The sequence below is a fragment of the Mytilus trossulus genome, chromosome 5, assembly GCF_036588685.1.
Source record: "Mytilus trossulus isolate FHL-02 chromosome 5, PNRI_Mtr1.1.1.hap1, whole genome shotgun sequence".
NCBI lineage: Eukaryota > Metazoa > Mollusca > Bivalvia > Mytilida > Mytilidae > Mytilus > Mytilus trossulus.
The window spans coordinates 66,535,161-66,679,339 of record NC_086377.1 but is presented as its reverse complement, the minus strand read 5'-3'; the positions used below and the strand labels follow the sequence as shown (position 1 = coordinate 66,679,339).

General features: G+C 33.1%; 4 protein-coding genes across 6 annotated transcripts; 2 read left to right on the top strand and 2 right to left on the bottom strand.

Annotated features, from left to right (window-relative positions):
* Nucleotides 1–55,308: 55,308 nt before the first annotated feature.
* LOC134719097 (zinc finger protein 239-like) lies at nucleotides 55,309–59,878 on the bottom strand. The gene is made up of 2 exons (XM_063582041.1): nucleotides 59,782–59,878; nucleotides 55,309–57,107 (listed from the first exon to the last, which is right to left on the bottom strand). The coding sequence occupies exon 2, from the start codon at nucleotides 56,583–56,585 to the stop codon at nucleotides 55,494–55,496; it is 1,092 nt and encodes a 363-aa protein (XP_063438111.1). The 5' UTR covers nucleotides 56,586–57,107; nucleotides 59,782–59,878; the 3' UTR covers nucleotides 55,309–55,493.
* On the top strand, nucleotides 59,649–77,270 carry LOC134719098 (zinc finger protein 239-like). 3 transcript variants are annotated; one of them, XM_063582043.1, is made up of 2 exons: nucleotides 59,649–59,801; nucleotides 73,879–77,270. In XM_063582043.1, exon 2 carries the CDS (start codon nucleotides 74,537–74,539, stop codon nucleotides 75,527–75,529), a length of 993 nt encoding a protein of 330 aa, XP_063438113.1. In that variant the 5' UTR covers nucleotides 59,649–59,801; nucleotides 73,879–74,536; the 3' UTR covers nucleotides 75,530–77,270. The 3 variants fall into 3 exon arrangements, with proteins under 3 accessions (XP_063438113.1, XP_063438114.1, XP_063438112.1); XM_063582044.1 differs by lacking the exon at nucleotides 59,649–59,801 and adding an exon at nucleotides 66,803–66,872; XM_063582042.1 differs by lacking the exon at nucleotides 59,649–59,801 and adding an exon at nucleotides 67,267–67,338.
* On the top strand, nucleotides 73,916–74,443 carry LOC134718226 (zinc finger protein 235-like). The gene has a single exon (XM_063580719.1). The coding sequence runs from the start codon at nucleotides 73,916–73,918 to the stop codon at nucleotides 74,441–74,443; it is 528 nt and encodes a 175-aa protein (XP_063436789.1).
* Nucleotides 77,271–98,920: 21,650 nt separating the features above from the next.
* On the bottom strand, nucleotides 98,921–139,796 carry LOC134718224 (aminopeptidase N-like). The gene is made up of 8 exons (XM_063580718.1): nucleotides 139,758–139,796; nucleotides 138,764–138,911; nucleotides 137,457–137,533; nucleotides 135,885–135,998; nucleotides 133,230–133,397; nucleotides 128,865–129,002; nucleotides 123,442–123,511; nucleotides 98,921–99,061 (listed from the first exon to the last, which is right to left on the bottom strand). The coding sequence occupies exons 2-8, from the start codon at nucleotides 138,797–138,799 to the stop codon at nucleotides 98,921–98,923; spliced, it is 744 nt and encodes a 247-aa protein (XP_063436788.1). The 5' UTR covers nucleotides 138,800–138,911; nucleotides 139,758–139,796.
* Between the last annotated feature and the right edge of the window lie 4,383 nt (nucleotides 139,797–144,179).

Here is a 144,179-nt window from a genome sequence, read left to right as displayed (position 1 = left end):
TAACGTCACAATTGAAAAACGCCATGTTACATCGTCGCCGTCACATACGTAGGCGAAACCAATAGATTTAAACACAATTCCAGATGAATGTTTTCCCTTAACAATTTGCGGATTGTGAAAGATGTTACATATTTTCCGGAAGAGGAACAAAATGTTATGTAACGGCCTAAGCCCGGAATGAAAAGGAATTACAGTAAATATTTGCGGGTCAACGTGTGGAAAAGAGTTTCAAGTTAAAGATCAAATAACTGGATACTAATTTGTTTTAAATCGTCTCCTAATAAAAAAGATGTATTAATGATAAAAATTCAAACTTATCGGTTATATTTATCATTTTTGTTTTATAAAAAAGAAAAATATTATTATATTTGTTATGGGTCTTACTAGTTGGTTTAATGATTTGCTTAAACAGATTAGAAAAACGTTATTTTTACGCAGCACATTATTTCAATCTTGATGTCTGTATATGTGTATGATTTCCTCATTTACGATTTATTTTTATTGCCATCGCTATTTGATTGACCAGTATTGAATGTTTATTTCACAAATGTTTATAGAGTACATGTCCACTTGTCTAAGACAAGTCTTTGGTCGTTTATGGACTGCCTTGTTTTTCATGTGCACATCATTTACCATAGATTTAAAAAAAAAACATCCCCATAGAGGAAAATATAAAACTTGCCATAGATTAGGATTGTTAAACAATCTGCCAAATATTTGAGATGGCATGAAGTCATACATGCCATTTTTTTCATGAATAAAATCCTAAAATTTAAAATATTTGAAAGGGAATGTATATCAATTGATTCATAAAAGTGAAATTTTCATTTTAGAAATTAGCATTTTTGAGTTCTCTTTTGACATATTGACGACAGGCAGACGCACATAAGGAGGACCAGGTAACGTTATACCATACCACATTCGATAAAATCTTTAAAAAATTTACAAACGATAATTGGTCGATTAAGAATATAAAAAAAAGTGCATTCGTAGTCCCAAAAACTTCAATTTTAAAAAAGGTACTTCTTGTTAAAATTTTATCAACAATTCAGGATATCCATGTTCATCATATTTATAATAAAATACTCTCAACTGGAAACTATCCTCAGATATGGGCTATTTAAAAGTGGTTCAACGGATGATCCATTAAATTATCAAAGACTAACTGTGACTAGTTGTCTCAGTAAAGTATTCACATACAATCTTACTAAAAGATTGGATACATTTTGTATTAAAAGAAATATCACTAGTTCTGAGCAAATTGGTTTCCGCAAAGGCAAGCGTACTTCAGATCATATGTTTGTCATGAAATGTCTTATTTATAAATATACTCAAACAGGCTTAAAACATGTTTATACCTACTTTATTGATTTCAAAAAAGCCTTTGATAAAGTTTGGCATGAAGCTTATTTTATAAATCAAGAAAACTTGGTGTTAGTGATCTGTTTTATAATGTTGTTGAAGATATGTATAGTAAAACTTTATTGTCAGTGAAAATTGACCCTAAACATGTAACTGACACTTTTTCGTCTTTTATAGGAGTGAGACAGGGAGTTACTTTAAGTCCCATCTAATACAACATTTTTGTTAATGATATTCCAGATACATTTGATGAGGATTGCTTTCCAGTCAAACTAAATAATACAAAACTTAATTGTCTGATGTATGCAGATGATCAAATTTTGCTTTCTGAAACTCCTAGGGGTCTACAAGAAAATACAGATCTATTGCAATAATTGGGGACTGGAAGTTAATATTACTGAATCCAAAGTCATGATTTTTAGCAATTCTGGTAGACTCCTTTCTACTCAATTTCATTTGAATAATACCCCCCTAACGAACACAAAAAATATACCTACTTCCTTTTCAAATTAAGTATTAATGGCAAATTTGCAGATGCCCAACATGCAATGTATAATAAAGGGCTAAAGGCCTTCTTTAAAATAAAAAAAAATGTTTCTACTTCATGTTTTTGGCCAAACAATTAAATCAGTCTTAATGTATGGCAGTGAAATATGGAGCGACATTAACTTTCAAAAACTAAACACTCATGGGGGTAACTAATTAAAAAAAATATGTGGAGACCTGGCAGTAGAGAATGCTCATTTAAGCTTTTGTAAATCTATACTTGGAGTAAGTAAAAAAGCAACAAATATTGCAGTTATGGGTTAAATGGGCAGATATCCTCTATGTTTGGTGGTTGTATTAACTAAGTTGAAATACTTTATACGTTTAAAAAAATCTGATGCTTTATTATTAAAAGGGGCTTTCTTAATTTAAAGACGAAGTTAAAAACTATTTATGCAAAAAGATGCAATCAAAATATGATTTAATATGGCAAACTGAGCTTAATAATGATTTCAGAGGCAATAAACTATATGGTAACAAGCTTAGAACTTATAGACCTTTTTTAAAGCAGATTTTGCTTGAAAAATTACTTTTTGCAAGAAAATTTTAGAAATAGACATTACTTAACGAAATTCCGTATCAGTGCTCACGATTCAGAGATTGAGATGGGAAGGTGCAAAAATCTGACAGTGTCAGAACGTAACTGTAAATTGGGTGGTACTGAGGTTGAGGATGAAAGTCCTTTTCTTCTCCAGTGCCACAAACTTTCAAATACTCGTTTCAACTTTTAAATGAAATGAAACAACGGTTTAAAAATTTTAGTGGTTTAGATATTAAATCAGCATTTATTTGGCTAATGTCCTCTGAAGATATTTCATACTCCAGAAACTCGGAGAATTTTTGGAAAATTTATCCTCATATAGGAAAGTTTCCTTAATTAATATATAGATAAAGTAATGCCCAGTGACCCCCACCCCCTTTTTTTAACCTAGTTATATTATCAAACACTGTGCTTGTTGTATTCTTCTACCTGTCTTAATAAATATATATACTTTTTTTTCTAACATGGTGTCTTAATCATATTGAATCACTTATAATCAGTTGTATTTAATTAATGTTGATTGTTCTGCTGCTTGTGGGCGCTTTGATTAGCAATAAAATATATATGCATTTGAATTTGAATGTATTTATATTTCAAAACTATATCATGTAAATTGCATATTTAAGACAGGTTACTAACAAAGCTTTCACTTATTTTTTCCTAATTTTTTGGATCATTTTGACTTTTATGAATAAGTCGAATTTGGTGATTTGGTGAATTTATTTTTTTTTAAATTTCAGTAAATAGAAACAAGTCACCAAAATGTCATAAAACTTTTTGGAATTATTGACCGAAAATCAGGACATCACCATTTATACAGATTTATTCTCAAATACATGTACTTCAAAACTTGAAATCAGATAATTTTTAATAATTAAATATTTATATATATATAATGTTAGTAATAGTATATCATTTTATATTAGTTTTTATATTGATAAATCACCGATTTCTTATGAAATTGATAATTCAAAAAAAAGTACACTGAATGGAGTTTCAACTTATTGTTTAACCTAAATGCCCTGATAAAAGCTATATAAATTAACGTAATCTCGTTCAAAATTTTACCAGTAGACTTATAACTAGTATGAGCTTACACAAATAGACACACATGGTTGTTTACTTAATGATTATGTTATATGATAGGTTAGAATATGGAACGTATGCTATTGTAGATTTGTCGTACTTTCCGTCCGTGCATTTCTGGTAATAAATAAATCATTATGAAATTTACACACGATCACTGATTCAATTAAGAATATATCATACTGTACATTTGATAATAAAATTTCTCGCTCTTTTGTTACGAACATTGATTGTAAAGAAAGTAATGATTTTACCTAAAAGATATCAAATTTCAATATTGTATTTGAAGTTTTGTGGACGTCTGTCGATAGTTTCACTTTCGCAAATTTAGTTTACCTGGCAACACAAAGCGGACACAGGTTAACATATGTCTACAACAGTAAGACTACCAAGGGACGTCTACTAAGCTTCAAAGACAATACAGTTATGTCTTTCATAATACAAAATAAACACATTGTTCAATGAAGTTGTTGTGTGAGTGCCAATGAGACAACTCTCTATCCAAGTAACAATTTAAATAGTAAACCATTATAGGTTAAAGTACGGCCTTCAACACGGAGCCTTGGCTCACACCGAACAACAAGCTATAAAGGGTCCCAAAATTACTAGTGTAAAACCATTCAAACGGGAAAAACAACGGTCTAATCTATATAAACAAAACGAGAAACACGTATATATTACATAAACAAACGACAACTACTGTACATCAGATTCCTGCCAGATTGAAGTCTGTATTCAGGCATATGAATTTATCGTTTATGATTTTTTTTTGGTTGACCATTATGGAATGTATATTTCACAAAAGTTTATAGACATGCTTCCGTTGTCGTATTTTCCCACTTGCTTTAGACCAGTCATTGGTCGAAAATGTACTTCATTGATTTCCATTTGCATAAAACTTGCCATAGATTTGGGATGTCAAGACGTCACATTTACCATAGATAAGGAATCTGCCATACATTTGGAACCCACCATAGATTTGAGTCCTACATATATATTAGCACTTCAACGTAAAAGCTAGATGCAAAATAAATGTTTGTTTACGCCGTATTTTTTTTCTCAAGAAACCCTTTTTTTCATCTTTCTCAAGTAAAACCAAACTTTGAGTTTTCTATCCTGAATAACAAAATCTTGGAAAAGTTTGGTAAAGAACTAATTACAATTTGTGTTGCACTCTAATGCAATAATAAATCATTACGCATTTGCTCTCGTTGTTTTCTACTGTATTGAAGATGATTTTAATAAAACGGAAACTTAAGTGAGTATGGTCTAATAATGATCAAGATAATTGCAGTTCTTTTATAATAGACCAAGAATATCTTTTAAGTTTTGAGTTCTAGTTCTGTTAATATTCTGTAAGAGTTGTTTGCCGATTACCGCCGTGCCCTTTCCTTTGAGGAAAGAAACCGCCATTTCCAGACGGCCAGTATGACGTCGTTAAACACCGTGAAATTACGGGAAACAATAGACAACGGTTACGTTTGTTAATACCTCCCCTTAAACTGTTGGATATGCCCTTGATACAACTTTTTAATATTTTACATAGGACAGGCAACCCTTTTTAATCAAAAGGCAAACATTGAAGCACACCCAATGACAAAATATGAAACATCCAATTTAGTTCGAATAATAAAATACAATCTCTGAAAGTTAAAATTATATTCGCATTACGAACAAGGAAGAATTTATAGTAAAACTTTAGGAGCCTTTTTACATGTGCACTCGTTCTTTTGATAAGTAAATTTTAAGCTTTTCAAGAAGTTTCAACATTAATATTAAAGAAAACAGGATTAGTATCAGTATCGCAAAAATGAAAATCGCACTGATGTCTATAAAGAGAATATCATTATATTTAATTCACGCAATAATTTCTGAATTTACAGTAGTTTAATGTTGTAAATATTATGTGAACAATTATTGTACAAGGTGAACATTGCTTCAATAAACAAACTACATTCATTATCGATAGTATAAAGTAGATTATCACTAAACAAGTATTAAGCATTATCAGTCAGTCCATGCATGCGCAAAAGAAAGATTCACAAATAGCTGTCATATTTGGGAGCGAGTTGTTGTAATGAAACTAGGTTGTTTTATGAACGATATAGGTTAAATCATTCGTGAAGTATTTGAATTTGATTTAAAGATGAACAGATCTACTAAAAATACAGTGGTGTCAATGGAGAAAGTATATGTGATTCGAAACTTATGAAGAATGTAAGTACAATACAAATGAATAAAATACAGGGAGGATATTGATGATGTAGAAAATTTGTCATCGATAAAAAGGAACAGACTAAAAAAGAAACACGGAAAAAACATACTGATTTGTATAAAAAAAAAGAGCAAGAAGAATATAAAACATAAACATAAACATAAAAAAGTCATATGAAGAAAGTTGAAACATGACTCAAATCCTAAACAATGTATCATAAGACGTTCGAGAATAAGCAACCATCAACTTCATATACATACATGATTTTTGGATAAAAAGGATGCATGTTTTTTTTATTGTCTGAAAATGAAGGTAGCGATAATACGTGATCACTTCTTTTATTATAGTATATACTCTTCTATTATATTACATTTAATATGTACTCCACGAATAATGCACTAACCAAATATGAACTATGACTGAATAAAATATAGTCAAACAAAAATAAAGTAGAATAAGTAATTTTGATGTCTAACTATTTTATACTTCATTTCATATTTTTACTTTTCTTTCAGATCTATTGACATAAAATATCACATGATTTACAAATAGCCATGTCATTTTTGCGAAACATTTGGCAATATTTAAAGAATTGGTGGTACGAAAAAGAAGCAAGAGGTAAGGTATTCTGATATATAAAACCTTATTCTAGATAATGGAAACACAGTTGTTTTTGTTGAGTTATTAACACGCTGAAGCTCTTTTACATTGATACGATACTGCAAAAGTCGGATAACCTCAGATGATAACTCGTCCTTTTGTATGACATGACGATGAATGCGATTAAACAAAAGATAGCCCCTAACAACCGAACTAAGACAAATTTAGATACAGATCGACCCTAATTTAAAAGATGTTGGTTTTACTGAATCTTCAATGGTCATCGGCTGTGGTTTCAGTAATTTTGTTTTTTTCAGTTGGTTAATTTTCTTCCAAAATAAAATTCTTTCTGATTCCATTTGTATGTCGACTGATTTTGATAAATTAATAGCGTTTAGCATTTCGCATTAATTGAAATACAATTATATAATTATGCAATATACTAGTAGTATAATCATATTTTAATGACCATTTACATTTAAGGTGACGTTAGCATTGACCAAAACACCCCAAAAAAGATTTCCATTGCTATTGGAGGAAGTACAAAACTATCGGCACATGTTACGACGTCGTCGCCGATTGAATCCTTCGTAAAATGGCACAAACTTGAAGATGGCAATTCAATAAACATTCAAACAGACTCTATAAAATATTCCGGAAGTTCATGTTTACTTCCAACACCTGCACTTGTTATAAATGATCTTAAGATAATGGATTCTGGCGTTTACCAGTTATCAGTTACTTCATTTAATGGGATTGTTAATGGTCCTAACATTCTACTGGAAGTTTATGGTAAGATATTTGCATATTACATGAATACAGGATGATTAAATGCATAACATAACTGCTTGTTCAGTTTGTTTGTTTCATATTTTTCCTTATTATAAAAATCTGTTGGGGTAGGAAATTCAATAAAAAAAGGGTTTCAACTCCTTCAAGGGAATAACTTTAAATTTAATAATTTGAGCCTCGTTTGGGACTATAATACAGTATGCACAGAATCACATGATTGATAGTTCTTAGATATCAATGCTTGCAATTGAAAATTAATTTCAAATGTGTAGAGCAATGAATAAGTCATGCATAGCAGACAATTGATATGCATATTTCCATATGAATTTGACATCTTTCACATCACAAACATAACACTATTTGTCTGTTTGAATTTTTGTTTTGTTATAAATTTTGATAAACGCATATTATTACCAATTCGGTCGGTATTGCAATGCATAAAACAACAACAAATCATTTCAGATCCAGATGATTCACTAACGAGAGAGGAAAGCAACTTCCTTCGATTTCAACTCCTTTGCCAAACAATAGCTACTGAGTCAGTTCGTCTGTATTTCACCAGAAAAGTTCCAGAACTGACACTTGCTTCACATTTAAATAGTAATAAGAAGGATCTACAATATAAATGGAAATGTACAAAAGATCAATTTGCTGTCCTGTTTCCAGGTAAATGTCACTATAATATGCAAGTGTAAATAAAGTTATCGCATTTGAATGTAATGACCTAATTGAAGCAAATTAATGACCGTTAAAATCCCTGTTTGCATAGAAAGATAATTGTGTAATGGTTAGTTACTTTATTGATAAAATAACTGCTTTAAACAACATTACTAGACATTAAAAATGACATGACTGTCATTACATTCATGAAGCTTGGACCTTTCGTGGTGTGTCAGTCAATTTGTGATGTCTGCGTATATCAAAGTGTATTTGTACATATATGTACATTACATGTATTTGTTTACTGATTAGATTGAGATTTTAAATGTAGTTGTGAATTTTATTCCGATATTACGTAAATATACAAATGTAAGCATTTGCTATGCAAATATACCTGTACATATATTATTTTAAGAAGATTTAGATTGATATATACGCCCTTTTTTGATAAACATGATAAATATACACATGGAAAAAAGTATTCCACACCAAATTGAAATTCAAATTTAAAAACAATATTTATTTTTGTTGAGGTATAATTTGTTGAAATAGAACTAGTTATACATTAAGTTCGTATCTGTACATGCAGCTACTGAACTCGTAAACAATAAAACACATGTTTTAATCCTCATTGTTTTCAATACTTCAAATAACATAGTTTATAAAGTTATGTGATTGACACCTTGTAATTGGTAATTTACAACTCATAACTGCGGCAAAATGGCAGATAACCAGCATGAGAGAAGCAGGTACTATGTCGCTGTGACAATTGCACGTATCGATGGTCATCACCATTCCAGTATAAGTCGTTTTGAGAATAATAATCAGGCAACAAACGATGTTTAAGACCTTTCGAGATCAAGAAGACCCCCTATAACATCTGCTAGAGAAAATCAAGCATAATGAAGGTTGGTCAGAAGGAAACACATTGCAAATAATAACAATCCAAAAAAAGAGTGATGACCATACATGAGCCTTTAAACAAGAACTGTTCGAGATCGGCTCTTCGCTACTGGTTATATATCGTGCGATACGTTTATTTCGGGAATCTTTGCCTACGATCGGACACACAGCTGCCCGCATCCAATATAGTGCAGAGCTCGCCAAAGTTAAAAATTATCATCATAGAGGAAGATCCATTGTTCGAATTGAATCCTGTTTATCTTCCTTGGCACGATCGTAGCCTGAATTTGAACCATATCGAGCAAACATTATTGGGCGTAAAGTGCACGAAAGGACACCCCAGTTCAAACACGACATGAAATAAACCCTTCGTCAGGAATGGTCGCTACTACCTTTGAAAGAAATAAGTGGTCTTATGGCAGGAATCAGAAGACGTTAAGATGCGGTTATCCGTTTGAATGGAGGCTGCGCAAAAAGTACTTATTTCTTGGCATGTAACGATCAACCATGATGTGAACAATTTTCTAAAGATTGATTTTGAAATGTCTGACATTGTAAAGTTTGACTTAAGTCAAAGTTGTAAAATGCGTTTTTTGTACAAAAACAACACTTCATTTTGTTATAAAATTTTTGGTTACATAGAACACTTTTTTTCCTATTTTTTTGTTAGTTTAAATGCCAATGTTATCATTAACTATGTTTTAATTATATTTTACAAATATTTTATCCTATTCCATCCGAAATAAGAGGCTGATTTTTCTACTTTTAAAAAATCAAGGTGTTGCAATTCTTTTTTCAATGTGTATATTTCTTGCAAGTGTATTATTTAATTAATGTGCAGAAATTCTGATTAAAAATCATGTTGAATCGTTAAAAAGAATTTGCCTGATTATATTTATATATTTTACAAGAGTTGTAACAATTTCAGCAATACCACACAATGTCAAAGCAAGCCAGTTCGATTTTACTTTGCTGTACACACTTATCAGGAACACCATAACTCCTATATTACCACCAACACATGGCTGGGGTCCAGAACCATTACGTACGGATATTACTGAAGAAGACGACATAGAGCGAATTCGTCATCACAGAAACGAATTGGCTCACCGTACAGAATTAAAGTTAAATGATTTGAACTTCAATTATATGTGGAATGATTTGTCAAAGGTAATAACATACGAAATATGTTGATAGGAAAAAAACAATAAAAGAAAATAATATATACAGAAATTACACGGAAAAACATCAGATTTATATGATGTGATGAAAAGATTGACAATAATTTTTCGAGGGGTAAAAATCCACACTATCATGCTCTCATATTTGTATACTACTGATACTAGAATGGCTGCTTATTAACTTTTTTTTTCTTTCTCAATATTGACACAGATGGACGACTTTACACTTAAATATATGACAAACGGAACAATTTCAACCTCCCTATTATCAATTTCCCATTTTCCTGCAAATTTTATCATCACCATTACGAAAAGGTTGATCCATACGATGTATCTCTGTCTAAACTAACTAAGGAAATTTTTACCACGTCATATATTAATATTGCTGTTTGTCATTTACATCGTCTTTTAACGTAACCTTTTCCCTAATTTGACTGTTTTGATGAGTGTGAGTGTGATTTCGCATTACTATAGACGGGTTAGGGTACTTTGCTATCCAACATTGTTGGATTTGTAATTCTGATCGGATATTGTTAAATGTGTTGTCATTTGTAGTAGCATTTCTATTCTTATAATATTCTATTCGTATGAAAAAGAAGAGAAAATTAATCACCCAGTTCATTTATAAGATTTTAGTTTGGGGCAAATTAAGAAATACCGACATCGCTAGATAATATAATTAACTATCTAAAAACAAGCACAATTCTATTTTAATAAAATTGTAATTGTTATATTATACATCAACTACCATAATTACAAACTGATTCTGAACATTATCAAAAACGTTGAATGTAACTGTGGCGTCACTTTTGTAGCGGTTATCATCGATCGTGTGACAATGCAGGTTTTTTTTGGCTGTTTTATGTGCTGTCCTATGGTTGTTGTACGTGTCTATCGGCGGTGACATGGACATCAATTAAGTAGTCATTTTTACAAATTATATATTTGCAAGGGTACAAATTATTCTAAATACTGCTGATTTCTGGACCCAGATATAGATAAAACTAGCAGTGTGTGGCACAACTTTTTTGAATTTTGAGTCATCGGTTCTCTCCAACTTGGTACTTTTTTTTACTTTCTTAACTATTTTGATCTGGGTGTCGCTAGCGTATGGTGTATTACATTGTAGCCCTGGAACCTTTGATAACAACTACACAGGAAAAATCGAAAAATATGATTTCATATGTTTCAAAACATTTGAAAAACATATGAAAATCATATGTTTTTCAAATGTTTAGGACGAACATATGATAAACATATGTTTACAATCATTTGTTATGTATGATATGTTTGCAATCATATGTTTACATATATTTTGAAACATATGTAAGCAATCATATGAAAACATATGTAGGCAAACATATGAAAACCTATGTAAGCAAACATAGGCAAACATATGAAAACCTATGCAAGCAAACATATGTTTTCATATGTTTAATGACATATTTTTTCATATGTTTAATGACATATGTTTTCATATGTTTAATGACATATGTAAAAATATGTTTAATGACATATGTAAAAATATGTTTAATGACATATGTAAAAATATATTTAATGACATATGTAAACATATGAAAAACAGTTGATATAATTTTCATATGTTTTCATATGTTTCAAAAGACATTAAAATAATGTTTGTGGAAAATGTCAAAATGAGTATTAAAGCGTGTCACCAGCTTTTTTTATATTTTGAATTTATCAGAATGCAAAATAAGTGAATAAGTTATGATTAATGAATAATAATATGAATTAAGAGATAACTGTATTGTATTTGAAGCTTTAAGGACGTCCATCGGTAGTTTTACTGTCGCAAACTTAGTTTACCTGGCGACGCGGAGCGGAGACAGATGAACGGGTATTTGCGACAGTAAAACTACCGATGGACGTCCGCAAAAGCTTCAAATACAATACAGTTATCTCTATTCTAATGCAAAACAAGTTCATTATTAGATTGTAATCATTATTTCAGTGTAAAATCTTCATTTAAGAAAATTCCGCGAAAAGGTGTTATCTTTTTTGGTCCCTACACTAGGTGACGTCATAGGTATGCCTCCGGCGTCAAACATAAACACCGGGCGTTTTCTGGCTTCTGTTCCGCTTCAGAATGTTATAAGGTTTGTTAAAAAGAAGATTTGTAGGCGCAACATGCGAATTTTTTTGCTTATTATTGTAGAAATTACTTGTCAATACATTTTTCAATTCAAAATGTCGGCTTCCTTGATTACAGACAAGGAGATAGAGAATTTTACGAATATAGACAATAGAAATGATATATGCCAAAGAGACATATGAAAATAGAATATAGACAATAGAATTGATACATGTCAAAGAGACATATGAAAATAGAATATAGACAATAGAATTGATACATGTCAAAGAGACATATGAAAATAGAATATAGACAATAGAATTGATACATGTCAAAGAGACATATGAAAATAGAATATAGACAATAGAAATGATATATGCCAAAGAGACATATGAAAATAGAATATAGACAATAGAATTGATACATGTCAAAGAGACATATGAAAATAGAATATAGACAATAGAATTGATACATGTCAAAGAGACATATGAAAATAGAATATAGACAATAGAAGTGATATATGTCAAAGAGACATATGAAAATAGAATATAGACAATAGAATTGATATATGTCAAAGAGACATATGAAAATAGAATATAGACAATAGAAGTGATACATGTCAAAGAGACATATGAAAATAGAATATAGACAATAGAAGTGATACATGTCAAAGAGACATATGAAAATAGAATAAAGACAATAGAAGTGATACATGTCAAAGAGACATATGAAAATAGAATATAGACAATAGAAGTGATACATGTCAAAGAGACATATGAAAATAGAATATAGACAATAGAAGTGATATATGTCAAAGAGACATATGAAAATAGAATATAGACAATAGAAGTGATACATGTCAAAGAGACATATGAAAATAGAATATAGACAATAGAAATGGGATATGTCAAAGTGACATATGAAAATAGAATATAGACAATAGAAAGGGGATATGTCAAAGACACATATGAAAATAGAATATAGACAATAGAATTGATATATGTCAAAGAGACATATGAAAATAGAATATAGACAATAGAATTGATATATGTCAAAGACACATATGAAAATAGAATAAAGACAATAGAAAGGGGATATGTCAAAGTGACATATGAAAATAGAATATAGACAATAGAAAGGGGATATGTCAAAGACACATATGAAAATAGAATATAGACAATAGAATTGATATATGTCAAAGAGACATATGAAAATAGAATATAGACAATAGAATTGATATATGTCAAAGACACATATGAAAATAGAATAAAGACAATAGAAAGGGGATATGTCAAAGACACATATGAAAATAGAATATAGACAATAGAAAGGGGATATGTCAAAGACACATATGAAAATAGAATATAGACAATAGAATTGATACATGTCAAAGAGACATATGAAAATAGAATATAGACAATAGAATTGATATATGTCAAAGAGACATATGAAAATAGAATATAGACAATAGAATTGATATATGTCAAAGACACATATGAAAATAGAATAAAGACAATAGAAAGGGGATATGTCAAAGACACATATGAAAATAGAATAAAGACAATAGAAAGGGGATATGTCAAAGTGACATATGAAAATAGAATATAGACAATAGAAAGGGGATATGTCAAAGACACATATGAAAATAGAATATAGACAATAGAATTGATACATGTCAAAGAGACATATGAAAATAGAATATAGACAATAGAAATGGTGTGTGTCAAAGACACATATGAAAATAGAATATAGACAATAGAAGTGATATATGTCAAAGAGACATATGAAAATAGAATAAAGACAATAGAAGTGATACATGTCAAAGAGACATATGAAAATAGAATAAAGACAATAGAAAGGGGATATGTCAAAGTGACATATGAAAATAGAATATAGACAATAGAAAGGGGATATGTCAAAGACACATATGAAAATAGAATATAGACAATAGAATTGATACATGTCAAAGAGACATATGAAAATAGAATATAGACAATAGAAATGGTGTGTGTCAAAGACACATATGAAAATAGAATATAGACAATAGAAGTGATATATGTCAAAGAGACATATGAAAATAGAATAAAGACAATAGAAGTGATACATGTCAAAGACACATATGAAAATAGAATAAAGACAATAGAAAGGGGATATGTCAAAGTGACATATGAAAATAGAATATAGACAATAGAAAGGGGATATGTCAAAGACACATATGAAAATAGAATATAGACAATAGAATTGATACATGTCAAAGAGACATATGAAAATAGAATATAGACAATAGAAATGGTGTGTGTCAAAGACACATATGAAAATAGAATATAGACAATAGAAGTGATATATGTCAAAGAGACATATGAAAATAGAATATAGACAATAGAAATGATACATGTCAAAGAGACATATGAAAATAGAATATAGACAATAGAAGTGATATATGTCAAAGAGACATATGAAAATAGAATATAGACAATAGAAGTGATACATGTCAAAGAGACATATGAAAATAGAATATAGACAATAGAAGTGATATATGTCAAAGACACATATGAAAATAGAATATAGACAATAGAAGTGATACATGTCAAAGAGACATATGAAAATAGAATATAGACAATAGAAGTGATATATGTCAAAGACACATATGAAAATAGAATATAGACAATAGAAGTGATACATGTCAAAGAGACATATGAAAATAGAATATAGACAATAGAAATGATATATGTCAAAGAGACATATGAAAATAGAATATAGACAATAGAAATGGTGTGTGTCAAAGACACATATGAAAATAGAATATAGACAATAGAAGTGATACATGTCAAAGAGACATATGAAAATAGAATATAGACAATAGAATTGATATATGTCAAAGAGACATATGAAAATAGAATAAAGACAATAGAATTGATACATGTCAAAGAGACATATGAAAATAGAATATAGACAATAGAATTGATACATGTCAAAGAGACATATGAAAATAGAATATAGACAATAGAAAGGGGATATGTCAAAGTGACATATGAAAATAGAATATAGACAATAGAATTGGTGTGTGTCAAAGAGACATATGAAAATAGAATATAGACAATAGAATTGGTGTGTGTCAAAGAGACATATGAAAATAGAATATAGACAATAGAAATGGTGTGTGTCAAAGAGACATATGAAAATAGAATATAGACAATAGAATTGATACATGTCAAAGAGACATATGAAAATAGAATATAGACAATAGAAATGGTGTGTGTCAAAGAGACATATGAAAATAGAATATAGACAATAGAAATGGTGTGTGTCAAAGAGACATATGAAAATAGAATATAGACAATAGAAATGGTGTGTGTCAAAGAGACATATGAAAATAGAATATAGACAATAGAAGTGATATATGTCAAAGAGACATATGAAAATAGAATATAGACAATAGAAGTGATATATGTCAAAGAGACATATGAAAATAGAATAAAGACAATAGAAATGATATATGTCAAAGAGACATATGAAAATAGAATATAGACAATAGAAGTGATATATGTCAAAGAGACATATGAAAATAGAATATAGACAATAGAAGTGATACATGTCAAAGAGACATATGAAAATAGAATATAGACAATAGAAATGGTGTGTGTCAAAGAGACATATGAAAATAGAATATAGACAATAGAAATGGTGTGTGTCAAAGAGACATATGAAAATAGAATATAGACAATAGAAGTGATATATGTCAAAGAGACATATGAAAATAGAATATAGACAATAGAAGTGATATATGTCAAAGAGACATATGAAAATAGAATAAAGACAATAGAAATGATATATGTCAAAGAGACATATGAAAATAGAATATAGACAATAGAAGTGATATATGTCAAAGAGACATATGAAAATAGAATATAGACAATAGAAGTGATACATGTCAAAGAGACATATGAAAATAGAATATAGACAATAGAAGTGATACATGTCAAAGAGACATATGAAAATAGAATATAGACAATAGAAGTGATACATGTCAAAGAGACATATGAAAATAGAATAAAGACAATAGAAGTGATACATGTCAAAGAGACATATGAAAATAGAATATAGACAATAGAAGTGATACATGTCAAAGAGACATATGAAAATAGAATATAGACAATAGAAGTGATATATGTCAAAGAGACATATGAAAATAGAATATAGACAATAGAAGTGATACATGTCAAAGAGACATATGAAAATAGAATATAGACAATAGAAATGGGATATGTCAAAGTGACATATGAAAATAGAATATAGACAATAGAAAGGGGATATGTCAAAGACACATATGAAAATAGAATATAGACAATAGAATTGATATATGTCAAAGAGACATATGAAAATAGAATATAGACAATAGAATTGATATATGTCAAAGACACATATGAAAATAGAATAAAGACAATAGAAAGGGGATATGTCAAAGTGACATATGAAAATAGAATATAGACAATAGAAAGGGGATATGTCAAAGACACATATGAAAATAGAATATAGACAATAGAATTGATATATGTCAAAGAGACATATGAAAATAGAATATAGACAATAGAATTGATATATGTCAAAGACACATATGAAAATAGAATAAAGACAATAGAAAGGGGATATGTCAAAGACACATATGAAAATAGAATAAAGACAATAGAAAGGGGATATGTCAAAGTGACATATGAAAATAGAATATAGACAATAGAAAGGGGATATGTCAAAGACACATATGAAAATAGAATATAGACAATAGAATTGATACATGTCAAAGAGACATATGAAAATAGAATATAGACAATAGAAATGGTGTGTGTCAAAGACACATATGAAAATAGAATATAGACAATAGAAGTGATATATGCCAAAGAGACATATGAAAATAGAATAAAGACAATAGAAGTGATACATGTCAAAGAGACATATGAAAATAGAATAAAGACAATAGAAAGGGGATATGTCAAAGTGACATATGAAAATAGAATATAGACAATAGAAAGGGGATATGTCAAAGACACATATGAAAATAGAATATAGACAATAGAATTGATACATGTCAAAGAGACATATGAAAATAGAATATAGACAATAGAAATGGTGTGTGTCAAAGACACATATGAAAATAGAATATAGACAATAGAAGTGATATATGTCAAAGAGACATATGAAAATAGAATAAAGACAATAGAAGTGATACATGTCAAAGACACATATGAAAATAGAATAAAGACAATAGAAAGGGGATATGTCAAAGTGACATATGAAAATAGAATATAGACAATAGAAAGGGGATATGTCAAAGACACATATGAAAATAGAATATAGACAATAGAATTGATACATGTCAAAGAGACATATGAAAATAGAATATAGACAATAGAATTGATATATGTCAAAGACACATATGAAAATAGAATAAAGACAATAGAAAGGGGATATGTCAAAGACACATATGAAAATAGAATATAGACAATAGAAAGGGGATATGTCAAAGACACATATGAAAATAGAATATAGACAATAGAATTGATACATGTCAAAGAGACATATGAAAATAGAATATAGACAATAGAATTGATATATGTCAAAGAGACATATGAAAATAGAATATAGACAATAGAATTGATATATGTCAAAGAGACATATGAAAATAGAATATAGACAATAGAAATGGTGTGTGTCAAAGAGACATATGAAAATAGAATATAGACAATAGAAGTGATATATGTCAAAGACACATATGAAAATAGAATAAAGACAATAGAAAGGGGATATGTCAAAGACACATATGAAAATAGAATAAAGACAATAGAAAGGGGATATGTCAAAGTGACATATGAAAATAGAATATAGACAATAGAAAGGGGATATGTCAAAGACACATATGAAAATAGAATATAGACAATAGAATTGATACATGTCAAAGAGACATATGAAAATAGAATATAGACAATAGAAATGGTGTGTGTCAAAGACACATATGAAAATAGAATATAGACAATAGAATTGATACATGTCAAAGACACATATGAAAATAGAATAAAGACAATAGAAAGGGGATATGTCAAAGACACATATGAAAATAGAATAAAGACAATAGAAAGGGGATATGTCAAAGTGACATATGAAAATAGAATATAGACAATAGAAAGGGGATATGTCAAAGACACATATGAAAATAGAATATAGACAATAGAATTGATACATGTCAAAGAGACATATGAAAATAGAATATAGACAATAGAAATGGTGTGTGTCAAAGACACATATGAAAATAGAATATAGACAATAGAAGTGATATATGTCAAAGAGACATATGAAAATAGAATAAAGACAATAGAAGTGATACATGTCAAAGAGACATATGAAAATAGAATAAAGACAATAGAAAGGGGATATGTCAAAGTGACATATGAAAATAGAATATAGACAATAGAAAGGGGATATGTCAAAGACACATATGAAAATAGAATATAGACAATAGAATTGATACATGTCAAAGAGACATATGAAAATAGAATATAGACAATAGAAATGGTGTGTGTCAAAGACACATATGAAAATAGAATATAGACAATAGAAGTGATATATGTCAAAGAGACATATGAAAATAGAATAAAGACAATAGAAGTGATACATGTCAAAGACACATATGAAAATAGAATAAAGACAATAGAAAGGGGATATGTCAAAGTGACATATGAAAATAGAATATAGACAATAGAAAGGGGATATGTCAAAGACACATATGAAAATAGAATATAGACAATAGAATTGATACATGTCAAAGAGACATATGAAAATAGAATATAGACAATAGAAATGGTGTGTGTCAAAGACACATATGAAAATAGAATATAGACAATAGAAGTGATATATGTCAAAGAGACATATGAAAATAGAATATAGACAATAGAAAGGGGATATGTCAAAGACACATATGAAAATAGAATATAGACAATAGAATTGATACATGTCAAAGAGACATATGAAAATAGAATATAGACAATAGAAATGGTGTGTGTCAAAGACACATATGAAAATAGAATATAGACAATAGAAGTGATATATGTCAAAGAGACATATGAAAATAGAATATAGACAATAGAAGTGATATATGTCAAAGAGACATATGAAAATAGAATAAAGACAATAGAAATGATATATGTCAAAGAGACATATGAAAATAGAATATAGACAATAGAAGTGATATATGTCAAAGAGACATATGAAAATAGAATATAGACAATAGAAGTGATATATGTCAAAGAGACATATGAAAATAGAATATAGACAATAGAAGTGATATATGTCAAAGAGACATATGAAAATAGAATAAAGACAATAGAAATGATATATGTCAAAGAGACATATGAAAATAGAATATAGACAATAGAAATGGTGTGTGTCAAAGACACATATGAAAATAGAATATAGACAATAGAAGTGATACATGTCAAAGAGACATATGAAAATAGAATATAGACAATAGAATTGATATATGTCAAAGAGACATATGAAAATAGAATATAGACAATAGAAATGGTGTGTGTCAAAGAGACATATGAAAATAGAATATAGACAATAGAAATGATATATGTCAAAGAGACATATGAAAATAGAATATAGACAATAGAATTGATATATGTCAAAGAGACATATGAAAATAGAATATAGACAATAGAAATGGTGTGTGTCAAAGAGACATATGAAAATAGAATATAGACAATAGAAATGATATATGTCAAAGAGACATATGAAAATAGAATATAGACAATAGAAATGGTGTGTGTCAAAGAGACATATGAAAATAGAATATAGACAATAGAATTGATATATGTCAAAGAGACATATGAAAATAGAATATAGACAATAGAAATGGTGTGTGTCAAAGAGACATATGAAAATAGAATATAGACAATAGAAATGATATATGTCAAAGAGACATATGAAAATAGAATATAGACAATAGAAATGGTGTGTGTCAAAGACACATATGAAAATAGAATATAGACAATAGAAGTGATACATGTCAAAGAGACATATGAAAATAGAATATAGACAATAGAATTGATATATGTCAAAGAGACATATGAAAATAGAATAAAGACAATAGAATTGATACATGTCAAAGAGACATATGAAAATAGAATATAGACAATAGAATTGATACATGTCAAAGAGACATATGAAAATAGAATATAGACAATAGAAAGGGGATATGTCAAAGTGACATATGAAAATAGAATATAGACAATAGAATTGGTGTGTGTCAAAGAGACATATGAAAATAGAATATAGACAATAGAATTGGTGTGTGTCAAAGAGACATATGAAAATAGAATATAGACAATAGAAATGGTGTGTGTCAAAGAGACATATGAAAATAGAATATAGACAATAGAATTGATACATGTCAAAGAGACATATGAAAATAGAATATAGACAATAGAAATGGTGTGTGTCAAAGAGACATATGAAAATAGAATATAGACAATAGAAATGGTGTGTGTCAAAGAGACATATGAAAATAGAATATAGACAATAGAAATGGTGTGTGTCAAAGAGACATATGAAAATAGAATATAGACAATAGAAGTGATATATGTCAAAGAGACATATGAAAATAGAATATAGACAATAGAAGTGATATATGTCAAAGAGACATATGAAAATAGAATAAAGACAATAGAAATGATATATGTCAAAGAGACATATGAAAATAGAATATAGACAATAGAAGTGATATATGTCAAAGAGACATATGAAAATAGAATATAGACAATAGAAGTGATACATGTCAAAGAGACATATGAAAATAGAATATAGACAATAGAAATGGTGTGTGTCAAAGAGACATATGAAAATAGAATATAGACAATAGAAATGGTGTGTGTCAAAGAGACATATGAAAATAGAATATAGACAATAGAAATGATATATGTCAAAGAGACATATGAAAATAGAATATAGACAATAGAATTGATACATGTCAAAGAGACATATGAAAATAGAATATAGACAATAGAAAGGGGATATGTCAAAGTGACATATGAAAATAGAATATAGACAATAGAATTGGTGTGTGTCAAAGAGACATATGAAAATAGAATATAGACAATAGAATTGGTGTGTGTCAAAGAGACATATGAAAATAGAATATAGACAATAGAAATGGTGTGTGTCAAAGAGACATATGAAAATAGAATATAGACAATAGAAGTGATATATGTCAAAGAGACATATGAAAATAGAATATAGACAATAGAAGTGATATATGTCAAAGACACATATGAAAATAGAATATAGACAATAGAATTGATACATGTCAAAGAGACATATGAAAATAGAATATAGACAATAGAAATGGTGTGTGTCAAAGAGACATATGAAAATAGAATATAGACAATAGAAATGGTGTGTGTCAAAGAGACATATGAAAATAGAATATAGACAATAGAAATGATATATGTCAAAGAGACATATGAAAATAGAATATAGACAATAGAAGTGATATATGTCAAAGAGACATATGAAAATAGAATATAGACAATAGAAGTGATATATGTCAAAGAGACATATGAAAATAGAATAAAGACAATAGAAGTGATACATGTCAAAGAGACATATGAAAATAGAATATAGACAATAGAAGTGATATATGTCAAAGAGACATATGAAAATAGAATATAGACAATAGAAGTGATACATGTCAAAGAGACATATGAAAATAGAATAAAGACAATAGAAGTGATACATGTCAAAGAGACATATGAAAATAGAATATAGACAATAGAAGTGATATATGTCAAAGACACATATGAAAATAGAATATAGACAATAGAAGTGATACATGTCAAAGAGACATATGAAAATAGAATATAGACAATAGAAGTGATATATGTCAAAGAGACAAAATAAATGGAAATAGATGATACAACATCTTAATTAAAAAAAAAACAGTTCTACTTGATATATAGATTATGGAGCATTGCCTGTGATTATTATTTTTCTGCATAAAGAATGCTAATGTATTTAGTTGTTTTTATTTGTTTGAACTTTTGATTTGCCATGTTTTTCATATGTTAACATGTATGGAAAACATATTTTTTTCATATGATTTTAAAAACATGTTTTTCATATGTTCGAAAACATTTGTCTTCATGTCGGACCAAAACATATGTTTACCTATGTTTTCAAACATATGAAAAACCTATGTTAGTCACATGAAAACATATGTTGCAATTTTTTCTATGTAGCATGTCATAATGTGCTATTGTAATGTTTGTGTGTGTTTTTCACTGTCCGTAATGTTCTTGCATGTATTTGTATTTGTAGTCCTGTTATGTAATGTTATCATTTTAGTGTTATATTTTACAATGTCATAAAAGCAAGAGGTATGGCTAGCCGTTTGAATAGGTTCTAATATGTGTTCATTTGGAATTTAAAAACAAAGATGAAGAAAGGGATCTACCATCCTTAAATAAGATACCCTTTTTAATTAAATGTCCTGTACCAAGCCAGGACAATGGCATTTGTTATCTTTTACTTTGTTTATGTGTGTGTTCCATTGTCGTTTTTGTTTTATGTTGCACTTCAGTGTTTCTGTTGTTTTGCTGTTATCATCTTATAGCTGATGTGTTTACCTCGGTTTAAGTTGGGAACCCCGATTTGTTTTCTCTCAATCGATTTATGACTTTTGAACAGCGGTATACTACTGTTGTCTGTATTTCGTATATAGCTAATCAAAACATGATATTTAAGCATGAAGTGTATCAAATAAACATGATTTCTATGTGATGTGAATTTATGATTGAATAAGTTACTAGTAATGTTTTTACAAATTCATTGAATGGCATATCGTTTTTCTCAGAACAAAAAACAAAAAAGAATCAACATCGATATACAAAAAAATGTACTGTCGAAAAGGAAAGCACTCAAGTTATTCATTGTTATACAAAATATATATCAACATATGAAATTTAGATACTTTTCCGATACTGTCTTTGTTTGAGGAAAATATGCGGTTTTATTGACTTTTGAAAAATAATTATAGTCAATGAGACCGACGGCCAATGTGACTTTCGTTTTTTCAAAAGGATTTTCAACCAAAACTTACTGAAACAAAACACAGTGAATGTTTTATACAACATTGAGAGAAAAAATATATGTATTTGATGACAAATAATTACCAAAATGAATTGATCATCAATTATTTCATCAAAATAGACATATTAAGATATGGTATGAGTGCCAATAAGAAACCTCTTTATAATTTGTTATTGTAAACTATTATCTTCAATTACGGCCTTCAATACGGAGCATTGGTTCATACAAATTAGCAAGCTATAAAAGGCCAAAACAATTGCTAATGTTAAAGAATTCAAACAGGAAAACCAACGTGATATATAACTTTTCTCCCGGTGAATATGCTTTTATTTAATCAAAATCTATTTCATATAGAGTAACCTACTAAAGTAATGGCAATATAGAATAACAAGTTTGATGAAAACACGAGTCATCATTTATATAATATAGAAATATTGAGTTAAGTTTGTTAAATTTGAAGGTATATTTAGAAAATCATACTATTTTCGGGGAAAAAATCACACAAAAAACGCAAGTACTGTAAAAATTACAACAATAAAAATTGAGAATGATAACGGGGAATGTGTCAAAAAGATAACAACTCGACCATAGAGCAGACAACAACCGAAACCCACCAATTGTTTTTCAATGTATCGAGAAACTCAGCTGACCCCTAAACAATATATATACTAGTTCAGAGATAATGGGCGTCATACCGAATTAAACACCAGAAACTAAAATTAAAAATCATACAAGACTAACAAAGGCCAGAGGTTCCTAACTTGTTACAGGCTCAAAATTGCGGCGGGGTTAAACATGTTTTTTTTAAATCTCAACCGTCCTCTATACCTCTTGCCAAAAATACCTCTAGTACTATACCTCTGTAGAAAAAAAAACGCGAAGAGAATTCCGACTCCGATGTCAGAATATGAAACAAAATGACAATAATACATAAATAACAACTGACTACTAGCAGTTAATGACATGTCAGCTCCAGACCCCAACTAAACTGATTGAAATATTATGTCTTCATCATTTGAATATCAGGCACAATCCCTCCTGTTAATAATACATAGTGTTTAGTCTTTATAAGGATGATTAATGAATAATGAGTCAAGATAATAGAATGATAAAAACTGTAATATTTGTCATTGCATATACCTTTGCTGATGATCAATAAACTTCTTTTCAGACGATTCAACGTTTAAGCTACAGGTCACTGTCAAAAGACGTTTCGAACCTTTTAAAATGTTATCTGGATCATCGACAGAGCAGGAAATGTTTGCAGATTGATCTTGCAGGGATGAAGCATGAAATGAACATATTACATCAAGAAATGAAAGATAACAAAATCGCAATTGTTCAAAACCAAGAAAGTGTCAAGAAGATGGAAGATCTTCATATCCCCGCTAATGTCAGACGTAAGTCTAGTATTTTGTCAGAGAGAGAGAGAGAGAGAGAGAGAGAGAGAGAGAGAGAGAGAGAGAGAGAGAGAGAGAGAGAGAAGTATATATTCTTTTTCTTAGGGAGGGATCAATCCCTCTTTGTAAAGAATCACCATACTAAAAATAATAATTCTCTGAAACTGACATTATATGACAACCTATTAGGTACGTTTCGTTCGCCATTGCTATGGGAACTTCTTGTTGTTCCCCTCATCTTGCCAACTAGTTCCTTCTTCATTATGAGACTGACTACATGCTAGATCTTCTTAGGAAGAAATATAAGAAGTTGGCAATGCCCTTTAACTTTTCTTTCCTGCTATATAGATGAAGTTCTATCGCTAAATAATTCAAAATTTGGTGACTATGTTGAACGCATTTATCCTATCGAACTAGAGATAAAGGATACAACAGATACAGTTAAGTCTGCCTCGTAACTTGACTGTAATCTAGAAATTGATAATGAGGGTCGGTTGAAAACAAAACTTTACGACAAAAGAAGTGATGTAAGCTTTCCAATTGTGAGTTCCCCATTTCTATGTACATGCAGCGCCTACATACGGGTTTGTATTTCCCAATTGATTTGATATTCCCGGGGTTGTGTTTCTCATGATTGTTTATGATAGAGACTTGCTGTTGACAAGGAAGCTATTACACCAATAGTTCAAACTAGTAAAGTTGAAATAATCCTTTCGTAAATTTAAGGACGCAATCACGAGTTGATTGACCGTTATAAAATAAACGTTTCACAGATAATTTCGGATATGTTCCTTATGTCGTGGCTACAACCCCTTTCCATTTTCACGAATGTGATCTACTAAAAAAGACTATATACCGAGTTTGTAATAATAAGAGCGACACGACGAGTGACAAATGTTGAGCAGGATCATCGGTGGGGTTCGTGTTGCTGAGTCTTTAGTTTTCTATGTTGTGTCTAATGTACTATTATTTATCTGTTTTACTTTTCATTTTATGAGTTTGACTTTCCCTTTGGTACATGTAGCTTTTGCCTTTTTTCCTTATAGATATTCATAAAAAAAAGTACAATACAAAAAATAAGACAGGACATTGTTAATGATGTAACATATCGTATTTCATATGTATCCATGTCAGGAGTCCGTAGATAAGTGATATCATATATCGTTTTGGATAAAAAAAAAAGAATATGTGGTATGATTGTTTATGAAACAACAATGTCTGTTTTTCGTGACTATTAACTTCATTCAGACATAGTATACATATCATTATAAAACTACACACGTTAATTTTAAAACAAATAGTGTGTAACATCGTCGTGTGACAACCATGATTAATTGTGTGTATGTCTTTACGATATTATTTTATACGTTTCGTGTCTACCTCGCGTCGGATCAAATACACAAAGCTTAAGAATAGTAAATATGTTCATGCATTATAATCATAATTGTTTACCTGACGGGAAATGGTTATTTGTATCTTTTGCTTTCTTGTGAAGCTATAATTACTAATGATATAGTTGTGCTTTTCAACGTGCTTGTCTAGAGTCTTTTCAGATCTTAACATAACTGTTCACATACAATATTTTTATCATAAGATTATATGAACATTCAATATGCAAGCAGATTCGTTTTCCCTGCACATAAATGTATAAGGCTTAAATTTAAGGAGGCAACACAATTTAGTAGATTTTGCTCGTGTGTTCGAAATGTTTTGCTTTCAGTGTTAAAAGGGGCATCGTGGCCGAATTATCTAAGTGATTCATCTATCACAAAAATTGTTAACACCCGGGTTGTAATCTGGCTCATGGAAATGCAGTCGAGTCCAAATTTATTAGAATTAAGAACAAATTCAGGACAAACGTTGATTATACTGTTCGAGTCTCGTTACTTGAAAATAATATAGCCACAATAGCAACAATAACCGTTAAAACCAGCAAATTGTTAATAAGTCAATCTTTAATTTTTAAAACCGCTTTACACTTTTGGCTTCATATAGTGGGTCTGATTGATTTTTTTGAACATTGACAGTGCAGGATACTTTTATGAAGTTATGTGTTACGTTTCCGATTTCTTTTGTTCACAGAATGTAATGAATAAAGTCCTAATTAGTATACCGATGTTTAACGTGATTTACTAAATATGAGTCGTTAACTTTTAAATGGGTTCTATCAATTTTTTTCTATTTCAGAAATCCAATTAAGTCAACTTCAAACTTGGACAGAAGAAGACGAAATATACTATCATGAAACAAAGAGCTATCAAGCTACAGAAAACATGGTAAAATTTTGCTCAGTTATTTGTCTTGTTGGTACCAAGGGATGTGGTAAAACAGCAACGGCAAGACATTTAGCTCTAGAATATGAAAAGGAAGAAGGATGGGAAATTGTACCATTGTGTAAAATTGACGACATTGTACAGTATGGAAATACAAAACTTAAACAAATATTTGTAATAGATGATATATTAGGCGTGTTTTCTGTAGACATGTCTAAATATAACAATTTGAATATCCACAAAGAATGTATAATGCACGTCTTAGGTAGCAAATCTAAACTGGTATGCACTTGTCGAACGTCTGTCTACAAAGAAGCAACGACTCTACAATCGTTTGTTTTAGATAATATTGTAGATCTAGAAAGTACGGAAAACATATTAGAGGAAGACGATAAAGAACGCATCTTTGCTAATCATTGTAAGTTTAGAAGGGTGCCAGAAAACATTTATAATAATGTATCATTTACGTCATCATTTATTATGTTCCCATTGCTTTGTAAAATATTCTCAACACATCCTGAACACCATGCATCTGTGGAAAAGTTTTTTGCAAATCCCTCTTCTTGTCTCTTTCATGAGTTAGATATTTTAAAAAAAGTGAACCCCCATCAATATGCAGCTCTTGTATTGTGCTTACTTAGCAATAATGCGCTGTCAATGGAAACTATACCTGTGAAACAAATGAAAGTGGATGCATATGAAACGTGTGGATTGAACAAAGGAACATCATATTTTCTAATCGAAGACTCATTGTCTATTTTAGAAGGAACATACCTTACAAAAAATGTAAATGATTTCACCTTCATACATGATGCAATATATGAGATAATTGCATTTCACTACGGAAAAATCAATCCACTAATGATACTTAAATATATGAATAGCAATTTCATAGCTACAAAAGTAACAGTTAATAGGGACCAGAGTACTGATTTCAGTTCTAACTTATCAATAGTAATAGAAGAAAAACATCATGAGCAACTGGCTAAACGCATTTATACAGATTTACAATCTCTTAAACTGTTTGATGTTTTTATGAACAAATCATTACGGTATCTTCCTTTTCTTAAGGTCTTCATAAATATATTCCGGAAGCAGCCTTATAAGGAGCTGAAAGCCTTGTTTTGTCACGAACTATATTATATGTCTGAAATAAGACATATTAGTTCTCATAATGATCGACAGAATGACGAAAAGGTGGACCGATACATAGAAAAAATGAGACAAAGATTACTAAAAAATGAGTATACACATGCAAAAAAACAAAATAATCCAAGAATCATTAGTTGGATAATTTATTACGGCCATACAAATCTATTGACCACTGTTGTCAATCTTGTTAAAGAAAACAATGATTCTACTGACGTTGTGTTCGGGGCAGATTTAACAGAACAGACACGATTACTTACATTAGGATGTTACAGTGGTGTAGATGGTATGGTGAACCTAATTCTTAAAAATGTCAAGATTGGCTGCATAAACGTAACATCGTTAGATAAAACTTTAAATGTTTTTGGTGTCGATAATACAAATGTGTTTATCCATCATAATATGTATAGAACATACACACCGCTAACATCGGCTTGCTTTTCGGGTAATTTATCTATCATACGTATCCTTCTAAGCCACAATGCAAATACGGACCAATATGATGATTCAGATCGTTTTCCACTTCTATGTGCATCAGAGCAAGGACATTTCGACGTTGTCGAACACCTGTTACAGAAAAGTAGCAACGTTAATCAATGTAATAAATACAAAGAGACTTCATTACATAGAGCGTCATACAATGGCCATTATACTGTTGTAAAATATTTAGAGCAGAAGGGAGCCAATGTTAACCAGTGTAATGACGATAACAAGTCTCCATTACATAAAGCGTGTAAAGGAGGACAAACAGCCATTGTAGAATTTCTGGTATATAAAGGAGCAGATGTTAACCAATGTAGTAAAGCTAGCAAGTCTCCATTATATAACGCATGCAAAGGAGGACATACAGTCATTGTAGAATTTCTGGTAGATAAAGGAGCAGATGTTAAACAATGTAGTAAAGCTAACAAGTCTCCATTATATAACGCATGCAAAGGAGGACATACAGCCATTGTAGAATTTCTGGTTGATAAAGGAGCAGATGTTAACCAATGTAGTAAAGCTAACAAGTCTCCATTATATAACGCATGCAAAGGAGGACATACAGCCATTGTAGAATTTCTGGTATATAAAGGAGCAGATGTTAACCAATGTAGTAAAGCTAACAAGTCTCCATTATATAACGCATGCAAAGGAGGACATACAGCCATTGTAGAATTTCTGGTAGATAAAGGAGCAGATGTTAACCAATGTAGTAAAGCTAACAAGTCTCCATTATATAACGCATGCAAAGGAGGACATACAGCCATTGTAGAATTTCTGGTATATAAAGGAGCAGATGTTAACCAATGTAGTAAAGCTAACAAGTCTCCATTATATAAAGCATGCAAAGGAGGACATACAGCGGTTGTAGAATTTCTTATAGAGAAGGAAGCCGATATTAACCAGTGTGATACAGATAACATGTCTCCATTATATACAGCGTGTAAAGGAGGACATATAGCTGTTGTAGAATTTCTGGTAGATAAAGGAGCAGATGTTAACCAATGTAGTATAAATAATATGTATCCATTATATAACGCATGCATAGGAGGACATACAGCCATTGTAAAATTTCTGGTAGATAAAGGAGCAGATGTTAACCAATGTAGTAATAAAAATTGCTGGAACAAGTCTCCATTATATAACGCATGCGAAGGAGGACATACATCCATTGTAGAATTTCTGATAGATAAAGGAGCAGATGTAAACCGATGTACTACATATAACTTGTCTCCATTACATAAAGCATGCAATGAAGGACATACAGCCATTGTAAAATTTCTGGTAGATAAAGGAGCAGATGTTAACATATGTGTTAAAAGTAGCTGGTCTCCATTATATAGAGCGTGTTCAGAAGGAAATATAGCCATTGTAGAATATCTGGTAGAGAAAGGAGCAGATGTTAACCATTGTTATAAAGATACTGATTCCCCATTGTATGCAGCAACTCAAGGCTATAAACGTCCAGACGACAGAAGACATGACGACATGTTAGATATAGTTCAATATCTGATACAAAAAGGAGCCGATGTTAACCAGTGTACTAAAAGTAACGAATCGCTGTTATTTGGGGCATCTGGTCGCGGACATTTTGATGTTGTAAAATTGCTGGTACGAAAAGGTAACAATGTTAACCAGTGTAATACAAATGCTGAGTCATCATTACATAAAGCGTCAGAAGGAGGATATTTTAACGTTGTAGAATATTTGGTGCAGCAAGGTGCAAATGTTAATCAGCAAAATGGGGAGGGAAAGACTCCATTTTATAAAGCAATAACAAACGGACATTTAAATGTTGCAGATTATTTGGTAAAGAACGGAGCAGATTTTAACCAGTGTAATAAATACAACGAGTCTCCTCTATGGTCAGCTGCACGAACATCACAATTAAAAGTTGTACAATATCTTGTAAATAAAGGTGCCAATGTTAACCAAGGTGATAACATTAACATGTCGCCACTAAATGATGCATCTTTCCGAGGAAATATCAATGTTGTGGAATTGTTGCTACAAAATGGAGCCGAGGTTAACAAGTGTAGTACCCGTAATGATTCTCCGTTATATTATGCGTCAGAAAACGGATATTTTAACGTTGTAGAATTTCTGGTAAATAACGGAGCCAATGTTAACCACTGTAATATTGTTAACGAGTCTCCATTATTAAGAGCGTCTAAACAAGGACATAACGCCATTGTAGAATTTCTGGTAGAAAAGGGGGCCGATGTTAACCAGTGTGATACAGATAACCAGTCTCCATTACATAAAGCATGTGGTGGAGGACATAAAGCCGTTGTAGAATTTCTGGTAGAGAATGGAGCAGATATTAACCATTGTGATAAAGATAACAAGTCCCCATTGTATGAAGCGACTCAATTCTATAAACGTCCAAACGACAGAAGACATGACGACATGTTAGATATAGTTCAATATCTAATACAAAAAGGAGCCAATGTTAACCAGTGTACTAAAAGTAACGAATCGCTGTTATTTTGTGCATCTAGTAGAGGACATTTTGAGGTTGTAAAATTGCTCGTACAGAAAGGAAACGATGTTAACCAGTGTAATACAAAGGCACAGTCCCCATTATATAAAGCGTCAGAAGAAGGATATTTTAACGTTGTAGAATATCTGGTTGAACAAGGAGCAAAACTTAATCAACAAAATACAGACGATGAGACTTCATTATTCAAAGCATCAAGAGACGGACATTTAAACGTTGTAGAGTATTTGGTTCAGAACGGAGCCGATGTTAACCAGTATAATAAAGATAAGGAAACCCCATTATATAATGCCGTTAAAATAAGGCACTTAAATATGGTCAAATTTCTCATTGAAAATAAAGCAGATTTGACAGTCAGAACTTATGATTATATTTCTCCATTAAAACTTGCAATATTGTCTCACTATTCTGAAATAGCAACAGAATTAATTAGAATAGAAAACCATAGCATACCGTTCTCTGCGAATCATCACTTGTTGAATATTTTGATTGATATAAGAAAGACAGACGTATATGTTACTGATGAGGCTGTATATGATGGTGTCGGAACAGTTAAAAACCATTCTTTATCGAATTATGTGCTACATTGTGCAGTTGATCAACTTGAACACTTGTTCAAATTAGGATTAAATGTCAATCAATGTAATAATAAAGGACAATCACTATTAAACGTACTAATAGAAAGCCAGAAATACGTATTGCATAGATGTTGGAAGGTGAAGCTGTTTATACAGAATGGTGCTGATTTAACGTTAAGAGATTGCCACAATGTGTCCATCTTAGAAAAAACTAGACAGTTCATAAAACAATGGAAAGGAATAGAATATGAAATTGACGACCAAAAGAAAATTATGCAGTCTTTAAAGAAACTTATGAGAAGAAATTCACTTTAAGGTAGATACATGGTATACCGCCATCTTGGATTGTACAATAACAGTAAAAAAACGGTCAAGTTATTTGCCTAAATCTGCAAATTTGGAAACAGATTTGCAATTTAAAGGATAGACTGTTAATTTATATTCAGAAAACTTGGTAATTCACTGTATAATACAAAATCTTTAAACAAATATTATTTGTTGTCCTTATCGAATATTTTTTTTCAAATGGGCCATTCATGGAAAGATAACTCTTTAAGTAAAAAAATAATACTAAACTGATAGGGAATATTTTTTCATTTTACTTGTAGCGAAAAAACAAGTTCGGTGACACGATTTTTTCTTTTTTTTTTTTTTTTAAATATATTACAAAACCTATCTTTTCACAATTTATTTAAAAATTCTATTTCATAATTTTTTTTTTATGCACACACATGTGTTTTTCCATGACCAATCTAACCAAATTTAGGCAATTTTCAACGACTCATAGCTTACAAAATAGCACGGTAGCATACTTTTTATTATATTTTTGAAAAGAGCATCCTGTCTTCTTTGACTATTAATGACGTTAAAATACTAAATCCCTGTGATGTGTTTTAGTCGATTTTAGTCTCTGATGCATGATTTTTTACTATTAATTGGTTTTGGCTTTTAACTAGCTGTCAGTAACTGCGAGTACTCTCAAATCGTATTTTCTTGTTAATTCGACCTGTTGATACTGTTTATAATGCTTTTTTGTCATTTTTTATTTATATGGATCTTGTCTGTATACCAGCTTTGATTATTTGTAATATCTTCAATTTTTCACTTATTCTTACAACATTTGTATAAACTTCAAGATTATAAAAAACCGGTTTTTTTCTAAAGTGAACATTGATTGGTTAAATATTTCTCAGTGTGTTTGAATTTGTTTGTTAGCCTTTTAGTCATGAATGTTTGTCTCTAATATTTAATTAACTGTGCATTTGTATTCAGATATCGAAGATCAAATTTATTCGTTCATTGTGTAATCATACGTTTTTTGATTGAGTTAAGTCTGCCAATTGATATTTTATCGTATGTTTTTCTATGTTGTGATGTTATGCTATTGTTTCAGAAAAAGGGAGAAGGTTTGGGCCCATTATATCGTTTAATCCCGCTGCAAATGTTTGCACCTGTCCTAAGTCAGGAATCTGATGTACAGTAGTTGTCGTTTGTTTATGTAATATATACGTGTTTCTCGTTTCTCGTTTTGTTTATATAGATTAGACCGTTGGTTTTCCCGTTTGAATGGTTTTACACTAGTAATTTTGGGGCCCTTTATAGCTTGTTGTTCGGTGTGAGCCAAGGCTCCGTGTTGAAGGCCGTACTTTAACCTATAATGGTTTAATTTTTAAATTGTTATTTGGATGGAGAGTTGTCTCATTGGCACTCACACCACATCTTCCTATATCTATATAATAAAATCTTCATCATGTTCATTTTGGCTAAGTATAACAAAATATTTACTTATGATCTACCTTAAGGTAGCACAATACAAAGATTTTTTTACTTCCAATCACTAACCTTTGAAACTTTCTTATGAATGCATAGAAAATAATAAAAGAGGTATATATAGATAGATAAAAGATTAATCTTTTAGATGAAGGCACTATATTAATTATGCAATCATTATGTAATCAATTATTATGTAATTAGTGGGAAAATCTGGGTAAGTTTACTTGAATGAATTTAGCTCTATCATCTATTTTAACTATACAGAAAATTTTAACGAAATCTTAATCAACACATCATAGGCTTCAAAAGAGTGTCTCAGATTGTCTCTATGGTATTCCATTCTCCCATAAATCTCTAATTAGTGTACACATCCTAACCATATAAAAGAAGATAATGTTTAATTAGGTGTACAATTTGTTCTATACATTCTATCTGAAATCTGACACACGCTTTTGTAGATAATGGTCATAGGAACAACATATAATAAAATCAACCCTCTAGGGATACCTATGCAGAAGCTAATTTCATTTGAAAGTGGAAATTTGGTGAAAAATGTTTTAGACACAGTTAAGATTATAATTGGTTACATAATTGTTGAATGATACTAACATTGCATTAATTTGAAAGAGTAATTTGTTAGCTATCCAAAACTACCTCTTTTATAAATTTTCAAGCATTATTAAGAAAGTTACAGCATTTTAAAACTTGGGAGTTGATGTTATGCTGAAGATGTATACATTTTCTTGAAAAAATAGTTATTACGTATTTTTTTTTTAAAATGAAACAATTGTAACGCATACGAGTTTTTACTATATTTATTATTGTATATATGATTAAGAAATGTTGTGGATGGCTTAATTGGTATTGTTCTTTTTGTTTAACAAACATTTAATTTTGATTGTGTTTCTAACACAAAATTGATAATGGAAATGGGGAATGGTTGAAATAGATAAGAACCCGACCAAAGCAGGAAACAACCGAAGCCACCAATGCATGTCTGTAGTGCGATATTAACTTTATAAATTTGTTATAAGAAATTTGTACTCTGGATAGTTTTATCATTATTAGTTTTATTCAGAATCTGTTGATTTTCAAAGATACCTTTCTCGAATATCGAGGAGGAAAACTTTATCTTCAAACACAACCTAAAACTGGATTTTCACTATAGAACATGTATACAAAGTTTCACATAATGTTTATTATATGATATGTTCATGATGATGACTAGTAGTATCCTGTATATGTTTTTTGGTGGAAGTTTTTATTGGGTGACAGTATTTTAAAAAGAGTTTTTGGTGTGTTTCTGAGTAATGTTTTTCTTCCTATCCAAAAAATGTATCCTCCACCTGTATAGCACTGCTTGTTAATCAGTGAGTATCTTTATTTATAATAGTAACTCATGGTAAGTATATTTAACCAAATTTATATAAAATGTTAATTTTTGAAATCTCAAGAAGAGATTTTAAATGACTTTATAGGGTTAAATGTACTACCAGGAACCACCACAACCCCGTATAAATGTCTTTTTGATGTATATTCATGATATTGGTTATCCAATTAAAAGCCAAATTCAAATGAACTTAACTTGAATCGAGTATGTAGATTTCATAACATACCCGATGTTTAAAAATCTCGGTCTCCTCAATGTTTTTGCGATTGGGAACATACTAAAACGCGGAATGAAGGAATTGTTTTGGATGAAAACTATGAAAATAATGATATAGTATGTATTTACTTGAATGTGTTCTAGTTCATCGTTAATCGTATTTTCAAAGCTTGTATAAATTACAATGTTTTAGTTGTTGTGTTAACCTCTCCAAGGAATTAAATGAAGTTAATGCTGTGTATTTTTTGTCTAAAATGATCTAAAGTGATCATTCTTTAAAGTTGATGAAATAATAAAGGGGAGCGGTTAAAGTCACATGCAACTGACACAAATCGGACTTTCAAATTGTTGATTGTATATTGAGACCAAAAAGCAGTATTTACTAATGTGCAATATTTTATATGGTCACAGATTATATTAGAATAACAAATCTCAAATGTCAGACTTACAAAATTTTTCATGTCAATTCATATTAGAAAATATCAAGTGACAAAGCATTCAAGAGAAGATTTCGTGTTTAAATGTAAAATTTAGATTATAATGGTATCAATTTTTTTATATATATTGTATAGTTTTTGAAATTAATTATGATTTGGTATGTCAATAATCAATGTTTATAATTCCTTTTACAAAAAAAGTGCAGCTTTATGTTGGTAATAACATTGCACTGGTTAAAAGAAATGTGTTTATGTTAATTATATCTATATGATTTTTTCCATAAAACACTCCAAAATTTAACTCTTTTTTTTAGCTTGTAATAAATGTTTAAAGCTAATTCGTTTTATATGTTGTATGCCCCATTTTCTATACGTTTGTCAAGTCATATCAAAGGATTATTTATGCAATTATCATTAACAGAAATAACAAATAGAATTATCATAAAATTATCATAGGATGCAATGTATCAGTATTCTTGGTACTTTGGAGTATATAGTCGATCAAGTTTTTTTTTCCCAGTTCAATATTTCATGAGCAAACATTTAATGTTCATAATACATTTCGGAGCACAAGATACGTTGTAGTTATATTTGCTAATTGATCCACATTCATTTGAATATATTCTGAGTGTTTCCGATGTCAATGTATTATTACATGAGTGAACTGCAAACTAAAATGGAGTATATTTAAAAGCAATTTTATCCAAATGTGTGTATCATTTTTGTTTTATCTATTTTCTTGTTATTATAGTAAATCTAATTATTAAATAAGTCCAGTTGTGTAATTTAACTAAGATTCACATTTGTAATGATAAACAAACATAAAAACATAAAACACAAAAATACACAACTCCATGTGCTTGTACCATGTAATGGGATATTTACTTCTTTGTATAAGAATTTATACTTCATTTTTATTTCTTCAAATTTCTTATTTTGTTAGCATTATGATGATATTCACCATATCTGATAATTTTTTTCTGCAATAAATGTGATTTGAAAAAAAAAAATATACATTCTAGATATCGAGGTTGAAAATATCGCTTTGTCTGATATGTGGTCGTTATTCCTATATACTAACTTAAAATGTTTCTGAGTGAATAGATAAACATACCACGCGTAGCTTTACTGCAAACACACGGACTAATTACATTTATTTGCGTATTCATAACCTCAACCGAACATAAAATATTTTCCCATCTAACACAAAACTCTCACATGGGTGTAGCCACTTGCTACAATCAAGTGCATTTTTATTCAGGTAATAAGTACACGTTATTCATTTTATATCAATGAGCATTGTCTGTCTCTATCAAGCACTGCCACATCAATATTTGCGACTCATCTTGGACTATCAACCTGTAAAAAAATATTTTTCATAATTATTTATATGGAAAAAAGCATCAAGAGCACTTGACTGCAATAATTCGAATGACTTTAACTACTATCAAACCATCCGTGCATGAAATTCTACCCGCATACATTATAAATCATTTGTATCTCCAATCAAACAGACCTTTCTATAAGTAGCTAAAACACACACACCTTACCTAGCATAACAAACTAGCATCGATATGTACAACTTTGATAAATATAAGTATAAAATGTTAGTTATGAAAGAAAATTTTGGATGATGAACGTGTTATCATTATAGAATATTTCCATTTGAGTTTGATTTGAAATGAAACAAACATTGAAAATTTGAAAATTTGAATACCAAAGTCTTAAAAGAGACAAATGTTTCTTTTAGTTTACACATATTTATTGATAGTTGATTGTGAAACAAGTTATTGCATCTAATATTAATTCCTATTCACTTTGCGGGTGCGACTGCTGTCTTGTAGCCGTATTAGCCTGCTATATCTGCGAGAGTGTCTTTTAAAAGAGGGACAAAACATACCAAAGGGACAGTCAAACTCATAAATCGAAAATCAACTAACAACGCCATGGCTCAAAACAGAAAAGACAAACAGACAAACAGACAAACAATAGTACTCATGATATAACATAGAAAACTAAAGAATAAACAACACGATCACCACCAAAAACTAAGGGTGATCTCAGGTGCCCCCGGAAGGGTAAGTAGATCCTACTCTACATGTGACACCCGTCGTGTTGTTTATGTGATAACAAATCCGGTAAAAAGTCTAAGTTTGTAGGTCATATTCATAAAAGGGAGAAGGGGGTTGTAGTAACGACCGAAGGAAACTATCCGATATCATTTGTGAATTGGTTAATCCATAACGGTCAACCAACTCGTAATGGTGTCCGTAAAATTTACGAAGGGATGATTTCAACTACACCATTTTGAACTCTTGGTTTGATAGCTTCCTTGTACGCAGCAACCACCTATCAAGAAAATCATGATAGGAAATGTAAGCACGGGAATGTCGTATCAATTGGGAGATATAAACCCCGTATGCAGGTACTGCTTCAATGTTGCTACTTAGAATTGGAAAGTTCACAATTGGAAAGCTGATTATTTATTTGTATATTTGCTCGAAATTCAGATTTGTGGCCGGAATTTCTTTTTCGAAAGAAAGACATAACTTTTTTTGTTATAAAAGATAGAAACATATTGTTTTTTGTTAAATAATCGATAGTTTCCGTATTTTATAAATATCTTAAAAAAATATGCAAGTTTATATTCAGAAATAATTCATATTTATTAAATGTTCATGAATTGAGGAAAAACCTAATTTTTTACTGCATGTTTATCACAATTAAAAAAAATCCTCTATTTGCAGTTTTATAAAATTTGGGTCACATAATCTCCCTGCAAAATGAAACCAAATGCCGTTTTGAAATATAGGGGTCCATGAAGTCGTTTTCAAGTTAAATCAGTTTGAATGATAAAAATCAGTCAAAAAGTGCATCTTTTCCCGATAAGTCACAGTTTGACGTCGCGAAAATAACAAATTACGTTAGCAACGTCATTACCTTCCCTGTAACTATATCGTATAACCTGCGTGACCTCGGATTGTGTATCGCAGTCTCATTCCAATGACGTATTTATTGCTAATAAACGATTTTGTACCTTCTGTTTGTTTTCAAACATTTCTTTAGAGCAATAAGAATCACAGCAATTTTCTGATTACATACACACATGAGCAGCAGTCTTTTACAGCTGTCGATTTCAAAACGTGAATGTGTAGATTGTGTAACAAAAATAACCATGTCAATTTCAGCATGCATGTTTGGTGATTGTTGAGTCTGAAGCGTACGACAACTCGTGCACTTCTGTTTCAAATTGGACAATGTTTTGTGATTTGTTTTTACTGTTGAAATAAGTAGTTATGTTAAAATAGATAATAATTCACCTTGAGCGATGTATTATTGTTGACCATTCAAGATTCTTTTTTGCGAACCCGTCTGCAGCTGAATGTGTGATTACTGTACCTTGGCCTCAAGAGATTTCAAATAGAAAATAAATGCAAAACATGTGATTTTTGTGTCTTTCAAAACACAAATAATATACAAACTTTTTGCAGGATAAAGACTATAAATGTGTAGTGTCGTCAATTATCATCTGTATTTGTACTTTCTAGCATATGGACAAATTTTTGAAAATAGATGTTCCTACCGAACACGTGTTAGTCCGGCTGCAGGAATAACTACAGGACGAGCAAACGGATATAACTGTTTTAAAGAACGAAGGAGAATATATATTTCCTTCTCAATTCGTTGCATTTTCTTTTACGATATCAATTTCCGATGTATAATAAAGGACACTAAACCAATGGTTCTTTCTGATACCAGAGAATAGGTCTTAACAAAACATATCGCTAGGTAGTTTCATGAAGACTTCAGGTAAATGAAATGCACTATCCAGGTATGATCGTCAGTATTTTTTTAGTTATATATTCGATGGAGGTCCGGTTGATATATTAAACAACGCACTTCTACCGACCGTATAGAGCGGATACCTACCAAAAGCAAAACGGACTAATTAAAATTGAAAATTTCGTGTCACTCAGAAATGACAATTATTGAAAGGTCAGATTTTTTTAGGGTCATGAATGTCTATTATTCATGCTTGGATCTTGAATTAGAGCATGCTTTCACTATTGCGCATCTCTTATTCAGTTACGACTGCACATACATGTTTCAAATAGAAACCTACTAGTTGTCGAAATGATGAAAAGGGTAAGACAAAGGAGGTGGGCAACATCATTGCTTAGTCATGGAAGATATGTATTATATGCATCGCTTAGTTTAATTTTCCGCTTATCTTGTTCATCCTTTTTATCCAGAAAGCTTTCGTTAGGGGTCCATTTTATACGACACTCGTCCGTTGGATGTACATTTGGCGTCCGTTCTGTCCGGCAAGTGTCCGTCTCTCGTCGTTGCATATCCTGTAAGTGTCTATTATGCATTCGTTACTCGTTCGTTTTATTTGTTCAGTACACCAACTAACACCCAATGGATACAAATTTTGTTAACGAAAAACTTGTTTTCATTAGTTCGGCGTCCACTAGAGCTATCCAATAGGTAATACTATGGCAGCAGCTTTGAATAGCAAAATAATAATCTTTCCGTACTCATTTGCTTTCAAATCAGTAACAAATATCGCTTATATCAACCTATGATTCAGCTTTCTTAAATTTGGGTATGAATTGTGCATATGAGAACGTCTAAAATGCAGTTCTCAATATCATTATATTTCTAAGGGACACCACTCTTTGAACATTAATTGATCTGCACTATTTTTTTAATTCGTCCAAGGCATTGTTATTATAAACTTATGATGTAATTTCCATACCATTCTCGCAAGAATTGTACATTTAACGTGCTAACTAACAATGCAATTTTAAACAAAACTATTGTAAAAAACTATTTCATACGTTTCATAAAAAATCCGACAAGAATATATTTATTGTAAACGTTAGACCGGATGGATGAACGCACAGATGGACGGACGAAAATACAAACGCCAAATATTTCCATTGACCCTGCACTAAAGAAATATATAAATGTACGATTTGCAAGCCTTTTTGTCGCTGAAGTCTACCGAATTTGGTGAAAAGACTTAGTTAATTGGCAAATTGTGTTACTCTATTTTTTCACAGTCGCAACAACCAAACTATCAATAGTAAGATGCCATTAAGATGTATTAATTTTAAACTAAACTATGACAAATTTAACCAAAACCATGACGAATTTCTCGACCCTTCACTTAACCATCTCGATCGCTTAACCAAACCATACCAATTTTGATATATTGGTTATCCTGGGTTAATTTCTTAAAACAGCAATTTCAATTAAGATAGTTTGATTTACAATATAGATTCAAACATTTAATTTGCCTTTTATTTGCTGATTTGAAAAGAACTCAGGCAATCGTTTTGGGAAGATACATAACTTATCCATGACCAGCTTATCCAAAGTATGACAAATTCAATATACTAAACGCTCCTTGATATGTAGACTACCCTTTATAAACCTCTATAAGGATCAACCAAATGCAATAATAAATGAACACAATTGCATTATATCATCTATTTATACATTGTATTGTGCTATCAAATTGTAGTTGGCAAAATATCCAAATAAAAATATTTTCTTTCAGAATTTATACTGAATATATTATTATACAATATTGAGGTTCTTTCTTTATAATTGATAAATAAACTTGATCTACACATCTTCTGAGAACTACTTTTGGTTATTACTACGTGGTTAATCCAGCCACTGTTCGTCAGAGTTTAGTACCTGGAAAAGTAAAATTACAATCAAAAATACAAGACTTATGATATATTGATATGAAATTATGTTACTTCTCTAGTAGTTATATTTTCTCATGGAAAGATCTTGATGAAATTTTGTTAAAGCTTACACTTTAGGAACACCTGCTATCACCTCCAATTTTAGTTGGGTTCATGTTGCGTTAAATATTTTATTGATAGCTTTTCAAATCGTAACACAAATGTCAAACTTATCTGCATCCCTTAATGACCCCTGATTGTAGAGAATGGGTTTCATGATGAAATTGACGTTATATAGACATAGTCACAACTAGTTGCAGCATAAATGGGGTAACTTGTAAAACAATGATATTATAGCGTTCAACCAACCCATAATAATTTCCGTCTAATTTCAATGAATGACTTCATATTTACTACATTTACTAAGCAAATTAGCATGTAAATATGCACATGGAAAAAAGTATTGCATTACCAAACTAAAATTGAAATTAAAAAAACACTCTTTATTTTTTGGTGATATAATTTGTTAAAATAGAACTAGTTAAACAGTATTTAAACATCACCTGATTTTAATCAATAAATATCGACTAGATAATTTCTTATCTGCACATGCAGCTACAGTACTCGTAAACAACAAAACAGATGTTTTTATTCTCATTCTTTTCAACACTTTAAATAAACAAGTTTATAAAGTTATGTGTTTGACACTTTGTAATGGGTCCTCAACTATTAACTGCAGCAAGATGTCAGATTATCAGCATCAGAAATACATGTATGTCACTGTGGCAATTGCATGTATTATTGGTCATCACCGTTCCACTATAAGTCGTTTTGAGAATAAAAATCAGGCAACAAACGATGTTAAAGACCTTCCGAGATCAAAAAGACCCCGTATACCATTGTCTATGGTAAATCAAGTACAATGAAGGTGGGTCAGAAAAAAAACATTGCATACAATACAATCCTAAAAATGAGTGGTGGTCATACAGGAGGCTTTAAACAAGAACTTTCGAGATCGATTCATCGGTCCTGGGTATCGTGCAATAAAAACATTTTCTTACGAAAGTGCAAAGCTCACCAAAGTTAGAAATTAACATCGTGGAGGAAGAACCATTGTTCCAGCGGAATTCGGTTCATCTTCCTTAGCCCGATCGTAGCCCGGATTTTAATCATATCGAGCATATATGTGACATAATTGGGCGTAATTTCACGAAATGACACCCCAGTTCGAACACGTCATAAAATAAACAATGCCCTTTGTCATAAACGGTTGCTGCTACCAAAGCAACAATTCAGTCGATTTATGGCAGGAATCAGAAGACGTTAAGAGGCGGTTTTCCATTTTAATGGAGGCTGCGCACAAAGTACTAATTCTTTGGCGTATTACGATCAACCGTGATGTCAACAATCATCTTAGAATTAATTTTGAAATGTCAGACATTGTAAAGTTAGACCACAGTAAAATTTGAAGAATGCATTTTTTTTGTACAAAAACACTTCATTTTATTACTAAAACTTTAATTTGTTAAAATGTTTTTTCATACATTTTTTGTTCGTTTTAATCATGTTAATGCCAATGTTATCATTAACTATGTTAATATTATGTTACAAATATCATATCATATTCTATTCAAAATAAGAGGCTAATTTTTCAATTTATAAAAAAATCAAGGTATTGCAGTACTTTTTTCCATGTGTATAGTAGTATTTGGCATTACACAGTATGGCTGGTGCGCACCCGACCATTCGCGCTTCTTTCGGAGGTCATAAGGTACCCTCAGATTTTGTTCGTTACCTCAATTTGTCTTCTGAATTGAATATTAAGATTTGATAATCTAATGCCTAAACATATCAATATGCAATTGGTATACCATGAATTTGAAATTATTTGATACCAATGTATGATTTCTAAGTAAAGCAATGATGAAAAAGGAAAATCACAAAAATACTGCACTCTGCGGAAAATTCAATCGGAAAGTCCTTGATAACATGGCAAAATCAAATGACAAACAACTCGAACAAATGGACGACAACTGTCCGTTTCATTACTTGGTACCGGTGTTTTCATTAAAATTACATTCACATGTTACAATGTATACATATCATATGCAGGAAATAATATTATTGTATAGCAATATAATATTTCCCACAGAACGTAGCCAAAAGTTATCGTGGAATAAATTCTAATATTGCACTAGTGCAATAAATCTTCAATATTCATGACGTCATCAACGACAAAATCGTATTGTAAACCATGTCTTACTTTCAAATATTATATTGCTATACAATAAAAGGGTCATTGCATGAATATTAGGGAATGTTGTCCCTCGTAGAACATATATTTCACTCGCAAGCTCGTGCAATATAAAATTCTACTCGGGACAATATTCCCCAATATTCATGCAATAACCCTATAGTATGAGAGAAATGCGTTAAACCTTTAAGATAAATAATTATTTGCATTACCTTTACTGCATGGGATGATTTTAGGTGGGCCATAACATTTCATTTTTCCCACATAAAATGTATCCGGCTGACCAGTACAGAGCCCTGGTGTAGGTGGTGTAAAGTGAGGACAAGAATCTACAATAAATGATGAAGTCATATATTCAAATTCTGCTGTAGAAGTATTTTTACTATAACAGATGCATATGATAAACAACTTGAACGTAAATTTTCAATTAGTAATGTTTGTTATACAGTTAAAATAACAACGTATAATTCCGTTATCAGAGTCATCACAATTGCATTCTGACTTCACATTCATTCATTAAACCTAGTGTAAAAAGCACAAAACCAGCATCCTTTTTCGTGTTATTTTATTAGATTAACTGTTTACGAACTTAAAATGTTTCGAAATATAAAGGATTTTCATATCCCAGACATAAATAAGTAAAATCACAAAAATACTAAACTCCGAAGAAAATTCAATCGGAAAGTCCCTAATCACATAGCATAATCAAATGTCAAAAATACATAAAAAAACGAACGGACATCAACTGTCATACTTCTGACTTGGAACAGTTATCTAAATTAGCTGAGCCGTATTTTGCACAATTGTTTATAATTTGGGGTCATTAATGCTCTTCAACATTGAACGTGATTGGCTTTATAACATATTTATCAAAGCGTCAATGATTAGTCCTGTGAAGACGAAACGCGCGTCTAGCGTCTTAAATAATCCTTGATAACGATTGAAGCTATTATTGTACTGATTTAATCAATCGTGGGGTAATTTTCTATCACAAATAAAAAAAAATGTTTCAGTTTGTTATACAATCGATGCGATGCGATTGCATGCCATGCGTATTGAAACGATAAAAGTTGACATAGATGATGATCATGTGGTTCTGATCTAATGAAATTCCGTGGTGCTGCAAAACACAAATGTATTGAAAATCATTGAATGACTAGGTCTTTATATCATTAAATGAAAAGCGTTTAAGAACCAGTCGAAAATTAGCTAACGTTCTATCGTTCTCAATCGTGATCAACTTCATTTCATATGTCTGCAAATAAAAAGAGAATCAACAACTATGTATGTTTATCGAATTAAGCATGTAACTATGTAGATTTTGCTACTTTAAATTAATTTCGTCCGAAACTTCTCCTTTTTCAAATTGGTTGTTAGGCTGGGTAATGTTTTCATTATACAACATAAGAATCAATACAATACAAATACAATCAATATTCACTAAAGCAGCAACTAATTATTGTGATCTTTGCAAACAAAAAATACTTATATTGTTCGACGTAGTAATAATAAAATTTACCTATTTTTTTTATTTTACTCGCAGTTGTTTTCAGTTATCTTTTATACAGCCAATATGAATCAGGTTAATATTACTCATTTGAATTTTTGACAAACTCTTTTATCGGTATGTATTTTACCTGTTCATGAGGGTATTGAAATAACATCATAAATAAATACTATTGAAGACATAAGCGCATGCTGTTTCTGCAAATCGTCGACAAATTGAATTACCTTTTGAGTATCAAATCCAAACAAACAAAATAAGCTTGCAATAAATTTCATATGAATAAAAATTGGATGCAAATTATTAAACGAATACATTTGGTCTCATCTTAATCGTTGTCTTCTAAAAAGAATTGCAAATACACTAAACTAATCGTTAAGATGAATAAAGGGTCGAAAAAACTATAGTCGAATCAGGTATCAGATTCAATTATAAATGAATAAGTATTTCATTTAACAACAAATTTAGCAAAATGAAACAAAAGTTTGTAAACAACGAGTCGTCTAACATGTCTAAGCGATTTAAAAGTTAAAACAACAACGAGTAGTCTCAAATGAATGATGAGTTTATACAACAATGAGTCGTCTACAATGAGTATGTAGTTCATACAGCAACGAGTCGTCTACAATGAGTACATAGTTCATACAGCAACGAGTCGTGAAAAACAAACTAATACTGTAAACCAACTTATTTTCGCTAGAGATTATCTTCGCAACTTTCGCGAGTAGAAAACTCACGCGAATATTAATTGTAGCGAATATGCAAAATAATCGATTATTTTCTTACTTAACACCAAGAAACAATTTGGAAATCACGAAACACATCGATGCAAAAAGTGCTAATAATCAATAATGGTAAAACGCGAAATAAAGTAACCGCTAAAATAAGTTGGTTTACAGAAGTTCATATAACAAACAACGAGTCGTCTAGAAAGAATAAGTAGGTTATACAGCAATGAGTCGTGTAAAACAAACGAGTATTGTAAATCAATTAATTTTTGCTACAGATTATCTTTGCAACATTCACCAGTAACAAAATAACGCGAATATAAATGTTGGCAAATATTTAAATAAAAACGGACATTTTCTTAACTGCATGAATTTTTGATAAAAACGAAACAAAATCGCTGCAAAAAGGGCTTAGAATGGTTAAAGGAGAAATGAAATATCTAGAAAAATAAAGTGGTTTACAGTAGTTCATATAACAAACGAAATGAACAAAGAGTCGTTTCCAATAGATAAGTAGTTCATACATCAAACGACAAGCGTCATAACATCAAATTTTACGTTGTATAAACGACTGCATTTGACTTTTTGATCATAAAACAACAAGGCGTCTACAAACAAAATATTTAATTCATTTTCTTGTAATCTAATCTTGTAATCTTGCTTTGTATTTTTAAATAGTTTAAAAATTATGTAAAATATTGTTTATGATAATTTTGTAATAATCTCTCATTATTGGGAATAGAATGACGCTTCCAATAGTATAGAATTAACGTTAGGGATATTTATAGAATAATGTTGTGTTTAACATTGACTATGCGAAAATAGTTGCCAAGGTCAGAGAAAATAGTGCACGACCCTAAGGGGATAGTCCATGTAAAATACAAGATTAATATCATTATTATACTGACTGTTCACTATTTTGAAAAGTGACAGCAGTGTATTTAAATGTAAAATGTCAATTTCATCATGAAACATTTTTTTTACAATCGGAGGTCCATTAGGGATAAAAATAAGTTTGACATGAAAGCTATCATTTTATTGATTTATGTTAAAGTAAAAAACAAGACTCATATTAAAGTCAATAATTTACAAAATACAATGATATCTGATCATAACTTTTTATCTGTAACAAATGACTTCTAAAGTATTAAACAATTTTTGGCTCCAACATCATTAAGCAGAAGTAAACACAATTCAAAAACGTTCAAACAGAAACTACAGTATTTTAAAGTCTCTTAAAATGTCAGAAAAATTTAAATGCATATATTTTTACTATTTTCCCTGATTGTTTAATTGTAATACACAGCTACTTTTGCATAGGTACTATTTCTGTACTTAAAATATGTAGTACCGGAAATTTACTTTTAAAATTCAGTACTATTTTGGTACTTTTTGGTACTGTAAAATACAAGTTCCTAAATATTACAATAATTTTAAAGTGAAGAAATAGTACTAAATATCAAAAGTAAATTTCCAGTACTACATAATTTTAGTACAGTAATAGTACCTTTGCAAAATTAGCTGTGTAGTTTATTAATTGTTATGCTAGGCAATCCAACCCCCTTGTCTGTCAAAACAACTAAACTCCGCCTTTGCACTTGAAATTGACAATGATTGACATGGAAATCAATAGTCTATTACAACAGCAAGGCATACTATTTTCACACAGTGCAGTTAACGCTATATATTTCGTTAAAACACTATGCAAAGATAGAGCAACTTTACTATAAAAGGACATGTTTACAGAAGGTATAATAATTTACTATTACTATACGCTATGTTTTATATGAGTATTCGAATATTTTATCTTTTACAAGTGATATACTTTAATTTAATATTGAGTCTGTTTCTTTTAATTTTTTGCTATCAATCTTAGAAATGTCGGAAAGAAACACATAAAGTCGTGTACAATTCAATGGTGATTGACCACGTCTCCTTAATAACGGTGGTAAACACGGATCTAGTAACATCTGGATAAACCAAAGTGTCAACATTATTGTCAACAACTATACATTGTATATTATTACTATCATGTCCTGTATACAAATGAACTCAAATTAGGAAATGTAACGTATTTATATTTTATTTGTCAAACTTACCTGAAGTGAATTATGTTGAAGGATATATAGCAATTATTATGATAAATAACACATACATTCACTTATATCATTATCTTTTAAATCTGTTCTTACATATGCATAAGATATGAATCGGATAAAACAATAGCCTACACATCTCATAAAAGAGTTTTGATGGTAAAGATATACAAACAAAAATACGTGGCGTTTGCATTTTGGACTCAAAAAGCAGTATGTAGTTTAAAGATATTGTCATCGGATCTTTCGTCTCTCTATGCGAAATAAAGACGCCGGTTTCTTTTTTTAAGTTGGTCAAAGACAAAACCATTAATTGTAAAAAGTCGAGAAGTAAAAATCGATTTTTTTAATTGAAGAGTTTCCAGCTCTCTATGCGTGTAAGATTTCAAACAAGCGACCTGATGAAAGGCGATAGTGTTCTTAAATCAATATAATACTCTCAAACCAAATAGCAATGGCCTTTCTGAATACATGTTTGTCATTAAATTCATTGGTCATTGTTTTATTCTCTTAATATACATGAAATATTTGTCGTTTGACATTATAAACAACATCAGTTGTCGAAACGTATACTATTACATTTTTTTTATGGTTGGATGTTTAAAATTCTGCTTATACTGCATATAAGTATGAATTTTGCTTGATTCATCCTAGTCATTCACCCAGTAGTTTGCATTGAAAATGGACATGATAGAGAACACAAACCACCATATTTTAAGGTAGAATGTGTACTTCAACACTGCTCAAAAAGACGAATGTATTAAAATAGGAGATATGCAATTTGTTCTTACAATATTTAATGTACAACTGTTTGATTAATACTAAACAACAAAAAGGAGACAAATCCTTTTTTAGAGTCAATATTAGATTAGTGAAGATTTCATATTTTTGTTAATTTTGGTGTGTTTTACAGCCTACAATGCGGTTTATGTTTTTCATTGTTGAAAGCCGAACGGATGACTATGGACTGAATAAATTAAGAACATCCACATTCATGAAGTTTTAATCAATATCTAGATACTGTGGATTCATTTATTTTCGTTGGTACTAATTTTCGTGGATTTAGAAAAACTTGCATATTCGTGGATATTTTATTTCGTGGTTTTGCTGAAGTCTGCATTCAAACCAATAGAAAAATTATCATTCGTTGAATATTGAATTTCGTGGTTTGACTGTGCCCACGAAATCCACGAAAATTGGTATCCAACGAATAATAATGAATCCACAGTATTAGAAAAATTTAAAGTGTAATTTGTTGTTGTCTACAGTAATGAGTAGGATTTACATAGTATTGATGGTAACCATTTTCTCTAGGCTTCAACCACTCAGTGGGATATAAGGTTTTCCTAAAATGTAAAATATGGATTAGTGTTAGTTAGTATTAATAGAGATATTTTTAGAAAACAATAAAATTAAGAATGGAAACGGGGAATGTATCAAAGAGACAGCAACTAGACCATAGAACACACAACAGTAGAAGCTCACCAATATGTAGCCAATGCAACGTGAAACTCCCGCACCCGGAGGCGTCCTTCAGCTGAACAAATATCAAACTCATCATAGTATACCAAAAGAGATTCGTTTGTATTCAAGACAGTTACCACAGTTAAAACTATTTTCTGAAGGAATCCACATTGTTAGTTTCTACAAACTGCTCAGGGTTGCAAAGACCACATTCTGTGCTCATACAGAAAAATCGAGCACAGATAATACTCGACTAGTTTCGACATTATCTCGACAGAACTTCACTGTACTTAACTGTACTCGACTTTGATCTCGAACTTTCTTAATAAGTCTTATCCAGTACTTCATGATCTGGGTGTAGTCTGAACTGGTCTCGACCTGTCTCTACTAGTATAGACCCTAAAATTTAGTCTTAACTGGTCTGAATCAGCCAAACAACAGAATTATAAATAGATCGTACAAAATTCCAGATTATTTGGCAGTTGAAATAGCTCAAAAAAGCTAGAATTTCAGAATGATTGAATTTGAAAAGTCAACTTTACAATGTCAGATTGTTAGGTACTTTGGTAAACTGCTGTCAAATTCAAAAATTTGATTGATACCTACCAATAGGACAACACATCCCTTTTTTGCTTCCTGGATGTGTTATACATGTGTAATGTCCAGGGCATCTCTGTATACCGTCGCCACAGGTAATTGATAACGAATTCACGTTACCTGGACATACTGAAAAGTACATGTATGATGTATGAGGGACACATACAAAAGTACATGTATCATGTGTGAGGGATACATGTAAACGAAAAAAAATACATATTGACATGGTTAATGCACAAGTAATGTTGGGGCCATTGCAGTTATTTTTGCACCCTTTATGAAGAAACATAGCTTGCTGTTCGGTGAGAGGCAATGTCCCACGTTGAAGTGGTACTTTAATCTATAATATTAACCTTTTATACATTGTGATTTGGATTCACAGCTGTCTTATTTGCACTCGTACCACATCTTCTTATTCATATTTGCACACATTGAGTACTAGTTTCTTTATTCATTCTTCTCGTGGATAAATGTGTGCATTAAAGTCATCACACAAAAATGAATAGGTTATTGCACAAACTGGGGGATATGCTATTCCTGTAAATTTATACAAATGATAAAGGCCCAACTTTGAATATTAAATTGAAAATGGAAATATGGGAGTTTGTTCTTGTATAAGCAAAAAGGAAATTTCTCTATCATTCCAGTATATTTTATTTGATATAATAATTATCTTTCCTCCAAGTTAAAAACAACAAAAATATTAAGTTTTGTTTAAACAGTTTGAATAATGCAATGCATCACCTATGTTTTGTATACAAATAAGCAGTCTTTTATTGTAAAGTTTAAATCTGTTTCAAAATTTGAAATTATAGTCAAACAAATTAATCGATTGAGTTCAGCTGATACTAATTCATAGCTGGTCGTCTTTTGTAAATGTATCTTAATTTTTAGATGATTTGATATCTGTCATAGAATCAATTATTGTGGAATTTGCTATCACCTAGCAGCCTTTTATTTTGTTTGAAGTTGTTATACAGTGTGTTTTAATATTTATGCCATGAATTTTTATCTGATTAAAATTGACCTAGATGTTCTTAACATGTCAGGCCAACCAGTTGTTGGCATGACACGGGTTATGTTCTTCTCATGTATGTTATGATGGTATGATACTAAACCCATAACGGAAAGGATTGTGTCTGATATTCATATGATGAAATCATAATCTTCCAATCAGTTTAATTGAAGTCTGGAGCTGGCACGTCAGTTAACTGCTAGTTGTCTGTTGTTATCTATGTTTTGTTGTCATTTTGTTTATTTTCTTTAGTTATATCTTCAGACATCAGACTCGGACTTCTCTTGAATTGTATTTTAAATGTGCGTATTGTTTTGCATTTAATATTCTACATGCGCTCGAGGTTTAGGGGGAGGGTTGAGATCTCATGAACATGTTTAACCCCGCCGCATTTTTGCGCCTGTCCCAAGTCAGGAGCCTCTGGCATTTGTTAGTCTTGTATTATTTTAATTTTAGTTTCTTTTGTACAATTTGCAAATTAGTATCACTGAACTAGTATATATTTATATAGGGGCCAGCTGAAGGACACCTCCAGGTGCGGGAATTTCTCGCTAAATTGAAGACCTGTTTGTGATCTTCTGCTGTTGTTTTTTCTGTGATCGGGTTTTTGTCTCTTTGATTCATTCCCCATTTCCATTTTCAATTTTATTAAGGTGCTTTTTTTAAGAATTTTTAAAAGGAACCATGTTTTGGTGCTACAAAAGCATATTTATTGTAAATTGTTTAATGACTAGGCTTCTTTTAAGCAAGAACTGTCGAAAGTTGAACGTTCTTTTTTAGCGTCTGGACAACACAAGGGTGATAGCATTTAATTTGTTGGTTTTTGTGTGCTAAAATAGAGATATGGCAATTGAATATAATAATCAAATAGCCATGTACGAAAATGTTGCTATTTCAAGTTGATATCAACTAAAACCCCTTTTTGTTCAATTTGTTTTAACTTGGTAATATTGCGGTTCTGAAGGAAAAAAATCAAATTTTGGTAATAATATGCATAGAAATCTTCACTTACTTGCCTTGCATCGACACATCTCACAGCCATCTACGATAACATAATAAACTCCATATGGACACTTGCATGCAACTATAGGACATGCTAAAATAGAAAATGCATTTAAAATCTAGATTTACTAACCATTGTCAACTAATCATTCCAATCTTTATATTTTTGAGTGACAGAAATATCACAATTATATGTTTTTTTCTGTTTTCCGCGGTTGTTTACAGTGATCGTATATTCAGCCGATATAAATCAATTGTATATCACTCATATTGATATGCTAAACTGTTATCTACCTTGACATAACGATATTGAAATAACATCACAAACACAATCTCTAATGAACATCTCCGCGCATGTTGTTTCTGAAAATCGCCTACAAATTAAACTACGCATCAAACCCAGATAATAAATAAAAAAAGAAACTAACTAAACAAACATCATTCACCTCTTTGTTAAAGGAGAGACTTAAATAGTATAATGTTAAGTGAGACAGACCTTAAAAATGACCTTACTTAAAAAGATGAAGAATGTATGAATCCAATTTTCATCGTTCCTCTGCATATTTAGAAATATTAAAAGCAATACTGTGGATTCATTTATTTTCGTAGGTATCAAATTTTGTAGGTTGAGGAATACATACATTTTCGTGGATATTAATTTTCGTGGTATAGTCAATCTGCATACAAAGCCTATATTAAGTTTATAATTCGTTTGAGATTTAAATTTGTGGTTCACCTGTACCCACGAAACCCACGAACATTTTTCCAACGAATAATGATGAATCCACAGTAGTGATTGACAGGATCTAACTGATTCTTGCTTCGCTAAGCTGTAAACTGGCACCCTTCTCATTCCATATGTGTATTACGTACATTTGTAGCTTATTGAATTATGTTCTGGACAGATTTTAAAATAACCTGACCTTTTCAAACAAATTGAAAATCACAAGCTGGTAATGAATTTGATAGAAAAAAAATATGCAAAGAATAATTCGGGTGTTGTCTGTCTTTCATCATTGTTTACTTAATTGATTGGTTAATGGTAAGAAAACTATAAATATCGTTGATATATATTGATATATATATATATATACATATATTCTCACGTTTTGCTGATTTTGTTTGCTGAAATAAAAAAAAAGATGAATGATTAAATGTACGTGGCAATAAACGAAACATCAAGGCAAAAAATGCAGTTAATTCTAAGAAGGATTAAAGCCTTGGGATATGCTTTTTTTTCTGTCAACTGCTACCATTTTATATAAAAAAAGAGAGACGAAAGATACCAAAGGGGACTGTATGTTTTCTTCCGAGGTCAAAGTTATTTTCCAACATGGATACTATGATTTCTCTAAAAATGTATCATTTCAATTGAATAAATAAACTTATCGTAGATAACATGATTGAAATTGTATATGTACGCCAGAAGCACATTTCGCCTTAAATTTTTTTTTATCAGTGACGCTCGAATCAAAAATGTTAAAACGGCCAAATAAAGTACAAAGTTGAAGAGCATTGAGGACCAAAAATTTCAATAAGTTTAACCAAATACAATTAAGTTAATTGTATAATCATGTAATCGCAGTCGACATGTGATGTGAATAGGTTTCACTAGCGAGTTGCTCATATCTTCTGAAAATATATTAATAAAATCAACTATTCTGCGTCAGTATAAAAAATCTGGTGTTTTATAGAAAATAAGAATAAATATACCATTAATTATATAAGTACTAAACAAACTTACATGTACAAATTGAATTGCACAAAGTATCAGAATCCAAGCTTTCCACATTTTATGTTGACCAGTTTAACGTAAATACAATACCTTCTAACAGCGTTTTGAACTTATCAAAATATTATAGTCAAGTATAAACATGTGGTTATAACCAGATGCGTCATCTAATGGTGATGTACCATGCACTGCACATTACACATACGCAATTTGTAAAAAAAAAATACATTATTCTGATGAATGATTGGCTCTAGGCAAAAACAACAAGTTTTCGAGGGGATCATTTTGCTAATAAAAATGTGTGCGAATGAAAAAAATATGTTTTTTGTTTTAGCGAGGACAATCAAAACATAAATATCGAACACCACACACAAATGCCTTAAAAAAATACATGACAACAGCCACGTTTTTTTTGTGGTTTCCTACGTAATGTTTTGTTTATCCTTGTATGTCTTTTCATTTATTTATTTTTTACCATGGTGTTGTCAATTTATTTATAACTTATGATTTTGAATGTCCCTTTTGTATCTGTTGCTTCTTTGTTTCAAACCTTGTCATTTGCTTAATTTATCTATATTTGACTTTTCACATTGTTGTACTTTAAAAGTGGTTCTACCATACCTTCTCCTTAATCAAACGACTGATATATAAAACATAACAAATACTATGACAAATACAGATTGTTTTTGGACATAGGAGAAACAAACTGTCACTAATAGACGAAATAGCACAATATTTACATGCTATAATGGGCACCTGTGTAAAGTTTTCTTTCAATGTTTTCAGATATACTGACTGACTTTAAAAACGCAACACTCATTTTGTAGATTTTTTTTACCAAATCATGTTTGACCCTCACACAACTCCTAGTCAAGCTTAGTATACTGCTTTCTCTTTTGAAAAAAATCAACACCTTCATTTGTAACTTACCAATGGTTATTAAACATATCAAATTATTGAGATCTCACGAATTTCAGAAAGCGAAATTTTGATTTTTTTTATGTTTTTATTATTATTTATTCTTGTAAAACAGATCTACTATCCTTGGCCACACTTAAATAAGTTAAAAAATGTTGTATCGCCATATTGCCAAGACTCAGGAATAAAAAAGACAGAATCAACCCATTAGAATACTGCAAACAGGAAGTGTGAACGTGCTACAACCAGACAATTTGACGTCATAAACTCGTCTTACTGTCCTTTCGAAAATATTGAAAAAAAAAAAGAAAAAATGCTACACATAGAAACAAGTGATCAGTATGCTGGAATCTCTTATTGACAACATAATTATTGAATTTAGAGGTAGAATTTTTATAAGAAAAAAGTTGTCGACATTTCTATGGGAACAAACTGTGCGTCTCTCATTGTCGACGTCTTCTTATTTGTGTCGATGGATACCGCATATTCTATATATCGGTGTGTATGTTTATTTTGCGGTGCATATACTGATGTTCTGTCATGGATGGATACATTATACTTTTAGACAGACAAAATTTCAAAGCTTGCCATGAAAGCTCTGTGCTTGGTATTCAGCAATGTTCAGTACAAACAAAGACCGACTCTTATTAAAAGATCTACCTTTAAATAAAAATCTTGGACAAAGGCAATAATGCATATAAATAACAGTTCGTTTCAGGACGCAAATTAGAAGTACAGGAATTCTGAGAGTACTGCAAGGCAATACATAGTCCCCTACCAGATAAACATTTATTGTATTAGAACAAAATTCTAGAGTGACAGCAAACCTGAATTTCCTGCAGAGGTCGAACCCTGGACATTTTAGCAAGTATACAAGGCAACATTCGCACCAAGCACAATGAAAAAAGGTTTATTATTAATATAAGTTGTAATAACTTGTTTCTAAATCGACTATGAATACATATATGTTTAAATTAATCCCACTGACGCTCAGACTAATATGAGTATTCCCTTAATTGCTAATAATATTTTTCAAACGTTTATTAATAAAGTAAGGCAACACAACAAGTCAATGTCTTTAGAGTTTCCTTCTTTAAAATGATATGTATATAGGGTGGAGATTCAGCTCTCCGTACAATCTATATATAGGAATTGCTTGTTTTGCTTAATTTGATTTAAGTAATTTGGTCTTCTCAGCATTATGTTTTGTAACGTGTGAAGAATAAGAAATTGAGAGGCTAAATGTCAGACCACATATCTCACACAAAAATGGTTTTTCACCAGTATGTGTTCTCTTGTGCACTTTTAAGTTGGATGTCCGAATAAAATCTTTATCACACATATCACATTTATAGGGTCCTTCACCATGTTCATCATGTCTTAAATGTCTGCGTTTATGTCTTTGTAGGTCGTTGTTACAAGTAAAACTTCTACCACAAATATCACATGCAAACGGTTTCTCGCCAGTATGTGTTCTCATGTGTACTCGTAAACCTTCCTTTCTAGTGAAAGCTTTACCACATTCCTCGCATTGATTAGGTTTATCGCCAGTATGTGTTCTCATGTGGGATTGTAAGTGTTCCTTCCTACAGAAAGCTTTATCACATAACTCACATCTATGAGGTTTATCACCTGTATGTGTCTTCGTGTGTCTCTTTAAGTCAGAGAGCAGACTAAATTCCCTTTCACATACATCACATTTACATATTTTACTCGGGTTTTCGCCTGTATGTGTTTTCCTGTGTTTCTGCATGTGAGAACGCTCACCAAATGTCTTATCACATATATCACATGTGAATGGTTTATCACCGGTATGTGTTCTCATATGATTCCGTAAGTGATGACTCCGACTATAAGTATTATCACATAATTCACATTTGTATGGTTTATCTCCAGTATGTGTTCTCATGTGCATTTCTATGTGTTGCTTCCTAGTGAAATCTACTTCACAGACACCACATTTAAAAGGTTTGTAGCCATTATGTACAATGCAAGACTGATCACATCCTTTATTACATAAGTTACATGTCTTTCCTTGGCACATTTTACCACATGCACTAGTTTTGCACCCTTTACCACAAACATTACTCTGGCACTTTTTACCACATTCAGTACCAGTATCAACTTTCTCACTATTCTCAAAAACCGTATCCATCAGTTGGTATGTACAAGTTTGAAAAGCTTTATCCATCAAGTGGTCTGTACAAGTCTGATATGCCTTAGATTGTTCAGGGGACATTTCAGTATCAGAAACCATATATTCTTTTCTGTCTTGTCCTGTGCAACGAGGAACATCTCGAAATCGTCTGTTGATTGTTTAGGGGAGATTTCAGTATCATAAACCATATGTGTTTCTGTCTTTTCCTGTCCGCCGCCGTCGAACATCTTTGAAACGTCTGATGGGTGTTCAGAGGAGATTTCGGTATCAGAAACCATATTTGTTTCATTATTACCCTGTCCACCGTTTAACATCTCAAAATTGTCTGTTTGTTGTTCGGGGGAGATAACTCTTAAAATCTCTTTATTTTCCGTATCTGAAAAAAGTATCTGTTCCTGTCCTCTCCTCCCCACCATGGCTATAGTGTAACATCTCTTAATTGTCTGTAGGTTGTTTAGGGGAGACAACTATTTAAATCTCTATATTGTCTAGTCTGTTTAGAATGACAGAGATTGTAGTGGTGCCTGCTATATTTCCATGATCATGATGTTTAAACCTTTTACTTATGATATGATTTGCGCCTTCTTTTCCACTCTTTAAAATTTAATTCGTCCAAATCATCTAAAAATGATGAAATTTAATTATTACATAATGAATATAATCGAGCTACATATAAATCAAACCATACTTTATAAATCCCTCGGAACACCTGAAATCATCCCAAGTTTTTGGTCGGGTTCGTTTTTTTGTAACCCTGTTTGTGACACTTTTCACGCATCAATGTCAATAGCCAAGAGTTATACTCATATATAAATTTGAGTTATTTCCCTTTGAACAGAAATATTGAAAAAAACGTTTTCACGCAATTGAGTTATTTCCCTTTGAACAGTAATGATAAAGAACTAATTAAACATCTTCCTATATCTATTTTATCAAAAGTAGATTTCTTTGGAAAGTTCAACAATTCATCAACAATAAAGGCAAAATTAAGAAAATTGAACTTGACCTTCATTTATTCAAAGAAAACAACTAAATGTGAAGAAAAAAACAATGTCAAAGAGATTTCATCTTGATCAATGGACCCACCTGCCTGCCTTCGCTACATTGAAGACCTGTTGGTGACCTTCTGCTGTTTTTTTTTTTTTTTTTTTTTGGTCGGGTTGTTGTCTCTTTGACACATTACCCATTTCCATTCTCAATTTTATTACATACATGACATACCTAATTCACACAAAAAATAATTCAATAAACAATTGACTTTTAGAAATTAAGTTTAAATGGTTAACAATACTGTGGTCATGCAACTTGTGCAAGTGAGAAAAATATATCCAGATTAGTCCCATACCTATAACAGTTTTTTGAAAATAAAAATTTGATTGATAGCGTCGAAAAAAATATGTACCTTTAACATTTAATAATACAATTATTATCATGATTATACACCAGTCATGCCAGTATCTATATTTTTGGCTTTTTAACTTTTTTGGATTCGAGCGTCACTGAGGAGTCTTATGTAGACGAAGCGCGCGTCTGGCGTATTTACTAAATTTAGTCCTGGTATCTATGATGAGTTTATTAAACGAGAAGACCTCATTTTGGGTGTCGCTTCTCTTCTTTCCAAAATAAATTAATCAGCATGCCTCTGTGTCCTATGGGTACAGTGCATAATCGCATTTGTCATCCATTCATATGATTATTCAGATTGAGTTATTTTGGGTGAAAAACGAGCAAAAAGACGTCATGTTTCCGTCATTGGGCGAAATTTTAAGTCAGATTAGACTACCGGTTTGCGTTTTTCTGTATACTTGAAACATACATAATTACTACGAATACAGTGTATTTTCTGTCTTCTATCCGTCAATAGACGAAATTTAAGTCAGATTAGACCTCCGATTTGCGTTTGGTTTTTTTTAACTTTGAAACAAATACATATACCACGAATTAAGTGTTTTTTCTGTCTGATTATCATTTTCAAGTTTACTATCCACGGCAGTCACAAGGTTTATTTTATAGAGAGGGTGAAGATCGAAATTTCAGGATGGACCATTTCGGGATCCGGGATTTCTTTTTTCGAATTTCGGGATGACGAGATATTTAATTTGTATAATAAATTCAGAACATCGGAATTTCATGTTTTTAAGCCCGGGATATTGGGATCAGGGCCACTCCGCAGTGGCGGATCCAGACATTTTCATACGCAGGGGCCCGCTCCGGTCATGCTTCAGTGATTTCCTATATAAGCAACCAACTATTTTTCAGAAAAAGTGGGGGGGGGGGCTAAATCCGCCTCTGCCCCAACCCCCCCCTTTTAATGAATATTCAAAATATACAGATAAGCGCTATAATTATACATGTGTCATTAAAACTAATAGAGAATAAACAAACAAAAAAAGGATTTTTTTGTGGAAAAAGGAAGAGCCGGGCTAGAAAAACAATTATCCTGTCCCAAATTACCTATGACTTTTGATACCTTCTGAAATTCTCAAGTCACTAAATGTTTTACAAAAAAGAAGATGTGGTATGAATGCCAATGAGACAGCTCTCCGCAAGAGACCAAAATGACACCGAAATTGATATTTAAAGGTCACCTAACGACCTTCAACAATAAGCAAAAGCCGATACGTACTGCATAGTCTGATATAAAAGGCCCCGAAATGATAATGTAAAACAATTCAAATGAGAAAACTAACAGCCTTATTTATGTACAAAAAATTAACGAAAAACAAATATCACTGAACCACTGAATTACAGGCTCCTGACTGGAATGTTCATAATAGATCATAATACATGTTAACTAAATGTATGTTCATAATGAAATTAATAGAAAACAAAAAATGGGAATTTGGGAAATAAAGGAGGTCAGGAGGGTTAAAAAAAACATTTTCCTGTCCCCAAGTACCTATGACTTTTGATACTCTTCCTGAAATTCTCAAGTCATTAAATCTTTTTCATAATTCTTCCTACAACACTTTACATCCTTTCAAATACTCTCTAAATGCCCGCGATTTCGCGGGTGTGTTCTAGTATATATTATAACATTAAAACAAATTCAGAGACCCCTTTAAAAACCATGTGTGTATATACATATGCACTTTATTTTTTTTTATTTAAAATATTCATTGTACGTGATAGAGTTTATAGTAATGTAATCAATGTTAAATGTGCTTTCCATACATTTTCCAATGTAACAAAGACAGTATAATGACTGTGAATCATTTTGGTTTAAAATACACGATATTAATATAGTTCGACACGGTTCAGTGAATATGTAACGTGGAAGAAATATAAAACTTACCTTTTATTAGACTAGAAAAGGTAAATACAATTATATAAGTATTTTTTCGTTTGTGCTAATATCAAAACAAACTTCGAAGGGAGGTAATAGAGTTATACATATGGAACGCATGATTACAAACAATGTAATGCAATATAAAGCATTTTATATACATTTTATAAAAGTTCTTCATTCGTAGTACGGCAGTGGCGTAGCTAGGTAATTTTTACGTGTACGCCCGAACCTTTGCGAAGGGTTTGAGGACTCCAAACGTATCCATGTCAAACAAGTTCTTGTAGTGGATTAGATATAGGGAGCGAGGCCCAAGGAAGCTAATGAGTTAACGAGAATGAATACCATCCCTGTCATTAAAAACTCATCAGTAGCAACATACTTTAAAATCTAAATGGTTTATATTTGTTATGTCAAATTATTCATTTTGTTAATTTGAAATATAATGATCATTGGATCCAGTAGCTTTTAAATATGTTTTAAATGAGCTGTGAGGGTAAAGCAATTAACAAACAAAATCACCTTTCTATTTCCAAATTTCGTAAATGAAAATTAATCTTCAGAGATGTTTAGATGCAAAATGAGATATCGTAAAGGGTTCTGTGGACCCTGTTTATTTTTGTCAAGGTTTCCCCCGCAAAAAATGAATCCATTTATCAGTCCATTACAGGATTTTAAAAAATCCAATTTTTCTTTAGATATTTTTCTTGATTTGGAGTACTAGTTTTGGGCCAAGTTTCATGACAATTTATGAAAATTGGTGCATTGATAATTTTAAAAAAGTCATACAGTCTATCAGTATAAATTATAATACTGAAAAATTAATAAACAAATAGTTAACTTTAAAAACTTTGCTTCAGACAAAAATAAAATGCTTGGAATCTGCTGAAGTTTCATTTAATTCGATGAATTTGTTGTGTAAATTTTTAACCCCACACTATGACTTTTAGTACTCGTTAATTGTGTCCGTAAAACACGGGAAAACTAACTTCAATATTATGCTCTCTGTCAGTTTACTCTTTTGACCATAAACAGTTTCTGTTCAACTTCCGGAAAATTTCACAAAGGTTTGGCAAATTTATTATTATTTAAAAAATAAGTTTCTCAACATACTTAACCTAGATATTGACGCTGCCGAAGAAATTTAGGATCGCTATGTGACGCTTTGGTGTTATAAATACAAATGTATGTCACAGGCTCGACAAAACTGTAAACCAAAATATGAATCTAAGGAGACAAAGGATTGCTTAAAACAAAAGATAAGGGAGTATAAAACTCACAGTAGCTTCAGACTTCACAGAAAATGAACAAATAAATGGTATGATACCATTTGATTAAAAGTAAATTTCGTCAATTGATCCGCAATTACAAGCAAACGAAGAAAGAATTATAAAGCTGCTGTGCTTCTCTCAAGTTTTCATTTTCTTAATTAGATTAAAATATTTTTTTAACAAAATTCAAGTGTACGCCCGGGCGTTTTGACGTAAACGTAGCTACGCGCCCGCTACCTCAAATTAACCGGATTAAAAAAGAAACTTTTAATACAAATATAAGACAACAAATACCGTTGGTTTAACGGGACCCAGTAGTCCTAGCTACACCCTAATATTTATTATAGGTATGTTGATTTACCGTTGATGTAACGGGACGCAGAAGGCCTAGCTACGCTCTAATATTGAACATGTTTAATTCAAGGTATGTTGATTTACCGTTGGTTTAACAGGACCCAGTAGGTTTAGTTGCGTTCTATATTCAATCAAACTTTAAGGTATGTTGATTTACCGTTAGTTTAACGGGACCCAGTAGATTAGCTAAGCTGTAATATTTAATTAAATGTATATTGATATACCGTTAATTTAACGCAACACAGTAGACATAGCTACGCCCTTGTATTTAATAAAAGGTATGTTGATATACCCATTATACCGTTGTTTTAACTGGATCCAGAAGGCCTATAGTTACGCTATCATCATGATCATGATATTAAATTAAAGTTACGTTGATATAACGTTAGTTTAACGGGACCCAGTAGGCCTAGCTACACTATAATATATTATTAAAGGTATGTTGATAAACCGTTGGATTAACGGGACCCTGTAGGCCAAGCTACACTATATATAATTAAAGGTATGTTAATATACCTCCGGTTAGTTCAACAGGACCCAGTAGGCCTAGTTACACTATAATGAATAACTGAAGGTATCTTGATATATCGTTGCTTTACCGGCATCCAGTAGGCCTATAGCTCTACGCTCTGACGTGTAATTAAAGGTATGTTGATATACCGTTGGTTAAACGAGACCAAGTAGACATAACTACGCTCTACTATGTAATTAAAGGTATGTTGATATACCATTGGTTTAACCATTGGTTTAACGGGACCAAGTAGGCCTATAGTTACGCTCTAACATTTTATTAAAGGTATGTTGATATACCATTGGTTTAACGGGTCTCAATAGGCCTATAGCTACGCTGTTATATTTAATAAAAGGTATGTTGATATGCCGTTATTTTAACGGGAACCAGTAGGTCTAGCTAAGCGCTAATATTTAAATAAAGTTATGTTGATATACCGTTGGTTTAACGGGACCCAGTAGGCCTAGCTAAGCTCTAATATTTAATTAAAGTTGTGTTGATTTACCGTTGGTTTAACGGGAACCATTAAGGCAAAGCTAAACCAGAATATTGAATTTAAGTTATATTGATATACCGTTGGTTTCACGGGAACGATTAGGCCTAGCTAAGCCCTAATATTTAATTAAAGTTATGTTGATATACCGTTGTTTAACGGGACCCAGTACTAGTAGGCCTAGCTAAGCTCTAATATTTAAGTAAAGTTATGTTGATATATCGTTGGTTAAACGGGACCCAGTAGACCTAGCTACGCTCTGATATATAATTAAATGTACAGTGATTTTTGTCAGCACAAGTCGGGATATAAAGGTACTGTTTTGACGTGAAATAATTTCCACTTTAGGTGATCTTAAGACAAAGCAGCCAATAACATGGTCGTCGTCGGGACTGGCATTTAATTGTTGTCCGCATTAGAACGTCTGTATTTTGCCATTTATTTTTGTTTTAGGTTCGACAGAATAAATATGTGCAAAAATGTAACACCTATATTAATGGACTTGCTACACTTTGGATTGCGCTGTCGGATGAGCTTCGTCAAATATATCATCTTTAAATCAATTCAAGAACTTGATTAATTCTTGGTCTGGCAGTTAATGCCAATGGTTTGCCTGCAATCGAATCAATTTCTGTTCATTATTTTTGGTTTAATACTTTATTTTCAGCATGGCAAATTCATTTTCATTTGTTATCTTTATTATAGTAAACTGTATTCTATATAGTACTATACTTTACATCACCATGATTAACTGCTGCTTTGTGCTAATTTTAGTAACTACATGTAACTAGTCTATATGTGCTTTAAATGTGCATATTCTCATTAAGAAAAAATGCACACACCTAATTAAATGGACATTTAAAAAATCAGAATGTGAATATATATGTTCAAACTCTTTAAGGTCATTTTTTAGTAGCAATAAACAAAAAAACTATGTCAATTGGACATGCTTTGATACTATATATGCCCTTGAATTTTTACTAGATAACATTTTTATCGCTTTGGGGATTCCGTATATCGTCAGGTTATCGGAATTCCAATGGGGACTAACTGTGCACCACTTAATGCGGATCTATTTTTGTATTGCTATGAGTTACAATTTATGATAAAAATAAGCAAAGGCCCATCGAAACAACATCTATTACACAAATTTTATAATACTTTTAGATATTTGGATGATATTTTGGCTCTCAATAATGACGACTTCAGTATGTAGAATAAAGAAATTTATCCTGTTGAACTTACTTTAAATAAAGCTAATACTAACAATGACCACTGCCCTTTCCTCGATCTTGATATCTATATCACTAACGGAAAGCTTAATACTAAAATTTATGATAAAAGAGATGATTTTTCATTTTCTATCGTTAATTATCCATTTTTAGATGGTGACGTTCCCTTGTCATCATCTTACTGTGTTTATATATCTCAACTTGTACTATTCGCTCGTGTATGTAACAATGTTTTAGATTTTAACGAGAGAAATGTATGTATTTATTTACTGAAAAATTATTACACCAGGGTTTTCGATATCACAAACTAATCAAAACATTTACTAAATTTTATCATACTAGGTATAAGGACATCATTCGTAAATATAGCTCAACATGACGACTTCAGTATGTATAATAAAGAAATTTATCCTGTTGAACTTACTTTAAATAAAGCTAATACTTACAATGACCACTGCCCTTTCCTCGATCTTGATATCTATATCACTAACGGAAAGCTTAATACTAAAATTTATGATAAAAGAGATGATTTTTCATTTCCTATCGTTAATTATCCATTTTTAGATGGTGACGTTCCCTTGTCACCATCTTACTGTGTTTATATATCTCAACTTGTACTATTCGCTCGTGTATGTAACAATGTTTTAGATTTTAACGAGAGAAATTTATGTATTACTGAAAAATTATTACACCAGGGTTTTCGATATCACAAACTAATCAAAACATTTACTAAATTTTATCATACTAGGTATATAAGGACATCATTCGTAAATATAGCTCAACATGCAGACTTCTTATATGTTCAGGTATTTCACATCCAATTTTTTATGGAAATAGTCTTTATAAAGCACAAAGGTGTCAGTATTTACCTCAGAAACTTACAAAACCTTTGAATAGACTTGTTAAGAAAGGATATAGTTACCATACTGTTGTCAGGTCATTAAAGATTGCATATTTTGGCGTTAATATTGATTCACTTATAGGGTCTTTGCGTCGGAACTAAACACATTTATTCAAAACCAGTTGTTGGCATGACATGGGTTATGTTCTTATCATATATGTTATGATGGTATAATACTAAACCCCGAACGGGAAGGATTGTGCCTGATGTTATATGATGAATTAATAATTTTTCAGTCAGTTTAATTGAAGTTTGGAGCTGGCATGTCAGTTAACTGCTAGTAGTCTGTTGTTATTTATGTATTATTGTCATTTTGTTTATTTTCTTTGGGTTACATCTTCTGAAATCAGACTCGGACTCCACTTGAACTGGATTTTAATGTGCGTATTGTTATGCATTTACTTTTCTACATTAGTTAGAGGTATAGGGGGAGGGTAGAGATCTCACAAACATGTTTATTACCCCGCCGCATTTTTGCGCCTGTCCCAAGTCAGGAGCCTCTGGCCTTTGTTAGTCTTGTATTATTTTAATTTTAGTTTCTTGTGTACAATTTGGAAATTAGTATGGCGTTCATTATCACTGAACTAGTATATATTTGTTTAGGGGCCAGCTGAAGGACGCCTCCGGGTGCTGGAATTTCTCGCTACATTGAAGACCTGTTGGTGACCTTCTGCTGTTGTTTTTTTATTTGGTCGGGTTGTTGTCTCTTTGACATATTCCCATTTTCCATTCTCAATTGTATTTGTATGTGCAAACCATTTTATTTTTTGCTTTTGTGTTTTTATCTCAAAATTGCATGTATCAGTATGTGTTTGACTTGTGAGAAGCTTAAATAACTTGTGTGCCGCATGTTTATATACTGGTATGAACTCTTGCTTTATCATGTTTATATGTGTGATTTTGTGTGCATGACTTGCTATTTATCCTGCAATTGGGTGTCGTACTATACAGATACAGGCCTACAGATATCGCTATGCTGTATCTGTTTCCTATACAGATATCGCTTTAAAGCTGCGCCCACTGCCGGACTGAGTATTATTTGAACCTGTGTGACCTCAGAATGTTCATTCCAGTTGCATTCCAATGATGATGACAATTGTCGATTTCAAGACTTGAATGTGTATGATTGTCATGTCAATTTCAGCATGCATGTTTAGTGAATTTCAAGTCTGAAGCGTTGGACAACTCGTACACATCTGTTTCAAAATTGACAATGTTTTGTTATTTGTTTTTACTGTTGAAATTAGTTGTTATGTTAAAATAGACAATTATTGACCTTGAGCGATGTATTATTGTTGACCATTCAAGATTCTTTTTTTGCGATACCGTCTTCAGCGTAATGTGTGATTTGAATATTACTACGCAGGCCTCAGAGGATTACAAATCGAAAATAAATGCTAAATATGGTAGTTTGTTGTGTCTTTCAAAACACAAACAATCTACAGAATTAATTGCAGGATAAAGACAATAACTGTTTAGTGCCTTTAAATATCAGCTGTATTTGCACTCGGCTCGAAACAGGTGTAGTAGCTCGGTAAAATCTCGCATACACCTTGTTTCCTAGTTGCCTCGTACAAATACAGCGGATAATTGTTTTTCGCTTAACTTTATGTACCATAAGTTAAATTGTTATCGCGAGAAAAGAAAATCTGAAATCTTGAAATGATCCAAGTATATTTTATTTTGAACATTATTTCCTTATGACAGAAACAATTACTTGCCAATGTGAGCATAGAATTAATATTTTCTATTATGTTCTTTAAATGTAATCGCACAAAAAAAAGATAGACAAAATGTCAACCGGCAATTTGAAAAAATACAATGTATGTCGGTAAACAGTACGTGTATTACTTCTAGAATTATAAGGCGTAGTCCATCATTGGTCAATTACCCAAACAAGCCAGGGGCGGATCCAGCCATTATAAAAAAAGGGGGAGGGGTAGTTCCCATACAGGACAAATTAAGGGTGGGTTCCAACCATAAGTCCTGATTCAAATGCAACTCGTCCAAAGAAAAGGTGTTTCAGCCCCGGACCCTCTCTTGATTCGCAACTGCAATAACAATTAAGTATTATCATGTAGAAAAATAACAGAAGGAAACTACAATTGGCACACCCTGAAATAATGTACAAGTTTTGTTCCCGATCTTTTATAAGGATCACTGAAAGTTCTCGATCGGAACTGCATTCCAATTTTGCCAATTGTATATTTGATTATATAGATATTTATTGAAAGTGCGTTCCATAAACTCCCTTTGCATGGTGTTTGGTGACCCACGACCTGGTCAAACGTGGTCAACTTGAGATCGTTTACCTTTGCTATTCTTTCACAATCGATTGGTAAGTTTTTATTAACAACATTTTGATATCACATTATGTCTTTGTTCTCTCGCCCGGGAATAATAGTTAATTTATGTAGTACTATGTATACAATATGTGAAATTGTGAAAATATCGTGTACCTTTATATGTTAATATAGTTATTTGTTAGATTGAAAAATAGGTATATGTAGGAAGATGTGATGTATGAGTGCCAATGAGACAACTCTCCATCCAAGTAACAATTTATGAGAGTACATAAACTGTATGGAAAGTCAAGTTTTGTTCCCGACTTGTCATAAGCCAGTTCTCGTTGCTGCATTCCGAATTTTCAATCGTATATTATCATGATTATTTGATTACATATTTATTAAAAGTGCGTTCCATATGTCTATCTTTATTATCTCCCTTTGCATTGTGTTTTGAGACCCACGACCTGGTCAATTTGAGACGTTTATTTACCTTTACTATTCTTCCACATTCTATTTGTAAGTTTTTATATTGATTACATGTTGACATCGCGATGTCTATGTTCTCCCCACGGATAATAATAAATTGTGTACAAAAAATGTAAAATTGTGGTTTTAAAAGTCCCTTTAATATTTATTTTATTTTAAAAGTTCTTTGTTAGATTTGAAAATTGTATGGAAAGCCTATTTGACATTTATCAGTGTTTTTCACTTTATTTTTTTTTACTTTAAACGGATCATAATAAATTGTGTATACAAAAATGTAAAATTGTGGTTTTAAAAGTCCCTTTATATTTATTTCATTTTAAAAGTTCTTTGTTAGATTGAAAATTCATTGTATATAATGTGTATATATAGTGTTTTTCTCTTTATTTTTTTTTTTACTTTAAACGCAATTTACAATTATTTCTTGAAATGGAGATAATTAAAATCCTATGTCCACTCGGGCATTTGTTGACAAATAAATTAATTAACCGATATGGTCAGTGCTCACTCTTTAATGACAATGTTTCACAGCTTTTGGCCGCTTATTTGTTTATTGTCTATTGGAAAGTATTTATACAATAGAGGCAAGCTCGACATTTAAATAAGAAAACATATTTAGTGAGACGAGATCTTCAAAAATAAATTAGATTTTGTTAAAATCATTTATAGACCTTTGATTACAGCTAGTGGTTCTATAATTCAATGACGATAAATTTACATACCTTTTTAAATTTTGGTCAAATCCTTAACAAGAAAATTGAAGTTTCGTGCATACATGCATATATATATATATATTTTTTTTAATATATAAAAACATAAAATATTCGCTTTCCATTTATTGTCGAGCCTTCGACTTTAGTCGAAAAAGCGAGACTAAGCGATCCTACTTTCCGTCGGCGTCGTCGTCGGCGGCGTCCACAAATATTCACTCTGTGGTTAAAGTTTTTGAAATTTTAATAACTTTCTTAAACTGTACTGGATTTTACCAAACTTGGACAGAAGCTTGTTTATGATTATAAGATAGTATCCAGAAGTAAATTTTGTGAAAATAAAATTCCATTTTGTCCGTATTTTACTTATAAATGGACTTAGTTTTTTCTGCGGGGAAACATTATATTCAGTCTGTGGTTTAAGTTTTTAAAATTTTAATAACTTTCTCAAACTATCCTGGGTTTGTACCAAACTTAGGCAGACGCTTATTTATGATCATAAGATAGTATCCAGAAGTAAATTTTGTAAAAAAATAAATCCATTTTATCCGTATTTTATTTTTAAATGGACTTAGTTTTTTTCTGCGGGGAAAAATTACATTCACTCTGTAGTTAAACATTTTAAAATTTTAATAACTTTCTTTAACTATCCTGGGTTTGTACCAAACTTGGACAGAAGCTTATTGATGATCATAAGGTAGTATCCAGAAGTAAATTTTGTAAAAAATTAATCCATTTTTTCCGTATTTTACTTTTAAATGGACTTAGTTTTTCTTCCAGTTAACCTTACATACAGTCTGCAGTTAAAGTTTCCAAAACATTTATTAGATTCATTAACTATCCTAGATTTTCACCAAACATGGACAGAAGGTTCTTAATTACAATCAAAAGATAGTATCTAGAGGAATATTTTTATTGATTTTTTTCCTCAAATTTTGTTGAGCCTGCGATTTACAGCAAAAGTAGGCGAGACACTGGGTTCCGCGGAACCCTTACAAATTTTTACTTAATATTGGCTTCATATAGTTGAGTCAAATCAGTAATTCACTTGCCCTAAAAATATATCAAGCATCTGAAAAAAATAACTCTTGAAATGAATATGAAAAATCTTATTTCAAGACTTGGATTTCATTTTCATGATTTTATTAAACTAAATACTATAAATGATATTAAAATGTATTTAACACCCATTCAAGAGAGAATCAACGCTATAGCCTTCGCCTCCGGGTGCGGGAATTTCTCGCTACTTGGAAGACCTGTTGGTGACCTTCTGCTGTTGTTTTTTTTTACGGTCGGGTTGTTGTCTCTTTGACACATTCCCCATTTCCATTCTCAATTTTATTCCAGAAGCAAGAGACTGACATCAATCAAAATACAAAATTACAAAATATACTATATAAACCAAATAGAAGACCCTCGTATGTTGATCAATGTAAATTCAAATGTGATAGGCAACATTATGTAAACTACTGTTAAGTGCTCATACTTTATCTTTTGAAAGAGGGCGATATCTAACAATACCGGCAACATTATGTAAACTACTGTTAAGTGCTCATACTTTATCTATTGAAAGAGGGCGATATCTAACAATACCGGCAACATTATGTAAACTACTGTTAAGTGCTCATACTTTATCTATTGAAAGAGGGCGATATCTAACAATACCGGCAACATTATTAAAACTACTGTTAAGTGCTCATACTTTATCTATTGAAAGAGGGCGATATCTAAAATTACCGGCAACATTATGTAAACTACTGTTAAGTGCTCATACTTTATCTATTGAAAGAGGGCGATATCTAACAATACCGGCAACATTATTAAAACTACTGTTAAGTGCTCATACTTTATCTATTGAAAGAGGGCGATATCTCAAATTACCGGCAACATTATGTAAACTACTGTTAAGTGCTCATACTTTATCTTTTGAAAGAGGGCGATATCTAACAATACCGGCAACATTATTAAAACTACTGTTAAGTGCTCATACTTTATCTATTGAAAGAGGGCGATATCTAACAATACCGGCAACATTATGTAAACTACTGTTAAGTGCTCATACTTTATCTATTGAAAGAGGGCGATATCTAACAATACCGGCAACATTATTAAAACTACTGTTAAGTGCTCATACTTTATCTATTGAAAGAGGGCGATATCTAACAATACCGGCAACATTATTAAAACTACTGTTAAGTGCTCATACTTTATCTATTGAAAGAGGGCGATATCTCAAATTACCGGCAACATTATGTATAAAACTACTGTTAAGTGCTCATACTTTATCTTTTGAAAGAGGGCGATATCTAACAATACCGGCAACATTATGTAAACTACTGTTAAGTGCTCATACTTTATCTATTGAAAGAGGGCGATATCTAAAATTACCGGCAACATTATGTAAACTGCTATTTTAGGCATTAGGGGACAAAAAAAAGGTCCAACATAAGCATTTTGCTTGGTTTTAGCAAGCCACTATTAGCAGCCAATCTGGTTCTATTTTGTTAAATTAGCTGAGAAACAAGGTTGATGAGTTGTGCACTTGCGATTGAATATTAGGACCTCATTGAATACGTATTCATATGACCTTCAATTCAACCTCTAGCTGATGATGGGTTATCGATGCATTAAGCTTTTAAAATTGTAAGGGTTTTGCAGAACAAATAGTCTCGCCTTCTTTTGTTGTTAATCGCAGGCTCAACAAAAATGAGGAAAAAATATTGAAGTTTTCCTATAGATACTATCTTTTGACTAGGTCTGTCAAAATTGGGTAAAAATCCAGGATGATTTATAAAATCTTATGTTTTAAAAACTTTAACTGCAGAGTGTATGTAATGTTAACTAGGAACAAAAGTAGTCCATTTATCATGTTTATAAGTAATATTGGAAAAAAGGAGTTTTTTACAAACTTTACTTTCGGACATTATCTTAATATGATCATAAACATTTTGCTTCTGTCCAAGTTTGGTAGAAATTCAGGATATTGGGAGAAAGTTATTTTAAAGTTCAAACCACAGTGCATGATTGAGATTTTAGTTTAACAAAATTATGAAAATCAATTTTAGATTGATATCATTGTCTTGCATGCATATATTTACGGAGTTTCAATACCTATAAAACAACCATTTTCCAGTTTCAATTCACCAACACTAAAGAGTATGCACTTTTGATGTGCTTTATAGTCCTACATCCTTAAGTAAGCTCCCTTAAAATCCCTACCCCTTTACTTTCTTATTTGGTATCTTGAAGTATGTTTTTAATTTTGAAACAAAAACATCAAGTTATTAAATAGCTGTAAAAATGACAAAAAAAAATAGCAATTACAGGTATTTACTGAAATGTTTAGTAATTACGTGTAATTCCAAATTTCACCAATTTACTGAGCATATATACCATATTTCACTGTTATAAGTTAATAAAATTAACGGTACCAATTTTCTTGCACCAGATGCGCATATCGACAATACATGTCTCTTCACAGCTGATGCTCGTGGCCAAAATATTTGAAATCCAAAGCTTATATAAAAGATGAACAGATATAATCCAAAAGTTCCAAAAAGTATAGCCAAATCCGTGAAAGGAATCAGAGCTTTGCACGAGGGAGATACATTCCTTAATTTATAATAATTTCGAATATTTTGTAACAGCAAATTTTAATAACACAAAAAAAATCCGTATGTTCATGCCAGTACCGATCGTTAATAGTTGTCTAACGAATGAGTTCAATACATGGTTTGATAATAATTAGATTTGCATGACCGGTAAAGTCAGTTGAAAACTTTAATATTAATTTCTCATTCTTTAATAACATTTTATAATATTAAGCAAGACAATATCTATACAAATAAGTTCGATTTTGTCAACATCTTTGGAAGCTTTAGACCCTTGATAATGATTAGAGTGGTTGCTCTTTAAAACCGATTTTTGTTGATATTTTTGTAAGTTTTGGTTAAAGCCTAAAAAAGTTAGAGACAACAACATGAACAAACAAAAATGATAAGCGATACAGGATCAATATTTAAAGATGTGATTTGTGCCCTGAATTCTATACTAGTAACTTCTCTTAAACAAAAATGTAACTTGTAAACTAAGCAAACGATTCAAGTCAAAGAACCATGAGGAAGGGAAAAGACCCATATAGATACCATTGACCCATCTATAGTGGTTCTATTTAACTTAAGGTCAAGGAACAGTAAATGGGCTATGTCGCAGATTTTGCTAAAAAATTGCATACAACCTTGGCTCGTTGAACTACAACTGAAAATCGAAAAAATTATACATTTATCTCTTTTCTAGGGTCACCGACTTCGTTTTTTGTCTAATAATCATTTTGTTACCTTATTGGTAGTGAAAAACGTCAAAAATCAACGTTTTACGGCCTGCAACGCGATAACGTTACGATTATTTCGACGTTTTGTTGGATTTTTTCACAAAGAACGCATCTTTGAATGATGTATACCGTAAAAACGAAGTCGGTGACCCTATCTTTATTTTGCATCGTTGTAACGGAAATTTATGTATCAACAACATATAGTTTTTTAAGAAAAATCTATGGAGTAGAATTAGAGATTTGGCGATTTTAAGACAAATTTTAGAAGAGTTTTCGCCGATTTTATGTGCTTTCTATACAAATGTTCACCCATTTTGTAAGAATTCAATCAGTAATATTTCAAATGATAATTGAGGTAAATGCATTATTATTTCGATTTTCAGTTGAAGTTCATCGAGCCAGAGCTGTATGCCAAATTTTACTGAAATCTATGACATAGCCCATTTACTGTAACTTGACCTTAATTCAACACAAATGTAACTTGTAAACTAGGCAAACGATTCAAGTCAAAGAACCATGAGGAAGGGAAAAGAGCCATGCAGATACCATTGACCCATCTATAGTGGTTTTCTTTTATCTTCTCTTAACACAAATGCAACTTGTAAACTTAGTTAACGATTCAAGTCAAAGAACCACGAGAAGGGGAAAGAGCCATGCAGATACCATTGACCCATCTATAGTGGTTTTCTTTAACCTCTTCTAACACAAATGTAACTTGTAAATTATTCAAACGATTCAAGTCAAAGAACCATGAGCAGAGAAAAGCGCCATATAGATAGCATTGAACCATCTATAGTGGTTTTCTTTTATCTTCTCTTAACACAAATGCAACTTGTAAACTTAGTAAACGATTCAAGTCAAAGAACCATGAGAAGGGGAAAGAGCCATATAGATACCATTTACCCATCTATAGTGGTTCTATTTAACTTAATTCAACACAAATGTAACTTGCATACTAGGCAAAAGATTTAAGTCAAAGAACCATGAGGAAGGAAAAAGAGCCATATATATACCATTGACCCATCTATAGTGGTTCCCCATTCTCCATGACAGGAGACTTGAAAAAGCTATAAAATACAACTGCATATCAAATATATCTTTGACTTAACATATGTATCTTAAACTGATCTAATTACAAACATTTTAACCATGTTATGTTTTCGAAGTCATTAAACCATGACAAATAGAGCAGGTTTCAATAACCTAGAAATAAATGTGACAATGCGCATACTTCTGCGCACCATATAGGAATGATCTACCACTAGTGATGACCCTTAGAATGACTTCATCACAAACAAAAAAACATTTTGATGCTGCTGACGAAAAATTATACAGTAGGAGGTAACAACAACAGCCATACAGTTTTGATTGAAATGTATGATAGAGTATTTTATACTGTGAATTAAGTGTTGAACAAAACATACTATTTACGAGTCATCTCATTATATCAGTTTTCAACGTTAAATTATAAATTAAATTAATTTGCAGCACTACGTTAAACATTTTATCTGTATTTTTATATTTCTTTGATAGATAAATTGTTGACCAGAAGTCAGATATCAGAGGTGATATGGAACAGACGTCAGATACCAGAAAAGATATGGAACAGACATATGATACCAGAGATGATATGAAGCAGACATCAAATACCAGAGGTGATATGGAACTGACATCAGATTCTGAAGATGATATCGAGAAGACGTCGGATACTGAAGTCAAACCTCATAAATGTGGTGTGTGTGGTGATGGGTTTGATCAAATTAAATTATTAAAGTCACACATGCGTTCACATGATGGCGAGAAAGCATTTCAATGTGGTATATGTGGTAAAGGGTTTTGCACATTTGTTTTATTACATAGACATATACGAGATCATATTGGTATTAAACCTTATAAATGTGAGACGTGTGGTATAGGGTTTACTCGAAATTATCATCTTCAGAGACACATAAAAAAATTATCATGTACAAAACAGTATAAGTGTGATTTTAGTTTGAGTCAGATGGATATATTACAAAGACGTGAGACGATACATACTGGTGATAAATCATATAAATGTGATGTATGTGATTTTAGTTTTAGTCAGATGGATAAATAACAAATACATGAGAGAATACATACTGGTGATAAACCTTATAAATGTGGTATCTGTGCTCAAGAATTTAGTCATAGAGTGGACTTGACGAGACATATGAGAAGAACACATAAGATTACAAACCCATTTAAATGTTCTCCATATAGTAATGGGTTCAGTCAGAAGGAGTGTAGTGTACAGACCGACACAATAACACCTACTGGAAATCTATCGCATAACGGTAACGTATGTGGTAAAGCTTTTAGCAACCTTGATAATTTACAGAGACACATGAGAACACACACAGGCATGACAGATAAAAAATCTCATGACTGTAACGTATGTGGTAAAAAATTTAGTAAAAATAGTGACTTCAAAACACACATGAAAACGCATACTTGTGATAAACCTTATAAATGTGGTTTATGTGGTACAGATTTTAGTCATGATAATGACTTAAAAACACACATGAAAACACATGTAAGAGACAAACCGTACACATGTGGTATATGTGGTTCAGGATTTAGTGAGAGTCGTGGCTTACAGATACACATGAGTATACACACTGAAGGTAACTCCCTCAAATGTGATGTATGTGATAAAGTGATTGGTCGGAATTCCTTACAGAAACACATGAAAATACACAAGGGTAATATAAAAGTACATTTATGTGATTTGTGTGGTAAAGGATTCAGGAGAAAAGATGGCTTAAGGAAACATATGGGGACACACACTGGTTATGCTGTTAAAAAACCTCATGTATGTGATATTTGTGACAAAAAGTTTGAGAGCAGTTATGCCGTGATACACCACATGAAAGTGCACACTGGAGAAAAACCCCATTTGTGTGATGTGTGTGGTAAAGGATTCAGGAAGAGTCAAGTGTTAGAAGTACACAAACGAACACACACAGGGGAGCAACCTTTTAAATGTGATGTATGTGGTAAAAGGTTTAGTCAGTGTTATTCATTAAAGAGGCACAAGATAACACATATTACTGGTTTAAAGCCATATGTATGTGATGTATGTGGTAAAATGTTTACACAGAGTTATACATTAAAGACTCATATGAAAAATCACTCCGGTTTTGCATCTAGTAACGGAATGTGATTTATGTTACTAGTATAAAGAATTTACTCAAATCGTGAAAAGTATGTTGATAATACATTCTGGCAATACATATTGTCATCTAATGGAATGCGATGTTTGTTTAAAAGAGTTAACTCCGAGTCATCTCTTAAAAGACTCATGTGAGAATCACTCCGGTGATGCATCTAGTAATGGAATATGAGTTATGTTACTAGTATAAAGAATTTACCTAAATCGTGAAAAGTATATTGATAATACATTCTGGCGATACATATTGTCATCTAATGGAATGCGATGTTTGTTTAAAAGAGTATTTCCGAGTCATCTCTTAAAAGACTCATGTGAGAATCACTCCGGTGATGCATCTAGTAATGGAATATGAGTAATGTTATTAGTATTAAGAATTTACTCAAATCGTGAAAAGTATATTGATAATACATTCTGGCGGTACATATTGTCATCTAATTGAATGCGATGTTTGTTTAAAAGAGTTAACTCCGAGTCATCTCTTAAAAGACTCATGTGAGAATCACTCCGGTGATGCATCTAGTAACGGAATGTGATTTATGTTACTAGTATAAAGAATTTACTCAAATCGTGAAAAGTATGTTGATAATACATTCTGGCGATACATATTGTCATCTAATGGAATGCGATGTTTGTTTAAAAGACTTAACTCCGAGTCATCTCTGAAAAGACTCATGTGAGAATCACTCCGATGATGCATCTAGTAATGGAATATGAGTTAGGTTACTAGTATAAAGAACTTACTCATAAGCGAAGCGTATGTTGATAATACATTCTGACGATACATATTGTCATCTAATGGAATGCGATGTTTGTTTAAAAGAGTTAACTCCGAGTCATTTCATCAAAGACTCATATGAGAATCACTCCAGTGATACATCTAGTAATGATCAGTAATGGAATGTGATTTATGTTACTACAGTGTATAAAGAGTTTACTCTAATCGTAAAGAGTCTATTTATTATAATACACCATGTACATTCTGGCGATACATGCATGACATGATGTCATCAACGGAATACGATGTTTGGTTTAAAGAGTTAAATCGAAGACATTATTAAAAGAATATATTCTTAGTCTTGTGATACATCTAGTGACACGGAATTCATGTCAAATGTATGTGGTTAGGAGTTTTAAGTACATAACCTCTGTGCATTTACTAAATGTATGCTCATGAAAAGCTAAACACATAGAGGATGTAAACCTTGAACATGTATATCCAATTAAACTCTTCATGCTCTTTGTGACTAGGCCACATACAAAAACTAAGAACACATATCATGGATGTAAACCTTTGATATATTACATTTTGTACATGCAATGTATATAATAAATGTCTTTATTTCTAAAACTCAGCCATGTCAGTAGAGAACAAAGAGGATATATATAAACCTCAGACGTATAACATGTATTAAGTATAGGTCTTTCAGGCAAACTTTATTTAAATTAAGAAATCCTCAGATATGTTTTATCAGAAGTATGTTAAAGATCTAGGCAACTCATGAGAGAACAAAGAGGATATAATATGCAATACAGTAAACAAGCTAAGCCTTATAGATATAGGAAGATGTGGTATGAGTTAATGATACAACTTTGAGTCTCCATCCAAGTCACACTTTGTAAAAGTAAACCAATATCATGATTATAGGTTAAAGTACCGTCTTCAACACAGAGCATTGGCTCACACCGAGTAACAATCTATTAAGGGTACCAAACAGGATAAACTGTAGAGAAATATTCACAGATACACATATCTTTTGGAAAAAAAATGATTCAAATATTCGAACATAAAGATATTCATTTTGTGTGGTTTTTTTTTAAGGCGGATTATTCATCTTTATGCCTTCTTTCACAAGATCATGCAATTCTGTATAGCTCTAATCAAAGTCAAAATCAACATATATATGTGGTGTCAATATTCCTCATTAGAATGACATTATATATTGCACACATATGTGGTGTCAACATTGCTTATCACAATGACAAACAACTGTCATATTCCTGACTCGGCACAGGCATTTCTTTATATAACTAGCTGTCAAAACGGTTTATGCAATCAGTAAAGTACACCTTACGACTTTTTTTCAGAATGGATAGTAGGTAACAGCAAAACAACTAATTTTCACGGATACTTTATTTTGCGATAAGCCCCTTTTACTCGATTTCGCGGCGATTAAATTTACTTGATGTATTTAATTAAAGAAAAAAAAAAACAAGTTTTACATATTCGCAAAAGTCGCGATAATAAATCGCTCGTTAAATACAAGTTGGTTTGCAGTAAGCTATTCGGCTTTTCACCGGAGTTTTGGGACAAAAATGTCGGTTATTGATTTGGGGATGTACGGCGGGCGGCCGGTCTGGCGGGCGGCAATCAAATGTTGTCCGTGCATTAACTCATGAACCGTTCAACCACAGCTTTTAAAATTTTAATATGTGTTTACTGACAACTAAATGACGGTCAAGTTCAATAATGGCGATTTTGACTTTTACCATTCAGGAGTTAGGGTTCTTGAAAGATTGAAAAATGGAGTTTCCAGTCGTGTCCGTGCATTTACGCATGAACTGTTATACCAAAGCTTCCCAAATTTTAATATGTTGTTACTGATGACAAAATGAAGGTAAAGTTCAATAATGACGATTTTGACTTTTACCGTTCAGGAGTTATGGTTCTTGGAAGATCGTAAAATGGCGTTTCCATTCAAGTTGTTGCATTTACTCATGAACCATTCAATCTAAGCTTTTCAAATTTTAATATGTTGATACTGATGATAAAATGGAGGTGAAATTTGATATTGAAGATTTTCACTTTCACCATTCATCAGTGATGGTTCTTGTGATATTGCCAGGACACAAATAAATGTTAATAAATCCGGTTTGATGTCGTTGTGACAGCCTGTTGTCTCTTAATGACAGCTCGTTCATGGTAATAAATTTGTTTTTTTTTACTCGAGTATTGCAAATTTGATGATAGGTATAGAAAGAAACACGATAAAAGAGTGGAGAAAGATACTCGAGGAACAGTCAAACTCATCAATCAAAAATAAACTGACAACGTCATGGCTTCAAATGAAAAGACTACCAGACAAATAATAGTACACAAGATACAACACAGACTGTGTAAAGCAAGCCCCACAAAAACGGGGGTGATCGCACGTGCTCCGGAAGGGTAAGCAGATCTGGCTCCACAGGTGACACCCATCGTGTTGCTCATGTTATTACAAACCTGGTATATAGTTTTACTCGGTAGGTCACATTCATGGAAAGGGAAGGGAATCGTAAAAACATATCATATGTAAAACGGTTATTCCATAACGGTATACCAACTCGTAATAGCGTTCATAAAATTTACGAAGGGACTATTTCAACTTCACAGTTTGAAACGCTTGGTTAAAAAACTTCCGTGTGAGCAGCAACCCCTTATGAAAGAAATCATCCTATTAAATGGAAGATATATACTCCGTATGTAAGCGCGGCTAGAATGTTGCTTCATAGAAATGGACAGTTCACAATTGGAAAGCTGAAATCATCTCGTCGTAAAGTTCTGTTTTCAAACGACCCTCATTGTCTATTTCTAAATGTAAGTCAAGATATGAGGCAGGCTTAATTGTATCGATCTGTTAATTTTTTTTATCTCTAGTTCGAGGGGATAGATGTGTTCAAGATACTGGTAGTCATCATTTATATAACGGAAGTAAAGTCAAAGGATATTGCTAACCTCTTTTTGTCATCCTAAGAAGTTCCTGTATAAAGTATGCCTCATAATAATAATAATAAAAAAAAATAAGTCGAGCAAAAAGAGTGGCACAATCGATTCCCATTGGAATGCTGACAGTCGATTGAAAAACACGTCCTCCAAACAAAAAATCAAGCATCTTCATAATGTCAGATTAAGAGAATTTTATTTGAATCATTGCGATCCCTTCGAAAGTAGGATTATCCCTATATAAGACAAGATACCTTTTTTTGTATAGAGTTCGGCAAATGAAGTGAAATTTGGATATTAGATCAAGTTGAAAAAAAGATAAAATATAATTTTACATTAACATTCATATAGTTTATCAAATCATATTTATGGTATAGTTTGATTATTTAGATCGGATATTATTTAAATGTATTTTAAAATATTATCTAAATCATTCTAGTAATACGTGTACAGGTAAAAACTGTTCACTACGTTGCAGGTTTTTACTATTGATGAATAACTGATCGACAGGTGTAGTTGTGTCTTAGTTTTGTGAACAAGAATATTTGAAGATTTAAAGTTGATGTATTTTGGAAATATTTATATTAATTTTGAATATGAGTGTTTTATATGAAAGAGTTTTTAAAAAAAAACTCCTTGATTGATATGTTAATTTTTTAGTATTTTTAATTGACAAATTATTGTTTATCAATGATTATACATAAACAAATGTTGATTACTTAGAAGGCATTCTCTTGTTTTATATTCTGATTAAGTAAAGTGAAGAGTTGTAATATTCAAAAAGGGAGAATGTTGACATTAAATAAGCTCTCTTTAATTCAAATAAAATTTATAATCTTCATTTCAATAGACTAATGATGTATTGTGTTTTTCTATTTTTTAACAAATATTGAACTATTCAGCGTAGCCAATAATTAATCTAATTTTTCTTATTCTTCTTATTATTTGATTTTTGTCGATATACATGATGTGTATATGTGTAATGTGAATATATGAATATACAATAAATCCATGAACCTTTATTTGTGCTTTCGGAAGCCAGATTTATTGTTTTTCTGTGGTTAACTTTTTAAGTACAATACAGTGATGGAAGTTCTCCATCTTTGGTTGAAATTCCAAAGGAACATAGAACAGACCTATGATTATTAAGGATTTCCTCTATGGTAAGTATCGTGAGGGTATACGTTGAGTTCCTAATTGCATTGTCATCATCTAATTCATTTAAGAAGATGTGGTTTGATTGCAAATGAGAAAACTATCCACCAAAGTTCAAATAAAAAGGATATAAGCAAAAATAAAATGCAACATATGACTCAATAATGATTAAACGACATACTGTATGGTCGACTTCGAAAGGCCGCGACATGAAAAACATACATAAATTCATTTGAGAAAACTAACGACTTAAGTTTTACCTAATGCATAACAATGTACAAATGTGTGTGTGTTAATATTGCTCGTATGCACTTGATTTTAATCTTCCAATTAATTAAAGAGATTTTCCAATGATATCCAAGTAGACAACTTTATTACAGTCTCCAAATTAAATGACATGGATTTCAGCAGTTTTTTGTGTTGTCACAAAAAATAACAAATGTAGTTTACCGTACAGCCTTGTAAAGTCAAGTGCCTTGAGATCAATTGTTTTCGTTGACTTATGTTCGGTATCACTATTTGATTCCTTTTCTTGCGTTTTTTTAGGGCTCATTTTTAAGACTGTACGAATGTTTAAAAAAAATATTTATTGAAATTTCAGCAAACATAAACTCGGATATTTGTGTTCCTATGGTATTTGTAATCAGTCATGTTTGTTCAACTATAACTGCTCAACGATTTTACTTTTCCTGTGTTCTGTGAAGCGTTCCGTTGCTACTCAGTGTTCTGTTTACTTTTGTTATAAAGGTCATTTTATCGATTTTCCTAAAGGCAAAGGTCTTTAATGTTCGTATCGGACTTTTTTTTGTTTCTTTTCTCTCTTTTTGAATTGCAGGTAACATAAATATTTCACTGTTCTATAGCCATAAAGGTAATTAAGCGAACTGAAGCTAGGATGACAAACGGAAACCGAGGGAAACAATGGAACAACAGAAATACTGAACTTCTATAAAAACAAACTGAAACATACATAGAAATGGACCTTTTGATAGCAGTTGTGCCGTGTTACACCACATGAAAGTGCACACTGGAGAGAAGCCCCATTTATGTTATAAAGGATTCAAGAGTTGTCAAGTATAAGAAATACACAAATGAACACACAATGGCGAACAACCTTATAGACGTGATGTGTGTGGTAAAGGATTCAGGAAGAGTACAGTTTTAAAAATACTCAAACGAACTCACAACGCACATCGTCATGATCACCGTTATGTTAAACAAATGTTTGTGCCAACACGTTGCAGTTCGCACTGACTATTTTCTTTAGATACCGACATATAGAATAATTCAAAGCGGTGACGATAAATTTGTGTAAACAAAATGAGATGCAAATTAAATTAATACCTGACGAAATGACAATAAACTTCTTTACAATATTTCAAGCTTAAACATTTAAAAAAAAACTGATACGTGTTGATTATTTTACAAATAAATCGAAATATGCAATCAACACAACATCCCGTTAAACAGCAACATTGAAATCCACAAGTAAAAGAGACTTTAAGGTAATAAACAGAAACTCATTCCTATTCCTAACATCTGAGAAAACAATAACTCCAGTTATATGTCAAAGTTTGTATTATAATGTTTTTTCATCGATGCATTTCAATAGTGCTGACAAATATTTATCCCTATAGTTTTACATAAAACAAATTAACACTTGAATATGAACTTATTGCACTAAAGCTGTTCACAATGACCTTACCGCTACATCGCCATGAAATGTCACAAAAATTAGCCAGTCATATTTTTGTAACATAGAAATCAGAAGATGTGGTATAATACATATCCATAGAAGTCAATACATGACGTATATGTAAGCCAATCTACATCACACCAATAACAGGAAGATGTGGTATGAGTGCCAATTAGACAACCCTCTCTCCAAGTTACAACATGCACAATTCATAAAAGTAAACCATTTATGGTCAAGTTACCGTTTTCACCTCAGAGCCTTTGCGCACATTGAAGGTTTGTAATTTTTTTTTTGTCATGTTTGATCACGTGATAATCAGTCCAATGTCACGTGACAACATCAACAAAATCGGAAAATTGTAAAATTTCGATTCATGTCTTTTTTTGTAGTTTATTTATGGAAATAGTATCAACAGAGCATTCAAATACAATGTTAGGAATAACATCTCCACGAAAAAGAACCCTCAATGGTCTATTTATGTGAGAAACAGCACTTTTTATAGCCAAACATGCTATGTGGTGATTTGGGTCAAAATTGCTATTTTCGAGCTTTTTGTGTAAAAAACGTAGCTAAACTGTGCAACTGAAGTGCATCCACACTTTTATCCCCACAATCATTTAAAGGACAGAAAACCAAAAATCTGGCAGCCTCAGCATCCCTTAGTTACCGATTTGTAATAGATTATCTTAATATGTATGTCTCTATTATTCTATAAACGACTGTAGCTAAAAGACAGACAATTTACTTTGTCACAAGGAAAAAAGCATTTTTAATTTGAAATTAGAATTAAATTAAAGTCAAGTCAAGATGTTAAATATTTGTGTTGGGTTTTTTTAACCGTACATTCACCCTTGCGGGATGCGAACCCAGATCGCTTGATTACTAGCCTTAGATGCATCCCCTCAGCTACGGAAGCAGACAGTTAAATTCGATTAAATTCATACCTTTTTTCAATGTTATTTATAATATTTAATTATAAGTTGACCACTAACAGACAAATATTAGATTATAATAAGATACTAAGAAAGACGTCAAAACTGCATGTTTTTACATTTTTAACACAACACACAATTCGGGTCATAGGAACGGTAAAGAGTTAATGGTCAAGTTACCGTCTTCACCTCAGAGCCTTTGCGCACATTGAACAGCAAGCTATAAAGGCAACACCAATTATTAAAGTAAAACCATTCAAACGGTAAAATCAAGTCTAATCCATATATAAACGAGAAACGAGATGAACCACACAAACACACGACAACCACTGAACATCAGAAATTTATAATATAATGAAAAACTTGCATACCATATTGCAAGCTATGGAAGGAATCCACAAGACAAATATAAACAATCTCGAACAATTTAACCACGGCATGTCATAGATTTATGTACAAAATAGTTCTCTTGTTTTACCCCTAATGTCAAGAAATACCGCATAGACTTAGTAATGACCCCGCTTACCTCTATGTTCACCCCTTACATACATCCGTGTCATCCCAATGTTTTCTTATTCGTATCCACGTCATCATTCTATTATTCTGACAAAATCAATAGGCACAGATTCGATGGGAGAGAGGATTGGTAGAAACAATCCTATACAATTTTCAACTTTTGTTTAAATTTTATTATAAAGATTTGCTTTTGTTGTCTGTTCGTCGTTGTCTTGGTTGTCTTGGTTGTCTAGCCAAACCTGCAAAGTAGAATAAAGATATGAATTTTTATGTAGGAGGGATACTATAGTTTTCATACATTGAAATCAATTTGTGAAATATAGGAAAAGAATGAGTGTTACTATTTAATGATAGGACTTTTCTCTATTTACGAGTATTGTTACGAAATATTTAGATGGACGTATTCAAGACAGGTGTATACGGGGCGTCAAATGGGACTCTTGTGGTTTTGTACTCGAAATTCAATTTTGTACGGACAAAAATGATTTCAGTTTAACAAAATTTGTAGCATACAAAATTATCTTACAGTGGACAAAAGTGAGTTTTGTCATGACAAAAATCAATTTTGTAACACAGACTTTACTTTGGATACCATTGTTATATTGTCGAGGCAAATATAAACTCTTTTAATATATACATATGTCTTATTCTAATCTAAACTATATACAGTACATGTCTTGTCAAGTATAAAGCACGCAAGTGATGCTGATCTAGAAACCGTTCTCATATATATAAAAGTAGTAACATTGAGGATCTGATAAGAACTCTGGATAGCAAACAGATGATGTGACCCTGGCGTTTCACAGACTATAGTATTACATATAGGTAATTGACTTAATATTACAACCATATGGTTCCAAATGGTGAAGTTGAAATCATCCCTTCGTAAAGTTTACAGACGCCATCACGATTTGTTTGATCGTTATGGAATAACCGTTTCACAAATGATATCGGATATGTTCCTTACGTCGTAACTTCAATCCCCTTCCCTTTCATGAATATGACCTACCGAATTAGTCTATTTACCGGATTTTTAATCACATAAGCAACACGACGGGTGCCACATGTGGAGCAGTATTGCTTACCCTCCTGGAGCACCTGAGATCACCTCTAGTTTTTGGTGGGGTTTGTGTTGTTTATTCTATAGTTTTCTATGTTGTGGCATGTGTACTATTGTTTTTCTGTTTGTCTTTTTTCATTTTAGCCATGGCGTTGTCAGTTTGTTTTTCGTCCCTTTTTTGAATAGAAACTTCTTTTTTATATTCTAAAAAAATAATGCTTTTTTTGGATTCGTAATATTTTGTTATAACACATATGTGTTTGTTATGTCAATTCAGAATGAAACTAAATTTAAACGTTATGCACTTTTCACCTTAATTCGCATATACATGCTTTGGTTATTCTGCAATAACTTTTACTGATGTCAATCCATTTATAAATATATGTAAAGATCTGAGCACAACTGCCAACTGCAGTCTGATCAGGTTGGGTCGAATGCCAGTCGTTGAACATGTTTGAGTCGGTTGTATTTGTAGATTGCCATTCATAACTTACACCATTCTTTGACTCTAATCCAATCAAAGGATTGGCTAAACCTACAACAAGTAGTAAAACAAACTGTATGTATATAAAACAAACGCCTGCAAAGTGTGCCAAAAACAAAAATCAATATATTAATATTAAATAAAACCAGTCAATGTTAACGTATCCATAAATAACATATTTCTTAATCAGTATGATTATGACATAAAGTGAAACATATTTATTCTGGTTTATCTATTACAATCTCGAAATTCATACAACTAAAACAAAACTTCTCTGTAGATTTAAAACAGTATTATGTCGATATTAAGAGATGTTTTTGAATATTAAATATATTTCCAGTCGTGTATCACCCTCACTAATGATCCAATGGGTGAGTCTGTCATAGAGTTCTTACTTTTTTTAACTTATTGATATATCTGTAGCTATTCATTACTTTGTTAACTACTTTTTCGTTTAAGTAAAGATATGTACCAAATGAATGCACTACAAGATTTCAACAAGGGGCCTTTTTAATTTAGATATATTTGCTCCAAATAATGAACATGACAGTTAATTTTCCATTCGTTAGATGTTTGAGTTTTTTCAAATACCCAAGGACTGTCCGTTATGAATTTTCATTTGGATTCGGTATTTTTCTTGTTTAACTCATTTACTCTTTACACAACGAGTTATCCTCAATTTAAAAAAAACTCATCATAGATGCCAAGCTAACATTATTCATTTACGCTAGACGCGCCTTTCGTCTATAAAAGACTCATTAGTGACACTCGAACCCACCAAAGTTAAAAAAAAAAGACAAATAAAGTACGAAGTTAAAGAGCATTAATCAAATCCTGGGGTAGAAAAGCCTAAACTTTTCAAAAATACAAATGTTTTATAAACAGTTAATTCATAAACATGACCATATTAATGTTAAGTCACGTCTGCATAGAAGTGCCGTCTACTGGATTGAAAGAACCGAGTCTAGTTCAACTTTTACTTTTCAACGTTATAAATCACTTTATGTACTTATAAACGGTTCTTTCGAACATTAAAAGAAGCTTGCATTAAACATTAGCTTTTGAATTGTATAACGTTGATAAAATTGTACTGAATATGTGAACTCAACTATTCTGTTCAATGTAATACAGAATAGCCTTTAAATACAGCTTCGTATGCTTGTCTCTGGAGTTCATATTTCAATTGTGAAACAAGGGCAACTTCAACAGGAAACCTTACAAAAAATCGGTTTGATCACATGTGCATCAGAAAGGGTAAGTATATCCCACTCGACATGATGCATCCAATACCGTATAGCGGATTATTTTCCCGGGTGTAAAATTTCGCGATATTCATTGAAAAAGGTCTACGAAATATTTTAGCGGCTTTAATTTTTACAGATTCAAACTATTTTTTGATACCTTTGCATGTTTACTTTTAAATTGGAGGAATTTTTTGGGGCAATTTTGTTCTGTCCGCAAAAATAAGCGAAAGTTTACACCCCGCGAAAATAACCCGCTATACGGTATGTTGATCATGTAGGAATACATTTTGTTATATCTTATTGTAGGTGGTGCTTACTAAATAAACAGAACGGGATTAGAATAACACAAATTGAAATGAGACTTATCACCGGGTTTGTTCTTTATAATGGTCACCACAGGTGGAACAGGATCTTCTTACTCTTCCGTAAACCTGAGGTCACATACACCTGTGTGTGGTGTTCATGTTGCTAAGTCTCAGTACTTTATAATGGGTGCCACAGGTGGAACAGGATCTTCTTACTCTTCCGGAAACCTGAGGTCACATACACCTGTGTGTGGTGTTCATGTTGCTAAGTATCTGTACTTTATAATGGGTGCCACAGGTGGAACAGGATCTTCTTACTCTTCCGGAAACCTGAGGTCACATACACCTGTTTGTTGCTAAGTCTCTGTTTTATGTTTTGTTTTGTATACTTTTGTTTGTTTGTTATTCTTTTTCTTTGTTAGCCATAACGTTTATGTTTCCCTCCTGTGTCTTTCGCCTCTATCGTTAGACAAAATCATACAGTCAGATAAACTCATTATTCAAACACAAATTGATAACGCCAAAAAAATCTAAAACTGTCTACAGACAAACACTGGTAAACAAATCAATACATAAAAAACTAGACTGAGAAACTGGAACTTCACAATACACCAGGGTTGATATCAGGTGTTTTGAAACGGTAAGTAGATCATGTTAGATATGTGACGTATGCCATGTTGCTCATGTGAACAATATGTTTTGTAATCCTTGGATTAATTAGTTGCATGCAAAAACTTGATTTACCTTGGTGTTCAATTATGCTTTAGAATTTCAATACAATGGCATTTATTTAATTTTAAGATCAATTTGAATGATATTGCTTACCATTTTCACTCAAAGCTGAATATATGAATCTGTTTTCTTCTTTGGTATTTATTTCAACAAGAGTACCACACATAGAAGAGCAAAACTCCTGCAAAACATGATTTGAAAACACAGTTACCATCGTTACATAGTTTTACACAACTAATTGTAATTCTAATGCAACAACGTTTGTAACGTTCATTTTGATTGGATAACGTCACTTTCTTACATGGCATCAATTGGCAATTGATGCTATGGGACCTACGCGCAAGCACAGACGGCATATGACAGATTTTAAATACATGTTTTAACGTTGTTTTCTGTCAGTTTCATTAGAATGGAGATAACAATATTGTATTTTAAGCTCCGACGGCATCAATTGGGGATTCGATGGTCGCAAATACCCGTTTACTGTCTCCGCTAACGCGTCGCCAGTAAACTTAATTTGCGACCATCAAATCCCCAATTGATGCCGTCGGAGCTTAAAATACAATACAGTTATCTCCTAAATGACAAGTGTTCTTCAATAATATAGGAACATAAGTACAACCCAATTAATACGACAATGAACACCTTACATATCATGCACACATAAAATGAAATATTCTGTCACCGATCTTTACTGTAAAATGTATAAATCTATAAAATTTCCAATATGTGTATTTCCATTCTCAATTTTATACTAGCTAGTATATACCAATTTACCTTTGCCTTGTCGTAACCATCGACATTTTTAACAAATATGTATATTGAACCACTGAATGAACGTAAATCAGCTACGCCAAAACCATTTCCATTCAAAACACCTAAATATATAAAATTGTGACATGTAACTATACATAAAATAGTAATGAATATTTCATTATTTGAGATATATCTCTAAATTGCCCTATTTTTTTACAACATTTTGTTTCGTTATGATTTAAGTTCCTGTTTCTAATTTCATTCAGAATAAACCCTATGTAATCAGGTTTTCAATTTTCATATGAAAGTAATTATATATATATCTATATGACCATTTCTTTGTCGCCATATTAAGTTTAAAATAAAGTTATTTAGCCTTCAGCTTGGTATTGGTTCTAAAACACAGTTTACAGAGAATTGATCAATAATGTCTGTATTTTATTTAGCCAATAAAATATTTGCCTGTATTTATCTTACAAAACGATAAAATCCTGAATGTTGTTTTAAAAACAGAAAGCCTATCGGAGTCTTGTTTGCCGAAGTTTGAACTACGTTTTTCAATTTATGTGTAAAACGATTCTCATAAATTAATTTCAAACAAAGAGATGAAATATAAAATAAAACACAGGTATTACATATAGCCTTTATCGGACTCCATACACCATCTTCTAAACACGTTATGCTGTCATTTCCCATTAGAAAATAACCATTTGAGCACGTGACTTTTCCTGTACTCCCAACAAGTCTTTCCTCTGCAGTTACTGTCATGTTGGCACATGTTCTGGTAGACGGGTTTGGGCACTCAACTACAGATATATTTAGAACGATACATCGCATGGAAAATAGAAACCGTAATCATAAGATAAAACGTTTTTGAGTGTATTCAATGCTGTTCTTCCTTGTTTTGTTTTGGGGCTTTCTCTCTTGTTTTTCCTACGTCACTTCTTTTTCTTTTGCAGCAGAAACTCGCGACTAGCGTACACAATTGTTATCCTGCTGTCTTAGATGATTTAAATAGTATTGCAACATCAATTCCTATGATTACAAACTTGTTAGCAAAATTCTGTTTGCTATAATTGCATATATATACATAACCTTTTGTCTAAAAAATTGTATTTGAAGAGTCTTTTTTTGGATTACTGACAACACACCCTGTAATCTAGACACGTTGAATTAGGATCAAGTAATTTTCTTTATAATTTAAGGTGGTACCTAACACTACAGGGAGATAACTCTGTAAAATCAGCAGAACGTTTTAATGACGTTGTGTTCATAAGGGAATATTAAACTTCTCAATGATCAAAATAAGTGTTTGTCGAACTGCTATATAACCAGTGTAATTTTTCCGATTAAACGGTTGGTTCAAATTTTTTGAATTTTTTATATTTTTGTCAAAGGGTCAAAGTAAATACTTTGTCAAAATTTTAAGAAAATTAAACGAGCTAAATTAATTTTAGTTAAAGTGTTAGGTACCACCTTAAATGTGTGAATATCTTATTATACATGTAACACATGTTATAGCAAAGTAAAAATAATAAAAAAAATATTGTTCATAATATGGACTGAAATATAATTTTGTATTGGAATTCCTTTTGTGTCTCAAGCTGTGGTATTTGTACTATGGAAATCACATCATAGACTTGTGCTTTTCCGGCAATGTTCGACGAAACGGCAGATTAAACCTGGTTTAGGGGCTCGGTTAGAATGAACCTCGCATTTGTATGACAGTTGTTTAACGTTTTGGTATATTTATTATATTGGACGGTCAACAAAGTAATAGACATAGTGATAACTTACCAACAGTTGGTCTCTTGTGACATCTTTTTCTTTTTACTGAAAGTATTAATATTTTGTTTTATCCATTTGAAGAAATAGAAGCTTTTTTCACACAGATAATTTAAGATAACAATCAATTGTATTTTTTATATTTAAAAAGAATAAAAATTGTACAATAAAGGTACTATTTGTAAAAATGATAGATCTATAATCGTATCTTATACATATTTTGTGTATATTGATCAATTTACAGATTAATAGTCAAACAAAATTCCTATAAATGTGATCATTAAATGTAAAATGTTCGACTTTTTTGAAAATTGATGTAATTGTAAAACCCAATTATTGCCAGCGGCTTCATTTGATACACATTTAAATGTTTGAAAGAATGGTGTTTATGTTTAACCGTACATTCAACGTGGACTATTTGATAATTATATAAAAAGTCAATCCCGTTTATCATGGTATTCTGGGAATGTTTCCATGACGAGAAATAAGTTTAACGTGTTTAAAATGAAAACAACAATGATAGTATAACCCGACCCATATTGTTTTATCAAACATCAACATAGATGTTATGGTCATCTTGAATTTCGTTTTTCGCGATCTTGTGTCAAAAAATAATTTATTATTTTCCTACGAAATTTAAAAAAGTATGATTTCAACATTTTATAAATAAAACAATGAAAAAAAGATATTTGATATTTTCTTTGTTTTAAATATGATACAGTATTTGCTGCCATATCTTCCAGAATTATGTGGGATATAAATAAAAATATGACATTTGAGTTTTGGAATACTCCATCCCTTTCATTACTTCTTGAAACTAATTTTATACAAAATTTCCATTTGAAGATGTTTAAAGAGTTAAACCTTGTTGTCATCATGATTTAAACGCAAGTTAAACACGACGGGTGCCGCATGTGGAGCAGGATCTGCTTACCCTTCCGGAGCACCTGAGATCACCCCTAGTTTTTGGTGGGGTTCGTGTTGTTTATTCTTTTGTTTTCTATGTTGTGTCATGTGTACTATTGTTTTTCTGTTTGACTTTTCCATTTTTAGCCATGGCGTTGTCAGTTTGTTTTTGATTTATGAGTTTGACTGTCCCTTTGGTATCTTTCGTCCCTCTTTTTAAAAAAAGGGACAAAGACATTTATTAGGAATCAGAGACTAAATGTTTAACATATTTCTGGAATATAAATGTTATGTTGCAAAACATTTCTGTCTATTCTATGCAAGTAGTGTGCGTCTTTAAAAATACTATGCACACAAATGTAAATATCAGAACTTGTTGTCTGGAAAACCTCGTTTTAATATATTATTTGAAATATTGGATGAATATAGAAAACACTGTGTTTGTTTCTTAATTAAGGCCCAAACAGTATTAAGAAATAGATTTAAATCGATAATTGTATGAAGAAGTTTAAGTATTCCATATCAGTTTTAAAATATTTTTATATATCCTGATAACTTAATCAATAGTACAAGTTTTATTTAAAAGTTATAATCGGTGTTTTCTACTGTACATATATTTTGTAATGTCACATATTTCATCTTGAAAAAACATCTGATATACTAATAGTGTTTTTCATCGTGCTGACCATCTCTAAAAAAACAATTACAAGCTTGATACATTGAGTTTAATTTCAATTAATATGCTTTCCAAGTGTTTTTGCTTAAAATTCCAATTATAAAAGAAAAAAATAACTTACTTTCAATGGCTGGAACAAGTAACAATCCCAAAATACCTGTTATCGTGAAAAGTAATGACCTCATCGTTGATGCTTTTGCTGATTTGATTTAAACGTTGATGTGTTGTACAAATAACCAACTGACAACAGTTTATATAGTCATATCATTTGCGACATAAGGTATTGACTAAGGAAATTTACAATCTACATCATGACCAATCAGACAATTACATGTTACTCATGTTGACAGACCTTGGAAATCTTATCAAAAGTAGAAAATATAGAAGTAAAAGTTATGTGCCAGTTTAAAATTAACGCGAAACATAGTAAAACAACAAAATTATAATAAAAACTTGAAACGGAAATGAAAAAATACAGTTTGAATCGTCATTAAAAAGAAGGATTTGTGGTAAGATTGTCAATCAGACAACTCATTAAAACAATTGCGTGTGATTTACCTTCGACTTCACATATTTACAAGCATATTTTGATTGATTGGTGTTTAACGCCATTGTCAGCACTATTGTGCTTTTTGTGACGGTCAGGTGATTTTGGTGGCATTTTATAGAATTTTGTTGGAGTATCAACCAGTATATGTTTGCTGACAAAAATAATCGTTTACTTTTTGAAAAAATAAGGATTTTCTTATTCCAGGCATAGATTAACTTAGCCGTATTTGGCACAACTTTTTGGAATTTTGGATCCTCAATGCTCTTCAACTTTGTACTTGTTTGAGTTTATGCATATTTTTTATTTGAGCGTCACTGATGAGTCTTATGTAGACGAAACGCGCGTATGGCGTACTAAATTATAATCCTGGTACCTTTGATAACTATTTACGACTGAATTTGAGCGCACAGACTCGAGCTCTTATTGTCAGTGTTCACATATATTGGTTAACTGAATCAAAGGTAAATTTTACAGAGAAATTTATTGAAAATATGTAAACTGCCATAATTATCCAAAATAAACGCAAAAGTTAAAGCTAAATAGAAAAAAAAACGTGTCAATGGCATGATTTTTAAGGTATTTTTCTAATTAGGATGCAAACATTTATTGTGTTCTTTCAGTAATGAAAATGCAAACATAACGTCGATTTAGCACAATGTTAACACTCAAACATTTTTTTGGTTCATTTATATGTTTTGGAGTTTAGTATGATGTCTTTATTTTTGCTGAACGTGTATACATTTTTGTTAAGGGTCCAGCTGAAGCCGCTTCTTGTTGCGGGATTTTATCGCTGGGTTGAATCCCCATCATTGACCTTACTATTTGATCGTGTTGTGTGTTGTCTTAATAAAGAAGTGTTATTAAGTGTCTTGATGTATCGTTTTCAAATGTTTCATAAGTGTACGTACTGTCACCATAATCTTAAAATTTTGAAATGAAATTTTCACCAATTTAGTCATTTGTCTAGTTAGCAGATGGATACATTTATATTGTTCCATATAAAAACATATATTTATGGTTCTATTTAGAATTTTTCGAAAATCTTTGTACTTGTTTAGCTCTATAACTATTATGGTATGAGCGTCACTGATGAGTCTTGCGTAGACGAAACGCGTGTCTGGCGTATTAAATTATAATCCTGGTACCTTTGCTAACAATTTACAAAAATTGACCTACATAAAAGAGAGACAATTAACATTATTTAACAACAGGACTTTTACTAATATCACACATACATGTGTAGTATCAAACATTCGCGGAACAGGGAATCAGTGTGATTTAATATAAAAGGTTGTTCGATATTACATCACACGATGTATGAATTTGAAAGGAAGAGGATTTTCAGTTTATCTAAATTTAAAAACCGTTTATTATGAATTTTTGAAAATACATAAAAAAAATATACACACGTTGATTAGTTAAGCCATATGTCTGATATGATTGACAGAGATACTATGATATAACAATATTGAATAATTTTAAATAGAGACATACAGGCTTAATATTACAGGGTTGAATTTGTGGGTCAATACTCACGCTTCCAAGACATGTACTTGTAAATAATGTTTCAAAGGGACAGTCAAACTCATAAATCTAAAACAAACTGACAACGCTATGGCTAAAAATGAAAAAGACAAACAGAAAAACAACAGCATACATGACACAACATAGAAAAATAAAGAATAAACAACACGAACCCCACCAAAAACTAGGGGTGATCTCATGTGCTCCGGAAGGGTACGCAGATCCTGCTCCAAATGTGGCTCCCGTCATGTTACTTATGTGATAACAAATCCGGTAAATAGTCTTATTCGGTAGGTCACATTCATGAAAGGGAAGGGGATTGTAGTTACGACGTAAGGAACATATCCGATATCATTTGTGAAACTGTTATTCCATAACGGTCAGCCAACTCGTGATGGCGTCCGTAAAATTTAAGAAGGGATGATTTCAATTTCACGATTTGGTTTTATAGCTTTCTTGTGAGCAGAAACCCTCTATCAAAAAAATATTGATAGGAAATGCAAGCACGGGAATATCGTATCAATTTGGAGATATATACCTCGTATGCAGGTGCTGCTAGAATGTTGCTACTTAGAAATGGAAAGTTCACAATTGGAAAGCTGAAATCATCTTTTTTGTCGTAAAGTTTTGTTTTTAACCGCCCCTCGTTGTCAATTTCTAGATGTTAGTCAAGATATGAAGCCGACTTATTTGTATCTGTAGTATCCTTTATCTCTAGTTCGATGGGATAGATGTGTTCTACATAGTCACCAACTTTGTGATTGTTTAGTGAAAGAACATCATCTATATAGCGGAAAGTTGAGTTAAAGGATATTGCTAACTTCTTATCTTCTTCCTAAGAAGTTTTGGAGGTTTTTATGATTTGTATGAAATGAATGACATTTAATGCCTTCATGCCAATATTTTTATACTCAATGGAAAAATAAAGATACTAATATTCGCAGACCTATGTCTTATGAGCATATGAACGATGTATTGCAATATAACTGAAATATGTTTAATACATTTATTTACTTCAATGGACAAAACACTGCCCTTATTCTTACTTCACCTTCTAGAAAGGCATAAAAAAGAATCGGACAGCCAATAATGGTAAATGTCTGAGGTAAACCGTGTGTGTCTACTCGCTGTCCTGTTACTGTACAAGGTTATTTTCTTATTATCTAAATTTTCTTTTTCAAATGGGATGGGGTAATTTTAACTTTAATCTTTACTTGCCTTGATGTTAAACTTAATACGGAGCAAGATTATTTGACGCGTTTTATACATGTATGTCAGTCATTTTATCGTATACTGTGGATTCATTATTATTCGTTGGATATCAATTTTCGTGGTTTTCGTGGGTACTGGTGAAATTAAATGTTCAACGAATAACAATTTTTCTATAGACTTGTATGCAGACTTCGGCAAAACCACGAAATTAAATATCCACGAACTGTCAATTTTTCCCAAATCCACGAAAATTGGTACCCACGAAAATAAATGAATCCACAGTATCCATTTGATTAGAGAACAGGCAAGTATGAAACTATAGATATAGATTTCATAAATTTTGAGATTACGTTGTAACAGATGCATACACATAAGTTGAATGACTTGTCGATAGGTTGAAGCTTCGGTGTAAGTTTAATAATTTTTTGTAGTGATTATTCAAATATCCTAGATACTTTTGAAACATTTGTTTGATACTAACTTCATACATGACGTGTTAAATCATTTTCATTTGCATCCTTAATGAGAAAGTCAATTATTACGAACTTTAATATCCATTGTCTAATGTGCGTACGTGATGATAGATAGATGCATAAATAACACATGTTGTATTTACCTTGTATTCTTACTGATGTAATTAGTCATCTTTAAACTTCCTACGTACTTTTATAACAACTGTTTCGAAAGTACTTTTTCATTTACAATTATAAGAAGTTATTAGACAAAACATGATAATGGTACCTTGATAAATCACGTACAAGTAATCAAATATCTACGAAATTTCAGGTCTGCCTCAAACAACGAAAGTTGGTAGTCAATGACATTCACAGTATATTTTGATGGAAAACTATATCTATGAATTGTCATATTAGTTCTAATTACCAACGCTTGTTTTATCACCATTTCTAGATCTGCATGTGGATAGTTATTATGAAGAATAAATAACGAAAACGGAAAATGTGTTAAAGAGACAAAAACAAGATCAAAGAAGAACTGAAATCATACCAATACTACCAACGGGCCTTCAACAGAACATAATAGTCCCGTGCCCGGTGAAGGGCTTCTGCTTACATTGAAACATTAATCAAAACCTAACCTGTACAGCATGTTACTTCAGCAACCAGCCATTTTTGACTGGTTAAAGTTAACTTGTGACAGAACTTAATATTACTCTGACCAGTCCTTGGACCATAATTAAATAAACGGACTTGACTGCTGACAAGTATGACTGTTCAAGATGATATACAATATAGATATCTGAAAATGTTTATCAAGTTTCAATATCCTAAATACTTAAAGAGGGATGAAAAATACCAGAGGGAGAGTCAAGCTCATAGATTAAAAACAAACTGACAACGCCATGGCCAAAAATTTAAAAAAAACCCAAGATAAATGATAGTACAGAACACACAACATCGAAAACTAAAAACATGGCAAAACGAAACCTATCAAAACTGGGGGTGATCTCCGGTGTTCCTGAAGGGTAAGAAGATCAGGCTCCAACCGTGACACCCATCGTGTTGCTCTTGTTATTACAAACCAAGTGATAGTCTAATTTGGTAGGTCATATTCACGAAAAAAGAAGAAGACTGTAAAAACATATCCAATATAAAAGAGGAACGAAAGATACCAAAGGGACAGTCAATCTCATAAATCTAAAACAAACTGACAACGCCATAGCTAAAATGAAAAAGACAAAGAAAATAGTACACAGGACACAACATAGAAAACTAAAGAATAAACAACACGAACCCCACCATAAACTAGGGGTTATATCAGGTGCTCCGGAAGGGTAAGCAGATAATGCTCTACATGTGGCACCCGTCGTGTTGCTTATGTGATTACAAATCCTGTAAATAGTCTTATTTGGTAGGTCACATTCATGAAAGGGAAGGGGATTGTAGGATAGCAGTTTTGCTGTTTACTAGTATCCCAAGCTCTTTTGTTTGAACTCATGTTCTATGTAATGGTTTAAATACTTTTATTGAAGGCTTTATCTGCTGGAACAACGACATATTTGTCATGCAAAGAGTATTTCTCCTATCCAAGGTACTGAGGGAGTTGAATATATGTTTTTAGCCCACCTGGCCTGAAGGGCCAAGTGAACTTTTTTCATCACTTGGCGTCCGTCGACCGTCGTCGTCGTCGTCGTTAACTTTTACAAAAATCTTCTCCTCTAAAACTGCTGGGCCAAATTAAACCAAACTTAGCCACAATGATCATTGGGGTATCTTATTTAAAAATGTGTGGCGTGACCCGCCAAACCAACCAAGATGGCCGCCATGGCTAAACATAGAACATAGGGGTAAAATGCAGTTTTTAGCATATAACTCAAAAACCAAAGCATTTAGAGCAAATCTGACAGGTTTAAATTGTTTGACAGTTCAACATCTATCTGCCCTTAAATTTTCAGATGAATCGGAGTACCAGTTGTTGGGTTGCTGCCCCTGAATTAGTAATTTTAAGATATTTTAACTGTTTTTGGTTATTATCTTGAATATTATTATAGATAGAGATAAACTATAAACAGCAATAATGTTCAGCAGAGTAAGATTTACAAATAAGTCAACATGACCAAAATGATCAGTTGACCCATTTAGGAGTAATTGCCCTTTAAAGTCAATGTTTAACCATTTTTCGTAAATTTTATATATCTTTTACAAAAATCTTTTCCTCTGAAACTGCTGTGCCAAAAAAAATCCAAAGTTGGCCACAATCGTCTCTGGGGTATATAGTTTAAAAAATGTGTGGCGTGACCCGCCAATCTAACCAATATGGCCGCCATGGTTAAACATAAAATAGGGGTGAAATGCAGCTTTTGGCTTATAACTAACAAACCAAAGCATTTAGAGCAAATCTGACATGGGGTAAAACTGTTTATCAGGTCAAGATCTATTTGCCCTGAAATTTTCAGATGAATCAGAGAACCCGTTGTTGAGTTGCTTCCCCTGAATTGGTAATTTTAAGGAAATTTTGCTGTTTTTGATTATTATCTTGAATATTATTATAGATAGAGATAAACTGTAAACAGTAAGATTTACAAATGAGTCAACATGACCAAAATGGTCAATTGACACCATCAGGAGTTATTGTCCTTTATAGTCAGTTTTAAACAATTTTCATAAAATTTGTAATTTTTTTACTACCGGTAACATTTTCCACAGAAACTACTGGGCCACGTTCATTATAGATAGTGATAATTGTAAGCAGCAAGAATGTTCAGTAAAGTAAGATGTACAAACACATCACAATCACCAAAACATAATTTTGTCATGAATCCATCTGCTTCCTTTGTTTCATATTCACATAGACCAAGGTGAGCGACACAGGCTCTTTAGAGCCTCTAGTTTTATAATCCAGAAACGCCCTTCGAAAGAATAACATTTATAACGTGTTGTTTACATTTTTTTTTCCAAACCGTATTTGAATTACTTTGATTGAAATCATAATAAATATACATGTTGCTCGTTTCTTTTTTTTATATAGATTAGCCCGTTGATTTTCCCGTTTGAATGGTTTTACACTTGTAATGTTGGGGCCTTTATAGCTTGTTGTTCGGTGTGAGCCAAGGCTTCGTGTTGAAGGCCGTACCTTGATCTATAATGGTTTACTTTTATAAATTGTTATTTGGATGGATAGTTGTCTCATTGGCCCTCATACCACATCTTCCTATACCTACTAAGAGAGCATTCAAAGGCAAAAGCGAAGGACAACAGAATATACTATACACAAGAAGAAAAAGGACAAATACAGTTTCAACTATCTAAAACACTAAAACTGACAACTGAGGACTGAACAACACGAACACATTAAAAGCAGGTATAATATTGAGTGATCCGTTACAGGAAGCAGATCTAGTTCCTCGAGTATTAGTGCATTTTTGTAAAGCAGGTTCAATAAGGTTTATTGTAAAATATTGATACCCATTTATACTTTACTTTTCAATAGTAAACGTCCAATGTCTAAGCAGTTGAATAAAATATAACCAACTACATGTTTACATATCTCATTTCAAATGCTACTCTCGTACACTATACCAGTAGTTTATTACAATTATTCTGAATATATTAATTAAAGAAGTAAACAAAATCATGAAAATTGACAGTAGATTTATTTGTAAAAGACAGTTGAATCGTCGTTCCTACAAACTTAAAGACTTTGTAACCAATCTTTTATAATCTGGAAGTTACTATCCATCCACTTGATGTTCGCTTGTGTTGTCTCAATTGCTCTGTCGAATGCTGCTGATGAACTGCCTAAATCGGGAATACTATCCTTAAAGGTCTGAAGCTGTTAAAAGATTGATATTGGTATTTGCAATGGAGAATGGTAGAAATTAGAGTAGAGGAAAATTACAAAAAAATTTAATATGCCATGTACATATATAAAACAATATAAAAACGAAATATCAAAATTAAACTTCAAAATACAGAATAGGAAGAATCACGTCGGAGTCATTTTGAAAACACCACCTTAGTTCAAGCATGGCTAGATTTGGGAGATTTATACATTCGGCTCTAAATGTTCCTGTCTTAATATTATTATTTTTGTTGAAGTGTTATTACAGGATAACATTTATTCTATTACTTACTTTGAAGAGCAAAAAATCTTAAACAAAAACTGCTTTGAAAACACGAGCCCACATTTAGAACTAAGCTAATTTTGCACACTACTTGTTACCAATATAATATATCAAGTATCAATCTGATGAAATATAATGATGAACAGTAGTAACTAACACAAAAAAGATATTTACAAAGTAGAATAAGGTGGTACCCAACACCTTCACTAAAATTAATTTGGCTCGTTTAATTTTCATAAAAATTTTACAAAGTATTTACAAAATTATAAAAAAAAATCAAAAATTTGAACCAACCATTTTATCAGAAAAAATACACTGGTTATATAGCAATTTGACAAACACTTATTTTAATCATTGAGATGCTTAATAGATCCTTTAAAACACAACATAATTAAAACGTTGAGCTGATTTTACAGAGTTATCTCCCTGTAGTGTTAGGTATCTCCTTAAAAAAAAAAAAAAAGACAAACAAGACATACAAATTCGAACAGCTTCCAAATTCCATCCTGCAAAACACAGTACTGAAAAGAGTCATATTTTCCAAGAACTATCACCGACTGGAACAAAATACAGGACAACATTGTAAATTGCACTTCAGTCGACTCTTTCAAATCTTCAATTTCAAAGCATCAATATTAACTCAATTACAACATCTTACTTTATTATACAAAACATTTTATATTTTTAATTTTTCCTATTTTTTTAAAATTGTACATTTTTCCAATCTATGTCTTGTTGTAAGTTTCCTCCTGTGACATAATCTTCAATTTGTTGAAGGCGGTCACTATATGGTAGAAAAAAAAAAGAAAAAAAAAATTAATGCACATGTCTTTTTCACTTTATCATCATACCGACAGTAGATCAAATTCAGTATTAAACTTGGCTGTAACCCCTCCTATGAGCCCTATATCATCTTACCGATTGTAGAACAAATTCAGTATTAAACTTGGCTGTAACCCCTCCTAAGAGAAGTGAAGCTTACCGACTGTAGATCAAATTCAGTATTAAACTTGGCTGTAACCCCTCCTAATATAAATGAAGCTTACCGACTGTAGATCAAATTCAGTATTAAACTTGACTGTAGCCCCTCCTAATATAAATGAAGCTTACCGACTGTAGATAAAATTCAGTATTAAACTTAGCTGTAACCCCTCCTAAGAGAAATGAAGCTTACCGGCTGTAGATCAAATTCAGAATTAAACTTGGCTGTAACCTACTAAGAGATATGAAGCTTACTGACTGTAGATCAAATTCAGTATTAAACTTGGCTGTAAACCCTCCTAAGAGAAGTGAAGCTTACCGACTGTAGATCAAATTCAGAATTAAACTTGGCTGTAACCTCCTAAGAGAAATGAAGCTTACCGACTGTAGATCAAATTCAGTATAAAACTTGGCTGTAACTCCTCCTAAGAGAAATGAAGGTTACCGACTGTAGATCAAATTCAGTATTAAACTTGGCTGTAACCCCTCCTAAGATATATGAAGCTTACCGACTGTAGATCAAATTCAGTATTAAACTTGGCTGTAACCCCTCCTAAGAGAAATGAAGCTTACCGACTGTAGATCAAATTCAGTATTAGACTTGGCTGTAACCCCTCCTAAGAGAAATGAAGCTTACCGACTGTAGATCAAATTCAATATTAAACTTGACTGTAACCCCTCCTAAGAAAAATGAAGCTAACCGACTGTAGATCAAATTCAGTATTAAACTTGGCTGTAACCCCGCCTAAGAGAAATGAAGCTTACCGACTGTAGATCAAATCCAGTATTTAACTTGGCTGTAACCCCTCCTAAGAGAAGTGAAGCTTACCGACTGTAGATCAAATTCAGTATTAAACTTGGCTGTAACCCCTCCTAAGAGCCCTATGTCATCTTAAATTCAGTATTAAACTTGGCTGTAACCCTTCCTTAAAGAAATAAAGCTTACCGACTGTTGATCATATTTAGTATTAAACTTGGCTGTAACCCCTCCTAAAAGAAATGAAGCTTACCGACTGTAGATCATAGTCAGTATTAAACTTGGCTGTAACCCCTCCTAAAAGAAATAAAGCTTACCGACTGTAGATCATATTTAGTATTAAATTTGGCTGTAACCCCTGCTAAGATAAATGAAGCTTACCGACTGTAGATCATATTCAGTATTAAACTTGGCTGTAACCCCTCCTAAGAGAAATGAAGCTTATCGACTGTAGATCATATTCAGTATTAAACTTGGACGTAACCCCTCATAAGAGAAGTGAAGCTTACCGACTATAGATCATATTCAGTATTAAACTTGGCTGTAACCCCTCCTAAGAGAAATGAAGCTTACCGACTGTAGATCATATTCAGTATTAAACTTGGCTGTAACCCCTCATAATAGAAATGAAGCTTACCGACTGTAGATCAAATTCAGTATTAAACTTGGCTGTAACCCCTCCTAAGAGAAATGAAGCTTACCGACTGTAGATCATATTTGGTATTAAACTTGGCTGTAACCCCTCCTGAGAGAAGTGAAGCTTACCGACTGTAGATCATATTCAGTATTAAACTTGGCTGTAACCCCTCCTAAGAGAAATGAAGCTTATCGACTGTAGATCATATTCAGTATTAAACTTGGACGTAACCCCTCATAAGAGAAGTGAAGCTTACCGACTATAGATCATATTCAGTATTAAACTTGGCTGTAACCCCTCCTAAGAGAAATGAAGCTTACCGACTGTAGATCATATTCAGTATTAAACTTGGCTGTAACCCCTCATAATAGAAATGAAGCTTACCGACTGTAGATCAAATTCAGTATTAAACTTGGCTGTAACCCCTCCTAAGAGAAATGAAGCTTACCGACTGTAGATCATATTTGGTATTAAACTTGGCTGTAACCCCTCCTGAGAGAAGTGAAGCTTACCGACTGTAGATCATATTCAGTATTAAACTTGGCTGTAACCCCTCCTAAGAGAAATGAAGCTTACCGACTGTAGATCATATTCAGTATTAAACTTGGCTGTAACCCCTCCTACGAGAAATGAAGCTTACCGACTGTAGATCAAATTCAGTATTAAATTTGGCTATAACCCCTCTTAAGAGAAATGAAGCTTACCGACTGTAGATCAAATTCAGTATTAAACTTGGCTGTAACCTACTAAGAGATATGAAGCTTACTGACTGTAGATCAAATTCAGTATTAGACTTGGCTGTAACCTCCTAGGAGAAATGAAGCTTACCGACTGTAGATCAAATTCAGTATTAAACTTGGCTGTAACCTCCTAAGAGAAAAATGAAGCTTACCGACTGTAGATCAAATTCAGTATTAAACTTGGCTGTTACCCCTCCTAAGAGAAATGAAGCTTACCGACTGTAGATCAAATTCAGTATTAAACTTGGCTGTAACCCCTCCTAAAAAAAGTGAAGCTTACCGACTGAAGATCATATTTAGTATTAAACTTGGCTGTAACCCCTCCTAAGAGAAATGAAGCTTACCGACTGTAGATCAAATTCAGTATTTAACTTGGCTGTAACCCCTCCTAAGAGAAATGAAGCTTACCGACTGTAGATCAAATTCAGTATTAAACGAGGCTGTAACCCCTCCTAAGAGAAGTGAAGCTTACCGACTGTAGATCAAATTCAGTATTAAACTTGGCTATAACCACTCCTAAGAGAAATGAAGCTTACCGACTGTAGATCAAATTCAGTATTAAACTTGGCTGTAACCCCTCCTACGAGAAATGAAGCTTACAGACTGTAGATCAAATTCAGTATTAAACTTGGCTACTATAACCCCTCCTAACAGAAATGAAGCTTACCGACTGTAGATCAAATTCAGTATTAAACTTGGCTGTAACCTACTAAGAGATATGAAGCTTACTGACTGTAGATCAAATTCAGTATTAGACTTGGCTGTAACCTCCTAAGAGAAATGAAGCTTACCGAGTGTAGATCAAATTCAGTATTAAACTTGGCTGTAACCCCTCCTAAGAGAAACGAAGCTTACCGACTGTAGATCAAATTCAATATTAAACTTGGCTGTAACCCCTCCTAAGAGAAATGAAGCTTACCGACTGTAGATCAAGTTCAGTATTAAACTTGGCTGTAACCCCTCCTAAGAGAAATGAAGCTTATCGACTGTAGATCAAATTCAGTATTTAACTTGGCTGTAACCCCTCCTAAGAGAAATGAAGCTTACCGACTGTAGATCAAATTCAGTATTAAACTTGGCTGTAACCCCTCCTAAGAGAAATGAAGCTAACCGACTGTAGATCAAATTCAGTATTAGACTTGGCTGTAACCTCCTAGGAGAAATGAAGCTTACCGACTGTAGATCAAATTCAGTATTAAACTTGGCTGTAACCCCTCCTAAGAGAAACGAAGCTTACCGACTGTAGATCAAATTCAGTATTAAACTTGGCTGTAACCCCTCCTAAGAGAAATGAAGCTTACCGACTGTAGATCAAATTCAGTATTAAACTTGGCTGTAACCTACTAAGAGATATGAAGCTTACTGACTGTAGATCAAATTCAGTATTAGACTTGGCTGTAACGTCCTAAGAGAAATGAAGCTTACCGACTGTAGATCAAATTCAGTATTAAACTTGGCTGTAACCCCTCCTAAGAGAAATGAAGCTTACCGACTGTAGATCAAGTTCAGTATTAAACTTGGCTGTAACCCCTCCTAAGAGAAATGAAGCTTACCGACTGTAGATCAAATTCATTATTAAACTTGGCTGTAACCCCTCCTAAGAGAAATGAAGCTTACCGACTGTAGATCAAACTCAGTATTAAATTTGGCTGTAACCCCTCCTACGAGAAATGAAGCTTACCGACTGTAGATCAAATTCAGTATTAAACTTGGCTATAACCCCTCCTAAGAGAAATGAAGCTTACCGACTGTAGATCAAATTCAGTATTAAACTTGGCTGTAACCTCCTAAGAGAAAAATTAAGCTTACCGATTGTAGATCAAATTCAGTATTTAACTTGGCTGTAACTCCTCCTAAGAGAAATGAAGCTTACCGAATGTAGATCAAATTCAGTTTTAAACTTGGCTGTAACCTCTCCTAAGAGAAATGAAGCTTACCGACTGTAAATCAAATTCAGTATTTAACTTGGCTGTAACCCATCCTAAGAGAAATGAAGCTTACCGACTGTAGATCAAATTCAGTATTAAACTTGGCTGTAACCCCTCCTAAGAGAAATAAAGCTTACCGACTGTAGATCAAATTCAGTATTAAACTTGGCTGTAACCCCTCCTAAGAGAAATGAAGCTTACCGACTGTAGATCAAAATCAGTATTAAACTTGGCTGTAAATCCTCCTAGGAGAAGTGAAGCTTACCGACTGTAGATCAAATTCAGTATTAAACTTGGCTGTAACCCCTCCTTAGAGAAATGAAGCTTACCGACTGTAGATCAAATTCAGTATTAAACTTGGCTGTAACCCCTCCTAAGAGAAGTGAAGCTTACCAACTGTAGATCAAATTCAGTATTAAACTTGGCTGTAAACTCTCCTCAGAGAAGTGAAGCTTACCGACTGTAGATCAAATTCAGTATTTAACTTGGCTGTAACCCCTCATAAGAGAAATGAAGCTTACCGACTGTAGATCAAATTCAGTATTAAACTTGGCTGTAACCCCTCCTAAGAGAAATGAAGCTTACCGACTGTAGATCAAATTCAGTATTAAACAAGGCTGTTACCCCTACTAAGAGAAATGAAGCTTACCGACTGTAGATCAAATTCAGTATTAAACAAGGCTGTAACCCCTACTAAGAGAAATGAAGCTTACCGACTGTAGATCAAATTCAGTATTAAACAAGGCTGTTACCCCTCCTAAAAGAAATGAAGCTTACCGACTGTAGATCATATTTCGTATTAAACTTGGCTGTAACCCCTCCTATGAGACATGAAGCTTACCGACTGTAGATCATATTTAGTATTAAACTTGGCTGTAACCCCTCCTAAGAGATATGAAGCTTACCGACTGTAGATCAAATTCAGTATTAAACTTGGCTGTAACCCCTCCTAAGAGAAATGAAGCTTACCGACTGTAGATCAAATTCAGTATTAAACTTGGCTGTAACCCCTCCTAAGAGAAATGAAGCTTACCGACTGTAGATTAAATTCAGTATTAAACTTCGCTGTAACCCCTCTTAAGAGAAATAAAGCTTACCGACTGTAGATCAAATTCAGTATTAAACTTGGCTGTAAACCCTCCTAAGAGAAGTGAAGCTTACCGACTGTAGATCAAATTCAGTATTAAACTTGGCTGTAACCCCTCCTTAGAGAAATGAAGCTTACCGACTGAAGATCAAATTCAGTATTAAACTTGGCTGTAACCCCTCCTAAGAGAAGTGAAGCTTACCAACTGTAGATCAAATTCAGTATTAAACTTGGCTGTAACCCCTCCTAAGAGAAGTGAAGCTTACCGACTGTAGATCAAATTCAGTATTAAACTTGGCTGTTACCCCTCCTAAGAGAAATGAAGCTTACCGACTGTAGATCAAATTCAGTATTAAACTTGGCTGTAACCCCTCCTAAGAGAAATGAAGCTTACCGACTGTAGATTAAATTCAGTATTAAACTTGGCTGTAACCCCTGCTAAGAGAAGTGAAGCTTACCAACTGTAGATCAAATTCAGTATTAAACTTGGCTGTAACCCCTCCTAAGAGAAGTGAAGCTTACCGACTGTAGATCAAATTCAGTATTAAACTTGGCTGTTACCCCTCCTAAGAGAAATGAAGCTTACCGACTGTAAATCAAATTCAGTATTAAACTTGGCTGTAACCCCTCCTAAGAGAAATGAAGCTTACCGACTGTAGATCAAATTCAGTATTAAACTTGGCTGTAACCCCTCCTAAGAGAAATGAAGCTTACCGACTGTAGATCAAATTCAGTATTTAACTTGGCTGTAACTCCTCCTAAGAGAAATGAAGCTTACCGACTGTAGATCAAATTCAGTTTTAAACTTGGCTGTAACCTCTCCTAAGAGAAATGAAGCTTACCGACTGTAAATCAAATTCAGTATTTAACTTGGCTGTAACCCATCCTAAGAGAAATGAAGCTTACCGACTGTAGATCAAATTCAGTATTAAACTTGGCTGTAACCCCTCCTAAGAGAAATAAAGCTTACCGACTGTAGATCAAATTCAGTATTAAACTTGGCTGTAACCCCTCCTAAGAGAAATGAAGCTTACCGAATGTAGATCAAAATCAGTATTAAACTTGGCTGTAACTCCTCCTAGGAGAAGTGAAGCTTACCGACTGTAGATCAAATTCAGTATTAAACTTGGCTGTAACCCCTCCTTAGAGAAATGAAGCTTACCGACTGTAGATCAAATTCAGTATTAAACTTGGCTGTAACCCCTCCTAAGAGAAGTGAAGCTTACCAACTGTAGATCAAATTCAGTATTAAACTTGGCTGTAAACTCTCCTCAGAGAAGTGAAGCTTACCGACTGTAGATCAAATTCAGTATTAAACTTGGCTGTAACCCCTCATAAGAGAAATGAAGCTTACCGACTGTAGATCAAATTCAGTATTAAACTTGGCTGTAACCCCTCCTAAGAGAAATGAAGCTTACCGACTGTAGATCAAATTCAGTATTAAACAAGGCTGTTACCCCTACTAAGAGAAATGAAGCTTACCGACTGTAGATCAAATTCAGTATTAAACAAGGCTGTTACCCCTCCTAAAAGAAATGAAGCTTACCGACTGTAGATCATATTTCGTATTAAACTTGGCTGTAACCCCTCCTATGAGACATGAAGCTTACCGACTGTAGATCATATTTAGTATTAAACTTGGCTGTAACCCCTCCTAAGAGATATGAAGCTTACCGACTGTAGATCAAATTCAGTATTAAACTTGGCTGTAACCCCTCCTAAGAGAAATGAAGCTTACCGACTGTAGATCAAATTCAGTATTAAACTTGGCTGTAACCCCTCCTAAGAGAAATGAAGCTTACCGACTGTAGATTAAATTCAGTATTAAACTTCGCTGTAACCCCTCTTAAGAGAAATAAAGCTTACCGACTATATCAAATTCAGTATTAAACTTGACTGTAAACCCTCCTAAGAGAAATGAAGCTTACCGACTGTAGATCAAATTCAGTATTAAACTTGGCTGTAACCCCTCCTAAGAGAAATGAAGCTTACCGACTGTAGATTAAATTCAGTATTAAACTTCGCTGTAACCCCTCTTAAGAGAAATAAAGCTTACCGACTGTAGATCAAATTCAGTATTTAACTTGGCTGTAACTCCTCCTAGGAGAAGTGAAGCTTACCGACTGTAGATCAAATTCAGTATTAAACTTGGCTGTAAACCCTCCTAAGAGAAATGAAGCTTACCGACTGTAGATCAAATTCAGTATTAAACTTGGCTGTAAACCCTCCTAAGAGAAATAAAGCTTACCGACTGTAGATCAAATTAAGTATTAAACTTGGCTGTAAACCCTCCTAAGAGAAATGAAGCTTACCGACTGTAGATTAAATTCAGTATTAAACTTCGCTGTAACCCCTCTTAAGAGAAATAAAGCTTACCGACTGTAGATCAAATTCAGTATTTAACTTGGCTGTAACTCCTCCTAAGAGAAATGAAGCTTACCGACTGTAGATCAAATTCAGTTTTAAACTTGGCTGTAACCTCTCCTAAGAGAAATGAAGCTTACCGACTGTAAATCAAATTCAGTATTAAACTTGGCTGTAACCCCTCCTAAGAGAAATGAAGCTTACCGACTGTAGATCAAATTCAGTATTAAACTTGGCTGTAACCCCTCCTAAGAGAAATAAAGCTTACCGACTGTAGATCAAATTCAGCATTAAACTTGGCTGTAACCCCTCCAAAGAGAAATGAAGCTTACCGACTGTAGATCAAAATCAGTATTAAACTTGGCTGTAACTCCTCCTAGGAGAAGTGAAGCTTACCGACTGTAGATCAAATTCAGTATTAAACTTGGCTGTAACCCCTCCTTAGAGAAATGAAGCTTACCGACTGTAGATCAAATTCAGTATTAAACTTGGCTGTAACCCCTCCTAAGAGAAGTGAAGCTTACCGACTGTAGATCAAATTCAGTATTAAACTTGGCTGTAACACCTCCTAAGAGAAATGAAGCTTACCGACTGTAGATCAAACTCAGTATTTAACTTGGCTGTAACCCCTTGTAAGAGAAATGAAGCTTACCGACTGTAGATCAAATTCAGTATTAAACTTGGCTGTAACCCCTCCTAAGAGAAATAAAGCTCACCGACTGTAGGTCAAATTCAGTATTAAACTTGGCTGTAACCCCTCCTAAGAGAAATGAAGCTTACCGACTGTAGATCAAATTCAGTATTAAACTTGGCTGTAAACCCTCCTAAGAGAAATGAAGCTTACCGACTGTAGATCAAATTCAGTATTTAACTTGGCTGTAACCCCTCCTAAGAGAAATGAAGCTTATGACTGTAACCCCTCCTAAGAGAAATGAAGCTTACCGACTGTAGATCAAATTCAGTATTAAACTTGGCTGAAACCCCTCCTACGAGAAATGAAGCTTACCGACTGTAGATCAAATTCAGTATTAAACTTCGCTGTAACCCCTCCTAAGAGAAATGAAGCTTACCGACTGTAGATCAAATTCAGTATTAAAATTGGCTGTAACCCCTGCTAAGAGAAGTGAAGCTTACCGACTGTAGATCAAATTCAGTTTTAAACTTGGCTGTAACCCCTCCTTAGAGAAGTGAAGCTTACCGACTGTAGATCAAATTCAGTATTAAACTTGGCTGTAACCCCTCCTAAGAAAAATGAAGCTTACCGACTGTAGATCAAATTCAGTATTAAACTTGGCTGTAACCCCTCCTTAGAGAAATGAAGCTTACCGACTGTAGATCAAATTCAGTATTAAACTTGGCTGTAACCCCTCCTTAGAGAAGTGAAGCTTACCGACTGTAGATCAAATTCAGTATTAAACTTGGCTGTAACCCCTCCTAAGAGAAATGAAGCTTACCGACTGTAGATCAAATTCAGTATTTAACTTGGCTGTAACTCCTCCTAAGAGAAATGAAGCTTACCGACTGTAGATCAAATTCAGTTTTAAACTTGGCTGTAACCTCTCCTAAGAGAAATGAAGCTTACCGACTGTAAATCAAATTCAGTATTTAACTTGGCTGTAACCCCTCCTAAGAGAAATGAAGCTTACCGACTGTAGATCAAATTCAGTATTAAACTTGGATGTAACCCCTCCTAAGAGAAATAAAGCTTACCGACTGTAGATCAAATTCAGTATTAAACTTGGCTGTAACCCCTCCTAAGAGAAATGAAGCTTACCGACTGTAGATCAAAATCAGTATTAAACTTGGCTGTAACTCCTCCTAGGAGAAGTGAAGCTTACCGACTGTAGATCAAATTCAGTATTAAACTTGGCTGTAACCCCTCCTTAGAGAAATGAAGCTTACCGACTGTAGATCAAATTCAGTATTAAACTTGGCTGTAACCCCTCCTAAAAGAAGTGAAGCTTACCAACTGTAGATCAAATTCAGTATTAAACTTGGCTGTAAACTCTCCTCAGAGAAGTGAAGCTTACCGACTGTAGATCAAATTCAGTATTAAACTTGGCTGTAACCCCTCATAAGAGAAATGAAGCTTACCGACTGTAGATCAAATTCAGTATTAAACTTGGCTGTAACCCCTCCTAAGAGAAATGAAGCTTACCGACTGTAGATCAAATTCAGTATTAAACAAGGCTGTTACCCCTACTAAGAGAAATGAAGCTTACCGACTGTATATCAAATTCAGTATTAAACAAGGCTGTAACCCCTACTAAGAAAAATGAAGCTTACCGACTGTAGATCAAATTCAGTATTAAACAAGGCTGTTACCCCTCCTAAAAGAAATGAAGCTTACCGACTGTAGATCATATTTCGTATTAAACTTGGCTGTAACCCCTCCTACGAGACATGAAGCTTACCGACTGTAGATCATATTTAGTATTAAACTTGGCTGTAACCCCTCCTAAGAGATATGAAGCTTACCGACTGTAGATCAAATTCAGTATTAAACTTGGCTGTAACCCCTCCTAAGAGAAATGAAGCTTACCGACTGTAGATCAAATTCAGTATTAAACTTGGCTGTAACCCCTCATAAGAGAAATGAAGCTTACCGACTGTAGATTAAATTCAGTATTAAACTTCGCTGTAACCCCTCTTAAGAGAAAAAAAGCTTACCGACTGTAGATCAAATTCAGTATTAAACTTGGCTGTAAACCCTCCTAAGAGAAATGAAGCTTACCGACTGTAGATCAAATTCAGTATTTAACTTGGCTGTAACCCCTCCTAAGAGAAATGAAGCTTACCGACTGTAGGTCAAATTCAGTATTAAACTTGGCTGTAACCCCTCCTAAGAGATATGAAGCTTACCGACTGTAGATCAAATTCAGTATTAAACTTGGCTGTAACCCCTCCTAAGAGAAATGAAGCTTACCGACTGTAGATCAAATTCAGTATTAAACTTGGCTGTAACCCCTCCTAAGAGAAATGAAGCTTACCGACTGTAGATCAAATTCACTTTTAAACTTGGCTGTAACCCCTCCTAAGAGAAATAAAGCTTACCGACTGTAGATCAAATTCAGTATTAAACTTGGCTGTAACCCCTCCTAAGAGAAATGAAGCTTACCGACTGTAGATCAAAATCAGTATTAAACTTGGCTGTAACTCCTCCTAGGAGAAGTGAAGCTTACTGACTGTAGATCAAATTCAGTATTAAACTTGGCTGTAACCCCTCCTTAGAGAAATGAAGCTTACCGACTGTAGATCAAATTCAGTATTAAACTTGGCTGTAACCCCTCCTAAGAGAAGTGAAGCTTACCAACTGTAGATCAAATTCAGTATTAAACTTGGCTGTAAACTCTCCTCAGAGAAGTGAAGCTTACCGACTGTAGATCAAATTCAGTATTAAACTTGGCTGTAACCCCTCATAAGAGAAATGAAGCTTACCGACTGTAGATCAAATTCAGTATTAAACTTGGCTGTAACCCCTCCTAAGAGAAATGAAGCTTACCGATGTAGATCAAATTCAGTATTAAACAAGGCTGTTACCCCTACTAAGAGAAATGAAGCTTACCGACTGTAGATCAAATTCAGTATTAAACAAGGCTGTAACCCCTGCTAAGAGAAGTGAAGCTTACCGACTGTAGATCAAATTCAGTTTTAAACTTGGCTGTAACCCCTCCTTAGAGAAGTGAAGCTTACCGACTGTAGATCAAATTCAGTATTAAACTTGGCTGTAACCCCTCCTAAGAAAAATGAAGCTTACCGACTGTAGATCAAATTCAGTATTAAACTTGGCTGTAACCCCTCCTTAGAGAAATGAAGCTTACCGACTGTAGATCAAATTCAGTATTAAACTTGGCTGTAACCCCTCCTTAGAGAAGTGAAGCTTACCGACTGTAGATCAAATTCAGTATTAAACTTGGCTGTAACCCCTCCTAAGAGAAATGAAGCTTACCGACTGTAGATCAAATTCAGTATTTAACTTGGCTGTAACTCCTCCTAAGAGAAATGAAGCTTACCGACTGTAGATCAAATTCAGTTTTAAACTTGGCTGTAACCTCTCCTAAGAGAAATGAAGCTTACCGACTGTAAATCAAATTCAGTATTTAACTTGGCTGTAACCCCTCCTAAGAGAAATGAAGCTTACCGACTGTAGATCAAATTCAGTATTAAACTTGGATGTAACCCCTCCTAAGAGAAATAAAGCTTACCGACTGTAGATCAAATTCAGTATTAAACGTGGCTGTAACCCCTCCTAAGAGAAATGAAGCTTACCGACTGTAGATCAAAATCAGTATTAAACTTGGCTGTAACTCCTCCTAGGAGAAGTGAAGCTTACCGACTGTAGATCAAATTCAGTATTAAACTTGGCTGTAACCCCTCCTTAGAGAAATGAAGCTTACCGACTGTAGATCAAATTCAGTATTAAACTTGGCTGTAACCCCTCCTAAAAGAAGTGAAGCTTACCAACTGTAGATCAAATTCAGTATTAAACTTGGCTGTAAACTCTCCTCAGAGAAGTGAAGCTTACCGACTGTAGATCAAATTCAGTATTAAACTTGGCTGTAACCCCTCATAAGAGAAATGAAGCTTACCGACTGTAGATCAAATTCAGTATTAAACTTGGCTGTAACCCCTCCTAAGAGAAATGAAGCTTACCGACTGTAGATCAAATTCAGTATTAAACAAGGGTGTTACCCCTACTAAGAGAAATGAAGCTTACCGACTGTATATCAAATTCAGTATTAAACAAGGCTGTAACCCCTACTAAGAGAAATGAAGCTTACCGACTGTAGATCAAATTCAGTATTAAACAAGGCTGTTACCCCTCCTAAAAGAAATGAAGCTTACCGACTGTAGATCATATTTCGTATTAAACTTGGCTGTAACCCCTCCTACGAGACATGAAGCTTACCGACTGTAGATCATATTTAGTATTAAACTTGGCTGTAACCCCTCCTAAGAGATATGAAGCTTACCGACTGTAGATCAAATTCAGTATTAAACTTGGCTGTAACCCCTCCTAAGAGAAATGAAGCTTACCGACTGTAGATCAAATTCAGTATTAAACTTGGCTGTAACCCCTCCTAAGAGAAATGAAGCTTACCGACTGTAGATTAAATTCAGTATTAAACTTCGCTGTAACCCCTCTTAAGAGAAAAAAAGCTTACCGACTGTAGATCAAATTCAGTATTAAACTTGGCTGTAAACCCTCCTAAGAGAAATGAAGCTTACCGACTGTAGATCAAATTCAGTATTTAACTTGGCTGTAACCCCTCCTAAGAGAAATGAAGCTTACCGACTGTAGGTCAAATTCAGTATTAAACTTGGCTGTAACCCCTCCTAAGAGAAATAAAGCTTACCGACTGTAGATCAAATTCAGTATTAAACTTGGCTGTAACCCCTCCTAAGAGAAATGAAGCTTACCGACTGTAGATCAAAATCAGTATTAAACTTGGCTGTAACTCCTCCTAGGAGAAGTGAAGCTTACCAACTGTAGATCAAATTCAGTATTAAACTTGGCTGTAACCCCTCCTTAGAGAAATGAAGCTTACCGACTGTAGATCAAATTCAGTATTAAACTTGGCTGTAACCCCTCCTAAGAGAAGTGATGCTTACCAACTGTAGATCAAATTCAGTATTAAACTTGGCTGTAAACTCTCCTCAGAGAAGTGAAGCTTACCGACTGTAGATCAAATTCAGTATTAAACTTGGCTGTAACCCCTCATAAGAGAAATGAAGCTTACCGACTGTAGATCAAATTCAGTATTAAACTTGGCTGTAACCCCTCCTAAGAGAAATGAAGCTTACCGATGTAGATCAAATTCAGTATTAAACAAGGCTGTTACCCCTACTAAGAGAAATGAAGCTTACCGACTGTAGATCAAATTCAGTATTAAACAAGGCTGTAACCCCTACTAAGAGAAATGAAGCTTACCGACTATAGATCAAATTCAGTATTAAACAAGGCTGTTACCCCTCTTAAAAGAAATGAAGCTTACCGACTGTAGATCATATTTCGTATTAAACTTGGCTGTAACCCCTCCTAAGAGACATGAAGCTTACCGACTGTAGATCATATTTAGTATTAAACTTGGCTGTAACCCCTCCTAAGAGATATGAAGCTTACCGACTGTAGATCAAATTCAGTATTAAACTTGGCTGTAACCCCTCCTAAGAGAAATGAAGCTTACCGACTGTAGATCAAATTCAGTATTAAACTTGGCTGTAACCCCTCCTAAGAGAAATGAAGCTTACCGACTGTAGATAAAATTCAGTATTAAACTTCGCTGTAACCCCTCTTAAGACAAATAAAGCTTACCGACTGTAGATCAAATTCAGTATTAAACTTGGCTGTAAACCCTCCTAAGAGAAATGAAGCTTACCGACTGTAGATCAAATTCAGTATTTACCTTGGCTGTAACCCCTCCTAAGAGAAATGAAGCTTACCGACTGTAGGTCAAATTCAGTATTAAACTTGGCTGTAACCCCTCCTAAGAGAAATGAAGCTTACCGACTGTAGATCAAATTCAGTTTTAAACTTGGCTGTAACCCCTCCTAAGACATATGAAGCTTACCGAATGTAGATCAAATTCAGTATTAAACTTGGCTGTAACCCCTCCTAAGAGAAGTGAAGCTTACCAACTGTAGATCAAATTCAGTATTAAACTTGGCTGTAACCCCTCCTAAGAGAAGTGAAGCTTACCGACTGTAGATCAAATTCAGTATTAAACTTGGCTGTTACCCCTCCTAAGAGAAATGAAGGTTACCGACTGTAAATCAAATTCAGTATTAAACTTTGCTGTAACCCCTCCTAAGAGAAATGAAGCTTACCGACTGTAGATTAAATTCAGTATTAAACTTGGCTGTAACCCCTGCTAAGAGAAGTGAAGCTTACCAACTGTAGATCAAATTCAGTATTAAACTTGGCTGTAACCCCTCCTAAGAGAAGTGAAGCTTACCGACTGTAGATCAAATTCAGTATTAAACTTGGCTGTTACCCCTCCTTAGAGAAATGAAGCTTACCGACTGTAGATCAAATTCAGTTTTAAACTTGGCTGTAACCCCTCTTAAGAGAAATGAAGCTTACCGACTGTAGATTAAATTCAGTATTAAACTTGGCTGTAACCCCTGCTAAGAGAAGTGAAGCTTACCAACTGTAGATCAAATTCAGTATTAAACTTGGCTGTAACCCCTCCTAAGAGAAGTGAAGCTTACCGACTGTAGATCAAATTCAGTATTAAACTTGGCTGTTACCCCTCCTAAGAGAAATGAAGCTTACCGACTGTAAATCAAATTCAGTATTAAACTTGGCTGTAACCCCTCCTAAGAGAAATGAAGCTTACCGACTGTAGATCAAATTCAGTATTAAACTTGGCTGTAACCCCTCCTAAGAGAAATGAAGCTTACCGACTGTAGATCAAATTCAGTATTTAACTTGGCTGTAACTCCTCCTAAGAGAAATGAAGCTTACCGACTGTAAATCAAATTCAGTTTTAAACTTGGCTGTAACCTCTCCTAAGAGAAATGAAGCTTACCGACTGTCAATCAAATTCAGTATTTAACTTGGCTGTAACCCATCCTAAGAGAAATGAAGCTTACCGACTGTAGATCAAATTCAGTATTAAACTTGGCTGTAACCCCTCCTAAGAGAAATAAAGCTTACCGACTGTAGATCAAATTCAGTATTAAACTTGGCTGTAACCCCTCCTAAGAGAAATGAAGCTTACCGACTGTAGATCAAAATCAGTATTAAACTTGGCTGTAACTCCTCCTAGGAGAAGTGAAGCTTACCGACTGTAGATCAAATTCAGTATTAAACTTGGCTGTAACCCCTCCTTAGAGAAATGAAGCTTACCGACTGTAGATCAAATTCAGTATTAAACTTGGCTGTAACCCCTCCTAAGAGAAGTGAAGCTTACCAACTGTAGATCAAATTCAGTATTAAACTTGGCTGTAAACTCTCCTCAGAGAAGTGAAGCTTACCGACTGTAGATCAAATTCAGTATTAAACTTGGCTGTAACCCCTCGTAAGAGAAATGAAGCTTACCGACTGTAGATCAAATTCAGTATTAAACTTGGCTGTAACCCCTCCTAAGAGAAATGAAGCTTACCGACTGTAGATCAAATTCAGTATTAAACAAGGCTGTTACCCCTACTAAGAGAAATGAAGCTTACCGACTGTAGATCAAATTCAGTATTAAACAAGGCTGTAACCCCTACTAAGAGAAATGAAGCTTACCGACTGTAGATCAAATTCAGTATTAAACAAGGCTGTTACCCCTCCTAAAAGAAATGAAGCTTACCGACTGTAGATCATATTTCGTATTAAACTTGGCTGTAACCCCTCCTATGAGACATGAAGCTTACCGACTGTAGATCATATTTAGTATTAAACTTGGCTGTAACCCCTCCTAAGAGATATGAAGCTTACCGACTGTAGATCAAATTCAGTATTAAACTTGGCTGTAACCCCTCCTAAGAGAAATGAAGCTTACCGACTGTAGATCAAATTCAGTATTAAACTTGGCTGTAACCCCTCCTAAGAGAAATGAAGCTTACCGACTGTAGATTAAATTCAGTATTAAACTTCGCTGTAACCCCTCTTAAGAGAAATAAATCTTACCGACTGTAGATCAAATTCAGTATTAAACTTGGCTGTAAACCCTCCTAAGAGAAATGAAGCTTACCGACTGTAGATCAAATTCAGTATTAAACTTGGCTGTAACCCCTCCTAAGAGAAATGAAGCTTACCGACTGTAGATTAAATTCAGTATTAAACTTCGCTGTAACCCCTCTTAAGAGAAATAAAGCTTACCGACTGTAGATCAAATTCAGTATTTAACTTGGCTGTAACTCCTCCTAGGAGAAGTGAAGCTTACCGACTGTAGATCAAATTCAGTATTAAACTTGGCTGTAAACCCTCCTTAGAGAAATGAAGCTTACCGACTGTAGATCAAATTCAGTATAAAACTTGGCTGTAAACCCTCCTAAGAGAAATAAAGCTTACCGACTGTAGATCAAATTCAGTATTAAACTTGGCTGTAAACCCTCCTAAGAGAAATGAAGCTTACCGACTGTAGATTAAATTCAGTATTAAACTTCGCTGTAACCCCTCTTAAGAGAAATAAAGCTTACCGACTGTAGATCAAATTCAGTATTTAACTTGGCTGTAACCCCTCCTAAGAGAAGTGAAGCTTACCAACTGTAGATCAAATTCAGTATTAAACTTGGCTGTTAACTCTCCTCAGAGAAGTGAAGCTTACCGACTGTAGATCAAATTCAGTATTTAACTTGGCTGTAACCCATCCTAAGAGAAATGAAGCTTACCGACTGTAGATCAAATTCAGTATTAAACTTGGCTGTAACCCCTCCTAAGAGAAATAAAGCTTACCGACTGTAGATCAAATTCAGTATTAAACTTGGCTGTAACCCCTCCTAAGAGAAATGAAGCTTACCGACTGTAGATCAAAATCAGTATTAAACTTGGCTGTAACTCCTCCTAGGAGAAGTGAAGCTTACCGACTGTAGATCAAATTCAGTATTAAACTTGCCTGTAACCCCTCCTTAGAGAAATGAAGCTTACCGACTGTAGATCAAATTCAGTATTAAACTTGGCTGTAACCCCTCCTAAGAGAAGTGAAGCTTACCAACTGTAGATCAAATTCAGTATTAAACTTGGCTGTAAACTCTCCTCAGAGAAGTGAAGCTTACCGACTGTAGATCAAATTCAGTATTAAACTTGGCTGTAACCCCTCATAAGAGAAATGAAGCTTACCGACTGTAGATCAAATTCAGTATTAAACTTGGCTGTTACCCCTACTAAGAGAAATGAAGCTTACCGACTGTAGATCAAATTCAGTATTAAACAAGGATGTAACCCCTCCTAAGAGAAATGAAGCTGACCGACTGTAGATCAAAATCAGTATTAAACTTGGCTGTAACTCCTCCTAGGAGAAGTGAAGCTTACCGACTGTAGATCAAATTCAGTATTAAACTTGCCTGTAACCCCTCCTTAGAGAAATGAAGCTTACCGACTGTAGATCAAATTCAGTATTAAACTTGGCTGTTACCCCTACTAAGAGAAATGAAGCTTACCGACTGTAGATCAAATTCAGTATTAAACAAGGCTGTAACCCCTACTAAGAGAAATGAAGCTTACCGACTGTAGATCAAATTCAGTATTAAACAAGGCTGTTACCCCTCCTAAAAGAAATGAAGCTTACCGACTGTAGATCATATTTCGTATTAAACTTGGCTGTAACCCCTCCTATGAGACATGAAGCTTACCGACTGTAGATCATATTTAGTATTAAACTTGGCTGTAACCCCTCCTAAGAGATATGAAGCTTACCGACTGTAGATCAAATTCAGTATTAAACTTGGCTGTAACCCCTCCTAAGAGAAATGAAGCTTACCGACTGTAGATCAAATTCAGTATTAAACTTGGCTGTAACCCCTCATAAGAGAAATGAAGCTTACCGACTGTAGATTAAATTCAGTATTAAACTTCGCTGTAACCCCTCTTAAGAGAAATAAAGCTTACCGACTGTAGATCAAATTCAGTATTAAACTTGGCTGTAAACCCTCCTAAGAGAAATGAAGCTTACCGACTGTAGATCAAATTCAGTATTTAACTTGGCTGTAACCCCTCCTAAGAGAAATGAAGCTTACCGACTGTAGGTCAAATTCAGTATTAAACTTGGCTGTAACCCCTCCTAAGAGAAATGAAGCTTACCGACTGTAGATCAAATTCAGTTTTAAACTTGGCTGTAACCCCTCCTAAGACATATGAAGCTTACCGAATGTAGATCAAATTCAGTATTAAACTTGGCTGTAACCCCTCCTAAGAGAAGTGAAGCTTACCAACTGTAGATCAGATTCAGTATTAAACTTGGCTGTAACCCCTCCTAAGAGAAGTGAAGCTTACCGACTGTAGATCAAATTCAGTATTAAACTTGGCTGTTTCCCCTCCTAAGAGAAATGAAGTTTACCGACTGTAAATCAAATTCAGTATTAAACTTGGCTGTAACCCCTCCTAAGAGAAATGAAGCTTACCGACTGTAGATCAAATTCAGTATTAAACTTGGCTGTAACCCCTCCTAAGAGAAATGAAGCTTACCGACTGTAGATTAAATTCAGTATTAAACTTGGCTGTAACCCCTGCTAAGAGAAGTGAAGCTTACCGACTGTAGATCAAATTCAGTATTAAACTTGGCTGTAAACTTCCTAAGAGAAATGAAGCTTACCGACTGTAGATCAAATTCAGTATTTAACTTGGCTGTAACCCCTCCTAAGAGAAATGAATCTTACCGACTGTAGATCAAATTCAGTATTAAACTTGGCTGTAACCCCTCCTAAGAGAAATAAAGCTTACCGACTGTAGGTCAAATTCAGTATTAAACTTGGCTGTAACCCCTCCTAAGAGAAATGAAGCTTACCGACTGTAGATCAAATTCAGTATTAAACTTGGCTGTAACCCCTCTTACGGGAAATGAAGCTTACCGACTGTAGATAAAATTCAGTATTAAATTTGGCTGTAACCCCTCCTAAGAGAAATGAAGCTTACCGACTGTAGGTCAAATTCAGTATTAAACTTGGCTGTAACCCCTCCTAAGAGAAATGAAGCTTACCGACTGTAGATCAAATTCAGTTTTAAACTTGGCTGTAACCCCTCCTAAGACATATGAAGCTTACCGAATGTAGATCAAATTCAGTATTAAACTTGGCTGTAACCCCTCCTAAGAGAAGTGAAGCTTACCAACTGTAGATCAGATTCAGTATTAAACTTGGCTGTAACCCCTCCTAAGAGAAGTGAAGCTTACCGACTGTAGATCAAATTCAGTATTAAACTTGGCTGTTTCCCCTCCTAAGAGAAATGAAGTTTACCGACTGTAAATCAAATTCAGTATTAAACTTGGCTGTAACCCCTCTTAAGAGAAATGAAGCTTACCGACTGTAGATCAAATTCAGTATTAAACTTGGCTGTAACCCCTCCTAAGAGAAATGAAGCTTACCGACTGTAGATTAAATTCAGTATTAAACTTGGCTGTAACCCCTGCTAAGAGAAGTGAAGCTTACCGACTGTAGATCAAATTCAGTATTAAACTTGGCTGTAAACTTCCTAAGAGAAATGAAGCTTACCGACTGTAGATCAAATTCAGTATTTAACTTGGCTGTAACCCCTCCTAAGAGAAATGAATCTTACCGACTGTAGATCAAATTCAGTATTAAACTTGGCTGTAACCCCTCCTAAGAGAAATAAAGCTTACCGACTGTAGGTCAAATTCAGTATTAAACTTGGCTGTAACCCCTCCTAAGAGAAATGAAGCTTACCGACTGTAGATCAAATTCAGTATTAAACTTGGCTGTAACCCCTCTTACGGGAAATGAAGCTTACCGACTGTAGATAAAATTCAGTATTAAATTTGGCTGTAACCCCTCCTAAGAGAAATGAAGCTTACCGACTGTATATAGAATTCAGTATTTAACTTGGCTGTAACCCCTCCTAAGAGAAATGAAGCTTACCGACTGTATATAGAATTCAGTATTTAACTTGGCTGTAACCCCTCCTAAGAGAAATGAAGCTTACCGACTGTAGGTCAAATTCAGTATTACACTTGGCTGTAACCCCTCCTAAGAGAAATGAAGCTTACCGACTGTAGATCAAATTCAGTATTAAACTTGGCTGTAACCCATCCTAAGAGAAATGAAGCTTACCGACTGTAGATCTAATTCAGTATTAAACTTGGCTGTAACCCATCCTAAGAGAAATGAAGCTTAGCGACTGTAGATCTAATTCAGTATCTAACTTGGCTGTAACCCCTCCTAAGAGAAATGAAGCTTACCGACTGTAGATCAAATTCAGTATTAAACTTGGCTGTAACCCCTCCTAAAAGAAGTGAAACTTACCAACTGTAGATCAAATTCAGTATTAAACTTGGCTGTAACCCCTCCTAAGAGAAGTGAAGCTTACCGACTGTAGATCAAATTTAGTATTAAACTTGGCTGTTACCCCTCCTAAAAGAAATGAAGCTTACCGACTGTAAATCAAATTCAGTATTAAACTTGGATGTAACCCCTCCTAAGAGAAATGAAACTTACCGACTGTAGATCAAATTCAGTATTAACCTTGGCTGTAACCCCTCCTAAGAGAAATGAAGCTTACCGACTGTAGATTAAATTCAGTATTAAACTTGGCTGTAACCCCTCCTATGAGAAATAAAGCTTACCGACTGTAGATCAAATTCAGTATTAAACTTGGCTGTAAACCCTCCTAAGAGAAATGAAGCTTACCGACTGTAGATCAAATTCAGTATTTAACTTGGCTGTAACCCATCCTAAGAGAAATGAAGCTTACCGACTGTAGATCAAATTCAGTATTAAACTTGGCTGTAACCCCTCCTAAGAGAAATGAAGCTTATCGACTGTAGATCAAATTCAGTATTAAACAAGGCTGTAACCCCTCCTAAGAGAAATGAAGCTTACCGACTGTAGATTAAATTCAGTATTAAACTTGGCTGTAACCCCTCCTATGAGAAATAAAGCTTACCGACTGTAGATCAAATTCAGTATTAAACTTGGCTGTAAACCCTCCTAAGAGAAATGAAGCTTACCGACTGTAGATCAAATTCAGTATTTAACTTGGCTGTAACCCCTCCTAAGAGAAATGAAGCTTACCGACTGTAGATCAAATTCAGTATTAAACTTGGCTGTAACCCCTCCTAAGAGAAATGAAGCTTATCGACTGTAGATCAAATTCAGTATTAAACAAGGCTGTTACCCCTCCTAAAAGAAATGAAGCTTCCCGACTGTAGATCAAATTCAGTATTAAACTTGGCTGTTACCACTCCTAGGAGAAATGAAGCATACCGACTGTAGATCAAATTCAGTATTAAACTTGGCTGTAACCCCTACTAAGAGAAATGAAGCTTACCGACTGTAGATCAAATTCAGTATTAAACTTGGCTGTAACCCTTCCTAAGAGAAATGAAGCTTACCGACTGTAGATCAAATTCAGTATTAAACTTCGCTGTAGCCCCTCCTGAGAGAAATGAAGCTTACCGACTGTAGATCAAATTCAGTATTAAACTTGGCTGTAACCTCTCCTAAGAGATATGAAGCTTACCGACTGTAGATCAAATTCAGTATTAAACTTGGCTGTAACCACTCCTAAGAGAAATAAAGCTCACCGACTGTAGGTAAAATTCAGTATTAAACTTGGCTGTAACCCCTCCTAAGAGAAATAAAGCTTACCTTCTGTAGATCATATTTAGTATTAAACTTGGCTGTAACCCCTCCTAAGAGAAGTGAAGCTTACCGACTGTAGATCAAATTTAGTATTAAACTTGGCTGTAACCCCTCCTAATAGAAATGAAGCTTACCGACTGTAGATCAAATTCAGTATTAAACTTGGCTGTCAACCCTCCTAAGAGAAATGAAGCTTACCGACTGTAGATCAAATTCAGTATTAAACTTGGCTGTAACCCCTCCTAATAGAAGTGAAGCTTACCGACTGTAGATCAAATTCAGTATTAAACTTGGCTGTAACCCCTCCTAATAGAAGTGAAGCTTACCGACTGTAGATTATATTTAGTATTAAACTAAGCTGTAACCCCTCCTAATAGAAATGAAGCTTACCGACTGTAGATCAAATTCAGTATTACACTTGGCTGTAACCCCTCCTAATAGAAATGAAGCTTACCGACTGTAGATCAAATTCAGTATTAAACTTGGCTGTAACCCCTCCTAATAGAAGTGAAGCTTACCGACTGTAGATTATATTTAGTATTAAACTAAGCTGTAACCCCTCCTAATAGAAATGAAGCTTACCGACTGTAGATCAAATTCAGTATTACACTTGGCTGTAACCCCTCCTAATAGAAATGAAGCTTACCGACTGTAGATCAAATTCAGTATTAAACTTGGCTGTAACCCCTCCTAAGAGATATGAAGCTTACCGACTGTAGATCAAATTCAGTATTAAATTTGGCTGTAACCCCTCCTAAGATAAATGAAGTTTACCGACTGTAGATCATATTTAGTATTAAACTTGGCTGTAACCCCTCCTAAGAGACATGAAGCTTACCGACTGTAGATCATATTTAGTATTAAACTTGGCTGTAACCCCTCCTAAGAGATATGAAGCTTATCGACTGTAGATCAAATTCAGTATTAAACTTGGCTGTAACCCCTCCTAATAGAAAAGAAGCTTTCCGACTGTAGATCAAATGCAGTATTAAACTTGGCTGTAACCCCTCCTAATAGAAATGAAGCTTACCGACTGTAGATCAAATTCAGTATTAAACTTGGCTGTAACCCCTCCTAATAGAAGTGAAGCTTACCGACTGTAGATTATATTCAGTATTAAACTAAGCTGTAACCCCTCCTAATAGAAATGAAGCTTACCGAATATAGATCATATTCAGTATTACACTTGGCTGTAACCCCTCCTAATAGAAATGAAGCTTACCGACTGTAGATCATATTCAGTATTAAACTTCGCTGTAACCCCTCCTAAGAGATATGAAGCTTACCGACTGTAGATTATATTCAGTATCAAACTTGGCTGTAACCCCTCCTAAGAGATATGAAGCTTACCGACTGTAGATCAAATTCAGTATTAAACTTGGCTGTAACATCTGTTACGAGATGTGAAACTCTTCCAAAACTGAAAAAAAACGACAATTTGAGTATCACAAAATTACACAGTTGAGGTGCTAGCAATTAACATTTATGAAAATCCAGATGTCTCTATATTTTTTTTATTTAATAAATTAGGTACTACAAAACTTACTCTGACCAAACCCAAAGTTGTTATTCTCTTACAATACATTTTTGTTTATTTCTGACAACACATGCTTCTATTAAGCGACACATCCTAGCACCTTGGACATGTTGGATACACGAACTGTGGATTCACTTCTATTTAGCGACACATCCTAGCACCTTGGACATGTTGGATACACGAACTGTGGATTCACTTCTATTTAGCGACACATCCTAGCACCTTGGACATGTTGGATACACGAACTGTGGATTCACTTCTATTTAGCGACACATCCTAGCACCTTGGACATGTTGGATACACGAACTGTGGATTCACTTCTATTTAGCGACACATCCTAGCACCTTGGACATGTTGGATACACGAACTGTGGATTCACTTCTATTTAGCGACACATCCTAGCACCTTGGACATGTTGGATACACGAACTGTGGATTCACTTCTATTTAGCGACACATCCTAGCACCTTGGACATGTTGGATACACGAACTGTGGATTCACTTCTATTTAGCGACACATCCTAGCACCTTGGACATGTTGGATACACGAACTGTGGATTCACTTTTATTTAGCGACACATCCTAGCACCTTGGACATGTTGGATACACGAACTGTGGATTCACTTTTATTTAGCGACACATCCTAGCACCTTGGACATGTTGGATACACGAACTGTGGATTCACTACTATTTAGCGACACATCCTAGCACCTTGGACATGTTGGATACACGAACTGTGGATTCACTACTATTTAGCGACACATCCTAGCACCTTGGACATGTTGGATACACGAACTGTGGATTCACTTCTATTTAGCGACACATCCTAGCACCTTGGACATGTTGGATACACGAACTGTGGATTCACTTCTATTTAGCGACACATCCTAGCACCTTGGACATGTTGGATACACGAACTGACGATTCACTTCTATTTAGCGACACATCCTAGCACCTTGGACATGTTGGATACACGAACTGTGGATTCACTTCTATTTAGCGACACATCCTAGCACCTTGGACATGTTGGATACACGAACTGTGGATTCACTTCTATTTAGCGACACATCCTAGCACCTTGGACATGTTGGATACACGAACTGTGGATTCACTTCTATTTAGCGACACATCCTAGCACCTTGGACATGTTGGATACACGAACTGTGGATTCACTTTTATTTAGCGACACATCCTAGCACCTTGGACATGTTGGATACACGAACTGTGGATTCACTTTTATTTAGCGACACATCCTAGCACCTTGGACATGTTGGATACACGAACTGTGGATTCACTACTATTTAGCGACACATCCTAGCACCTTGGACATGTTGGATACACGAACTGTGGATTCACTACTATTTAGCGACACATCCTAGCACCTTGGACATGTTGGATACACGAACTGTGGATTCACTTCTATTTAGCGACACATCCTAGCACCTTGGACATGTTGGATACACGAACTGTGGATTCACTTCTATTTAGCGACACATCCTAGCACCTTGGACATGTTGGATACACGAACTGACGATTCACTTCTATTTAGCGACACATCCTAGCACCTTGGACATGTTGGATACACGAACTGTGGATTCACTTCTATTTAGCGACACATCCTAGCACCTTGGACATGTTGGATACACGAACTGTGGATTCACTTCTATTTAGCGACACATCCTAGCACCTTGGACATGTTGGATACACGAACTGTGGATTCACTTCTATTTAGCGACACATCCTAGCACCTTGGACATGTTGGATACACGAACTGTGGATTCACTTCTATTTAGCGACACATCCTAGCACCTTGGACATGTTGGATACACGAACTGTGGATTCACTTCTATTTAGCGACACATCCTAGCACCTTGGACATGTTGGATACACGAACTGTGGATTCACTTCTATTTAGCGACACATCCTAGCACCTTGGACATGTTGGATACACGAACTGTGGATTCACTTCTATTAAGCGACACATCCTAGCACCTTGGACATGTTGGATACACGAACTGTGGATTCACTTCTATTTAGCGACACATCCTAGCACCTTGGACATGTTGGATACACGAACTGTGGATTCACTTCTATTTAGCGACACATCCTAGCACCTTGGACATGTTGGATACACGAACTGTGGATTCACTTCTATTTAGCGACACATCCTAGCACCTTGGACATGTTGGATACACGAACTGTGGATTCACTTCTATTTAGCGACACATCCTAGCACCTTGGACATGTTGGATACACGAACTGTGGATTCACTTCTATTTAGCGACACATCCTAGCACCTTGGACATGTTGGATACACGAACTGTGGATTCACTTCTATTTAGCGACACATCCTAGCACCTTGGACATGTTGGATACACGAACTGTGGATTCACTTCTATTTAGCGACACATCCTAGCACCTTGGACATGTTGGATACACGAACTGTGGATTCACTTCTATTAAGCGACACATCCTAGCACCTTGGACATGTTGGATACACGAACTGTGGATTCACTTCTATTTAGCGACACATCCTAGCACCTTGGACATGTTGGATACACGAACTGTGGATTCACTTCTATTTAGCGACACATCCTAGCACCTTGGACATGTTGGATACACGAACTGTGGATTCACTTCTATTTAGCGACACATCCTAGCACCTTGGACATGTTGGATACACGAACTGTGGATTCACTTCTATTTAGCGACACATCCTAGCACCTTGGACATGTTGGATACACGAACTGTGGATTCACTTCTATTTAGCGACACATCCTAGCACCTTGGACATGTTGGATACACGAACTGTGGATTCACTTCTATTTAGCGACACATCCTAGCACCTTGGACATGTTGGATACACGAACTGTGGATTCACTTCTATTTAGCGACACATCCTAGCACCTTGGACATGTTGGATACACGAACTGTGGATTCACTTCTATTTAGCGACACATCCTAGCACCTTGGACATGTTGGATACACGAACAGTGGATTTACTTTTATTTAGCGACACATCCAAGCACCTTGGACATGTTGGATACACGAACTGTGGATTCACTTCTATTTAGCGACACATCCTAGCACCTTAGACATGTTGGATACACGAACTGTGGATTCACTTCTATTTAGCGACACATCCTAGCACCTTGGACATGTTGGATACACGAACAGTGGATTTACTTTTATTTAGCGACACATCCTAGCACCTTAGACATGATGGATACACAAACTGTGGATTCACTTCTATTTAGCGACACATCCTAGCACCTTAGGCATGTTGGATACACGAACTGTGGATTCACTTCTATTTAGCGACACATCCTAGCACCTTAGACATGTTGGATACACGAACTGTGGATTCACCTTTATTCGTGTAATTGCATTTTTCTTTGATATCGTGAGCGATTATTTTCAAGATTTTATATTTTTTGGAAAAAAAGTGTCATTCACAGGTTGAATTTTTTTTTCAAAAAGGAGCGAAAGAAACCCAAGGAACAGTCAAACTCATAGATAGAAAACGCCATGGCTAAAAAAGAAAATTCCGCTGTAAATGTTTGCACCTGTCCTAAGTCAGGAACTTGTTGTTCAGTGGTTGTCGTTTGTTTATGTGGTTCTCTGGTTCTCTTTTTTTTTTACATAGATTAGACCGTTGGTTTTCCCGTTTGAATGGTTTAACACAAGTAATTGTTTTGGTCATTTAATGGCTTGATGTTCGGCATGAGCCAATGCACCGTGTTGTAGACCGTACATTGACCTATAATGGTTAGCTTTTATGAATTATGGATAGGATGGAGAGTTGTTTCATTGGCACTCATAACACATATCCCTATATCTATAAACAGACATTGTACTGTTATACCACTGCCCCAGGTTAGGGGAGGGTCGGGATCCCGTTAAAATGTTTAACCCCGCCACATTTTTATGTATGTGCCTGTCCCAAGTCAGGAGCCTGTATATTCAGTGGTTGTCGTTTGTTTATGTGTTACATATTTGATTTTCGTTAATTTTTTTACATAAAAAAGGCTGTTAGTTATTAAACATAGGTGTTCCGGAAGGGAAGCAGAACATGTTCCACATGTGGCACCCGTTTAATTATTCTACTTAAAGCTGCATGTCTGATACAAATTGTTTTGAAGTCTTACAGGTAATACGAAGTGCAATTAAATGTTCCTATTCCCGTTAAATTAAACTTAACGCACTCAAGAGGAAGACACTACCAATGAATATTTTTACTCACCGCTTTGTTTTCTTATTCCAATTCCCTCTTACAATATCACAATAGACGCAGTCATAACCAAAAAATAATTTTACTCACCGGTTGGTTATTTCATTCCAATTTCCTCTTACAAAACCCAACACTAGACGGAGTCATTACCATTAAATAATTTTACTCACCGGTTGGTTATTTCATTCCAATTTCCTCTTACAAAACCCAACATTAGACGGAGTCATTACACATGAATAGTTTTACTGACCGGTTTGTTATTTCATTCCGATTTTCTCTTACAAAACCCAACACTAGACAGAGTCATTACTAATTAATAATTTTACTCACCGGTTAGATATTTCATTCCAATTTCCTCTTACAAAACCAAACTTTAGACGGAGTCATTACCAATGAATATTTTTACTCACCGTTTTGTAATTTCTTTCCAATTTCCTCTTACAAAATCCCACACTAGCCGGTGACACTCACCGGTTTGTAATTTCTTTCCAATTCCCTCTTACGAAATCCAACAATAGACGAAGTCATAACTAATGAATATCTTTACTCACCGGTTTGTAATTTCATTCCAATTTCTATTACAAAACCCACAATAAACAAAGACATTACCAATGAATATCTTTACTCACTGGTTTGTAATTTTGTTCCAATTTCCTCTTACAAAACCAACAATAGACAAAGACATTACCAATGAATATTTTTACTCACCGTTTTGTAATTTCTTTCCAATTTCCTCTTACAAAATCCCACACTAGCCGGTGACACTCACCGGTTTGTAATTTCTTTCCAATTCCCTCTTACGAAATCCAACAATAGACGAAGTCATAACTAATGAATATCTTTACTCACCGGTTTGTAATTTCATTCCAATTTCTATTACAAAACCCACAATAAACGAAGACATTACCAATGAATATCTTTACTCACTGGTTTGTAATTTTGTTCCAATTTCATCTTACAAAACCAACAATAGACAAAAACATTACCAATGAATATTTTTACTCACCGTTTTGTAATTTCTTTCCAATTTCCTCTTACAAAATCCCACAATAGAGATCTGCCAATTGGATTTCTTCCAACAAGACGCATGGCATCTACACCGTCTTGTTTACGGATGTCGTCTGTTAGGGTATATTGTAGAAATCTGTAGAGGTAAGGGTATAATGTAGTAACCTAAAGAGGTAAGGATATATTGTAGGGACCTGTAGAGGTAAGGGTATAATGTAGTAACCTAAAGAGGTAAGGATATATTGTAGGGACCTTTAGAGGTAAGGGTATAATGTAGTAACCTAAAGAGGTAAGGATATATTGTAGGGACCTTTAGAGGTAAGGGTATAATGTAGTAACCTAAAGAGGTAAGGATATATTGTAGGGACCTTTAGAGGTAAGGGTATAATGTAGTAACCTAAAGAGGTAAGGATATATTGTAGGGACCTTTAGAGGTAAGGGTATAATGTAGTAACCTAAAGAGGTAAGGATATATTGTAGGGACCTTTAGAGGTAAGGGTATAATGTAGTAACCTAAAGAGGTAAGGATATATTGTAGGAACCTTTAGAGGTAAGGGTATAATGTAGTAATCTAAAGAGGTAAGGGTATATTGTAGGAACCTTTAGAGGTAAGGGTATAATGTAGTAGCTAAAGAGTTAAGGGTATATTGTAGGGACCTTTAGAGGTAAGGGGTATAATGTAGTAACCTAAAGAGGTAAGGATATATTGTAGGAACCTTTAGAGGTAAGGGTATAATGTAGTAGCTAAAGAGGAAAGGGTATATTGTAGAAACCTTTAGAGGTAAGGGTATAATGTAGTAGCTAAAGAGGTAAGGATATATTGTAGGAACCTTTAGAGGTAAGGGTATAATGTAGTAGCTAAAGAGGTAAGGGTATATTGTAGTAGCTAAAGAGGTAAGGGTATAATGTAGTAGCTAAAGAGGTAAGGGTATAATGTAGTAGCTAAAGAGGTAAGGGTATAATGTAGTAACCTAAAGAGGTAAGGGTATAATTTAGTAACCTAAAGAGGTAAGGGTATAATGTAGTAACCTAAAGAGGTAAGGGTATAATGTAGTAGCTAAAGAGGTAAGGGTATAATGTAGTAGCTAAAGAGGTAAGGATATATTGTAGGAACCTTTAGAGGTAAGGGTATAATGTAGTAGCTAAAGAGGTAAGGATATATTGTAGGAACCTTTAGAGGTAAGGGTATAATGTAGTAGCTAAAGAGGTAAGGATATATTGTAGGAACCTTTAGAGGTAAGGGTATAATGTAGTAGCTAAAGAGGTAAGGATATAATGTAGTAGCTAAAGAGGTAAGGATATATTGTAGGAACCTTTAGAGGTAAGGGTATAATGTAGTAGCTAAAGAGGTAAGGGTATATTGTAGTAGCTAAAGAGGTAAGGGTATAATGTAGTAGCTAAAGAGGTAAGGGTATATTGTAGTAGCTAAAGAGGTAAGGGTATAATGTAGTAGCTAAAGAGGTAAGGGTATAATGTAGTAACCTAAAGAGGTAAGGGTATAATGTAGTAACCTAAAGAGGTAAGGGTATAATGTAGTAACATAAAGAGGTAAGGGTATAATGTAGTAGCTAAAGAGGTAAGGGTATAATGTAGTAACATAAAGAGGTAAGGGTATATTGTAGTAGCTAAAGAGGTAAGGGTATAATGTAGTAACCTAAAGAGGTAAGGGTATAATGTAGTAACCTAAAGAGGTAAGGGTATAATGTAGTAACCTAAAGAGGTAAGGGTATAATGTAGTAGCTAAAGAGGTAAGGGTATAATGTAGGAACCTAAAGAGGTAAGGGTATAATGTAGTAACCTTTAGAGGTAAGGGTATAATGTAGTAGCTAAAGAGGTAAGGGTATAATGTAGTAGCTAAAGAGGTAAGGGTATTTTGTAGGAACCCAAAGAGATAAACAAGATTGAGGGTATATTTTAGAAACCTATTTAGGTAAACTAGATTAAGGGTATAATGTAGTAGCTAAAGAGGTAAGGGCATTTTGTAGGAAACTAAAGAGGTAAACTAGATTAAGGGTATATTATAGGAACCTAAAGAGATAAAAAAGATTGAGGGTATATTTTAGAAACCTATATAGGTAAACTAGATTAAGGGTATAATGTAGTAGCTAAAGAGGTAAGGATATTTTGTAGGAACCTGAAGAGGTAAACTAGATTAAGGGTATATTATAGGAACCTAAAGAGATAAACAAGATTGAGGGTATATTTTAGAAACCTATATAGGTAAACTAGACTGAAGGTATATTGGAGGAACCTAAAGAGGTAAGGGTATATTGTAGGAACCTAAAGAGGTAAACTGAATTAAGGGTATATTTTAGGAACCTATATAGGTAAACTAGATTATGGGTATATTGTAGGAACGTATAGAGGTAAACTAGATTAAGGGAATATTGTAGGAACCTAAAGAGGTTAACTTAATTAAGGGTATACTCCAGGAACCCACAGAGGTAAAAAAGATAGAGGGTATATTGTAGAAAACTATACAGGTACACTAGAGTAAGGTTAAATTGGTAGACAACTATATAGGTAAACTAGATTAAGGTAATTTTGTTGAAACATTAAGAGGTAAACTAGATTAAGTGTATATTGTAGGAGCCTGAAGAGGTAAACTAGATTAAGGATATATTTTTGGCACCTAAAGAGGTAAACTAACTTAAGGGTATATTGTAGGAGCCTAAAGAGGTAAACTAGATTAAGGTTATATTGTAGGAACCCAAAGAGGTAAACTAGATTAAGTTTTATTGTAGGAACCTAAAGAGGTAAACTAGAATAGGGATATATTATTGGAACATAAAGAGGTTAGAGGAAATTGTAGGAATTTAGAGGTAAAATAGATTAAGGGCATATTGGGGGAATCTAAAGAGGTAAACTAGAATAGGGATATATTATAGGAACATAAAGAGGTTAGAGGAAATTGTAGGAATTTAGAGGTAAAATAGATTAAGGGTATATTGTAGGAACCTAAAGAGGTGAAATAGATTAAGGGTATATTGTAGGAACCTAAGGGGGTTAGGGGAAATTATAGGAACCTAAAGAGGTAAACTAGATTAAAGGTATATTTTGGGAACCTAAAGAGGTAAAATAGATTAAGGGTATATTGTAGGAACCTAAAGAGGTAAACTAGATTAAGGGTATATTGTAGGAGCCTAAAGAGGTAAACTAGATTAAGGGTATATTATAGGAACCTAAAGAGGTAAACTAGATTAAGGGTATATTATAGGAACCTAAAGAGGTAAACTAGATTAAGGGTATATTATAGGAACCTAAAGAGGTAAACTAGATTAAGGGTATATTATAGGAACCTAAAGAGGTCAACTAGATTGAGGGTATATTTTAGAAACCTATTTAGGTAAACTAGATTAAGGGTATATTATAGGAACCTAAATAGGTCAACTAGATTGAGGGTATATTTTAGAAACCTATATAGGTAAACTAGATTGAGGGTATATTGGAGGAACCTAAAGAGGTAAACTTGCAGCAATTTTTACCCCTCCCCCCCAAAAAAAAAAAACACATATAAAAAAAATTCACCCAAACTATTTGAATTAAAACTTTTATTCTTCATTGATATTTTGAAGTCGTCCCTAAAACCCCTTTGATATAAAGTCTGCCAAGTAGTGGCATAAAGGCCCCATACATCTTTTACCTTATTACTTTGTATATTGTCAGAAAAAATATCTTATTTTAGTTTTAATGTGCATAGACATCGAAGGATGTGGTACATGAATGAGTGACAAAGAGAAAACTCGTCATTTCAAATATTTTGGCCACGAGCATCACTGAAGAGACATGAATTGTCGAAATGCGCATCTGGTGCAAGAAAATTGGTACCGTTAATTTTATTAATTAGTCACAATTTATAAAAGTAAACCAAGGTCGTCAACATGCCATCTCGAATAGGGGTCATCAATAATTGTCAACCATTTTTCAAAGTGTGGGGGAGAAAGTAAAAACAGTCTTCATTTTCCGTACCCTATTTTTTTCAAAGTAGAATTAAAACAGTCAGATTATGTTTCAGTCTCTTTTTTAAATGCAAATTTCTATATTAAACTATACTATAAAAGACAGGATCTTCTTTTTATTAATGGTTGATTATTGTCTTGAAATCTGAAAATGGTTGACGTACACAATTGGATGGAGGGTGGGGGGTCTGAAAATGTGTATGTTTTGTATACCTTAGAAAAAGGTTGACTAGGTGAATATCGCAATATTAGGAACTCACATTCTAATATCTTATGCATATACCGATATTTTGATTGGATGATTTATGAGTACGATAAACGTGTTCAAAATTTTTATCACCGAAAGGTCAAGTAAGAGGTTATTCGCGACTGTACTCCTTAACAAAGTATTATTTATTGCACACCTGCTCAAAACCCAGACTTCTCTACTATAAGATAAGGCACGCAACATTAGTATCCTCTCCGATGCAACATTATGTGTTTTGTATCTGTTATAAGCAAAATCCCACTCGTTCACACCTCCATATTTTATCGCTGTATTGTAAACGCTGCTTCTCGAATCAACATCAACCCTAGAAAAAAAAATATTCCATGAATAAAATGATTCAACCTAAATGTTTTAAAGAATGTGTTCTAAATGTGTGCTGTAAATTACTTCACTGTCCAGGAAGATGACCTACACATACCTGTTATCGGTCTGTATTAAAGTAGTGTCGTGCTGTGAGTTAATACACTATTCAGGTACGTGACCTACACGTATCTGTAATCGGTCTGTATTAAAGTAGTGTCGTGCTGTAAGTTACTTCACTTTCCAGGTAGGTGACCTACACGTATCTGTAATCGGTCTGTATTAAAGTAGTGTCGTGCTGTAAGTTACTTCACTTTCCAGGTAGGTGACCTACACTTATCTGTAATCGGTCTGTATTAAAGTAGTGTCGTGCTGTAAGTTACTTCACTTTCCAGGTAGGTGACCTACACGTATCTGTAATCGGTCTGTATTAAAGTAGTGTCGTGCTGTAAGTAACTTCACTTTCCCGGTACGTAGATGACCTATACGTATCTGTAATCGGTCTGTATTAAAGTGGTGTCTTTGGTGTTATTGTCACGTGTTTGTTTATTTATTGTTTTAGCACGAATAAGGTCGGTTTAATTCTCGTTAAATTGTTTTAAATCTTGTCATTTCTCTCAGTTTTGCTCATTGCCGTAGAGTGCCCTATGGTTCCTTACATCCACCGTCATTTGAATTGGTTGGCCACTCATGGGGTTGTTCAAGTAATTACATAATCACAAGTTGTTACCAAATATAATCACATTCTCATTGACGATCATTTAAACGTGATAATCAAATAACCACTACAAAATCAGCCATGTAATCACATAGATAAAAGAAAAAACAAGAGGCTCTCAAGAGCCTGAATCGCTCACCTTATTATTTTTTTGGTTAAATCTCTCATCAATGATTATTTTGGCTTTTGAATTTATTTAAACATGTTAAATGTTCTTTGAATCGTCCTTTTTTCTTCAAAAGCAAAAAAGTTCCATTTTAGCCATAAGAGCTATGTTTCTTGACAAACAAGGAAATAAAATATAAAATTTATACTAGATACTCTGAAACTCATTTAGCCTGAAGTTTGGCTGAAATTGATACAGCAGTTTCAAAGGAGAAGATTTTTTAAAGTAAGTCAACACGATGAACAAATTGTGAATAAGTCTTTAAAGAGCAATAACTCCTTATGGGGTCCATTGAAAATTTTGGTCAAATTGACTTATTTGTAGATCTTACTTTGCTTAACATTTTTGCTATTAACAGTTTATCTGTATCTATAATAATATTCAAGATAATAACCAAAATCTGCAAATTTCTTTAAAATCATCAATTCAGGGGCATTATACCTGCAAAACTAGTTACCCGATTCGGCTGAAAATTTCAGGACAGGTAGACCTTGACCTAATAAATACTTTAACTTCTTGTCTTATTTGCTCTAAATGGTGGAGTTTTTGAGATATAAGCCAAAATCTGCATTCTAACCTGTGTTCTATTTTTAGCCATGATGGCCATGTTTTTTGACGAAATACAAAATAAAAAACAAATTTTATTTTATACACCCTACTGATCATTCAGCTGAAGTTTAGTTGAATTTGGTTGAGTAGTTTAAGAGGAGGAGATTTTTTAAAGTTAGCAAATATGATGAACAAATTGTGAAAAATTGTCATTAAAGGACAATAACTCCTAAACATGCTAAAGGGGTCAATTGACAATTTTGGTCTTATGAACTTATTTGTAGATCTTACTTTGCTGATCATTTTTGCTGTTTACAGTTTATCTTTATCTATAATAATTTCAAGATAATAACCGAAAACGTACAAAATTTCCTTAAAATTACCAATTCAGGGGCAGTTACCCAACAACCCATTGTCTGGTTCATCTGAAAATTTCAGGGCAGATAGATCTTGACCTAATAAACAATTTTACCTCATGTCAGATTTGCTCTAAATGCTTTGGTTTTAGAGTTATAAGCCAAATTATACATTTTACCCCTATGTTCTATTTTTAGCCATGGCGGCCAACTTGGTTATTTTGGTGGGTCACCGGACACAATTTTTAAACTAAATACCCCAATGATGATCGTGGCCAAGTTTGGTTCAATTTGGCCCAGTTGTTTCAGATGGAAGATTTTTGTAAAAGTTAACGACGACGGACGACGACGAACAACGAAAGACGACGACGCCGGACGCAGGACGCCAAGTGATGGGAAAAGCTCACTTGGCCATTTAGGTTAGTTGAGCTAAAAAAAGGGAGGGAGGCTCTATTCTGTTAGACAATTGTATCATTGGCAATCATTCCACATATCTGTTTTTGTTTTTTATTGAAGCTGTACGGTAACATATAGCTGCTAAATTTAACGTCATTTTGACTCTGGCGGAGACCTGGCTCATTGACAGTCATATTTTCTCAAATTCATATTCAAATACATTATTTACTTTTCCTGTTCTCATCATAAGAAGGAATGATATTCGTTTGATTTGCGGACCCTGTACTGTTTCTGTTATTAACTTACGGATTATTGGAAACAGTCGTCTGCATCAGATTTTGAAACGAACTGACGGCAATATTTGTACAATTTTCGTCACCATATTCACAGGCTCTTTTTACAACCAAACTTCTCAGCAATCTACAGTATATTAACATTATCTTCTGATCAAATTAAATGAGCAAACACACTATTGAGTTTTAGATTCTTTTTGTAATGCAATTCGTTTATGGTGATTTTCATTGACAAAATATTTTGAAGAGTCGGTCATCATTCCCAACCAGTTCGTAACTAAGAATGCCACCCTTTTGAAATCCGATTATTTTCGGGGCAATGTCAAATTAAAAAAAACCAAGAAAGTTACGTTTTGAGCCTCAAAACCTTCTACTCAATATTGAAATCATTCAGAAGGGTATTAATAGTATATTTACGTCTAATATTTATGTTTGACATCATGAGTTCATATCTGACGTCACATTTTTTATAAGCTAAAGACGATGTAAAAGTTTCGCGGACTTTCTTGCAATGCGAGTTAAATGTTTATCCTATTTAACAGAAATAAGTTCGAGTTTATAATTTGAAAATTCAAAAATATCAAAATACAATATATATAATTCAAAAATATGGATATTTATCTACATTAATGAATATGTATCTTCTAGAGTGTGTTGGAAGATTAAAATCTTAATTACATTTATTACACTTCAATTTGGGTATTGAGTCCAATCTATATTTACATATATAGTCTTAACAAAAGATACATAGAATGATATATTGTCCGTTCTTGTGCAGAAATATATTTAAATGTCTTTCTTCGTAGAATATTTATTTTGCGCTGAAGTGACCTAAGATGTCAATTGGTCCGAAACCACAATTATTTCGTATTTCTTTTAGACAATAAATGCAAACTAAAAAAATCCCACCAACCCTTTTTCAATCATTTTTAATTAAATTCTTAACAGTGTGTTTTACAGTGTGTTGTGCTACTTTGGAGACAAATTATATCAAAATTATAGAAAACTACATCGGCTCTAACTCAAAATATGGACGATTTTATGTTGAGAACTTGAGGGGTCTTGAAATCAATCTTTTGACAGCTTCCAAAATGCTAACCTTTTGAACTGGACCAAAACACTACATATTCGTAATTTAAAATTCATTACCCAAAATTTTAAAGTGTCATTTCATCCCTTGACTTGCTATTTGAGGCATAAAACATGGAGAAATACATTTCGAAGGGATACAAAAAAATATGAAATCTAGGGACGACACTTGTGGTCTCGGACCAATTGTCAATCAACAAATGCACATTATTAGCATCAGAACCCTGGTTAGTAAGTACCGTTAGTCAGATTTACATTTTTTTTATAAATCTTTGATATAACGTTTTCATGACCACTCACTTTTATAAAAGAAAAGCAAAAGATACTAAAGAAACATTTAAAGTTGAAAAAACTGACAACACCATAACTAAAAAAGAAAAGTACAGAAAACTCAACATAAAACACTGAAGGATGAGTATCACAAACCCCACCGAAAAAATGGGATGATTGTAGGTACACCGTGTTTGAATTAAGAGGTGTTAAAATTGTTTCTTACGTTTCCAAATGTCCAGATACAGTATGGCTGTAACCGATCCTATCCAATGGTCTTGAAAATGTTCTTTTCATAAATGCCTGCAAAATTACAAGATATGCAATGTCAATCAAAATGATCAAAATAAAACCATTAATCAAGAAATGGAGTTAGGAAATTGTCAATAGTTAGTTAATTTTATTTTTTTTAAAACATTTTCCACTTTAACCTTTATAGGTATCGTGCCTTTGAAGATATCTCCTGGATTTACCAGTATCAGGAACGCTCAAGACTAACAATGTAGAATCCATAGAGGTATATTATGTATGAACAATTTTAAGGAGCGTTTTGAACCAAAACAAAACTACAAGTTCGAAAGTATTTTAGTTTATAAAAAGTAGACCATTAATAGAGGAAACAGTTACTAAACAAAAATTAGGTATAACGCGATCGTGTATAGAAACGCAGTGAGCAAATAAAAAAACTCTAAATAAGGTCAAAGTCTTCAAAACCTCTGGGTGTGGGATTTTCTCGCTGTGTTGAAGACCCATTGGTAACCTTCGTCTGTTGTCTGTCCTTTGATTGTGTTAATTAGTTGTGACACATTCCTTATTTCCATTCTCGATTTCATCACTTAAAGGTTGCAAGGAACGTCTTTCAATGCTTTTGAATCAGAGGCACTTGTAATTGTATTTTTGTGTGGGATTTTCTCGCTGTGTTGAAGACCCATTGGTAACCTTCGTCTGTTGTCTGTCCTTTGGTTGGCTTAGTTGTGACACAATCCTTATTTCCATTCTCGATTTCATCACTTAAACGTTACAGGGAACGTCCTTCAATGCTTTTGAATCAGAGGCACTTGTAATTGTATTTTTATGCAGAAATTTTTATTTGTATAAACGCGAAAAATGCATAGAGTTGCATGAATTGAACATTAAAATTAACTGACAAAATAATTATTATAACTTCATACCAAGTAAATTTTTAGAGCTTCATTAATATATAGATGACAGATTAAAGTTTGATTTTGCTTACAAGTCATGATTTATTTGCAGTGAACGAGCTAGTTTAACTATAATATGCCAATGATCACTGTAGAATTGGACAACGACATATACACAACAATGTCAGATAAATTAGGGAGTCCGAATACTCAGGGTTTCTGCAAGGATAAGCACATTTTGGAACCATTAAATTTGTCGGTTAAAGCAGGTTGTTTGAATACTCAGGTGTCAAATTAGGCAAGTACACTGTATCTGTTTTATTTTTAAGATATAGCATATTTATTTAACAAACAGTACCAGTAAAACATGTAAAAGAACAGAAAGGCTTACCGAAAAATCACCATAAAGCTCAGTTCTTTCTAGCATGTCTCTGACGTATTCAAGTTCAACATTGGCAGCATAAAAAGGAAAAAAGCTGTCTTCCTTTGCCAAATATTCCACTGTTTTTAGGGCTATATTCAGACTAAGGTCTTCAGATCTAAGGAGAAAAATACTAGTTAAAAATGTGATACATCAAAATTAGAGAATAGTTGTGAACATCAACCAACACTTGTCAGCAATCATCAGGAAATATCATAGATACAGATAAATAAAGGTAACATAAATCGATTAAGATAACACAAATCTGGGTTTCAAGCTAAAAACAATGGAAACACATCAAACTAAAAGGTAAACAACGAAACAAAAGAAACACCAAAGTGCAACAAAAACAAACGATAATGCAATACACACAGAAACACACAGTAACTGTTTAAATGTACAGTTCATCACCAACTAAAAGTAACATATGAAATCGTCAAGATATTTCTATCTATCGCTAGTCTTTCGTTGTTTTGGTCTTCCGACTGTTTACTTTCAAGCGATACTTTTGAGTCTTGAAAATCTGAATTTCGAAATTGGCTCATTTCATTCAATGCCTGATATCTTGATGAATCATTGCAATATGAATCTGTGTATTCAGTATTATTCGTTTGTGTACTCTTAATTTCTAGGATACAGGTTATTTACGATTTAAAATGCTTAACAAATTACAATATTTCTATAAGAGTGTATTTAGACTTTGCCAGTACCAAGAAATCCAGTATCTTTGAAAAATGCAAGTGTTCCTCAATCCACGAAAATTGAATTCATTTCAAACTAAACACTTTATTGCCATAAAACTACATATTTATAGTATGTGACACAACATAACAAAATGGTAAGAACGAAAAGAAATAAATCCTAAGTAATAAATATATTTTTACAGGTTGATTTTTGATTGTGTACTTACTTTGCAAAGTTCAATGCATCATTAATTATTAGAGCTCTATTTACATGTACTTACTTTGCAAAGTTCCATGCATCATTAATTATCTGAGCTCTATTTACATGTACTTACTTTGTCAGACTCCATGCATCATTAATTATCTGAGCTCTATTTACATGTACTTACTTTGCCAGACTCCATGCATCATTAATTATCTGAGCTCTATTTACATGTACTTACTTTGTCAGACTCCATGCATCATTAATTATCTGAGCTCTATTTACATGTACTTACTTTGTCAGACTCCATGCATCATTAATTATCTGAGCTCTATTTACATGTACTTACTTTGCCAGACTCCATGCATCATTAATTATCTGAGCTCTATTTACATGTACTTACTTTGTCAGACTCCATGCATCATTAATTATCTGAGCTCTATTTACATGTACTTACTTTGTCAGACTCCATGCATCATTAATTATCTAAGCTCTATTTACATGTATTTACTTTGTCCGACTCCATGCATCATTAATTATCTGAGCTCTATTTACATGTACCTACTTTGTCAGACTCCATGCATCATTAATTATCTGAGCTCTATTTACATGTACTTACTTTGCCAGACTCCATGCATCATTAATTATCTGAGCTCTATTTACATGTACTTACTTTGCCAGACTCCATGCATCATTAATTATCTGAGCTCTATTTACATGTACTTTCTTTGCCAGACTCCATGCATCATTAATTATCTGAGCTTTATTTACATGTACTAACTTTGTCAGACTCCATGCATCATTAATTATCTGAGCTCTATTTACATATATTTACTTTGCCAGACTCCATGCATCATTAATTATCTGAGCTCTATTTACATGTACCTACTTTGTCAGACTCCATGCATCATTAATTATCTGAGCTCTATTTACATGTACTTACTTTGCCAGACTCCATGCATCATTAATTATCTGAGCTCTATTTACATGTACTTACTTTGTCAGACTCCATGCATCATTAATTATCTGAGCTCTATTTACATGTACTTACTTTGTCAGACTCCATGCATCATTAATTATCTGAGCTCTATTTACATGTACTTACTTTGCCAGACTTCATGCATCATTAATTATCTGAGCTCTATTTACATGTACTTACTTTGCCAGACTCCATGCATCATTAATTATCTGAGCTCTATTTACATATATTTACTTTGCCAGACTCCATGCATCATTAATTATCTGAGCTCTATGTACATGTACTTACGTTGACAGACTTCATGCATCATTAATTATCTGAGCTCTATTTACATGTACTTACTTTGCCAGACTCCATGCATCATTAATTATATAAGCTCTATTTACATGTACTTACTTTGCCAGACTCCATGCATCATTAATTATCTGAGCTCTATTTACATGTACTTACTTTGCCAGACTCCATGCATCATTAATTATCTGAGCTCTATTTACATGTACTTACTTTGTCAGACTCCATGCATCATTAACTATCTGAGCTCTATTTACATGTACTTACTTTGTCAGACTCCATGCATCATTAATTATCTGAGCTCTATTTACATGTACTTACTTTGCCAGACTTCATGCATCATTAATTATCTGAGCTCTATTTACATGTACTTACTTTGTCAGACTCCATGCATCATTACCTATCTGAGCTCTATTTACATGTACTTACTTTGTCAGACTCCATGCATCATTAATTATCTGAGCTCTATTTACATGTACTTACTTTGTCAGACTCCATGCATCATTAATTATCTGAGCTCTATTTACATGTACTTACTTTGTCAGACTCCATGCATCATTAATTATCTGAGCTCTATTTACATATATTTACTTTGCCAGACTCCATGCATCATTAATTATCTGAGCTCTATTTACATGTACTTACTTTGCCAGACTCCATGCATCATTAATTATCTGAGCTCTATTTACATATATTTACTTTGCCAGACTCCATGCATCATTAATTATCTGAGCTCTATTTACATATACTTACTTTGACAGACTCCATGCATCATTAATTATCTGAGCTCTATTTACATGTACTTACTTTGTCAGACTCCATGCATCATTAATTATCTGAGCTCTATTTACATGTACTTACTTTACCAGACTCCATGCATCATTAATTATCTGAGCTCTATTTACATGTACTTACTTTGCCAGACTCCATGCATCATTAATTATCTGAGCTCTATTTACATGTACTTACTTTGTCAGACTCCATGCATCATTAATTATCTGAGCTCTATTTACATATACTTACTTTGCCAGACTCCATGCATCATTAATTATCTGAGCTCTATTTACATGTACTTACTTTGCCAGACTCCATGCATCATTAATTATCTGAGCTCTATTTACATGTACTTACTTTGTCAGACTCCATGCATCATTAATTATCTGAGCTCTATTTACATGTACTTACTTTGCCAGACTCCATGCATCATTAATTATCTGAGCTCTATTTACATGTACTTACTTTGCCAGACTCCATGCATCATTAATTATCTGAGCTCTATTTACATGTACTTACTTTGCCAGACTCCATGCATCATTAATTATCTGAGCTCTATTTACATGTACTTACTTTGTCAGACTCCATGCATCATTAATTATCTGAGCTCTATTTACATGTACTTACTTTGTCAGACTCCATCTGAGCTCTATTTTCATGTACTTACTTTGTCAGACTCCATGCATCATTAACTATCTGAGCTCTATTTACATGTACTTACTTTGTCAGACTCCATGCATCATTAATTATCTGAGCTCTATTTACATGTACTTACTTTGTCAGACTCCATGCATCATTAATTATCTGAGCTCTATTTACATGAACTTACTTTGTCAGACTCCATGCATCATTAATTATCTGAGCTCTATTTACATGTACTTACTTTGCCAGACTCCATGCATCATTAATTATCTGAGCTCTATTTACATGTACTTACTTTGTCAGACTCCATGCATCATTTATTATCTGAGCTCTATTTACATGTACTTACTTTGTCAGACTCCATGCATCATTAATTATCTGAGCTTTATTTACATGTACTTACTTTGTCAGACTCCATGCATCATTAATTATCATAGCTCTATTTACATGTACTTACTTTGTCAGACTCCATGCATCATTAATTATCTGAGCTCTATTTACATGTACTTACTTTGCCAGACTCCATGCATCATTAATTATCTGAGCTCTATTTACATGTACTTACTTTGTCAGACTCCATGCATCATTAATTATCTGAGCTCTATTTACATGTTCTTACTTTGTCAGACTCCATGCATCATTAATTATCTGAGCTCTATTTACATGTACTTACTTTGCCAGACTCCATGCATCTTTAATTATCTGAGCTCTATTTACATATACTTACTTTGTCAGACTCCATGCATCATTAATTATCTGAGCTCTATTTACATATACTTACTTTGCCAGACTCCATGCATCATTAATTATCTGAGCTCTATTTACATGTACTTACTTTGCCAGACTCCATGCATCATTAATTATTTGAGCTCTATTTACATGTACTTACTTTGTCAAACTCCATGCATCATTAATTATCTGAGCTCTATTTACATGTACTTACTTTGCCAGACTCCATGCATCATTAATTATCTGAGCTCTATTTACATGTACTTACTTTGCCAGACTCCATGCATCATTAATTATCTGAGCTCTATTTACATGTACTTACTTTGTCAGACTCCATGCATCATTAAATATCTGAGCTCTATTTACATGTACTTACTTTGTCAGACTCCATGCATCATTAATTATCTGAGCTCTATTTACATGTACTTACTTTGCCAGACTCCATGCATCATTAATTATCTGAGCTCTATTTACATGTACTTACTTTGCCAGACTCCATGCATCATTAATTATCTGAGCTCTATTCACATGTACTTACTTTGTCAGACTCCATGCATCATTAATTATCTGAGCTCTATTTACATGTACTTACTTTGTCAGACTCCATGCATCATTAATTATCTGAGCTCTATTTACATATACTTACTTTGCCAGACTCCATGCATCATAAATTATCTGAGCTCTATTTACATGTACTTACTTTGTCAGACTCCATGCATCATTAATTATCTGAGCTCTATTTACATGTACTTACTTTGCCAGACTCCATGCATCATTAATAATCTGAGCTCTATTTACATATACTTACTTTGCCAGACTCCATGCATCATAAATTATCTGAGCTCTATTTACATGTACTTACTTTGTCAGACTCCATGCATCATTAATTATCTGAGCTCTATTTACATATACTTACTTTGCCAGACTCCATGCATCATTAATTATCTGAGCTCTATTTACATGTACTTACTTTGTCAGACTCCATGCATCATTAATTATCTGAGCTCTATCTACATGTACTTATTTTGCCATACTCCATGCATCATTAATTATCTGAGCTCTATTTACATGTACTTACTAGCCAGA

Bases quoted from the DNA above. Each gene is read 5' to 3' on its own strand.
- LOC134719097 (XM_063582041.1), bottom strand. From the start codon at position 56,585: ATGGTTTCTGATACTGAAATGTCCCCTGAACAATCTAAGGCATATCAG.
- LOC134718226 (XM_063580719.1), top strand. From the start codon at position 73,916: ATGGAACAGACGTCAGATACCAGAAAAGATATGGAACAGACATATGAT.
- LOC134719098 (XM_063582043.1), top strand. From the start codon at position 74,537: ATGAGAAGAACACATAAGATTACAAACCCATTTAAATGTTCTCCATAT.
- LOC134718224 (XM_063580718.1), bottom strand. From the start codon at position 138,799: ATGCTAGAAAGAACTGAGCTTTATGGTGATTTTTCG. The intron at 123,512-128,864 runs GTGAGTAAAAAT...GTTTTTTTTCAG, and splicing joins TGGAAAGAAATTACAAAACG to TTTTGGAAGAGTTTCACATC. The intron at 99,062-123,441 runs GTAAGCTTCATA...ATCTTTTAACAG, and splicing joins CTGAATTTGATCTACAGTCG to CTTCAGACCTTTAAGGATAG.